Here is a 105,831-nt window from a genome sequence, read left to right as displayed (position 1 = left end):
GCGCGTCAATGAGTCCAACTCCTCGTTAAAGCCGTCGTACTCTCGTCTCGATGCAGTCGCGGCGACGCGAAAGACATCCGATCGGTGCCAGCACTTGGACAAATTCATACGTATTCATTCACATCTGAGAAATAACTGCTTATTTTCATGTCTGGCTGCCTCATCCTGGCACTTCAGCTCACAGAACCCTCTGGTGTATTGCAACAACATGCAGCGGCGTAAAAAGGAACCAAATAAGGAAACTTTGCATTTGGGTTCCTTTTCCCGGAAAAGGCTCATTCAGCACGAGGCCCAAAATCCAACAGATCCCCAAATTTGGGGAACGCAAACTCGGAACAGAATCGGACTCTGAGGATGGTTTCTCATGAGGAACAATTACGACCTTTCGATGGACGACTTCAAATAGTCATATCAGGTCAAATGAATTGATTTTCAAAAGGGAAAGGGCTTTGACGGTATTGATCGAACGATGGGAAATTGACCCGCCCTCGTGTCGGTGTTGTCAAAGTGTGGCTCTCTCTCGTCACATGCCAAAGTCAAACTTTTAGTTCCCTTTAAGAGTCGGATATTTTTCTCACCAAATGTTTTTTCCCCGAAAAAAAGAGAACGAAAAGTTTGAAAAATCGAATTTCAACTGGTGCCGTAACTGTCGTAAAGAGAAATGATTTCTTGAAACATGTCCCCCCCCCCGTAAAAACTAAATATACGACGTCCTTCTCGTAAGATGATTTTTTTTGATATGTATATAAAAATTATGATTTCTTCAAAAAAAGTGGCAATTTTACTCGAGTTTACTTTTTTTTTTCTTGAATTGAAATGACTTATCTCCTACAATTGGCGCTTTGCTTCCAATTCTGACTTTTTCCCTAAAAACAAAACAAAAAAAGGCCTTTTGGAAAATACATGAAATGTACTTGGAGATTGTGTACTATGCACTGTTTAATTGAATCATTGAGTTTGTTTTCTCCCCCCTCCTATTTTTTATTGACACTTTGAACATTAACACTGTGCTAAGGTTGAAAGTGTCCATGAAGTTACAGTGGCTTCCAATAAGATGAAATGTCATTTTTGGGAATAAAACCTCCGCCTTGCTTTTGCCGAACACCTCGGCCTACTTTTCATGTTGGTCAGGATGGCGTTGCGGTCGAATTTTTGGAGGTGCTACTCGGTGTCGGAAGTTTGAGAACCACTGATCTTTTTGGACACAATCATCAAGAACATTCCGTATACAGTATAAACCGTATGCGTATTTAAATAGTGTCAACGTTTGACAAATAGTTTGCATTTTAGAGCCTTTCTGTTACTCCAGTCCTAAGTTTGATGCAGGAAACCGTATCAGTTGGATGATTGCCATATTTCCATTTGAGAATCTACAATTTTCTTCCTTAATCCTAGTGAGGAGAGGAGAAGCGGCTCAGAAAATGGACGGATGGATGGATTTTCCCATTGGAAAGAAGTCTTCGTGGAGGCCCGAAGTTTCCGAGCGTGCGAGCAGATCCAGAAGAGGTTTGAGTGTTTCCACAAACAGAACAAATTTGCATCCACGCCTCTTTCCAATTCCAATTCATTTTTCGCGTGAAATTTCCAAGGTCACTTCTTTCACTTTGTTTGCGGGATAGAGCGCAGCAGACCTTTTGTCCAATGAATCTCATTTCCAAAATTGACACAAATTGCACCAAGCTTACCGGCTTCGTCGTCTTCCGCTTTTTCCGCGTCTTGGATTTCTTCGCTTTCTTCTCCTTGTTTGACGACAAACTCGGACACGCGCCCCTCAGAGGGCTCTTCGTCCTCATCGTGACTGATTCCGAACAGCAAGATTCCAAAAAGCGACACTCGGGCATCTTCCGTGGCTTTTGAGGGGAATCCCTGACGTCAAATATGGACACACCGGCCTCGTCTCCCTCGCGAGCGCCGGCGGCAATCTGCAGCATCGCCGCGTGTCGACGAGTGCTGAAGCCGAAGACTTCAAGCTGACGTCCATCCGAAAAAAACTTCCTTTGGTCGAGGCTACCTGTGCGCACGAACGCCCCCTGCTGGCCAAAACCTCCAAACCGAGCCTCTGTCTCCCTCCATCCATCGTCTTTACCGCTTCTCCAAACGCGGGTCGCGGGCGTGCCGCAGCCTATCCCAGCAACCTCTGGGCCGGAGGCGGGATGGTACACCCTGAACCGGTCGCCAGCCAATCGCGGGGCACATGGAAACAAACAACCATTCACAGCTACGCCACAGCAATTTGGAGTCGTCAATGAACCTAGCGCGCATATTTCTGGGATGTGGGAGGAAAGCGGAGTGCCCGGAGAAAAGCCACACAGGCACGGGGGGAACACGCAAACTCCACAGAGGCGGGGCCGGGATTTGAACCCCGGTCCCCACAACTGTGAGGCAGATGTGCTCACCGGTCGGCGACCTTCGTCTCGCGATTCCGAATTGGAAAAAGTTCATATCGCACTAGTTTTGGCAAAAACAGAAAAGTTCAATGTTTCAAGATCTTTTTCTTTCAAATTCTTTTTTTAAATGAACACACAACTTTTTAACATGTTTCAAAGTTGAATGTTACAAGATATTGGCTATTGTTTTGAATGAAAACAAAAAATTAGATATATTACGAGATGTCACACTTGTTTTTTACAAATTAAAAAATGGAATACATTGTGAAACACTTCCAATTTACTTTTAAAATGAGTTTTTTTTTTTAACTTATAGGTATAAAGAAAGTTACACGGCACACGAGATCAGCCATTTTTGAAATATCCATTTTGACGTATTTTTGCTTCGTCACTGATTCCGGCTCGCTCGCATCTTGGCTGCTTCCCCCGCTTGCACATGTTGACCGCCACTAAATACATGAGCACATCTAATATTACAGTGACAGTTTTTACTTTGGATATTATTTGTGTGATGAAAACTTCATCAAAGTAACTGTGATATAATTTACAGCTGAATTGGGTTGAAATTTACTCAAAGTTTTTGGGACACAAGATTGTGATTTTGCCTTTTATAGGACTTTAAAACAACTATTTAGTAATGACATCAAATTTAGAGTAAAGCGACATCAGGATATTTGATGATAACCTTTGAATTAAAATGATGCTAAGTGTTTGCGGATTATCTGAAAGAAGTCACCCAGTGGCGTGCGAAAGGGGGGCGGGGGCGGGGCGGGGGCGGGGCGGGGGGGCATCCGTCCGTTGGAGTCGGCGCACATGCCGAACGCGCACAGCCTGCGCTCGCAGCCTTTTCAACGCCCACACCTCCAAAAATGTCGCCGGCTATTGTGGCTGTGTGGCGCGCCGCCCACCCGCTGCCAGATGGGGGCTTGCTCAGTGCGCGCACACGCACGCACGCGCTTTTACAGCTCAAAGCCTCCCACACACGCGCGTGCGCTGTTTCTCTTTCTGCTAGTACACACACACAGACACACACACACACACACGAGCTCCGTGGGGACGATGCCCCGCTTCCACCCTTCGCCCACGCTCCTCCAGGGCGGGGGCTCGGTTTTGTGTTTGGCGGCCGGAGCGTCGGCCGGGGGTCCGGCGGCTCGGCCGACCGCGGCACGCCGATTAATCATCTGTCACGGGCGCTTTTGGTGAATACGGATCTTTGTGTGCGCCCGAGCCGCTCCGGTCTACGAACGCGGCAAACCCGGCCGGCCCGGCCTTCCATCGCTCACGCTCACCTTGCGCCACCTTAGCCCGGGAGGCCGGGTGGCCGGTCGCGCTCGGCGAGGCCTTCGCCGCCGGCCTCGACGCCGTCACCGGGTGAAATTTGAATATTTGTTCCACGAATTTGTGTCCGTTTGGACTGCGCCGGTTCCATAAGGCGGAGGTTGGATTTTCCTGTCCAATCACATTTCAGCCTCTTTGAGTTTCCACGTCAATGTAATCTGCCCAGCGCCTTCACAATCAGTCGTGCTGGCCCATGGAACGTAAACTATATTGTGGGGCTGCGACCGATGACGATCTTAATCGTCGACTAATCTGTTGATTTATTTTTGTATCCCCCCCCCGATGAATCGGAAATAAAGAAGCATTTCATTGACATCCCTTAATTTAAAGACGGGACATTATTTCAAATTGACAGTGCTGAAAAAGCAACGATTCATCGATGAGCAAAATGGTTGTGGATTCATTTGACTTTTTTGTCCAATCAGATTTCAACCTCTAAGTGTTGCCGTGTCAATTTAATCTGCCCTGGGCCTTCACGGTCAGCTGTGCTGGCCCACGGAACACAAAATATCTTCGTGATGGCAAAGTTTGTTTCACCGATCGGATGTCAGATTCGCTAGTCGACGTAAAATAAGCTCAGCGTTTTTCCACCCTCTGATTGGTTGGTGGCCACAAAAGTGTTCAACTAGCAAAACACGTCTGCACTCGGCAATACATTTAATAATCAGCATCTCCAGTCAGAATGATGTTTTATTTTCATGTCTGACGTTTGATTTGATAAATATTGATTGGGAAGCGCTCCGGATGATGCAAGTGGCACAGCGGCGTGCCGTTTTTGTACGGTATTGATATTTTCGATCATTTTGGACCATACCATTATGGTTATTCACTCTTGAGTACTCACTGATACCGAGTACCGATACCGCTGGTCATTTTCTTTTCTTCAATTTGAATGAAAACAATGCCAGATAATTGAATTCTTTATTTGCCGATTTTTGGCAGCCTTGGTGAGAACCCGACACCTTGAAATAAGGCCGGTATCGGTACTTGCTTCACGTGTGGATACGCGCCACAATGGCGCTTTCACGACACCTTTGTTGAGTGCGCACGCCGACACCAGGATCCATGAGCTCATTACTGCGTACAAGCGGCCTTCGGGATGGAAACAAAAATCGGCCAATACGAGACCCTTATCGTATAAATACTCAACGCTACACGACAAATACTTTTTCCAATATGAGCTTTATCCCCCATGTTCTGGATAGAAAAGAAAAAAGTCAATTTGTTGCAGACATCCTGGAGTTAATGTAGCTGTTTTGTGTTTGATTGTTTTTGTGTTTTGTGAATTTCAACATTTGCCACAATTGAATGTGGCTCGGCAGCTCCAAATGTTCCCGGTGGCCTCAACTCATTGAGAAATGTTCTCAGTGCAAATGCAAACAAAAATGTCACATGCATCAAGTCGACACAATTGTCAAGTTTGTTGGCGTTGATGCAGTTTATTGAACCCCGCCCCCTTTGTTTTTTCCTCAGTAAGAACTAAAACACAGTGGACAGTGGAGGCACCATTTTAAATTAGAATTTTTCTCCATCTTGAATCTGCTGCTAAAAATGTTCTCTTTGATGAGTCAATTGATTCTGCAATCAAAAATCGGACACGTCACTGATGTCAAGTTTGTTTGCATTTCCGCTAACTAAAAGGTGACAATGAAGACATCCGTATGAATTTAAACCGATGGGAATTTGATCTTCATTCATCACATTTGGACTGGGATCTGCTGCCAAAAATGATTCACTTTTGTCTCCTCGTTGTAAATGTAAACACGCAGCAGTTAGCTCAAAATTGTTGGCATGAATGGAGTTAATTGGATTGATGTCAACAAAAGGGAATCTGTTTCGCGCTTTTCATTTTGATCCAGCACAGATCGGACCTGCAATTTGGATCGATAAGAAGATCGGCACATTAAAAGCCGACAGGGCCATCGAAAACTTCACTTTGAACATCTCCGTCAAGCTTCAGTGTGACACAAAACGTCCAACTTACTTCAGCAGTGCTCTTCTCGCTCTTGTTCTTGTTCCGGTTGTCGGTGTTGCGGTCACGACGGTCCCGGCCGGGCTGCTGCTCTCCGGGGCGTCCTGACTCTCCGCGAGAGAAGCGCGAAGAGAGCGGCGTCGAGGTCCACTTGAGGTCGAGGGCGGCCCGAGCGCAAAGTTGCCGGTCATCGTCGCCCGGGTCCGAGTGGGCTGCGGCCACAAAGAGCGAGGAAGAGGAGGAGGGGCAATGCGATTGTTCCGCCCTCACGCCGAAAATTGTCGTGATCATTGTTCGCGACATCTTCGTCGGATTGCTCACACAAGTCACTTGGTTAGGTACGCCATGTCCATTAACAACCTTTCAGGTTATGCTTAGAAGAAGTAATCGATGAATCGACAACTAATCGATTGCCAAATTAATCCACAGCTGTTTTGAAAAGGATCGTTTGAAGACGTTGTTTCACTTCAAATTGTCCAAATCCTCCCAACTGTCAATATTCTCTGATTTCTGTCATCCTTCATAAAAGCAGAATGGTTATCTTTTTTATTTGTTTGTTGTTTGTTTGTTTGTTTTCAAAATAAGACATTTGCAAACATCTGCTTTTACTTTGGAAAACAATGATCAATATTTTGGCTGATTTTTTTTTTTTTTTTTTGACATTACAGACCAAACCAGTAAGTAAATCATCATCACAATGTTTGTGCATTTCCTGCATTCTCAATTTGAAATATTGTCCAAAAATGTTTTGAATCCAATTAATCGATCATTCGATACAATAATCAACAGATTGATCGACTATTATAATAATGAAGTTGCAGCCCTAATACTTACATGACACCTGCGCGTGCATTTCCATCTGTCAGAGCCGATGCAAAAACTCACGTTTGTTTATGACATCATTTTGTTGAAAACATAAGACGCAGCTGTCAGTGTGATGGTGAAACTAAAAGCGTATGATTATTCGGATCTCTGCGAGAGTCAATCAAAAGGGAGCACGGTGAGATGGTGTGCCTCACGAAGTGACTGATGAGTGTCACGTAAGTCGGCGAACGGCAGCAAATATTCGAGGTGGCGGGGAATCCGTTTAAAGATGCTGCCGATCATCAAGTATTTGAGACACGGGCGGACACGCGCACACGCATCGTACGTGGACATTATGGAGCTGAGCGTGCGTGCGTGTGACTGAGTCCACCTCGGGGGGGCCGGACCCCCTCAGCAGATGGACTGCCGCTCACTTTATTAGGCACAGACACAAGGTGCACAGCAGCTTGATTTTCTTTGTGCTTCTGTGCACTCATTTTCCATATTTCATATTTTTGTCTCCACTGAGAAACTAATCCAGTGCGATACAATTTAACATGTATGACGTAGTGTTCTTGTGAGTTGCAAGCTGTTTTTCTGTTTGTGAGGAAATGTTTGTTTGCGTTTCGGAGTATATTATTATTTTCTTTCTATATATATATATATATATATATATATATATATATATATATATATATATATCCATCCATCCATCCATCCATCCATTGTCTGAGCCGCTTCTCCTCACTTGGGTCGCGGGCGTGCCGGAGCCCATCCCAGCTGTCATGGGGCAGGAGGCGGGGTACACCCTGAACTGGTTGCCAGCCAATCGCAGGGGACATACAAACAAACAACCATTCGCACTCACATTCACACCTACAGGCAATTTAGAGTCATCAATCAACCTAGCATGCATGTTTTTTTGGGATGTGGGAGGAAACCGGAGTGCCCGGAGAAAACCCACGCAGGCACGGGGAGATCATGCAAACTCCACACAGGATTGAACCCCGGTCCTCAGAACTGTGAGGCAGACGCGCTATCTATTATTATTTTCTTTATATATATATATATATATATATATATATATATATATATATATATATATATATAAAATATAATATTTATCCATCCATCCATCCATTTGCCGTACCGCTTCTCCTCACTAGGGTCGCGGGCGGGCTGGAGCCTATCCCAGCGATCTTCGGGCGAGCGGCTGGGTACACCCTGAACTGGTCGCCAGCCAATTGCAGTATTATATATATATATATATATATATATATTGATATATATTATTATATCTATATTTATCCATTTCTTTATTTTTTTTAGGTTGTTTTCTGTTCGACCTTAAGTACAGCGCTTTGTTGCAGCTGTGGTTGTTGCTAAAGTGCTATAAATAAAGTTGAGTTGAGTTTGTTGTATGACACCAAGTTCTTCCTTTTAGTGGGTTAATTTATACCTTTGAAAGGAATGAATAACAATTCCTTCTTCAGAATATCAATCATATGTATGATTATCCAATTTGTAAATCTGTTGAAAATGTCAACATTTAGAATATGTTCAAACCATAGACACATTTTGTATTAATATTAATGTTATTATGATCGCACTACTCGTCACTTGAAACCGCATCCACTCCTTGAAGTCTCGGCGCCCTTTGCGCACCGGACTATTGCGATATGAGTCATTCGAACTGCTCTAAGTGCTCGAGGACTCTGCATCTTTTTGCACAATTGTTTTTTTTTTGTCAATGTCTTTATGTCCCCAAAGTGTTCTGTAAATTGACCGTCTGTCGTACTAGAGCGGCTCCAACGACCGGAGACAAATTCCTTGTGTGTTTTGGACATACTTGGCAAATAAAGATGATTCTGATTCTGATTCTGATTTGATTGAAGCTGGCCTCGTTGGTGTTTTTGTAATGTTTTCAATTAAAAGTTGCCGACTTTCTTGCTAGCAGTTGTTGTTGCTCTGACGCGTCGCCCTTTTCTTTGCACATTGACTTTGTAAGTCTTCCTCATAGTGTTGCGATATGCGAGTCTGCTCCTGTTTTGTTGTCCTTGCATTATGTACACAATACATCGGGTCAGGTCTGAATTTTTAAACGACGCCATAGCTCGCTAGCTCGTGGGCTAGCGAAAGTCATAACCCAGAGGTGTCGACCAAATTTTTGTTGCCAGCTACGACGTAGTTATGGTTTCTCTCAGAGGGCCGTTATGACTCTGAACTCACAGAAATGAATGATTCTTCTTCTTCTTTTCCTTTGGGCTCGTCCCTTCAGGGGTCGCCACAGCGCGTCCTCCTTTTCCATGTCAGCCTCTCTCCTGCATCCTCCTCTCGAACACCAACTGCCCTCATGTCTTCCCTCACGACATCCATCAACCTTCTCTTTGCTCTTCCTCTCGCTCTCTTGCCTGGCAGCTCCATCCTCATCATCCTTCTACCAATATACTCACTATTTCTCCTCTGGACGTGTCCAAACCATCGGAGTCTGCTCTCTCTAACTTTGTCTCCAAAACATCGAACCTCGGCCATGCCTCTAATGAGCTCATTTCTAATTTTATCCAACCCTGTCACTCCGAGAGCGAACCTCAACATCTTCATTTGCTCTGCTCGCTGTCGTCTCTTCAGTGCCACCGTCTCTCATCCGTCCATCGTGGCTGCCCTCAGCCGCTGTTTTCTAAACTTTGCCCTTCACCCGAGCAGAGACTTTTCTGTCACATAACACACCTGACACCTTCCTCGCCCGTTCCAACCCGCTCGGACCCGTTTCTTCACTTCCTGACCGCACTCCCCATTGCTCTGGACGGTTGACCCCAAGTATTTCAAGTCCTCCACCCTCGCTATCCCTTCTCCCTGTCGCCTCACTCTTCCCCCACCACCCCTCTCATCCATGCACATATATTCTGCCTTACTTCGGCTAATCTTCATTCCTCTTCTTTCCAGTGCATGCCTCCATCTTTCTAACTGTTCCTCCAGCTGCTCCCTGCTTTGACTGCAGATCGCAATGTCATCTGCAAACATCACGGTCCACGGGGATTCCAGTCTAACCTCATCTGTCAGCCTGTCCATCACCACTGCAAACAGGAAGGGGCTCAGGGCCGATCCCTGATGCAGTCCCACGTCCACCTTAAATTCGTCTGTCACACCTACAGCACACCTCACCGCTGTTCTGCCGCCCTCGTACATGTCCTGTATTATTCTAACAAACTTCTCTGCCACTCCAGACTTCCGCATGCAGTACCACAGTTCCTCTCTGGGTACTCTGCCGTAGGCTTTCTCTAGATCCACAAAGACATAATGTAGCTCCTTCTGACCTTCTCTGTACTTTTCCATCAACATCCTCAAGGCAAATAATGCATCTGTGGTACTCTTTCTTGGCATGAAACCATACTGTTGCTCGCAAATACTCACTTCTGTCCTGAGTCTAGCCTCCACTACTCTTTCCCTTCATTGTGTGGATCATCCACTTTATTCCTCTATAGTTGCCACAGCTCTGCACATCACCCTTGTTCTTAAAAATGGGCACCAGTACGCTTTTCCTCCATTCCTCAGGCATCTTCTCACCCGCTAGAATTCTATTGAACAAGCTGGTCAAAAACTCCACAGCCACCTCCCCGAGATGCTTCCATACCTCCACAGGAATGTCATCAGGACCAACTGCCTTTCCATTTTTCATTCTCTTTAATGCCTTTCTAACTTCCCCCTTACTAATCATTGCCACTTCCTGGTCCACCACACTTGCCTCTTCTACTCTTCCTTCTCTCATTTTCCTCATTCATCAACTCCTCGAAGTATTCTTTCCATCTAGCTAGCACACTGCTGGCACCAGTCAACCTTAATCACCCTAACCTGCTGCACATCCTTCCCATCTCTATCCCTCTGTCTGGCCAGCCTGTATATATCCTTTTCTCCTTCTTTAGTGTCCAACCTGCCATACAAGTCCTCATATGCCTCTTGTTTGGCCTTTTCCTTTTCTACCTTTGCCCCGTGTCGCATCGCAATGTATTCCTTTCGCCTCTCCTCGGTCCTCTCAGTATCCCACTTCTTCTTAGCTAACCTTTTTCCTTGTATGATTTCCTGTACTGTGAGGTTCCGCCACCAAGTCTCCTTCTCTCCTTTCCTGCCAGAAGCTACACCAAGTACTCTCCTGCCTGCCTCTCTGATCACCTTCGGCTGTAGCGGTCCAGTCAGTCTTCCGGAAGCGTCTTCTGTGCACCGAGAGCCTGTCTCACCTCTTCCCGAAAAGCCGCACAACACTCGTCCCGTCTCAGCTTCCACCACGTGGTTCTCTGCTCTGCCTTTGTCTTCCTAATCTTCCTCCCCACCACCAGAGTCATCTTCCACACCACCATCCTATGCTGTCCAGCCACACTCTCCCCTACCGCTACCTTACAGTCGGTAACCTCCTTGAGATGACATCGTCTCCACAAGATGTAATCCACCTGCGTGCTTCTACCTCTACGCTCTTGTAGGTCACCCTATGTTGCTGCCTCTTCTGGAAAAAAGTGTTCACTCCAGCCATTTCCATCCTTGTTGCAAAGTCTACCACCATCTGTCCCTCCAAGTTCCGTTCCTGGATGCCGTACTTACCCATCACTTCTTCATCACCCCTATTACCTTCACCAACATGTCCATTACAATCTGCACCAATCACGACTCTCTCTCTGTCTGGGATGCTCAGAACTACATCATCTAGCTCCTTCCAGAATTTCTCTTTCACCTCTAGGTCACATCCTACCTGTGGGGCATAGCCACTAATCACATTACACATAACACCCTTAATTTCAAATTTCAGCCTCATCACTCGATCTGATACTCTTTTCACCTCCAAGACATTCTTAGCCAACTCTTCCCCGACTCCATTTCTCTTCCCATCGACACCATGGTAAAATAATTTAAACCCTGCCCCTAAACTTCTCGCCTGATTGCCTTTCCAGCTGGTCTCCTGGACACACAATATATCAACCTTTCTCCTAATCATCATGTCAACCAACTCCCGAGATTTTCCTGTCATAGTCCCAACATTCAAAGTCCCCACATTCAGTTCTAGGCTCTGTGTTTTCCTCTTCTCTTTCTGCCGAAGAACCCGCTTTCCGCCTCTTCATCTTCTCTGACTTCGACCCACAGTACCTGAATTTCCACCGGCGCCGGTGGCGGACGTTGTTAACCCGGGCCACGACCGATCCGGTATGGAATTCTTTGGATGAACGCTCATATTTGTTTGGCAAGGTTTTAAGCCGGATGCCCTTCCTGACGCAACCCTCTGCATTTATCCGGGCTTGGGACCGGCCTACGGTATGCACTGGCTTGTGCCCCCCATAGGGCTGCAGAAATGAATGATTGCCTCATATTATTACATATACACAACACATTGATGGATAACTAGTTTTGAAATCGGAAGCCAGCCAAAAAAATATGTAACTTTTGTTCACTTTATTTTAAAAGGGGGATTTTGAAAAAAATGCTTGCAATATCACAACATTATTAAATATCATGACAATTGCAATTTTGGTAATTTAGCAAGAAACAAAGTCAACGCACGTGATTTGCTTTGGGGGGCCAAATCCAATGATGTGGCAGGCTGCATCTGGTCCCCGGGCCTAGAGTTTGACATCTGCGTAATAAACCTCTAACTTTAACTTAAGCGTCTCTGTTGTGTGGGTCTACGCGCGGTATATGAAGTATCGGACGGAGCCAACGCTGTTCCGCTGGCGCTCGACGAGGCTGCTAGCGGCTAAAATTAGCCTAGCTTGGCAGCGGAGCCGTCCAACTCGCTGCGTGGGGCGTCAGCAAAAAATACGGCTAGTTGAGATCGTGAAAGAGTTGAAACTATATCGCAACAATTCAGTCCTAAATTGTTCTCTGTCTTTGCACATTTTGAGCACTGACCTTCAAACATATTTCATGTACTTAGGAAAAAAGAACCAAATAATGACTATGGTGTGACTTCCATTGTGAACTTCCTGTGAACTTGTGAACTTCCTCATTGATCTCTCATATATATATATATATATATATATATATATATATATATATATATATATATATATATATGGAAAATGAATGAATGTATGTATGCGATCAATTGTGAACCAAGTTTTTTTTTTTTTTTTTTTTAAATGCTGCAATGTCCCATGATGCTGTGCGGGGGAAAGTCACGTTTCCGCCTCACCCAATAGAATAGTTCCCCGAGCGTTTCTATTGTGTGATTGGCTGAAGGAAATTTGAAACCCAAGTCGGCTTAACTGACGCCGATTGAGCGCCAGAATGTTTGCTAGCGCTGCCGACTTTCGCCACGGAAGAGACCGAAGCCAACCCATAAACACAACAAGTGGAGCAGCGGAGAACTCGAGAAAGGCCTCCGGTACGTTTGGACGCAGGTGCTAACTGCCGCCAGCGCGGATTTGTGTGCTTCGTAATTTAATGTCTGTCTGCTTCTTGTTGACCTGCTGACTTCTGGCTTGAAAATGACAAAAGTTGAAGTTGTCTTGTGTCAGCGCAGTCATGGCTTCAAGTCTTCTCACTGGAGTCAAACGGGACGAAAAGGGAAGAAACATCCAAGTGGTCGTCAGATGCAGGTAATCGGCGTTCTCGCTTTTCAACAACTCTCCTCATGTTGTGCTCCTCTGGACGTGTACTTACTTCATGCAGGGAGTCCAAAAATGCAGAATCCAAAAGAAATGTCAAACTTGATCAACTAGAGTAATACAAAGTGGTACTTTTCCAAGAGACCACTGTCACCAAAAAACAACAACAACAACATAAAGACCTTAAAAAAACACCAACAAAAAACCATCCATGCCCTTTGTTGGGATGAAGTGGTTGGAGATGAAAGAGGAATTCTTTGATCAAAGATGTTGCGCTCATGGTAATAAAAGATTCAGAAAAATAAGATGTGTATATGTTACATTCTCAAAAAAAGTGCCTGTTTTTATTGGAGGGGATTTTAATCCTGTAAAAATATGGCTTTTCTTTTTTTAAAGCTTTGTCCCTGCAGGAATGTCACATTTGGAATGTCACATGCTGCTGTGTTGACATTGCAATACAGTCATTCGGTCACTTTTTTCTTGTATTCATTTTTTTATCTATGCACGAGTCAACTTGGATATTAGAATTCAGTAGATACTGTGAGGTGTATCAAAATTCATTTAATATATGCACTGACCGTCTGTTCATCGACTTCGTCTAATTTGTGATGATTCGTCACAATCATATCAAAGCTTTTTAGTGACCCAAATTGGTTTAGTATTTTTGCTTTATTGGCCGCCAGCACCTATTTGTAATAATGCTCTTGTTCAAATGATACATTACTTATTAGTAATTATCTTGCGCGAACCCATTTTGAGAACCACTGGTGTAAGAAATGGATGTTCAACGAGAGAAAAGTGGGCACAGTAAAGCTCTGTTGTTTAATAAATGTAAACTTTTATTAAAGGAGCTGGACATTTTTGAAAAGCTTGCATGCGTTTGTCCCTTTCAGACCTTTCAACACGGTGGAGCGCAAGTCCTCCTACAACGTCATTGACTGCGATCCAAGCAGGAGGGAAGTTCTAGTGAGGACGGGGAGCATTGTCGACAAGTCGTCCAAGAAGACGTACACCTTCGATATGGTCCGTTTATTTCTAATCTCTTTAATAGCATCGTTCTGCTGACAGAATTTTTGTTTCGGTGTTATTGTTGACTCCTGATTTTCTTGGCGTCCCGCAGGTGTTCGGACCCGCCGCCAAGCAGATTGACGTGTACCGAAGTGTGGTGTGTCCCATCCTGGATGAGGTCATCATGGGCTACAACTGCACCGTGTTTGCGTGAGTACCCGCGCGTGCACACACACACGGCAGCCCATGGGGGGGGGGATTAATCATTTTTATCCGCCACTGGTCCTTAGCTGAAATTTGATCAAGTCGCAAATGCATTTATCCTCTGATCAAAAACACGGACTTGAATTTGCCAGCAGGGTTGCTTTGATTGGATCTTGGGAAAGCGCCAATGATCGGTCCAATTTGCTGAAACGTTGCGATTGTTGGAGGAAATTGCAGGCTCGGCCACAATTCACAGCGATTGGTCGACTTTGCCAGAATTTATTTGATTATTATTTTTTTTTTTTTTTTTTTTTTTTTTAATTTTAATTTTTTTTTTTTTTGATTTTTTTTTGCGAGACTTTGTGAATTCCTGGCGGGACTGAACTTTCTTCACATGCTGTGCATTGCAGTTATGGCCAGACGGGAACGGGGAAGACATTCACCATGGAGGGAGAAAGAAGTCCGGACGAACAGTTCACCTGGGAGGAGGCAAGCGGGATCCGTCTCTAATCACGTGACGGGACGTCGCCTGACCGCTTCCCTCTCGTTGCGCTTCCAGGACCCCCTTGCCGGCATCATACCGAGAACTCTCCACCAGATCTTCGCGAAGCTGTCCGAGAACGGCACGGAGTTCTCCGTCAAAGTGTCGCTGCTGGAAATCTACAACGAGGAGCTGTTCGACCTGCTCAGCCCCAGCGAGGACGTCAACGAGCGGCTGCAGCTCTTTGACGACCCACGGAACAAGGTACCTTTTTCAGCAAACGACTGAAAATTGGTCCCCCAAAAAAGAAAAACTAAGGAGAGGGCACATTCACAATGCACATTTCAGCCATTTATTGAATGCCGGGAGAACAGTAAGACACAACTACAATGAGCGCACTCGCTCGCGCAGGAGCTGCTGTGTCCAGCAGCTTAAAGCCACACACTCACACGCACGCTCGTTGATGTCACATGCCACCCCACCAGGCCCCGCCTCTTAAAGGCACATGCATGTACACAGACACTGCATTCCGTACAATAGGTATTAACACGAGATAACCCAGCCCGACTGATCGTCGTGTCTGCGTGGCGGCCATGTTGGGAAGGTCGTCGTTACCATGAAGGCAACGGCGCGCTACTTTTGTTTACATTGAGACGAACAAAAACAACAGCTTTCATGTATTGTAGTATTTCTGCCCGAACGTGGAGATTTCAGCCCACTAATAACTTGAGAAAACACCTTGCAGTAAATTGCAGTTGTAGTTTGGGCTGTGCATACACACACACACACACACACACACACACAGAGTAATATTAGAATTTGCACATTGACATTTTATTTTATCGATGTTCATGCTGTGGTTAAAAAAATCTGAAGATACCTTTTACTCAGTATTTGAGTAATTATTTGACTGTGTACTTTGTACTGTGAAGTAATTTTTCGGAGGATTACTTTTACTTGAGTCACATTATTGTCAAGTAACAGTCCTCTTACTTGAGTACAATATTTGGCTCCTCTCCCCACCTCTGGAGCGGACATCCTTTATTGCTACTCTTACGTTTAAGCAACATGTTTGCTCATCAGATCAGTTTTTGTTGCACCGGTCTTTTGTATTTTCGCATTGAGGTGCTGCAGGTCGTGGGCCTGGTTGCGGTCCCAAGTGGAACCGCGAAGCACACGTAACATCGGCGAGAAGAGCTGATCCGCTAGTACATCTTGTATTAGGAAACCCGGCTACAATTATCTAATTAGTTTACGGATGTTAATTTGAAATGTATTAAGCTACGGAGTGATGTTAGGAATTATGTCACAACACAGAATGAACTAGCTTCAAATTCAGAAATGGATAATAAAAATAGAAAAAAAATACGTTCTGAGGATGCTGTCCACAGCGAAGTCTCGAAGAATGTCAAAGTGGCCCTTGCAGTCTTCCATTTTTCTGTACGCGACCCTCAGAGGAAAAACCTTGAACACCTCTGAGATAAAGAAAGCAGCTGAGGCGCTGGTCAGACAGCCTTGTGCTAATGTGCTAACCTTTGGGGCGGCTTGGCACATAGGCTAAGCGTACGCCCTGCCTCGGGCAAGACACTTAAGTCACATTGGCCATGAATGAATGCGGTCGGATGTTTGGTTGTGGTCGAATGGGCCGCGGGCGCAGATTGGCAGCCACGCTTCTGTCAGACTGCCCCCTGCAGGGCAGCTGTGGCTACACAAGTAGCTTACCACCACTAGGGTGTGACTGTCGAATGAATAATGTGTGCAATTGTGAAGCGCTCTGAGTGCCTTGAAAAGCACGATATATGTGGTATGCATTATTATTATCATTCATTTGTTGTTGTGCTGGCAGCGTGGCGTTGTGGTCAAAGGTCTGGAGGAGGTGACCGTTCATAACAAAGACGAGGTCTATCACATCCTGGAGAGAGGATCCGCCAAGAGGAGGACCGCCTCCACACTCATGAATGCCTACTCCAGGTAGACCCCTGTCACACCCCACACATCCATATTTGATAAAGGAAAGTTTTTGTGCTTACCTGCTTTTTAAATTTGTTTTCTTTAACTCGTGCGCAGCCGCTCGCATTCGGTCTTCTCGGTCACCATTCACATGAAGGAGTTGACACTTGACGGCGAGGAGCTCGTCAAGATCGGCAAACTCAACCTGGTAAAGCAAACTTAACTTAACGATAACCTCCCAGAAAGATTTCTACTGGCTACTGCAATTGTCTGTAGTTGCCACAAGATGGGGAAAAAGGACTACTTTTGGATAGATACTTTATTTTGTGAGGGAATGAGATGTGGTTGGTTATATTTTTTGGGAAGAAAGTTGATGGGAAAATGAAGCTCCTCAGCGTTTCTTTGGCACCAAGATGAGCGCATAAACAATGACTAGCTTGACGTTTTCAGTGAATAACAGATGGTAGGTTTCCCCCCCAAAAAAAATCTAAGAATAGGTGTCTTTGCGAATGTAGCATGCTAGCCGGTCGAGCTGAACGGCGCAGTCTGGAACGCTATGTTTCCACAAACATGAAAACACAGCTATCTCCCACCGTCTTACGGGTGGAACGGAACAGTTGAATGTAATGCAGCTTGTTGTCCAGAGAACGTACGTAAAACACGAAAATAACTGTTTGTTTGGGACAGAGAGCAGCGCAGTGCCGCCATCTTGTGTAATGGCACTCAGGGTTATTAAAATTTTGAGGATGTTAGGAACGCTGTGTTTGCATATGAGCTGCTGGTGTTGATCACCAGCAGATAACTGGCTGACTTGCTGGCAAACAGCAGCGGGATGAAATATTCCAGTACAGGGAGAAAGCAGGGTGGTAAACCTCTCAAGATGATGCACTGAAAGGTCCGTGTCGCTATTGGCAGTGGTGGAAGTAAAGCGCTGATTAGCGTACGAGTACAATAAGTGCCCAACTAATAATCGTTTTTTGCTTCTTTTTTTTAATTTCTTTATTATTATTATTATTATTTTAATATAAATATAAATAACATGAGCGTAGCTATATACCACTGAACCAAAAATGTCATAAAATGGCTCACCGGAAAATAGCATTGCAATGAGTGTCTTTTCGGGTTGTGGATGCTGCGACTTAAACGCCAGTGTCTCCACACTTGTTCAAATTTTGTAAACGGTTTCAAAGCGGAATGATGGCATTTTACGTTATCGGTCTCACCCAGGTGGACCTGGCGGGTAGCGAGAACATCGGCCGCTCTGGCGCGGTGGACAAACGGGCACGGGAGGCGGGAAACATCAATCAGTCTCTCTTGACACTGGGCCGCGTCATCACGGCTCTGGTGGAGAAGAGACCCCACGTCCCGTACAGGTGCAGTACACGCAGATCATAGATGTACATGTCGTAGATTACATGGCCGTTGATGAACTTCCTGTAGGGAGTCCAAGCTGACGCGCATCCTGCAGGACTCCCTGGGGGGACGCACCAAGACCTCCATTATCGCCACCGTGTCACCATCTTCCAGTAATCTCGAGGTGTGTTTTTGACTCATCTGTGCACACAACAAACAACTTTGACAAGACTGAGATGAAGACGACATGGACACTTTCATTGATTTGACTGTTTGGGAAAAGAACAATCAATTAATTGTGCGATTATATTCTGTGTGTATTTTTAATGGGATGGGAGGTTCTGAACTCCTCTTTTTGAGGACAATGATGCTCAGAGGAGTTTTATCAGTGGGATTGCACAGTATGTCCCTCTGCTGCTAGTGTCGGACTTCTAAACAGTTGGCTAGTTGAGGCTGCAGACAAGTAGTACACTCCATTTTGTCCTGATTGCTTCAAAAATACTCACCAAGCCACGACTTGGAACTCAAACCCACATAGTTGGCACTCTCGTGAGTCAAGGTACCACTGCACTGAACTGTACTGTATCTTGCCTCTGTCCTTTTTTGCCCCAAAATGACTAAATCAACGATCAATGGTCTAATTTGAAATGAGATCAATGAAATGATTATGAGCCCTAACACGTCTTTGTTTGTGCAGGAGACGCTGAGCACGTTGGAGTACGCCAGCAGAGCAAAAAATATCATGAACAAGCCCGAGGTGAACCAGAAGCTCACCAAGAGGACGCTCATCAAGGTAAGTCCGGCTCCGCACTCACATCAGCGCCGTCGTGCGGGAAGCGCCACACGGGCACGCCGGCACTTCGGGAGCCATTCCCGACACGGCCAATCCTCTATATCCTGTGGTTCCCTTTATCCTTTATACAGCGGGCATCTTCAAACGGCGGACCGTAGTCCGGGTCCAGACTGAGTGTCTACTGAATGTGTCTATTTACCCGCCTCTTCCTTAACTATCTTTTTTATGGTTTAAAACATTAGATCAAGTAGAATATACTGTATGTACAGTATCAAATGCCTCGACAGGCTCACTGTGCAGGGCATCCATCTATCCAGTATCTCAGTGCGTCGGCTACTCTTATTTTTATGCGATGCTGTCCAGTCCAACCGCAGTTTGCAGCAGGCCTTACGGTTTTGAATGTTGAATTAAAAAAGCACTTTATGTGCATTTGAAATACATGTATTCATTTTCAATTGTTCATGCATTGTTGTCCTTTAGTGGGATACAAATCATCAAATCATCATCCGGTTTTTCAGTAAATTTGCAAAACCATACATTTTAAAATGTATTCTACTGAAACCTGTCCCTCAAGGTTAAATTCAACTCCCACGCGGACATATACTCTTGTGTTGCACAACACATTATAGAACCAGATCTCACACGTGGAGACATGCAAGGAGAGATTCAGAGTGAAAGAGGTGCGCAAAGAGTGTCGCACCACTTGAACTGGGGTAGTGAGGATGATGACTTGTTCAAGGCCACCTCAACAATAGCCAGCAGGCAGGCGAGCATCTCGCCAACTAGTTGCCATTTTTACGTGTTTGAAAGGTCGGCTGCGCAAATGAAAACATTTTTGGTGTTCTGACCTTTGCCCTGGGAACACCTTTGCAACTGGACCTCTACAAATTGTAATGGAAAATTCCTGCTCTATCGTGATGAGTGAGTAGGGAACGAGTGAAGGATTCTCAAAATATTCTCTCTTTGTTGACGCCCAGGAATACACGGAGGAGATCGAGCGCCTCAAGCGAGACCTGGCCGCCACCAGGGACAAAAATGGCGTCTACCTGTCAATGGAAAACTACGTGTATGTGCAGGCGTGTTGATGTCGTGTCTTCTGTGCAAGTGTGCGTGTTCTGAAAAGTTGTGCGTTGCAGGAGCATGATGGAACAGATCACCGCCAACAACGAACACGTCGCGGAGTACACTGAACGCATCGCCGCCATGGAGGACGAGCTTAAGAAGGTAGAAGATGACCTCATTCAACAAATGTTCTTGTGCATGTGCTCGCCCGTGTGATGTCAAACCTGGCTTAATCCGGATCTGATCCAGATTGCACATTTGACGTGTGGACACACACGCTGCCTTTGTGGATTGGAATTTTGAATTTGTTGTTGTTGTTATTATTTTTCAAGTCTCCAGAAAAAACACATTAATGATCACAGTTATTGTGTAAGCGTGGCCAAAAGAGCATCGGTCTAAACCAGTATTAATTCAGAAGTGATCCAAATTGCGAATTTAACGTGCAAAACGCAAGGCTTTTTTATGCTGCTTTTCTGGATAGGAAACTTGGGTTTTCATTCCAGAAAATATGGTAATGGTCACAATTATTTGGGAAAAAAGTCCTGTAATGTGAAACCAGGATTAAGCCACATCTCTTTTTGAGTGTCGAATGGGGCAGTTGTGCTGCACCCTGTGAGGGAAGGACAGGACAAGATAAGACAGGACTGTTACAGCAGGGGAAGCATGCAGGACAGAGGTCGTGGACCCGGCTGTACAACTGAAGTGTGGTGGGAGTGGCTATGTCAATTATAAACGTCTATAGGACCAGAGTGTAAGGGAGGGGGGGTACCCAAGACATTCGCATAGTCGTAAGTTGTTTGTCGCAATGAGTGAGTGGCCCCACACCCAGCGAATAGGTCCCAGGGGTGTATGTCTGCGGACACATGCAAGTGAATTGACCCCGCTTGCGTGCGCAATAGCCGTCAAAAGTGTCCTGTAATTGCTGCGCCTGAACCGTGGGGGCTGAGGACCCCACCACACCCAACCGAGAGGCGGGGTCGGTCCCAGGGGCCCACCCGAATGCGGCCCGGCGCACGGGACACCTCCCGCGCCGAGGGACCCGGGGTGGTCCGCCGGCCCCACCGAGGCTCCCCAAAAACCCGCTACCAGGAGGAGGCCGCAAAAGGTGCTCTGTCCTGAGTTGTTGAACACATCTACATGTAAATACCGTGAAATAAAATCTGGACTTCTGAACTTTTGTCTCATATTCATCTTTTGATCTGAAACCCAAATGTCTTTCAATGTACAACAAAAACAATGGTATTGACCTTGCCTTTCCAATACTTTTGGAGGGGACTGTATGTAGTCCATTAAAAGAGGGGATGCGTGTTTTTAATGAATTAAGGTCTCGGGAATTAGCCCCATCTGGTCCTAATTAAAAATGAAATGTGTGAACAGAATCGAGGCTCTCTCATGCTGCTATTAGTAATGATCACCTTTATTGATGTCAAACTGGGCTCAATCTCCGGCTAATCCAGATTTCGTCTGTGCATGCAGGTGAGCGAGCTGTTTGCAGACGGTAAAAGTCAGCTGGAGCTCTGCGCCGCCGAGCTGGACGACAAGCAGCAGAGGTGAGGAGCTTTCCTGCCCGCCGACAACCTATCGGGCACCCTCGCCGTCACCTCACGACTCGTGTGTTTGTGTGTCTACTGTGTAGACTGGAGGAGACCAGCAGAGACCTTGAGGCCACAAAAGAGAAGCTGGCCGAGGAGGAGTTCATCGCCGGAGAGTTTCACTCGGCCCAGGAGGATCTCTACAGCACCGCCACGCAGGTCCTGCCCCAGGCATCATACGAAGACACACAATGATTGACAGATGATATCTGCAGAAACATTTGTTTCATAGCTGCAAATCGTACATCTAGTAGGACTGGCCTATTAATAGATTCCCCCCATCAATTAGAGTATAATTGTCAGGATGATTTCTGACGAATCTGTGATTCATCAATATGTTCGTACTTGGTGTTCTCTGAGAGTACACAAATTTATAACCTCATCAGTGTATACACACGCGATCAGCTTTCGAAAAAAACGTCAACACATTTTGTAATTTAACTTTGGAATTAATGAAAAATGATTAACATTTTTGTATGTTGTCAGTTTCTGTGTTTAGCAAGCTTTCCGATGAGTCCAGTCTTTTGAAAATAGGATAAAGATTCGCTTGATGCAGATGCCCTCTTCTAGGGAAAAGGGGTGCGGGTAACGCAGACTGCAGATGGCCAGCATGAGCTGCTCATTTGGAATGTATTCTGATTCATTAACACGCGCATAGTGGTGCGAAGAAAACTGGCCGTCACGCACGTGTCTTGAGTCCGACGGTGACTTTGCGTACATGCTTAGCTTGTGCGCAGAGAGAACATTTCTACGCATTTATTAGTGAATGTCATTTGCTTTTTCTATAACCAAAGACATTTATTTTTGTGAGATTTACTTAGTCCTTATTGCCCAGCCCTATATACACCTATCGTGCATCATCATCTGCTAATTATGCGGAATGTTTGTGCACTACTGAAAGAGTAAGGTCTTGTCACATTTAGAGTAGTCAGGATCATCAAAATGATGTTTTATTTTTTTTGTTTTATTTTATTTTTTATTATTGTATTTGTTGTGCTTGTGTGTACAGCTGCTGAACACGGCGGAAGCCAGCACCAGCGACGTCTCAGGTCTGCACGCCAAGCTGGACAGGAAGAAGCTGGTAAAGCTAACTGTGCTAACTCTGTTAGCGTGCAGCTCTTTGCAACTGCTCTCAGCCTGGCATATATTTTGCCATGTGACAGGAGTTTAACCGAGAGCATTGTTTTGAAAATTTTAAATCTACATGCACACAAATACTCGTAAATAGAAAAATAGCCTTAACCCTATGGTCAGTAACAAATACTGTAGTCTAATTTACTACAGTAATTTTACAATGAGGTGCTATATGCACAACCTACTTCCGCATTCGACAAAACGGGTCAAAGCACTTCCTCCCTGCTCGCATGAATGGCGGAGGGGACTGTGACAAAGCACTCGTAGGAACTTTAAATGCCAATGCCTGTTATTGAACACAAGATGTCACCACAGAGCTACCAAAGATGACATTAGCCAGTGTTTAAGCTTTGTTCATATTTATGGACAGAGGTGGGTTTCAAATCTGCAGTAGAAGGTATTCAAGTCGTTGGCTAGTGTGCTATTGTTCTCGGCTTGGGGGGATCGTCGCTTGTATTGGTCAGCGATTGGAATGCATGCCAGACTGATTTTGAGTCGTTAGTGCTAAACTGTTTTTCCAACTTTGCTGCAATGTTAATTTCTTGAGTCAGCTGGTTTCTAGCTCGATTGTACAGGGCCCTGTCCCCGCTCTGATATGCGTCCTCCTTAGCTTGGCTCAAGTTGCTTACGTTTGGCAGTGAACCACGGCTCGTTGTTGTTGAATGTGCGAAATGACTTTGTTGGTACACGCACATCTTCACAGAAGCTAATATAGGATGTGACTGTATCCGTATATTCCTCCAGGCTATCCAGTGGATAAATAAAAGTAGTGAACGGCGCGTCGATCATTGTAGCGCAGCAAAGGTATCGATCCTTCTTCACATAAATACTCAAGTAAAAGTCAAAAGTACAGTGCATTTAAAGTACTGTTACATGTACAGTTTATCGAAAATGTTACTTGAGTAAATGTAGCGCATTACTACCCACCTCTGTTTATGGATATCAAATCATACTCGTATAGAAAAAGAATATAACTTTTGTGCAAAGACACCAGCCATAAAGAAACCAAAATTGGAGCAAGGTCGGCTTTAAACTACCATGTCATCAACCTATAGTCACATGCTCGGTAGCTCAGCATACATACACAGGAAGTCCGCTGACCTGTTTTCTGGGTTTGATCGTGTATTTCGGAGCACGTTTTTAAGGAACTAAAGAGTACATTCAAGCAAAATTGCTCCAAAGTCCATAACATGAAATAATTGACTTGGAATGCTGCATTTGGAGCACAGAAGGGATTTAACAGCCAAAATCAAATAGCATGCATACAATATAAATAAGGGCCCAAAATGAGATTCTTGAATGTATAAAATATTTAAAAAGGCCCATACTTCATCACCTTGCGCTTTCTGCCACTTTTCATCCTTCACTGCCGCTGTTGTCTGTGCTTCATCTTGAAAGCTCTTTTGGAGTTGATATCCGTTATATTTTCACAGGAGTACCTTGTATCTTTGGGCCGCATTTATAAAACAAAAAAAAACCAAAAAAATTCATCCTCAGTGCAGTACATAAGATTTGAGATTTTCAAGTGTCTTGTTCCAAAATGACCTATTATTTTGATTGCAGGTGGAGCAGCACAATGAGACTGCACAGCAGAGTTTCGCCGAGCGCATGTCGGCAGCCTTCAGCGACGTGCAGCGCGGCGTCCAGCAACAAGGCGACAAACATCGACACGTCCTCTGCGGCTACTCGCAGGCTATCGGTACCAACTGCTGTATATAATAATTTGATTTACGAAGTGGACTAGATACAGCAGCATTGGACTACTAAATGTCCATTAAAATCCCGTTTTAAGGAGTAGGCAATGAGTGAATGTTTCCGCACACCGCATTCTCATATTCCCTACTCCCGAAGCACTACAAAGGGATTTTTAATTAGTGGACGTTACAAATTGGCCAATTATATTGTGGGATTAGATAGGGTCATTGATGTGGGCAATGTCTGCTAACGGTCACCTCTCTCTTAGGCGATGTTCTGACGGGCAGCACGGCGGCGCTGACTAGCGCTGTGAGCGGCGTGGGAGGCCTGGCGGATGGTGTCGGGCGGCTGGTGGGGGAGGGTGTGGCGCGGTGGCAGGCGCGCGTGCGGCGGCACCAGGGGCTCAGCCAGCGGGGCAAAGAGGTCCTCAAGGAGTTTCTGGTGAGCAATCCAGACATGGACACTGTCTTCGCTGGGCAACACCTGGACCACTGATCTCTCTCTCGCTCTCTCTCTCGCTCTCTCTCTCGCTCTCTCTCTCTCTCTCTCTCTCTCTCTCTCTCTCGCTCTCTCTCTCGCTCTCTCTCTCTCTCTCTCTCTCTCTCTCTCTCTGTATTTCTGACTGTTTGTGTGTCTCTCTTTTGATCTCTTCCTATCTTTCATTTTCTCATGTTTTAATTTTCCTCATTCTTTCACCTCTTCCTTTCTTTTTTTCTTTCCATCTTTCTTTCGCTTCTCTTTTTCTCACTTTTCTTCTTGTTTCTCTTGCTCTCTCTCCTCCGCCTGCTCTCCCGCTGTGTGTACATAGGAGGAGCACCAGAGGGACATGAAGGAAGTTCTTCAGGGTCAAACTCTGTTGGGTTTTTCAGTGCTCCAGGAGCTGACCGCCTCCCTGAGGAACACCACAGAGGCGCAGCAAGCACTGGCTGACGAGGTTGTCTAGGGGTCGGGGGGGTTTGCATGCAGTTTGTTGTCGTCGTCTTTTTAAAAAAAAAAAAAAAAAAAAAAATTTTTTTCTTTTCCACGGCACGCTTTTGCTGTCTTCCCCGCATCAGGTTGAGGCCATGAAGCAGACGGGCCAGTTCTTCAGCAGCCTGGTTGCCGACCTGGCGGCCCTGCGTGAGGCCACAGTCCAGAATCTGAATGCCCTACAGGACAAACACGACCAGCTGGAGGAGCAGATCCGAAAAACGAAGGAGATGAACCAGAAGGTAATGGATGCCTCACTCACTGCTTCTGTTTTTTTTGTTTGGCCAGCCAACAAGCGTTCCAACATTTAAACCCAACGGTGCATACGCCTAATAAAGAAAACTAGGACTGGATTTTAACATAATAAAAGAGAAGGGAGGGAGAAACTCGTTTTACAAATTGTTACTTTAGAATTAAAAGTCACAACAACAACACACATCCTTTTTGCGCTTTTATTGATGCAGTTTTCTCTTTTCCCACATGCCTGGTAATTTATAGGTTACTTTCAACTGGAACATGGTTTCCAGTTGACTCCCATTAAAATGTACCATTCAAGAATTCCCTCCTTCCGATGGTAGGTGATGGCAGCCGCCCGCCGCAATCGCCAGCAGCACTCCTGCACTGAACTGCAGTTACTAGTGCAAACCGGTTTTCTAGGTTTTTTTACCACTTCACTCGAGCGGCGGCAGGTCTGAAGCGCAACGCATTCATCAAAGGACAACTGAGCCACATGACTTTAATTTTAAAAAATTGCCGATGTAGGTAGGAGCATTAACAATGTCATTAAGATTCTGCAGTGCTGTAAAAAAAAGTATTGCCCCCCTTGTCAAATTCTTATATTCTTGTATAGTTTCTCCACGTTAATGTTGAAGATCATCAAACCAATGTAAATATCAGACAAATATGACCCAAGTGAACTTAAAAATGCTGTTTTTAAATGATCTTATTTGTGAAAGAAACCTAAGAACTAGTTGGGACATCCTCAGCAGCAACAACTGAAATCAAGCGTTTTCTCGAACTGGTAATAGGAGTCTAATCTGTGGAGATATTTTGGACTACTCTTCCAGAATTGTTTGAATTTTCGAGCATGAACGGCGTTCCATGTCTCACTGGTGGGAGCGCTCTCCGGCACCCCCTCCAAGGACTCCGAAAAGAGTGGGTACTCTGAACTGCTGTTTGGTGCATAGGCACAGACAACAGTCAGGACCCGTCCCCCCCCACCTGAAAGCGGAGGTGGGGGGGGGGCAACCTTCTCGTCTACCGAGGTAAACTCCAATGTACAGGCACAGAGACATGGGGCAATCAGTATGCCCACGCCTGCCTTGGCGCCTCTCACCGCGGGCAAATCCAGAGTGGAAGAGAGTCCAACCCCTTTTGAGAAGACTGGTACCAGAGTCACCAGAGTTTTTGTCAAGGCGAGCCCGACTTTATCCAGTGAGAATTTCTTGACATTGCACACCAGCCTCAGGCTCTTCCTCTACCAGAGAGGTAATGTTCCACATCCCTAGAGCCAACTTCTGTAGCCGGGGATCCGACCGCCAAAGTCCCTGACCGATCGTTGAAACGGTTTATCCACTGTAAGTGGTTCCTAGACCCCAAAAAGTTTGAGAACTCCTGACTTGCTTTACCAAAATAACTAAAGTTTGGCATCATCTGCACACAAAAAAAAAAATCGCAGCAGGATTCTTAATGACTAAGAAAAAGCTTCAGGCTGGAAAAAAGTCTCTCTTTCTAACTTGAGCATCATGACACCTCCTCCAGGGTCTCAAGCAGACCATCCAGATGCTGCAGGACCAGCTCAACCTTCTGGCCAGGGAGTCGAGTGAGGACTACGAGAACCTGAGCTTGTCCTGCAGAGCCCTGAAGACTCCCCTTCAGAACCTTCAGGAGAGCCTGAGCAGGTGAGCCGGCATCGTCCTCATGACAAACCAACAAAACGGCGGCAGCAGTCTGCCCATCCTTCCTTTCCATTTTCAATTGTGACTTTATTTTTTGGTTTTCAAATCACAAACAAAAAAGTTCAAAAATAGAAAACCATTAGGGTTTGCTAACGAGCGTTACGTAATAAACGCACAGTACGTTTGCTTATTATCCAGAAGAATAGTTGACTGACGCATATTTGCGGTTCTGCATTCGCAAAGTCACACATTCATGGACTTGTTTGGGAACCGATCCTCTATTATTTGCGCTAAAACTCACCTATTTGCTGTTTTTGGTTTCAGGCCAAAGCAATGTCTAATATAAAAGCATTGCTTAGGCAGCACGTTGAACTGATGGGAGGAACTTCATTTCGTCAGGCCATAGGTCTTTCGAATGGAAAAAGTGGCAATTTGGGTGGATGGACGGTTCCTGGCAGATTTTGGCTACTGGCGGCTGGGCTCGATCCCTCTCGCCAATAGCGAGGGATAGGGATTCTAATCCACTGGATTAGACAAAGTGCGCTGAAAGCAGTCGGCTATGTGAAGAAAGTCACGTGACCAACGCGGAACACGGCATACAGTCGCTGACTTCTTGTGTAAGGTATTCTAACGAGCATAAATAACTAGGATCGACGACATGATTGTTTGAAGCCGAACCTACTAGAATTGTGTTTTCTTTATGGCTGGTGGCAAAGGTTACATGTATGATCTAGTACATGAAAGGGTCCCCTTCCCCATTCACCTCGGGGAAGAGGAAGTGCGTATGCCCGGTTGGCCAAATGCAGAACTCGGTCGCGCATGTAGCGGATTGTCATGTCTTCCTCATTTCCTTCCTCTAAACCAACCTTCTTCCCAACCTTTATTGAGCCGAGGCGCATATTTTATAGGAGAAAAATCTCACAGCACATCAGCAAACAAATGTCAGAGAAAGAATGAATACTAAAGATGAACTGAGCTCATGATCGGGGATTGCTGCCGTAGTCTTCTGCGTACTTCGGTTGTAAAAATGCTCTATGCTGACCATTCGGGTAAAGCCTGCTTTTTTTAACCATTTCAGTTGTCAATGTGAATATAATGTTTTTTTTCCCCCAAATCTCTTGAAGTGGCCAATTAAAACCAATATTTTTTTTCTTTTTCTTTTAACCTATTTATTGGGTTGAATCATACACTTTGGGTCAAATGTTTTAGGATGTTGTTGTTGTTGAGAGGAATTTCATGTAATATGATTAGTTTCCGAAAGCTTAGTATTGGAAATGGAAAGAAGAAATGATGGAGTGTTTGTGGCGTGCGCTCGCTCACGTCGCCGCTTGTCTCCCGTGCTCCTCCTCAGTGGCTGCAGCTCAGTGGAACATCAGGCGTCCACGAGGGCCCGACTCCTGTGTTCCACCTCCTCATCGCTCGCCTCCATGCTGCGGGTCCACGTCGACGAGAGCCAGCGGGTCTTGGGGGAGGCCGGCGATTGCTGTGAGCGGCTCCGGCGTGGCGTGTCGGGTACGAGCCCCTATTCTTACGCTGGCGTCTGAGTCAGAGGTCACGTCACGGTGTCCTCAGCTGTGTTGGAATCACTCCCGATCACAAACTCGTGCCGTTCTCATGTGGAGTGAGTAGGCTTGCAAAGGGGTGGAACATTTCCAGAAAGTTTTTTACGCGATCAGGATTTTTGGGCCAATCGGCGAGTTTAAAGAAACTATAGCCGATCCGACCACAAAATGGAGCAATGTCCCTCTTTAAATGACTTGTTCATTTACTGTGTCTTAGGCTTTAGAAGATCGGGATTTTTGGGGCCGATCACCGATTAGCGAAATTTAAAAAAACGATAACCGATCCGATCACAAGATGGAGCAGTATCTATTTAAATGACTTTTTCATTCACAGTATATACTTGTGTAGTGTATACTGAGTATCTTCTCTAGTCCAGTGATTCCCAACCGGTGTGCCGTGGAGACGTTAGTCTGCCATGAGTGAGCTTCAGGTGTGCCGTTACTTAACTGCTCAACAAATGATTCATTTACAAGAAATAATGTATCTTTTTTCCTCTGTTTATGCCAGTGAGGCATAGTGACAGACGGAACAAATAAATTCTCTTCTTTTAGATGGCAGGAAGTACATACAGCAATTACAGTATATCTACTTTTTGTGACATTTTGTTTGTTGCGTGCTGTGAGATTTTCCAATTGTAAAATATGTGGCTTGGCTCCATAGAGGTTGGAAATCACTGCTCTAGTCAGATCAGTCAGGTCAAACCAACATTACAACATGACAGAAATTATGGGAGCTAACTTACTATAATTTAATTACTTTATTTTAATTAAATTACTTCACACACACCAAAACTTGAGAGCATGTTTCGACATAACGCCGGGATGTTTACGCACAACCTGTTAGTGCTAGGACCAGCTTGTTAGGCTACGTAACGTTTTGTTGCCTGCTTGCGAGCGGTATCGTATTAAAAGTACTGTGAACATACCTCAAGCAAGCCTTAAATGAACGTAATCTCCCAAGCCCCGGTGACCACCAGCACACGTTTTCCCCATTTTGTTTTTATAATGCACGCGTCACGATGTCGTCGCCATGGTAATGAGTGTATCCGGCCGCGTTTGAGTTAACAAGATAAAGCCCAGTGATCGTAAAAGACGGGACGCGGTGGTATCAGAATGCAAGAGTTTATTTCAGTAGTCTGACCATAGTGCAATCGTGAAAGAACAAATTTGTCTTGTAGTATGATCCACACCGCTATGTTTTTTATTTTATTTTTTAAATTACTTTATTGGTTGTCAGATATTTACAGTACTATGTCAAAAGACACACAACAAGGCTAAAAATAAACTAGCTTTTTGATTCAAATATATTGTACACAATGGCGATGCGGAGTAAATGTCTTTTGCGGAGTTGATCAATTACGTCATTGATCGGATCGACGAATTATGACATTGAACCCGATCGGCATAAAAGGCAAATTATCGGCCGATACCGATCAAGCCGATCAGATCGGTGTAAAGTCTAATTGTTGAACTTAAAATTGTCTAAAACCTCTGATTTCAGACTCTCAACAGTAAATATTCTCTGATAGGCATGGGAGGGTATCAGATTCTGATTGCATAACAAACCTTGAGCAAACATACAGCTCTAAAATGTATTATTTTGAACAAATGGGGGTAAATAAAGCGACTGTTTTCCATTGAACACAATCTATTTTATTTTTAAACTACCGTATTTTCACGACCATAAGGCGGACAGTTTTAAAAGGCGCAGTCTCAGTTACGGGGTCTATTTCTGTATTTAATACATACATAAGGCGCACCTGTATTATTGGGCGCAGGCACGCTAAAACATACGCTAGCATGCAGGAAATGCTCCCAGTCAGTCAAGCGGAGCGCTCCTCACACAACAGCATTTACAGATTTTGGAGCTCTGTGCACACATAAAGCGCCCCGTCCATTTTGGAGAAAATTTAAGGCTTAAGTGTGCCTTATGGTCGTGAAAATACGTTAAATAGAACATTTGGAATATTGTCAAACATGTCCCATGTTAAGTTAAAGCAATCAATAAAAAAGTGAAAAAAGTTGACGTGACGTTGACGAAGTTGTGGAGGGGTGTGGGAGATTCCAGGTGCTGCCTTATCTCCTTCCTCATTTGTTCCTCCGATTGTTTGGGTGACACTGGTGACTCAATCTGCCCCTCGTGTCGCCTTATCGCTTGTTCCTCCGATTGTTTGGGAACAACTTGATACTCCTGCACTTTTTGTCCTTCAGCCGTGTAAAAAGGCCAATGTTTTCCTTTTGGGCCGCTGTGAAAGAATTATAGTTATCATGTTTGAAGCATGTTCATATTTTGTAGAAATTCGCCCACGCAGATGTGTGGACGAGACAAGGAAGCCGTCTGGTTCACCCTTACTTAACCTGTATGGTTCACACTTCCTCCACAAAGATGTGTAATTATGCTGACTGCTGAAGAAAACTGTCAAAATAACAGGAAACGATCTAAGCATTTTTCCAGTGCACCTGCGCATCCACTGTGTCGCATGCTGCTTTTGTTAAAATAAATAGCGGACGAGGGCAGCACTTCTTTGTCAGTCTTGGTGAGCACACTCAGCCAGTGAGTTGCTCTGCTGTCCCTCGCGAGCAGAAAAGACAATCTTGGTTGGTGTGAGTTCATTTCGATACAGTCCTCAGGCTTGTCTCAGTTGTTTTGAAGAAACTTCTCTGACAGCCGCTGAATGACGTACGCAGTAAAAAAATGTTGGCAGCCAATAACTTAACCCCTTGTCTAGTAAGACACGATTAACGATCGTTATAGCGGCTGCCCTGACCGCAATGGAAAAGAAACCCAGATGAAGGGAATCACAACTGTAGAGTTCTTTGCCATTTGTGAGCGTGCACGACTGCCCGACGGTCAAACAGAACGAAGACGTACCGTCCTTGACAGTTCATAATATTGACGGGATTTCCAATGAAAAGTCGGTGCTTGCAGACTAATGTTATTGTTTATTTTATTTTTTATTTTTTGTGTTTTATGTATTAACAGTATTTGCTTCCATTAAGTTGCAATTTGTGATTGCACTTTGTAATCGCATATTTATTCAGTTAGCCTTTGCTAAAGTAAAATCTTTGAGCGTACATTTGAGATTTTGCAATAAACTTTAATGCAAAATAAAATGATCTGAATAATCAATTCTAAAAATATTAGACGGTGACAGCCCTACTTGATTTGCTTAAGTGGGCCACAAATAAGTGCCGTTGATCGAGAATGTTGTAATTGCGTGAGAGCAATGTCATCATTGCCGGTGTCCGAGAAGGGTTCCAAAACGGTTTTTCCATTTCACTGAAGTGTGCACTAGATAATCCAAAAAAAAAAAATCCTCGATAGTGATGAGGGAATGAATCGCTACAACGGGATTTTGAGTGGACTTTTTTGTCAACTATATAAAGTATGTGAATGATTTACATCTTGACCTCGGTCCCCATGTGTGCGCAGGTACGCTTCAACGAGACCAGGTTTGGAGCGCCGCGCTGGAGCAGCACGCCGACGAGCGAGCCCAGGAGCTCCTCTCCCTGGCGGGCGAGGAGTTTGCTGACGCCCAGACCCTCAGTCAGGTACAAGCAGGATAGACTCAGCTGCCGGTGCGCCTTCACTCGCGTTGCTGAACAAATTGTAACAAGATAAGTCGGCTATTCCCGCAACTGTGTGGGTCATTTTCATATAAGTTGATCAATAACAGTAGTGACATGGCCCACTGAATTTCCTTTTGAAAATTCATTTGACTCATATGGATATTGGAATTCTTGGCAGTTATCATCAATCAAAGGTCACAATTGTTTCTAAGGAAAAAATGCATTCTAAAGTCATAGTTTTCAAACTTTTAATACTAATATGTCTTCTTTAAATGAAGTTTGATGATTTGCAACATATTTTGTGAAGATACTGGTGCCATTTTTGCATAGCTCAGAATTTTCTCCTTGCTTAATTTGCCTTTTCCTTGAAAATGCATCTTAGTGTTTTTGTTTTTTTTTGTTTTTTTGTTTTTTATATATTTTATATATATATATATATATATATAAACGTCTTTGCTGTTAATGCCACAGGAGAGAGACCCGTGATGTTGTTGCAATACACCACAGGGATCTGTGAGCTGAAGTGCCAGGATGAGACAGCCATTTTGCATTCACACAATAGCAAACAGCTGTTATTTCTGAGATTATGAATTTGTGAAAGTGTCGCAGTGATTACATGTCTTTATCATTCTTCCGATTGTATCAAAAGTGTAATGCTTTAATGAGTAATACGGATCATTTATATCCTTGTATCCGCTGAGTTTGAAGAAACAAAACGTAAATTGTACAACTCACACAATTTTAAGAAGCTGTTTGATTTAGTCTTTACTGTTAAAAAGATGTGTACTTCAATGGGCCACCACCATTTGCTATGTCAATCAGGCTTGCCTTTGCTATGAATGCCTTAAAATTTAAATCAATAACCTTTTGAAAATAGGACTTTAAGTAGGGTTGTTTCAGCATGGTCAACATTTACAACCCCAATTCCAATGAAGTGGCGACATTGTTAAACAAAAACAGAATCCAATGATTTGCAAATCATGTTCAACCTATATTTAACTGAATACACTACAAAGACGAGATATTTCATGTTCAAACTGATCAACTTGATTGTTTTTATCAAATAATCATCAACTTAGAATTTGATGGCTGCAACACGTTCCAAAAAAGCTGGGACAGGGGGCAAAAAATTTGAGGAATGCTCATCAAACACGTGTTTGGAACAGCCCACAGGTGAACAGGCTCATTGGGAACAGGTGGGTGCCATGATTGCTTCCATGAATTGCTCAGTCATTCACAAGCAAAGATGGGGCGAGCTTCACCTCTTTGTGAACAAGTGTGTGAGAAAATTGTCCAACAGTTTAAGGACAATGTTCCTCAACGTACAATTGCAAGGAATTCAGGGATTTCATCATCTACGGTCCATAATGTCGTCGAAAGGTTAAAAGAGAGGAAAAAAATCTGGAGAAAATCACTGCATGGAAGCGGCGAGGCGGGAAAAACGACATTGAATGCCCGTGACCTTCGATCCCTCAGGCGGCACTGCATCAAAAACCGACATCAATGTGTAAAGGTTATCACCGCGTGGGCTCAGGAACACTTCAGAAAACCAATGTCAGTCAATACAGTTCGGCGCTACATCTGGAAGTGCAACTTGAAACTCTACTATGCAAAGCAAAAGCCATTTATCAACAACACCCAGAAACGCCGCCGGCTTCTCTGGGCCCGAGCTCATCTAAGATGGACTGAGGCAAAGTGGAAAAGTGTTCTGTGGTCCGACGAGTCCACATTTGAAATTGTTTTGGGAAATTGTGGACATCGTGTCATCCGGGCCAAAGAGGAAAAGAACCATCCGGACTGTTATGGACGCAAAGTTCAAAAGCCGGCATCTGTGATGGTATGGGGCTGTGTTACTGCCAATGGCATGGGTGACTTACACATCTGTGAAGGCACCATTCATGCTGAAAGGGTACATACAGGTTATGGAGAAACGTACGCTGCCATCCAAGCGACGTCTTTTTCATGGACGCCCCTGCTGATTTCAGCAAGACAATGCCAAACCACATTCTGCGCGTGTTACAACAGCGTGGCTTCGTAGTACAAGAGTGCGGGTACTAGACTGGCCTGCCTGTGGTCCCAGACCTGTCTCCCATTGAAAATGTGTGGCGCATTATGAAGCGTAAAATACGACAACCGAGCTGTTGAACAGCTGAAGCTGTACATCGAGCGAGAATGGGAAAGAATTCCACCTACAAAGCTTCAACAATGAGTGTCCTCAGTTCCCAAACATTTATTGAATGTTGTTCAAAGAAAAGGTGATGTAACACAGTGGTAAACATCAGAATCAGAATCATCTTTATTTGCCAAATATGTCCAAACACACAAGGAATTTGTCTCCGGTAGTTGGAGCCGCTCTAGTACAACAAACAGTCAATTTACAGAACACTTTGGGGACATAAAGACATTGACAAAAAACAATTGTGCAAAAAGATGCAGAGTCCTCGAGCACTTAGAGCAGTTCGAACGACTAATATTGCAATAGTCCGGTGCAATGACCATTGTGCAAAGGGCGCTGAGACCCCGTCCCAGCTTTTTTGGAACATCATGTAGCCGTAAAATTCTAAGTTAATGATTATTTGCTAAAAACAATAATTTATCAGTTTAAACATTAAATATCTTGTCTTTGTCGTGTATTCAATTAAATATAGGTTGAACATGATTTGCAAGTCATTGTATTCTCCATATTCGTTGGAATTGGGGTTGTACTCAAGTGTCTTTGCTGTTATTGAGGAGTCCATAGGAGTCTTTGCGCCACTCAGGCTTCTTCTCTGGCTCTCCTCCAGAGCGTGAAGACGTACGGCGCAGAGCGGCTCAGCGCGTTGGAGGAGGAGGTAAGGGCCCGGCAGGAGGAAGTGAAGCGGGCCTTGGAGAATCTGCAAAGCCAGACCTCCTCGGACGGCGCCGCCCTCGACCGGCAGCAAGCCGACATCCTGGAGCGGGTGGATGCCAGTCAGCGGCTGGTCCAAAACTTCCTGCTGGAGGAGTTGCGGCACGACATGCCCACCGGTAACAAAAAAAGAAAAAATACCTCAGCAAACCTTCACTGTGATTACTACGGCTGATTGATTTCAGGTTTTTCTCAAGACAAGGGTGGGTTTTTTTCTTTTTTTTTTTTTTTTTTTTTTTTTTTTAAATGGCTTCTGCGCGTTCCCATTGATGTGCACTATTTACACTAACAGCATGAATGTTCACAGAGAGTAGCTCTTTCCTAAAAACTTTTTAGGAAAAAGATCTGCAAATAGGTCAAAATGTGTAAATACGTGTGTGTGTGTGTATCTATATATGTATTATACATGTACGCGTGTTCTGTGTTGAGACGGCAGCAAAGGGTCCGCCACCCCGACAGCAGTTCGGTCAAGGCGTTAGAAGGGCTTTCAGTCACTCGCATCGTGGACTAGGATGGAAGGGGGACAAAAATGGGAAGTTTAGGAACAAATTGAGATTATATTTGAACGCAGTGTCGGCCACCAGTTGACACCTGTTGCTCCCCGGCGCCCCCCCCCCCCCCTCAGGTCAGACGCCTCAGAGGCGCAACTTCGTGTACCCGCGGCAGATGGCGAAGGCGGCGAGCCGCGCGGACATCCTGGAGAGTCTGAGGTGGCAGCAGGATCAGCTGAAGGCGACCACTGAGGAGGAAGACGACCATGACGACGACGACGACAACGACGAAGAGTCCAAGGAGGAGGACGACGACAAATGCAGCCAGGTGCACCCATAATCTTTATCCTCCTCGTTTTCGAACATATATTTATATAATTTAAGCGGAACGGAAGATGAATGAATATATAGTGGGTACGGAAATTATTCAGGCCCCCTTAAATTTTTCACTTTGTTTCAGCCATTTGCTAAAATAATTTGTTCATTTTTTTCCTCATTAATGTACACACAGCACCCCATATTGACAGAAATGGTTGAACATTTTGCAGGTTTATTAAAAAAGAAAAGCTGAAATATCACACAGCCATAAGGCTTCAGACCCTTTGCTGTGACACTCACATATTTGTCCATTTCTTCTGACCACCCTTGACATGGTTCTCCACCTTCATTGGAGTCCAGCTGTGTTTGATTATACTGATTGGACCTGATTAGGAAAGACACACCCCTGTCTATAGAAGACCTTGCAGCTCACAGTGCATGTCAGAGCAAATGAGAATCAGGAGGTCAAAGGAACTGCCTGAAGAGCTCAGAGACTGAATTGTAGCGAGGCACAGATCTGGCCAAGGTTGCAAAAAAAAATTCTGCTGCACTTAAGGTTTCTAAGACCACAGTGGCCTCCATATCCTGAAATGGGAGACGTTTGGGACGACCGGAACCCTTCCTAGAGCCGGCCGTGCGGTTAAACTGAGCGATCGGGGGAGAAGAGCCTCGGTGAGAGAGGTCAAGAAGAATCCAACGATCACCGTGGCTAAGCTCCAGAGATGCGGTCGGGAGATGGGAGAAAGTTCTAGAAAGTCAGCCATCGCCGCAGCCCTCCACCAGTCGGGGCTTTATGGCAGAGTGGGCCGACGGAAGGAAGCCTCTCCTCAGTGCAAGACGCGTGAAAGCCCGCATGGGGTTTGCTCAAAAACGCCTCAAGGACTCCAAGATGGTGAGAAATAAGATTCTCTGGTCTGATGAGACCAAGATCGAACTTTTCGGCCTTAATTCTAGGTGGCTTGTGTGGAGAAAACCGGGCACCGCTCATCACCTGTCCAATACAGTCCCAAACGTGAAGCACGGTGGCGGCAGCATCGTGCCGGGGGTGTTTTTCAGCTGCAGGGACGGGAAGACCGGTTGCAATCGAAGCAAAGGTGAATGCGGCCGAGTACAGGGATATCCTGGACGAAAACCTTCTCCGGAGCGCTCGGGACCTCGGACTGGGCCGAAGGTTAACCTTCCAACAAGACAATGACCCGAAGCACACAGCTAAAATAACGAAGGAGTGGCTTCAGAACAACTCTGACTGTTCTTGTATGGCCCAGCCAGAGTCCTGACTTCAACCCAATTGAGCATCTGTGGAAAGACCTGAAAATGGCTGCCCACCAACGTTCACCATCTGACCTGACAGAACTGGAGAGGATTTGCCAGGAGCAATGGCAGATGATCCCCAATCCCAGGTGTGAAAAACTTGTTGCATCATTCCCAAAAAGACTCACGGCTGTATTAGCGCAAAAGGGCGTTTCTGCTAAATACTCAGCAAAGGATCTGAATACTTATGGCTGTGTGATATGTCAGTTTTTCGTTTAATACATCTGAAAAAAATGCAATTTAAAAAAAATAACTTTTTTTAATTTTTAATTTTTTTCCTCTCCCCTGTCAATATGGGGTCCTGTGTGTAGATTGAGGGGGGGAAAAATAACTTAAATGATTTTAGCTAATGGCTGCAATATAACGGAGTGAAAAATTTAAGGGGTTCTGAATACTTTCTGGACCTATTTTGTGTGTGTGTGTGTGTGTACGTACGTATATTTAAGTTTCGAGCCAAATTTAAGCAAATCTTGAGTGAAGTGGGGGGGGGGTGCAGCAGTTGACATACTTGAATGCCCTCACATGTGGGCAAGGAGAGGGGCCGCCGTGAATGCATTTTCAGCCATTTCTTGACGGGACAAAGAGTCAAATATGATACGAAATGAAGACATTCGCAAGGAGATTCTGTGGGCCACAACACACTCTCAGACGCTCGCACACGGGCAGAACTTTATGGAAGAATTGGTCAACTCAATTTAGAAAATAAGGGATTTTTATTTTCAAAATCAACTTTACTTGCTCACTACAAACCATCCGGGCCCCCGCCATCCATCCATTGTCTTTCGCTTATCCGGGGTCGGGTCGCGGGGGCAGTAGCTTTTGCAAGGACGCCCAGACAGCCGAAGGACGTAGTCTCTCCAGCGTGTCCCGGGTCGTCCCCGGGGTCTCCTCCCGGTGGGACGTGCCCGGAACACCTCACCGGGGAGGCCTCCGGGTAGCATCCGAATCAGATGCCCCGGCCACCTCGTCTGGCTCCTCTCGATGCGGAGGAGCAACGGCTCGACTCTGAGATCCTCCCGGATGACCGAGCTTCTCACCCGTTCTCTAAGGGAGAGCCCGGACACCCTGCGGAGGAAACTCACTTCGGCCGCTCGTATCCGGGATCTCGTTCTTTGGGTCGCGACCCGCAGCTCGTCACCATAGGTGAGGGGAGGAACGCAGATCGACCGGTAAATCGAGAGCGAGCTTCGCCTTTCGGCCTAGCTCCTTCTTTACCACAACGGACCGGTACGAGGTCCACATCACTGCAAACACTGCACCTATCCGCCTGTCGATCTCCCGTTCTATTCTTCCCTCACTCGTGAACAAGACCCCGAGATATTTGAACTCCTCCACTTGGGACGGGATCTCATCCCCGAGCGTTTCCGTTTTTAAGACTCAAAACATGATCCTCGAGCACAAAAGTTTGCCCCCACGTAACAGAGCGCGCCTTGATCTTCAGGGCTCCCTGGAGGACGAGCTGAGCGCGTGCAACGAGACCGTGGCCGCCGAGGAACCCTTCATCGACGAGAACCTGGTCTTCAACGAAAGCAAGCGCGTTCCCTTCTTCAAGGTGAGCCAACGACGTCGCCCGCGCTTCCGGGTGGCAAAAGGCACAGCCGCTCCAGCGGCAGCACTCTTCAACGATGCCTCCCGTCTCAACATGCTCATTGATTGTTGAGCACAGGTGTCGAACTTAAGGCCCAGGGGCCAAATCTGGCCCACCAAGTCAATTCATGTGGCCCCGAAAGCAAATCATCTGTGTCAACTTCCATGATTATTGCTCAGACTCTCTGAATAGTAGCGTTGAGACATTGCAAGCATTTTCTGTTTATGGCAACTTGAACAATAGTTGAACAAACTATTATCCTTGACTTCTGATTTCAAAACTAGGTATACATCAATTTGTTGTGTGTATGTCATGAGGTGACTAAACATTTATAGGGTTTCACAGTCAACGGCCATCTGACTACAATGTGGCCCGTGACAAAAAAGAGTGACACACCTGATGTAGAGCTTTCAAAATTAATCCATAACTAATCGAACATCGAATGAATCAACTATTTTGATAATCGTTCAGAGACCTTGTTTAACTTGGCCAAATCATGTAATTTCAGCGCCTCGCCGATAAATATTCAGATTTATGTGATACTTCATGAAAAGACTGGTCATCTTTGTTTGATTTAAAAAAAAAAAAAACAAAGGCATTTCCTAATGTGTGCATTTACTTTGGAAAATGTATCATCAGCATCAAGTTGTGGACAAAAAATAATACTCTGTTGCTTCACTCTACCACTGCATAGCAGATTTTGTTTTACTACCGTTTGGGCAATATTTATGTGTCATCAATTTTTGTTTAAAGACCTAAAATATATTTAAAGTGCCGCAACTGCTATAAAAACATGCCTGGGATGTACATAAATGGGGTATTTCACTTACAGGTGGGTGGTCTGGATCGTAACCCCCGCAATGGAGGGGGGATTACTGTATTATGAAAATAATCATCATTTGCAGCTGTTGTTTGATAACTTGCCATTGTAGCTGAAGCAGCCTCAAACTCGTTTAGTAGCGCTTCGTTCACATGAATCAGAAGTCGTTCTCGCTTTCAAAATGTTTGCCGATTACATCACTCCCTCGTGTCGTATTGCATCATTGTGGTTTATTTGGTTTTGTTTCATCACTAAACAGTCAAATAAACGGCAATAAACAGTGATAAAATGATTTTGCACTAAACTTCAATGCAAAATATTTGTGGAACAATCAATTCTACAAGTGTTCACTCATGATGGCTCTTACATTCTGCCTTTATTGATCTCTGCTCCAGAAAAAGAAGGCCAACAGCAAAGGGAGGAAGATCCCCAGCGGGCCCAAAGTGTCCGGCAGCGAGGCCACGCCCACCCCGCAGAAGTCCAAACTCCCGCTGCGCTGTCAGAACTGAAAAGCCGTTTTAGCAGGTTTCCCTTTAGCTGCCTTTTTTTTTTTTTTTTTTTTTGCTTGTTTTTCCAATCGGTTTTACTGTGTAAAAGGAAAGCATTTTACACGTTCTGTGCTTTTAGTTTTTGTTGTGAAATAAACAATTTCAACGCAAAGGAGTGCACACAGCTGAAGAAACTGAGAGCCTCCAGGAGGAAACGTCCACGCTTTGTCACATCCCACCGGTGGCGGTGCTCGCCAGAATGGCGCCGTGCGGCGACCCCTCGATGCCCCTTGCCTCCGTGGTTGGGGTGGGGGTGCTACATTTAGTAAATATCAGTTACATAGTGACAAGTATTGGATCATGTAAGCATTGTTACATCCATTATCATTTATCTTTTTTCACATTTTCTTTTTTACAGGTACATAAAAAAAAATATATGGTGGAAAAAAAATGATCACATTGAAATTTCCATGTGATCATTGCACATAGATTGAAAGATTTCAAGCCTTTGTTTCTTCTAATTTTGATGATTTTGGTTTACTGAAATGAAAACCCAAAATCCAGTGTCTCAGAAAGTTTGACTTTTGTGGAAAAAGTTCAATATGGATGGAAACTCATGGTGTCACATGATAATCAGCTAATTCCCTTCAAACATCTGCAAAGGTTTCCTGAGCCTTGAAACGGTCACTCAGTCTGCCGCAGTAGTATTCGATTCTGTTAACACAATCAACAATACAACTATTAACAAATGTCAGGTTTTTTTGTGGTGCATAAAAATGAACCTAAAAGAAATAATTTTATACGTTTCACCCCAATATTAGTTACCCTCTAAGCTGTACAACTCCACTGAAACAAATGTACAATATTTTAGGGGGGAAGTAAAAATAAACAACTGAGGTAATGTGTTCGCACAGGTGCACACACACGCACACCCAAGTATAATAAATGTGGATGCGGCTGTGTTCGGAATGAAGCGATCACCTTGGAACTCGATGTCAAATGGGAGTCGGCGCACACGTGCCACCATTTCAAATGCCTCTTATTAACCCCAAATAAATTCAAACGTACAATTCTTTCCCAAAATGCCTCTCAAATATCAAAACACTGGGTGGAATTGGTGACATTTTTATTGTATTATTGACGAGTGAAGAAAAAGGCTTGATGCTTGATCACCACCTAGTGGTGGTGTGTGCACGTGCCTGACACAAACAAACTCGAATGATCGAGAAGTCTCAGGCAATGTCACTAAGAGGGTTGAAAGTTGTTGTTTTTGGAGAGCAAAGTTGCGAAACATTCAAAGTATACCGTGATTAAGACTTAAAATACACTCCACGGCGTCAGCAGCCAATGAGTGGATTTCGATTCGTTGTCTGTGACGTAATGGGACTTGTGACTTTCTGTTTCAAAGGCGCCGCCCCCGTTACGCCTGATTCAAAATTGCGGCCTAGACGAAGCAGTGACTCTGCGCCACAAAGTAGCACTTTAGCGACGTTTCCGGAAGTGGTAATCGTAGGAGTGGACGAGCGGGAGAAAATTACAACGTGGGAATTTGGCTGTGGCGTCGACACGGACGACTAAAAGTGTACTTCCGGTGATTGGGTTGGCTTGGACGTGCGCTTTGCTTGTTCAATTAGCCCAAATAGAGGAGGGGTTGTTTTTGTTGACGATTGAACATTCAAGGAGGATTAAGAGTGACACTTCTCACGGGGCGGACACCAAGCGAGGGGACTTCGTTGCTACTTTGTGCTCGAGGGACTGTAGGCCAGCCGCCATTGTTGCCATTAACGCCGACTTCCGGTTTTCTCGTCGTCCTCGAGGAAGTGGACACGCGGTCAGCTCGTTTCAAAGCCGTCGCGTCGGTGCACGACCATGAAGCGAGCGCCGCTCCTGTCGCTGTTTTGGTCGTCGCTGCTTCGAGCCGCCCGTCGGTGGGGACGTGTACTTCGCCGAGGGCCAGAAGCTGACCCTGCAGCCGGCCGTCCAGGGCCCCATCAGGAGCATTGAGTGGAAGCGGAACCGCAACCTTCTGGCCGAGTGGTACGAAAGCCAGGAACGGCCCACCTACTTCGGCGGCGAAACCTTCCGGGGCCGAATATCCCTCAACGTGGGCACCGGCACGCTGGAGATCGCGGACGCGGTCGCGACGGACGCGGGCGAGTTCACGCTGGCGCTGAACGACGTGTCGCAGGACGACGACTACATTGTCAAGTTTGTCCGACTTGTCCCCGAACCGGAAATGCACGTGAGCCCGGTGGCTTGCTCGGCCGAGTCCGAGAACTGCACTCTGCACTGCGGCGGAAACACCAACGGCACGGAGTCGCTCACTTACTTTTGGAGAACCGAACCCGGAACCGAAACGGTGGGAGAAAGCTACAAGGTGATCGACCGGACGACCGAGGCGGTCAGGAGCTTCGTGTGCGCCATGGAGAACCCGTTGAGCCGGAAGGAGAGCAAACCCTTCGACAACCCGTTCTATCTGGACCGACTCGACGCCGGGTTGAGACCGGGCGTCATCGCGGGCCTGAGTGTGGGGGTCCTGGTCACAGTCGCCGCGGTCTGTTCTGCCGTGTTTCTGCTCTACCGTAAGAATCGAAACGACGTCACCGTCAACGGGTCCGGCGCAGCGTCGCGCGCTACCGACCGGGCAACGGAACTGCCGGAGAGGAAACCGCTGCACGCCGACGCTTGACCGCCTGTCGACAGATGAGCTTCAGCAAACACGCAAAGTGCGTTTCTATTCAGTGAGCCGCAGCAAAGACATTTCAATTGCCGATAGTTCCCGCAGGATGGCAACAGAGCACTTCTATTAGATAAAGCTGTGCGCTGAGTCCAAAAGAAGCTCCTCACCTCAGTTCAACATAGTTTTTTGTCACCAAAGCAATATTTCTGTATTTGACACGTACGCAAAAACAAGGCGTGACTTGGCGACTTGTTGACTAATGAAGGGTGGATTCTCAAAAACATCCACAAACTCTCCAATGCCAAAACAAATATGCGGGGTTTGCTCTAATTATTATTATTATTATTATTATTGTTGTTTTAAATGTCAGCCATTAGCAGGACATTTCCTGTTGTAAATGGATATATATCAAGATGGCGCCTACCGGTGTGGTCGCCTCGGTGACGAGCTCTCTAGTATTGTTTTTGTTTCTGTGTTTTTCGTTCGGCTTTGGCTAGGCTCCGGCATGCCCGCGACCGTTGTGAAGATAAGCCGTAAAGAAAATGGATGGAAAAAGCTGCAGTGCTGTGAAAAACGTATTGGACCCTTGTCAAATTCTTATATTTTTGCATAGTTTCCCCACTTTTAATGTTTGAGATCAGCAAACAAATGTAAACATGAGACAAACATAATCCAAGTGAATTTAGAATGCCGTTTTTAAATGAATTCGTTTATTAAGAGAAAAACAACTATTGGAAGTTACCTGGGCCTTTGTGAAAACGCAACGCCCCCGAAACCCTAAGGAGTCTTTGAGCCACCCTGAGCAGCAACAACTGAAATCAAGTGTTTTCTCGTACTGGCAATGAGCCTTTCACATCTCAGGAGATATTTTGGCCCCCTCCTCGCAGAATTGTTAGAATTCAGCAAAAATGGAGGGTTTTCGAGGATGAACGGCCTTTTGAAGGTCGTGCCACTGCATTTCAATCGGATTAAAGTCTGGACTCTGACTGAGCTACTGCGAAACCTTCATTTTTTTTTTTTTTTTCATAAACTGATGGCTTAACATTCTCCTCCAGGATTTTGTGGTCAAGAGCAGAATTGATGGTTCCATCCATCACAGCAAGTTGTCAAAGTCCTGAAGGAGAAAAGCAGTCCAAGACCATCACACGACCACCACCACGTTTGACTCTTGCTGTCATGTTCTTTTTCTGAAATGCTATGCTTTTTCACGGCACTGTAAATGTACAAGTAAACCAAGCAGACAAACTATATAGTCTACAAAAGAGACGCTAGCGTTATTTAAAATACATTAAATGAATATGAAGCAACAGCCTGGACTGCTTTGTTGTTTTTGGTGTTAAATATTGTCTAGTTTCATTTTCAAACAAAACTATATAATAAAAAAAAGCTTTTGAATGACTACATTTGGATTTGTGGGTATAAAACTTTATGACAGCCTTGTTTTGTTGGTAATTACAAAATTGTCGAAAACAATAAGCGCGAAACATGGCGGCGCCTCTGAGGCTAACCCGGAAGTGGTTTCGGTATTTCTCTTTTGTTTTTTTTTTCTTCTCGATCCTCTTGATCTGATTTTCGGTTTCGGGAATCGGGATGGATGTGGAGGAAGCTTTTCAGGTGGTCGGAGAGTTCGGAGCCTACCAGAAACGAGCCGTGGCCGTCCTGGCTTTGACTCAGGTGAGACTTGACCGGCTTCAAAACACAAACAAACAAACATTTAAGAGCCCGAATGGTCTTCGTGTGGTGACTGGTGACGTGGCGCGCGCACGTCCGATTTTTGGCCACGCAAGCGTGTACGTGCAAATGAACGATTGACGATACATAGTTATACATAGGCATGTATGGATGCCGTACTGGCAAATACGTAAGCCGTCCTCGCGAGTGCACATCGTACCAAACTCCGTTATAAAAAGGACCAAGTGTAACTATGTATGTTATCGGCTTAAATTAAAACTGATTTTGACAACTAGTTAACATTATAACCGAAATACTCTTCAATTCGGCTTTCGTTAAACAGCTTTGTCATTATTTGTTATTTGACTTCTGAACAAAGTACTGTCCTTAGTTTGTTGATTTGGTGCGCCTGCGCGGACCGATGACGTTTTTGTCGGGCGGCGGTGTCGCAGCCTGATGATTTGTATTGCGTCCACCGGTGTCGCCGTCAAATGACTTTTAATGAGCTGTGACCTGCGGGGCTTTTCGTGCCAATCTTTATATATAATTTAAGCAAAGTCTAAATTCATTTATTTTAGCCACTAACGGTGAGCTAAAGCAAGGAAACCAAAATAAAAATCAGCACAACGGTGTTGCTCCTTTGCCTGTAGCCATTCACTTCCTGTCCAAGTCCCTGTCACGTGTCACTTCGTCATTATCAGTCAGCTGACTGCTTTCAAACTTCTCCCAACGTTTGGCGCCTTCACAGCAGTAGCTGATGAGAGGACATTACGCAATGTCCGCCATTGAAAACTTGTTTTGTAACGCTTAATGTTAAATGTGTGTGCCAGCTGTGGCATCTACCAGTTTTAATGTCGTGTTGTGTGTGTGTGTGTGTGTGTGTGTGCGCGTGCACTGCCGTGGCACATGTATTTGATAAGGCTTGAGTGTGTGTTTTTTGAGCGTTAAAATGTGCCCCCCGGCCCATCGGCTGCGCTCTGGCGCCGACACTGACGCACACTTTGAATCCTTGCTTGAATTTCTTCTTTGTTTTGAAAGTCAGCAAAAACTCATTGAAGTCAAGTCAGCGTCCGCGTGGTTTCTTGCGCCTCTCTCCAATAAATGGTTAACTCGGAATGAACGCCTCCTGCCCGATGATAGCTGAGATAGGCTCCAGCACGCCCGCGACCCGCGTGAGGAGAAGCGGCTCAGAAGATGGATGGAATGTCTTTGAAGTTGTCACGAGTAAGGTGCGGCCGCTCGAGGTCGCCTCATTTGTTCATCGACGCACACGATATTTGTATATGCGGCATCTCATCTTCCCATTTGATGACGTGAGGAGGAATTCTTTTTCCCAGTCCTGATGGAAAAAATGGAAGTATGTATTTCTTTTTTGCCGGAGCAGATCAATTTGAGGATACCTGTGAAGTTTGCAGGTGCACTAGCAGCGTAACCGTTTTAGGCTTTTCAAAATAAAATGAACAAAATTAGTAAGATTCATAATTGGTGTGCCAATTTCACGAAGAACCGACTTGTGAATGTCCAACCAACACGTATTTAAAATGAGAAGAAATTATATCATGATAATAGTTTTTATTTCTATCGCGAAGGGCGTGAAGAGCCCCCCGTCGATGGCGATCGACGTGTTGGGTACCTGTGGTATGTGAGCGTATTTCCAGCGTATAGTGAGCGTCCGTGGAGTGTGGCCGTCTGTATGTGTTCCAGGTGTATATGGCGTGTCAGTCCATGTTGGTGGTTCTGGTGGGAGCAACTCCAGAGTTTCACGTGGAGAAGCACGACGGCCTCGTGTCCTCGGTCACATTTTTCGGGGACGTGGACTCCATCGTGACAGAGGTGAGGAAGCGTCCCCCGCGCGGGGAGCCCGACGCCGTGGCCGACCGCACCTCTTCCTCTTCCTTCTCCTTCTCCTCAGTGGCTCCTGGTCAAGCGGCAGGCCTACAAGGTCGGCTTAGCCGGATCGCTCTTCTTCGCCGGCCTCCTGCTCGGGAGCTTCGTCTTCGGCCCGCTTTCCGACACCGTCGGCAGGAGACCCGTTTACCGGACGGGTGGGTGAGGAGAACAAACGGCGCGCACGACGACGTGACTCGCGACGTACCGCGGATCGCTCGACTTCACGCAAAAAAACGAGACTTGACGGCGCGACGCGGAACGCGTGTCACGAAAGCGCGACATCGTGACGAAACGATCCGAGATGTGACACGACGACGTGCGCCGTGACGGCGTAAGACGAGTCGCGTGACATGTCAACATGACAGGAAATAATGAGGCATAATAACATGACATGAAACAAGTGACACAACACGAATATGTTTGGCACATGAAAAATAGCATTGCCCCGGTGACGCACGACAAGACGATACGCCGCGCTCTTCCACGGCAGCATGTGACAAGGGGTGCGTGTGTGCGTGTGCGTGCGTGCGTGCGTGCGTGCAGCTCTGTTCTTGGAGGTGCTCCTGGGTTACGTGACGGCGGCGTCTCCCAGCTACGAGGTGTTCGCCGCGTCGCGCCTCCTGGTGGGTCTGATGAACGGCGCCATCGGGCTGGTCTGCTTCACCCTGACGCAGGAGTACGTGGGCAAGTCCTACTGGGCCACGACAGGTACCCGCTTCTTCGGCGTCGTGTACGTGACGAATCACCCAAAATGCAATTGGCTGCAATTGTAACCTTGACAGCTCAACTGAATTTGACCTTCTGTCAACTTTTAAAAGTCCCAACTGTTGAACATTGCAGTACTTTTTTTTGGACAACAAGGAGCTGAACAGAAAACTTCAGGACATCTGAAATCATCGACGAGCTAAAAATCCCTTTGTAGGGATTCGCGAGTCGGGAAGGATGAATGCTTCCGAACGCAGCGACTGCATGTTTTATTTTTTTGCAATATTATGACTTTATTTATGTGTAATTTGAAGTTTTTCCACGTAAAATGTGGCCTTTTTTTCTCCTGACGATTAAAACTTGAGGAATCCAACCGCGGTCTGGTTTTTGATCAATATTTCGGCCTACTCGGCTTCTGCATCGGAATGTCGCTCATTGTCGTGTTACTCGGAGAGTTCATTCTTTTTTCGGGTGCCGTTCGATGGCGAAAGTTCGAGAACCACCGCTGTTGTGGACATCCTGGAATTTCGCCCCCAAAAGACGAATACCTCGAACCTTTTGCGCATACCATATGAGCATTTTTTCCACGGTAACACGAACATAGTTGAATAATACGCATATTGTGGCTGACCGACGTAAATTGATTGGTGATACTCTACAGTATAATCTGCGCGATTAAATGGCGCACCGATTTGTCGGTTATGGGCGACTATCCCTACATTTTTGTGCGTGGTATATATTTCTTGTCTGCGGTTTCCATGGTAACAGAGATCGGAGGGACTGACGTAGTTGAATTTTGCGCGTACGGTCGCTGACGGGCAAGGTTTTCTTGCCGGCAGGGACGCTGACCAGCATGATGTTTGCGGTGGGCATCGCCCTCTTCGCAGCTCTGGGTTTCGCCATCCGGCCGTGGAGGACCCTGGCGGCGGCGGCCAACACTTGGGGGGTCCTCTGCTTCTTGCTGTCCGCGTGAGTGCCCGCGCCCGCTCGACGGGGACCGTCCGACCGTCTCGGCAGTGTCCTCTCTCGTGTCCCCAGAATGCTTCCGGAGTCTCCTCGGTGGCTCTACTCTCGCAACCGCACCCGGCGGGCAGAGGAGGTCAGTCAAGGGGCTTTGGAGGGAAACTTAAGCCTGGTACGCACATCAGGATTGTTCAAATTTTCAAAGATTTTTTTTTTATCCGCTACACACCCCACACATGAAGATATCAAATCAGGCATTTAACACTTTTGGTCGACACGTGTGCGGTGCGCTCCGGTCATCTCGACACACGGCGCCGCACGCGTCAAGATTCTGTGGCGCCGTCGGTCCTCCGAGGCCGACATCTCATGAGATCACACGTAAAGCCAAGAAGAAAAAACGCTCCAGACATTCGCTCTTGTTTACCGAGTGTTTCCGAACGCCGCAGCCTTCGAGAGTGGCGATGTCGTCCGAAACGGACTTGCTCGGGAAAAGACTTCTTGCCGTCTTACATCGGGGTAAGACGTGTTTGTTTTCACTTCCGACCGCTTCTTGGATTGGCTGCATTCCGTTCCGCGTCGCATTTCATGGTGTCGTGACTCAGCTTCACAAATGATTTCTAGTTATTCTTAGGACAAGTCTCCTCTTAACGCACCTCCGCTCGAAGGATAATCTTAATTGTATGAAATGAGTCATACAATTAAGAAGAAGGAAACCTGATGGTAGAGCGTTTTATTTTTCATATTAATGAATGAAGAAAAATGGGCTGCAGCAAAAAGGGCTGTGTTTTTTTTTTTTTGGTATCGGGCAAAAGGGTGGGTGCTTGAGCACCGCCTATTGGCTATGTGTCCACATGCCTGGTCTCGTTCAATCAACGACTTGAAGCATCGCCTACTGCGGCTGTCTTTGCCCCAAAGCCAGGGCGTCACAATTCCTTAATTGCTCAAATTTTGGCTCGAATAAAGTCGGGGCGCTCGTATGTCAAGGTGCCACCGTAAATATTTCTTGAAATGTTGAATCCATTTACACTCGACGGCTTCATGAGGAACTTTCGTGACGAATCGTCTGCGTGTGTTCGGAGGTGATGCGGCACGTGGCGCTGACGAACGGCCGACCCGCCCCCAACCTGACGCTGCGGCGGGCGGGCGGCGGCGGCTCGGCGGGCTTCCTGCAGCTGGCGAGCCATCCTCTCCTCCGCCTCAGGACGCTGCTGCTCATGTATGTCTGGTGAGGACCGCTTGTTGACAATACGTATCCATGGCAACCACCGCACGAGGGGAGCAGAAAGAAGCGACGTCATCCGATTGGTTTAAAGGAAAAAATCACTTTAGTGTGTGTCTGTCTGTCTCTGTGTGCATTCATGTGTCCACGCACGTGTCTGTGTGTATGCGTCCAGGTATGTGTGCAGTCTGGTGTATTACGGCCTGACGCTGGGCGCCGGCGACATGTCAGGAAGTCGTTACCTGAACGTGGCCATGTACGGCCTGGTAGAGCTGCCCGCCTACCCGCTCTGCGTCTACTTTATGAACAAACCCTGGTGAGACACACACACACACACACACACACACACACGGACGTGGAAACATGGGCCCGTGACCTTCGGCACTAAAAAACCACATTGTGTCAAAGATATTGCCTGCATGTGAGCACAGGAACACTTCAGAAAACCATTGTCAGCTAACATATCGTTGGTCGCTACGTCTGCAAATGCAAGTTAAAACTCTACCATGCAGAGCGAAAGCCACGTATCGACAACAGGCAGAAACGCTGCTGGCCGGCTTCTCTGTGCGCGAGCTCATTCGAAATGGACTGACCCAAAGTGGAAAAGAGTGCTGTGGTCTGCCGAGTCCACGTTTCAAATTGTTTCGGGAAAGCCTGGACGTGGTGTCCTCCGCGTCAAAGAGGAGAAGGACCATCTGGATTGTTATCAGCGTAAATTTGAAAAGCCAGCACATGTGATGGTATGTGAGTGTGTTAGTGCCCTATGGCATGGGTAACTTGCATGTGTCAAGGCACCATTGGTGGTGAAAGTTACAGTACGTACAGGTTTTGGAGCAAGATATGCTGCCATCCAAGCTGTCTTTTTCAGGGCTGTCCCTGCTTATTCAGCGAGACAATGCCAAGCCACATTGTGCATGTGTTACAACAGCGTGGCTCGCGAGTAAAGTGCGAGTATGAGACTGTGGCCTGCCAGCAGTCCAGACCTGTCTCCCATTGAAAACCTTTGCAGTTGGATTATCAAGCACAAAATACCCCAATGGAGAAAAACACGGACTGTCGATCAACTCAAGTTGTACGTCAAGCAAGAATGGGAAAGAATTCTTCGTACAAAGCTTCAGCAATTCGTGTCCTCACCTTCCTAAATGCTTGTTGAGTGTTGTTGAAGGAAAGGAGATGTAACACGGTCGTAAACATGCCGCCGTCCCAGCTTCTTGGGAGCGCGTGACGGCCATCGAACTCAAAATGTCTCCGTAGTTCCATAAATCTTCAAATATCTTGTCTTTGTACTGCATTCAATTGAATATAGGTTGAAAAGGATTTGCAACTCATTGTACATTCTGTTTTTATTGATGTTTTATACAACCTCCCAACTTCATTGGAACTGGGGTTTGTATGTAAATCATACAATAAATACACGGTCAGTACTTGGCGGATTTTTGTCTGTCGCAGGAAGTCGTGGAACGCAACCCTCACCGTCAACTCTTTGTGTCCTTTCAAGACGTGAGTGTGATGTTGTGTTTTCAGGGCCGGCCGGAGGAAAAGTTTGTCGGGTTTCTTATGTTTGGCCGCATCGGCGTGCCTCTGCACCGTCTTCGTCCCGGAGGATGCAGGTGAGACGCCGTCGCCGCGGCACCCGTCGGGCCGGCAATTAGGAAGCACGAGGACGGCGCGCTCGGGAATGTATCCCGTCTGGATTCCGTCAAAACGTCTCTGTAATGTTATGGTGTGACGTAGGGCCGATTTTATCGATTCAATGGAAAGAAAAAAAAAAGATCAGCTGACATGCACTGCTTACACTAACATCATGGCTGCAAACAGAGCGCAGCAATTCTTCAAAAGCACGGTCAGAGTTGACAACTTTGGCGCCGAGTCTCCCATTTTTGCGCCGTCGTGCCAGCCACGCACTCTGGGTGGAGCAACCCTGGAATGTGAACGTTCTCTGTCCAATCTGGACGTGGATGCACCTTTCTTCCTCTGCACTCTGGGGGCTTTAGTAAGTACAGCGCCCCATGGAGGTAAAGCATCATATTGCACTTGAAGTTTGGAGGCAGTTGGAATTACACTTTACACCCATTTTATCGGGCTGATCGGTATCGGACGATATTTAGCATTTTACGATGATCGGCTTTAATGTCATAATTCGCCGATCCGATCAATTGATCATTAATCGACTCCGTAAAAGACAATTACTCCGCGTCGCCGCGTGCACAGTATATTAGAACTCAAAAGCTCGTTTATTTTTAGCCTTGTCGCGTGTCTTTTGACGTAGTATCTGACGGCCAATAAGGTTATATAAAAAAAACAAAAAACAAAAAAAACATCGTCGGCGGTGCGGTCTGAGACTGACAACACGTAATGCCCGGCCGGATCAAACTACAAGACAAATTTGCACGATGTCCGACGACTGCAATAAAATCTTGTATTCCGATACCACCGCATCCCGTTTTTTACGATCATTGGGCTTTTATCTTGTCAACTCAAATGCGATCGGACACAGTCGTTACCGTGGCGACGACAACGAGAGTGGATCGCGCCGACTGTATTCTAAGGACGAAATGTGGAAAAACGTGTGTCGGTGGTTAGGACAGGAGAGGACGTTGGTTTAAGGCTCGCTTGAGGTATGTTCACCGTCTTTGAATACGATACGGCTCGCAAGCAAGTGCTAGAGGACTCCCCCCCCCCCCCCCCCCCCCTCCAAAAAAGTACCGGCATTACCAGATAACTAGCAGCCCTTTATTGCTTTTTTGTCAATGTCTTTCTGTCTCCAAAGCGTTCTCTGTCAATCGACCGTCTGTCGTCGTACTAGAGCGGCTCCAACTACCGGAGACAAATTCCTTGTGTGTTGGCAAAATAAAGAGGATTCTGAATCTGAAGCAGGCAACAAAACATTATGTAGCCTAGCAAGCAAGTGCTAGCACTGACGGTTGTGCGTAAACATGCCGCCTTTCTGTCGAATCACGCTCTAAAGTTTCGGTGTGGGTGAAGAAATCTACTTCAAAATAAAGTCATTGAATCACCGTAAGTTCGCAGCCATTATTTCTGTCATGTTGTAATGTCGCTTTGACCCGACTGATTAGAATACACGATGTGACTAGAGCAGTGATTTCCGACCTTTATGGAGCCAAGGAATATATTTTACAATTGAAAAATCTCACGGCAGACTAACAAACAAAAAGTGGATACATGAATTTCTGTATTGAATTCCTGCTAATCTAATAGAAGACCATTCATTTGTTCTGTCTGTCACTATGCCTCACTGGCATACGTAGAGGAATTTATTGTAAATATCATTTTTGGAGCAATTTAGTACACAAGTATATACAGTAAATGAACAGGTCATTTAAATAGACACAATCTCCCACCTCGTGATCGGATCGGTGATCGGTTATCGTTTTTTTTTTTTAAACTCGTTGATCGGCCCCAAAAATCCTGATCGTGTAAAGCCTAGTTGTAATACAGGTCCATCTCAAGAAAGTTAAGCAAAGCAAATTTATTTATACAGCGCATTTCATACACAAGGTAACGCAATGTGCTTTACATGATGAAAATAATTTAAAAACAAAGAAAAAAAACAGCTTATAAACATTTAAAACAAAGAGAAAAACATTAAAACAGCTTACAGTGCAAGAAATATCATTTTAAAGTGAAAATGCTCTAGAAAGAAGAGTTTTGAACGTGGACGTCAAAACCTGCCCACTTGGGGCTGACGTCCCTTCTGTGGGCAACGTCTTCCATTTGTGTGCAGCACAATAGCTAAATGCCGCTTCACCATGTTTGCTTTAGACTCTGTGCTCCGCTATTTGACCTGAGCCTGTCCATCTCAGAGCCCGACTGGGTTAATATCCCATTAGCATTTCATTCATGTATTCAGGGCCTAAACTGTTTAGTGATTTGTAGACCAGTAGCAGAACTTTAAAATCAATTCTAAAGCTGACTGGAAGCCAGTGTAAAGACTTTAGAATTGGAGTAATATGCTCTCTTTGTTCTGGTCAGAACCCGAGCTGCAGCTGTTTAATGCTCTTTTTAGGGAGTCCAGTCAGAAGACCATTACAATAGTCAAGTCGACTTGAGATAAAAGCACGGCTGGGCTTCTCCTGGTCTACTTGACACATGCAGGCCTTCACCCTGGATATGTTCTTCAGATGGTAGAAGGCTGTTTTAGTCATCGATTTGATATAACTGTTGAAAGTCAGGTCGGAATCTATCAGAACACCAAGGTTTCGGACTTGGTCTTTGTTTTTTAAAGAGAGTGACTCCAGGTATTTACTAACAGCAATCCTCTCTTCTTTATTGCCAAAAACAATGATCTCAGTTTTGTTGTGGTTTAATTTTGGCTCCTCCAGATGTAGACAGTGACACAACACCTCAATTGAACTGTAGTCATCTGGAGACACTGCTAGATATAACTTGTGTGTCATCTGCATAGCTATGATAGTCAAAATGAAAGTTCTGAAGAATTTGCCCCAAGGGTAGCGTATACAGGCTGAACAGGAGGGGGTCCAAGAACTGACCCTTGAGGGACGCCATAGGTCATTGCCATTCGATGAGATTGAACACTTCCAATGGTTACAAAATAACTCCTTTCCTCCAGGTAGGACCTGAACCATTTAAGGACCGTTCCATTCAGTCCTACCCACGTTTCCAACCTGTTCAGCAGTATATTATGGTCCACCGTGTCAAAAGCCGCACTGAGGTCCAACGAGACCGGAATGGACACCGTTCCCGAGTCCGTCTTCAACCTTATATCATTTAGCACTTTGATCCGAGCAGATTCTGTACTGTGATGAGTTCGAAACCCTGATTGAAATTTCTGAGTTGATTGAAAATAACTTCCTCAACAATCTTGGCTGTGAAAGGGAGATTTGAGATGGGCCTATACTTTGCTAACATGGAAGCGTCCGACGTTGTCTTTTTTTTAGCAGAGGCTTAATGGCAGCTACTTGAAGAGCTTTAGGAACCTCGCCCGACTGACGTGAGCAATTGATTCTTGGCTGCAAATCAGCTAGCGCAGACTTCGCAATAGCTTTGAAAACGTCGGACGGTATTGAGTCAAGACAGCTCGTTGATGCTTTCGGCCGCTGAACCGTTTTTTGCTCAATTGTATGAAATCCTGACACGGTAACAGAGTTTTTCCCGGGTGGCTTCACATGTAGTATCAAGTTACCATTTTGCTGATTTGTGCTAATATTTAACTTGATGGATTGTATGTGCAAAAGTGTAACTCTAAGTCCAAACTTTTCAAAATGTCAGACAAACGAGTAGATTGCACCACAAAGTGGGACCGAGGGATTTCCATATGATGCACACTTTAAGGTAGTTGACTAAGACGTCCATGAGAAATCCCAAAATACTGAGAAGGGATTTTCATCTTGTGGATTTACACAGTTGAGCTGCACGACAAAATGTCTAAATCGCTATATGATCGTGGATAGGGAGCGATGACAAACCTCGCCCTTACGTACGTGCGCGTGTGCGCAGGGTCGTCGCTGGGCGTGACGGCGTTGGCGCTGTTGGGAAAACTGACGGTCAGCGCGGCGTTCAACATCGTCTACGTGTACACGTCAGAGCTGTACCCCACCGTGCTCAGGTGAGCGCGGCCACCTTCTTCTCGAGCTGTGGCGCAATCGCGAGTGTTTGCTTTTGCTGCTTTCAGGAACGCCGGTCTGGGAGTTTGCGCCATGTCCTGCCGAGTCGGAGGAATTCTCGCTCCGTTTGTTCCTTCCACGGTGAGAATGCGTCTTCCTTGGTCGTGATTCCCAATCGGTGCGCGGCGGGAAATTCACCGTTTCACTTTGTTGGTCTGAAAATAAGTACAGGGGCGCGGGGCTCGACAGCGACACCCGCCAAATGTGCGGGAATTGCAACACTCGCGGCCGGCGGGTGACACCGCCGCTCCCGCTAACCAAGTTATTTGCCGGGTTGAAATTTATACAGCGGAAGCTCGATTTAACGGATATCTGACGTAACGGACAGAATTGTGTGACTTGCGTGCTGCGGCGCAGTCGACGGGCAGAGACCGGGAGCCGTATTTCCTAACCTTTGCGCCGCTGTTGTCACGGTACGGTACGAAGACTCGATCCGGCTAACAGACGTGCCTACGTGGCGGCCATGTTGGATGTGGCGACGTTCAATCAAGGGAAATGTGAGGAAATTAGCTTCGTGTCGCTGTAGGCGCGCGGCTCACCGATCTACCTTTTCACATCTGTGCCTGTTGTTTACTGGCGCGGGCGAGCGCTCGTCGCGTAGTTGCAGTGCGCTGGACCGCGTCTCTGGAATATGCTATTTTTGCTACGTATACTGAACAGTTTTTCTGTCAAGCCCTTCTTTACGGTATCTCGTCGTAATGGATGTGGAAAAAAAAAAAAGAAACGGCTCGTGAAAGCAACCCTCGACTCGCCATTATCACTCCCCGCCGTGCACTAGGCAAGTAAGTTTCAACAGATTTGAAAAATGTTCAAAGATTTTCATTTATTATTTGCAATTATGTACAAAACGTCCATCCATCCATTTTTCTACACCACTTCTCCTCACACGGGTCGCGGGCGTGCCGTAGCCCATCCCAGCTATCTTCGGGCAGGAGGTGGGCCAATCACAGGGCACATACAAACAAACAACTATCGGCACTCGCATTCGCACCGACGGGCAATTCAGAGTCTTCAATCAACCTAGCACGCATGTTTTTGGGATGTGGGAGGAAAGCCACGCAGGCACGGGGAGAACACGCAAACTCCACCCAAGCCCTCTGCCCCGTCCCGTTTTCCAATTAGTCTGTTAAATCGAGGTTCGACCGTAAGTACCGTACTTGTAGGAGTTTTTTTTTTTTTTTTTATCTCTACGATGACGACTGCGACGTTGCGTCTCTCCCAGCGGGCGTTGGCCACAGCCATGCCGTTCACCGTCTTCTGTTTGAGCGGCCTCTCCGCCGGAGGTCTGGCGCTCCTGCTGCCGGAGACACTGAACGCACCGCCGGCCCAGACGCTGGAAGAACTACTTCCCGGCCGCAGCAGAGTTCTGGAGAACAAGGTAAAAGACGCGCGCGGACGCTCCGTCTCGGACAGTGGTCCTCAAATTTCTTGCAAAGGCACATCCCACTTTTACAGACGTTAAGAACAATAAAGACCATGTTCTGTTACTATAATAATAGTATATGATATTTTCAAAAGGACCCGGGTTCAATCCCCGGCCCCGCCTGTGTGGAGTTTGCATGTTCTCCCCGTGTCTGCGTGGGTTTTCTCCGGGCACTCCGGTTTCCTCCCGCATCCCAAAAACATGCATTCATTGGGGACTCTAAATTGCCCGTAGGTGTGACTGAGTGCGACTGGTTGTTTGTTTCTATGTGCCCTGCGATTGGCTGGCAACCAGTTCGTGGTGTACCCCGCCTCCTGCCCGATGACAGCTGGGATGGGCTACAGCACGCCCGCGACCCGAGTGCGGAGAAGCGGCTCAGAAAATGGATGGATGGATGTGTGTATATATATATATATATATATATATATATATATATATATTAATATTAACCAAGTTAACGACAACAGCGAGCGCAAGTGTCGTCCTCGTTCCAACGCAGCCGAGCGGCGCGTCACGAGTGCGTCCCGCTGGTGCGTTCACAGACCGTCGGAAATCACACAACCTCGTTTCGCTTTCACAACCAGCTTGCTACAATTCTGAAGAATACAAAATGAAATCCAGCTGAGCTTGACTCGTGGGCTCGCACCTTCAAGTTGGCACGTAAGCGGCTCGTAAGCGGCCTTCTCCAAAACGCTGTCGCCCGCGAGCGGTTTTTCCTTGATCCAAATGAGCGACAACTTTTCGACTGTGTCGAAGTTTCTCTCGGTCCTTTTGAAGATACTTCACTTCCCTTGACTATGTCAGCAGCAACGAAAATGTCCTTTTTTTTTCTTTTTTTCCCCACAATAGCGCCAGTTGTGGAGTTGTTTCTCCCTTACTTGTGAGCAAGCTCTGCAATTGGAATTCTGCCCAAAAGTCGTCTTTTTCAAGTCCACAGCGAGTTCGAGGGCCTCCCTCTTGCCACGCGCATCCGTTGCGTTTCCCGGACACACATTGAGCTAGCAAAGCGCCACAATAATGGCGGAAAACTCGTAAGTCAAGGCATGACTTCTTTGGAAATGTGAATAAAAGTACAAATACTATCATAATAATACTAATCGACCACCAATAGCGAAAATCCGTGAATAGCTTATGCTCATTATGTTTTTTTTTTTAAACCCAAAACATTTTTGAATAAGCGGGGACGTACCGCCAAGGAAGCATTTTCCGCGGAAAACAAGGGTTGGTTCCCCTGTCCAAAAACGGGAAAAGAATCCGCACAAAGGTGAATTCCGCTACTATGCGTGCGGAGGTCTGGTGTAGTTCCAAAACGTTAGAATTGTATTTTTAGAGTATTATTTTTTCAATTTGAGTGGTGTGAAGTTAGCCTTTTCTCCTACTTTGATGATCCATGTGCTCTCTCTTTGCTCTCTCCTGGTCCTCAGCCTCTCCTCTATGAAGATGACAAGTGACAACTTTGAATCAAGTGTCAAAAGAAGCCACCAACGTCGTCCTCAAACTGGTGGTCTTCCTCGACGTGAGCGGGACCGGACGGGAGGTCGCAGAGACAACGTCACAAAATTGCAAGAGCTTTTTTTTTGCAATGCTGCCTTGGATTGTTTCACGATGAAACCTATTTTTCTACAGTGATAATCATTATTCACGTGTTTGGATATGTTTATAAATGTTCTATTTTTTCATGAAAAGTTTGTTCTATTCCTCAATTATGTTAAATATGTAGAATGACATTTGGATGACGTCAAGTCCCTTCAAGAGAGCATTTAGTGCTTCATCCATCTGGAACATAATGTATAAAGTACAAATAATTAAAAGGGAAAAAAACACTCAATTAGGGTGAATTTTGGAAACATACGCACTTTTCACAATTTAAACATCATATGTGAACCTTGAGGTTTTGAGGCCTGTACATCACTACAGTGATATTTTGTACTTGAAAAGCCAGATTTGTACTGTACTATGAAAAACATGCATTGGGAGGATAATCCACTAAGGGGCAGTAATGCATACATTGGACGACTTTCCGGTAATGTGGCAAGCTGGCTACGATAAAGGAATGAGAGGCTTGTTTTTTTGAAGAAGATGACAGGGTTGGGGCGCGGCACGGTGGCCGACTGGTTAGAGCGTCAGCCTCACAGTTCTGAGGACCCGGGTTCAATCCCCGCATGTTCTCCCCGTGCCTGCGTGGGTTTTCTCCGGGCACTCCGGTTTCCTCCCACATGCATTAATTGGACACTCTAAATTGCCCGTAGGTGTGCGTGTGAGTGCGAATGGTTGTTTGTTTCTATGTGCCCTGCGATTGGCTGGCAACCAGTTCGGGGTGTACCCCGCCTGCTGCCCGATGACAGCTGGGATAGGCTCCAGCACACCCGCGACCCGAGTGAGGAGAAGCGGCTCAGAAAATGGATGGATGGATGGATGGGTGGACGTGGTTGGGGTTCATTTACTAGCTGTGCCATCGGTGAGGGCCCTTATCTTTTCACGCAGTGCGTGTGACGTAATGGCCCAGGGGAGGTGAGGGCATCGATATGAAACATTCGACACGCCCCTTTTTAAGATCTGTGCCTACTGCGACATTCAGCTCTTGGGGGCAAAATGTTAGCGTATTCCACGTGAATGGACAGCAAGAAAAGCGAAAGAAAATGGTTGCTGTAATATTGTTCCGCATACGATTGCCCACAACGCCGTAACTTTTCAACAAGGGAGCGGAGAACAAACTTTCCCAGCTCAAAATATTTTTGGTGGTTAACGTTTTGGCCTAGAAAGAAAGCAAACCATTAGGTTGAGAAATTAGCAAGTTACGATTTCTTGTCGACGTTCATGCATTGCCTTTGACGGGAAGGTCGCCCCCGGCAACATGGCCACCACGTCGGCACGTCGGTTCGCCGGGCAGCTAGAGCGCGTAGACGTGAGCTAGCTAGCGTTCTATCCTTATCTGGGGCAGGGGATTGCTGGTGCAGTTCCAGTTTTGGCCACTAGGTGTCAGACTTGAAGCCCGCCGCGCATGGAAACAGTGCAAATGACGTCACCGAGAAGCTATTTTCAAGATGGCGCCGAACAGTAGGCGCAATGCCGACAGATGAAGGGGAAAAAAAACAACAGGCGACACTGAGGATATTTGTTGTTGTTTTTTAATTATTATTGTTTTCCTTCGCACACCGACGCTGACTCGACCCGCCGGGGCATGTTGTGTTGCCGCAAATGAGCGCGTCGTGGCCTGGGAACGTCAGCTACCCCCCTTCCAACCGCTCCGGCCTCCCCGGTGCGGGCGCCTACGATGCGGCTAAGATGCTAACGTCCTCCCGCTGCGCTGCTGGGCCGACGGGGCGGACCGGACGGTTCGAGGTTCGAGCCGGCCGGCGGGCCTGAGGCTCATGGCGGCGACGCGGGAGCTCGCCGGCTCGTTGGTCGTCGACGAGAACGAGGCGGCGGCGGTTCTCAAATGTCCCGTGACGCGGAAAGACGGTGACGACGAAGCGGCGATGGTGGAGCTGGCGGAGCGGCGCCTCCGGGACCCCCGCGGCCTGAACGGAAGCACCGAGTTGCGGTGGGAGGAGGAGGAGGGTGCGGCAGAGGGAGCAACCGGCGTTAGGACAAAATCTGCGAAACCCCAAACATGCGAGCCAGGTAACAAGGAGGCTATCTCGGTCGCGATGCTATATGTTTTGAAGTTGTATACACAGTGTATTATTAATCGACAAAATGTGTGCGTGTGTGTTCAAACTCAAATATGGAGATGGAAAGTTTGAAGTCTTGCAAATTTGACACATCACACAAAAGTTGTAAGTTGTGTGTTGTAAACAAGGCGGCCGGTGAATGAATGGCTAAAACAAGTATGTGAAAGCAGGTTTCAAAATGGTCAAGAATTGAGATCTCCTTCAAGCTTGTAGACGCTGTGGGCGTGTGGGCAAATGCCGTCAGCTGCCATTCAAAGACGTAGAAGGCACATCTTTCACAGCGCTGCCAGAAGAATTCACAGCGATTGCACACTTCTCCTTTGTCCCCGTTGAAATTCAGCCAACCGTTAACCGACCACGGGGAGGAGGGGGAAAGAGTCGTTTTTCGTATTATTCTTTTATTTTTATTTTTTATTTTTTATTAATTCCACAAAGATGGTGGTCAAATATTAGGTTGCAGCTCAAACAATATCGCCCCCTGGGTTCACAAGTCGCACGGAACTGAATTGACACTTTTAACATAAGTAAGAAGGGACTTAAGTATTCTTTCTCTGTTGCCGTCCAACTCTCAAATGCAGGCCGCGGGCGACATTGGCCGACTTCGCCCCCCGGAGAGCCTCCCGGTTGCCCCCCGCCTCCCCGCTTCCCGTCCACACTCGACGGGTTCCGACAGCGAAGTCGTCGTGCCGCCGTGCTCGGGAAAAGCACGGAGGACGCGTCCGCGCTCGGGAACGCGTGCGGCCGTCGTCGCGTCCGACGGTCGCGGCGTGGACGAGGAGCCGCCGACGGTCGTCAACGGAGGCTGTCGCGCCGCCACCGAGGCCCGAAATGACGGCGGCCGGCCCGTCTCCGTGAACCCCCCCGAGCCGGACTCGCCGGACCCGTCGGCCTCCTCCGAACTGAGCGACGACACTTCGCTCTCGGAGGAGGAGGAGGAGGAGGAGGAAGCCTGCGCCGGGTCCGATCGGGTCGTCAGGCCTCACGCTTTGAGGACCAAACCGAACCTTTGCGTGTCCCTCAGCTGCGACGCCACTCCGCTTTCCCCCGCCGACGAGGGGGGCTTCAGTTTTGAGAAGCGCAGCGACTTGCGGGGAGTTTTTGAAGCGGGCCGCCGCAAGAGTGCACCTGAAGCGGACCTCCGGGCGCAGGCCAACTGCGACGAGACCGCTCTCACGCACAAGAGGTTCGGAATTGTTCACTTCTTCACCAGGTACAACACTTAAACACCATCTTCCCTTTATCAGTCCATGAGTATTGGTCAAAAGTTTTAGAATTATAAATGTGGGGCTGCAACTCAGAATTATTTCAGTCATCAGTTAATGGGTCTGATATTTTTGATGAATCGAGGAATCAGATTTCAAATTGTTTTTCTCCCCTTCACCCAAAAATGGAACGCAATTTCAAATTGACAGTGTAGATATATGTACAATGTATTTATTTATTTATTTATTTAGTTATTTTTGGGCGGGTGTGGCGATAGTCAATAGGATAATCGATTCTAAAAAGATTCAATCGTGCCAGCCCCTAATTTGTCGTTGCTTAATCGATTGTCTATTCTACTCTGCCTCTACTGGTAACAGAGTCAGAGTCAATTCGTGATGTGTGCTGCCAATCTGAAATAATGTCCTCTTTTTGAACAAAGCGATGGAAATTTGATTTGATTATTCAAAATTATAACCAAAAGATTCATCGGTGATTATGATCATGCTTAGCTGCAGCCCTCGTGCGAGTGTTGTGATAGGACAACTCGCACAGTGGCAGCTGTCAGTCATTACCCACGATGCATGTGTGTTGCCGTGGCGACATGTCGCAACTGATCAAGCAGTGTCACGCTTCCTGCCTCGGACTTCCAGTTCCTCCTCAAACGCTGCCGAGCGAGCGCCCGTTCAGCTCGTGACTTTGTCTCCCGCCCCCGCAGGAACCTTTTCCCGAGGAGAGCCAAAGAGTCGGCGGTGCCGCCGTCCCACAATGCACCAGGGTGGCGACTTTTCGGCAAGGCGAGATTGGCCGCCAAAGAAGAAGAAGGAAAAGGAGGAGAGCTCGCCTCCTCGCCCACGGAGCAGGTCGGTGTGAGCGTCAGGAGCTCTGTGATTGGCCGGCGTAATGGCCGTCCAATTGTTGCATCAAGTGATGGTCACGTTGGTCTGTCCCGTGCCAGCATGTGGCGATCACATGATACAGGAGGAACATGTGCGAAAACTTGGATGGAGTCACATGACACAAGCTCACGTGGAACACACTCCCCCTGCCGGTCTCCTGTGGAATTCCACAATCACAAACACAGTTGTCTTTTGTGTATGCAGGTGTCTCCTCAGCGCCCCCCAACGGCGGGCAGGAGGAAGAACCTGGACTTTGAGCCTCTCTCCACTACAGCGCTTATCCTGGAGGACCGACCGCCGTCAGTAACGCAACCTTTCGTAGTAACACAAGTAGAAGTACTGTAATCGTGATTCATTTATTGCGGATTCAATGCATCGCTGATTAGTATTTTTTATCGGTCCATGAAGCGCGGTTCCTCACCCGGTCATCTCTGCTACAGTTAGCTTTGTCGGCTGAATGATTTTAATGTGGCAGTAATGACTCACGTAAGATTAATTGAGCTCTTATTCGTAGCAGAAAGAGAAATCTCACTGCGTCATCTCCTCTCATGCTTTTGTTAAATCACCAAATTGCTTGAGGAAACAAAGAAACATGACCGGAAAGTCACTGTTTTAAACACGAGCCACAGATTTTTATGAAATAAATTCACAAATACCAACTTTAGCCTGATGAATAGCTAATGCACACGCTCATAATAATATCGACAGGAACAAATGCAAGAGCAACGTTTAGCTTGATTTTCGACAGCTACAGTACCGTAGTTAAAAACATCACTACGATGAATTATGGGTCCCATCGTGTTTTTGGGTGACTACAATGCCACGCCCGTCCGTGTGAGGAACTGTGCAAACGCTTGAGGCAGGAAATCGCCTGTTCTCAACATGACCGTATGGGCTGTTGTTGACGTCGCTGAAGGCAGGCGTAGAGTGTATGGCCGGTGATCTCAAGCGGACAAATAAAATGCCCAAACCTGTCCAAAGTATCAAATATGGGCATTACATTGTATATGTGAAACTTATACATTTATAAATTAAAGTAATACATAATTGGATGCTACTTCGCAGATTTCATTTATTGCGTAACCCCGGCGATAAACGAGGGTTTACTGTCGTAGTAGGGCTCCTCGTAAGTAGTAGTACTAGTAGCATCGACATTAGTATCATTAATCATTAGCAGCGGCGTTAGAAGTACTCCTGGTACCAATGGCAAGTAGAGGGGCTGTCGAAAATAGAAGTGGGCATGTCAGCTGACGTGTGTGCGCTTCCTTCTGATTGGCTCCTCAGGAACCTTCCCGCCAAATCTGAGGAGGAGACGCAAAGACACAAACTTGAATATGAGGAGATGGTGGCCGGGGCCAAGAGGAGAGGTACCGCACACACGCACCCACCTACGCGCACGCCGTTTGCAGAGGAAGACTATATTGCGCTGGCCGAGACGGGTCGCAACAATTGCAAACACCACAACACGGCGACGTCAAGGTCGAACGGAAGTGAGCGCGGGACTCCCTCCGACTCGCAAATTGGTCCACCAAGTGACTAAGGCATGTTCACACTGCTGCTCAAGTCTGATTTTATGCTCGATGTGACATAGATCCGATGTTTTTCATGTCAATGTGAGCCGTCCAATTGGGATTTTTTTTTCCACATCTGACCCAGGCCTCTTTCATATGTGGATATAAATCTGACGCGAGTCTGGTGTGGACGCACGCGCAAGTTGCACTCATCTGACGTGTACGTCATTCGAAGGCGGCACACGTCGCAATTGTTGGACAAAACAGACATGCCACAAAGGCAACGGCGGGCAAAGCAGTCAGTGGCTAAAAGAAGATGCTTTACCACTATGAGAAAATGTTGGCTACGCTTGCACAAAATCCTTGAAATCGGCACAAATGCGTCATGATGTGACCTGCGCCCAATTGACTTGTGTTAACAGGGCGCCTCGTTTTTGTGCGCATGCGCAACGTGACGTCCTGGTTTGTGCACACGCGTGTGATGTCACAGATGCGTTCCATCCACAGACGAAATCGCGTTTGTTTTTGTATTGTGAAAAACAACAGAGGAGCCTCTAAGTGATTTAACAAAAATAAATAAATGTTAAAAGACACTAGATGTGTAATGAATGCAGCCCTACGGGGGGCACAAGCCAGTGCATACCGTAGGCCGGTCCCAAGCCCGGATAAATGCAGAGGCTTGCGTCAGGAAGGGCATCCCGCTTAAAACTTTGCCAAACAAATATGAGCGTTCATCCAAAGAATTCCATACCGGATCGGTCGTGGCCCGGCGCCGGTGGAAATTCAGCTACTGTGGGTCAAAGTTGAAGAAGAGGTGGAAAGCGGGTTCTGCGGCAGAAAGAGAAGAGGAAAGCACAGAGCCTACAACTGAATGTGGGGGCTTTGAATGTTTGACTATGACAGGAAAATCTCGGGAGTTGGTTGACATGATGGTTAGGAGAAAGGTTGATATATTGTGTGTCCAGGAGACCAGCTGGAAAGGCAGTAAGGCGAGAAGTTTAGGGGCAGGGTTGAAATTATTTGACCGTGGTGTCGATGGGAAGAGAAATGGAGTCGGGGAAGAGTTGGCTAAGAATGTCTTGGAGGTGAAAAGAGTATCAGATCGAGTGATTAGGCTGAAACTTGAAATTGAGGGTGTTATGTGTCATGTGATTAGCGGCTATGCCCCGCAGGTAGGATGCGACCGAGAGGTGAAAGAGAAATTCTGGAAGGCTAGCGACTGTGAGGTCCTGTTAGGGGAGAGTGTGGCTAGACAGCATAGGATGGTGGTGTGGAAGATGACTCTGGTGGTGGGGAGGAAGATTAGGAAGACAAAGGCAGAGCAGAGAACCACGTGGTGGAAGCTGAGACTGGACGAGTGTTGTGCGGCTTTTCGGGAAGAGGTGAGACAGGCTCTCGGTGCACAGAAGACGCTTCCGGAAGACTGACTGGACCGCTACAGCCGAGGTGATCAGAGAGGCAGGCAGGAGAGTACTTGGTGTAGCTTCTGGCAGGAAAGGAGAGAAGGAGACTTGCTGGCGGAACCTCACAGTACAGGAAATCATACAAGGAAAAAGGTTAGCTAAGAAGTGGGACACGGAGAGGACCGAGGAGAGGCGAAAGGAATACATTGAGATGCGACACGGGGCAAAGGTAGAGGTGGCAAAGGCCAAACAAGAGGCATATGAGGACATGTATGGCAGGTTGGACACTAAAGAAGGAGAAAAGGATCTATACAGCTTGGCCAGACAGAGGGATAGAGATGGGAAGGATGTGCAGCAGGTTAGGGTGATTAAGGACAGAGATGGAATTGTGTTGCCCGGTGTCAGTAGTGTGCTCGATAGATGGAAAGAATACTTCGAGGAGTTGATGAATGAGGAAAATGAGAGAAGGAAGAGTAGAAGAGGCAAGTGTGGTGGACCAGGAAGTGGCAATGATTAGTAAGGGGGAAGTTAGAAAGGCATTAAAGAGAATGAAAAATGGAAAGGCAGTTGGTCCTGATGACATTCCTGTGGAGGTATGGAAGCATCTCGGAGAGGTGGCTGTGGAGTTTTTGACCAGCTTGTTCAATAGAATTCTAGCACGTGAGAAGATGCCTGAGGAATGGAGGAAAAGTGTGCGGGTGCCCATTTTTAAGAACAAGGGTGATGTGCAGAGCTGTGGCAACTATCGAGGAATAAAGTGGATGATCCACACAATGAAGGGAAAGAGTAGTGGAGGCTAGACTCAGGACAGAAGTGAGTATTTGCAAGCAACAGTTTGGTTTCATGCCTAGAAAGAGGACCACAGATGCATTATTTGCCTTGAGGATGTTGATGGGAACGTACAGAAGGTCAGAAGGCGCTACATTGTGTCTTTGCAGATCTAGAGAAAGCCTATGACAGAGTACCCAGAGAGGAACTGTGGTCCTGCATGCGGAAGTCTGGAGTGGCAGAGAAGTATGTTAGAATAATACAGGACATGTACGAGGGCAGCGGAACAGCGGTGAGGTGTGCTGTAGGTGTGAAAGACGAATTTAAGGTGGACGTGGGACTGCATCAGGGATCGGCCCTGAGCCCCTTCCTGTTTGCAGCGGTGATGGATAGGCTGACAGATGAGGTTAGACTGGAATCCCCGTGGACCGTGATGTTTGCAGATGACATTGCGATCTGCAGTGAAAGCAGGGAGCAGGTGGAGGAACAGTTAGAAAGGTGGAGGCATGCACTGGAAAGGGGAGGAATGAAGATTAGCCCAAATTAAGACAGAATATATGTGCATGGATGAGAGGGGTGGTGGGGGAAGAGTGAGGCGACAGGGAGAAGAGATAGTGAGGGTGCAGGACTTGAAATACTTGGGGTCAACCGTCCAGAGCAACGGGGAGTGCGGTCAGGAAGTGAAGAAACGGGTCCGAGCGGGTCGGAACGGGCGGAGGAAGGTGTCAGGTGTGTTATGTGACAGAAGAGTCTCTGCTCGGATGAAGGGCAAAGTTTAGAAAACAGCGCTGAGGGCAGCCACGATGGACGGATGAGAGACGGTGGCACTGAAGAGACGACAGCGAGCAGAGCAAATGAAGATGTTGAGGTTCTCTCGGGGAGTGAGCGGGTTGGATACGATCAGAAACGAGCTCATCGGAGGGACGGCCGAGGTTCGATGTTTTGGAGACAAAGTTAAGAGAGAGCAGACTCGGATGGTTTGGACGCGTCCGGAGAAATAGTGAGTATATTGGTAAAAGGATGATGAGGATGGAGCCGCCAGGCAAGAGAGCGAGAGGAAGAGCAAAGAGAAGGTTGATGGATGTCGTCAGGGAAGAGATGAGGGCACTTGGTGTTGGAGAGGAGGATGCAGGAGAGAGGCTCACATGAAAAAGGGTGGCGCGCTGCGGCAACTCCTAAAGGGACAAGCCCAAAGGAAAAGAAGATTAGATTTGTAATGTACATAAAGCCTGATGTAAGAGTGAGCTGAATGGTAGTTTTTTTTTTTTTTTTTTTTTTTTTTTTTTTTTTTTTAAAACCCTAAAATGGTAATTGCTAGCATGTGACACGGTCGGTGACCGGTTAGCACATCTGCCTCGCAGTTGTGAGGTTCCGGGTTCAAACCGGGCTTTGCCTGTGTGGAGTTTGCATGTTCTCCCCGTGCCTGCGTGGCTTTTCTCCGGGTACTCCGCTTTCCTCCTCAAAATCTTTACTGTTTATACGATACACGCAGTACCAAAATATACAGTTTAAGGATAGAAGTCAGACCTCATAAATGAGCATCAAATGCATGTTAGTAGTAAAATAAAATCAATTAATAATAATTTAAAAAAGGTGGGGGGTCAGTGATTACTTGAGTACTTGACGAAATTATAGGATAATTGATTCTAAAAAGATTTGATAGTGAGAGCTCTAATTAGGATCATATTTTAATAGATTTTTTCCGTATTAAAGATAAAGTGAAGGCCGTCGGTCCGTGGGCAATGGGAGTCCCCGGGATCCCGGGCCAATTCCCGCGCTCACTTCCGTTCGACGTTCGCGTCGGCGACCGCCGTCTCGGCCGGCGTACTTGACGGATCCCACGGCGGCGAAAAGAACAAGCCGTATCAAAATGAAGCAGTGAGAAGAATTATTCATTTATTATTTTCATTTTGTTTTTTTTATTTCTTATTATTATAATTTAAAAAAAATTTTTTTATTTTTATTTTTTTACAAAGAGCATCAAGTTAAAGCAAGTGCTGCTTGTGTGTTTTGTGTGTGTCAGAGTTGAAGGACGCTCAGAAGAAGAAGCGGCAGATGAAGGAGAGACATCGGCACGAGGACAGCATCTCCAGCGCCATGGTGGTGTGGAACACGCACATCCTGCCGCACTGGGACGCCGTGTGGGTGGCTGCACACGTGTGTGTGCACGCACGTGTGTCTGTCTGTATTTGTGTTTGCGTACGTGTGCATGAATACTGTATGTGTGTGTCTTTTTTGTTTGTGTGTGCATGTATGTGTCATATATTTGATGACTTCAGACTGGACAATATGTTAAAAGACGTAGCAATTCGAACGGCAAAAACCCAAGATTTCACTTGGACTTGAAGCCATTGACTTGAAAAGACCAAAGCACTTTGTAGCTTTCTCTTTCTATAGCCGTGTTTTATTCATTCATCTCCCGTAGCGCTTCTCCTCACTTGGGTCGCGGGCGTGCTGGAGCCTATCCCAGCTATCTGTACACCCTGAACCGGTCGCCAGCCAATCGCAGGGCACATCGACACAACCGACCATTCGCGCTCACATTCACACCTACGGCCAGTTTAGAGTCATGCCATGTGTGTTTTGGGGATGTGGGAGGAAACCGGAGTACCCGGAGAAAACCCACTCAGACATGGGGAGAACATGCAAAGTCCACACAGGCGGGGCCGGATTGGATCCCGCAACCTCAGAAGTGTGAGCCGGATGTGCTGCCCGAGCTGGGTTTTACTGCAGGAAATGTTATTAAGTATCAAGATAATGCTTTAGGTCTTATCTTATTCATTAGAACGACGTCTCATTAATTCTTATCTTTTAACACTCAACGACCCGCATGCTGTGGTAGACGAATTGACCAAGATGTCATTCTTTCACACACTATTGATTTCAGATTTAAAAAAAAAATAAATAAAGTATAACATAAATCAACAATAAATATGACGGCTAAATAAAGAAGAACCACTGTTAACATACACACAAACGACAACATTTAACACAACCAAGGATGTTAATTGTCCATGTTAATTAACCAAAAAATCCACATTGCATTGTGGGAATTGCATTGCCTGACATCGCGTAAGCTTGTTTTTTGTTGGCGTTATTGTGCGCGATCACACAAATAGTGGCTGGCGGGCGGGCGGGCGGGCCGGCCGGCCGTGCGCTGTCTGGGTAGCATCTATTCGACATGAAACCACCTTCATGTTGTTTTCTTTGCCTCTTTTTGACGTAATATTTGTATCCCTCAATTTGATTATTTAATAGATATGTCAGTAGGATACTTGATTCATAATTGTGGCACGAGTGGATGCAAGTTCTTCTCTGTGACGGGTCTGTTTAATGTCACTCCAGAAATAAAGTGAGAAAAAGTCAGTCATAGCAGAGCATTTTCATAGAATAACTGAAAAGGTACTGTTGATGGCTTTTGAAGGCGCAATAAACTCAGTCTGTGTGCGTGCGCGCTCGTCAGTCACGGCGCATCATCATGTTGACTTTTGCGTGTGCGTGTGCGCGCAGGAAGGGCACGCGTCGTGTGAAGGAATTGTGGTGGCAAGGCCTTCCCCCTAGCGTGCGAGGACGCGTGTGGCGCCTCGCCATCGGAAACGAGCTCAACATCACAGCGGGTACGTTGGCCACGTGTGCCGCTTCAATCGGGCGTGTCCAAACTATGGTCTGGGGCCAATTTGCAGCCCATTGTCCGTTTTTAGCGGTCCGTCGGATATACCAAAAGAAACAAATTCTTGAATTTTTGCTTTATCACAGCTGTTTTCCAAATATGTACACTGCTCCCCAAAAGGACACAATTAACAACAGGTAAAATCTATGTTCCGCCATCTGAAAATCTATCTGTAGTGATTCGGGAATGGGGAAAGTGAATGATTGCAAACGCAGTGACTGCATTCGCAGTCATCTTTTGTTACTCTCTAATTGCTAGAAAAAGATTTTTATATCGTGGACTATATAGTTGGCTCTTAAAAAAAAAAAAAAATAATAATGACCCAAAAGTTTGGACACCCTCGTTTCAAGCGTCATGCATCCCCTTGCCTCAAGATGGCGCGACATGCGTGTTGTGATCCCACAGAGCTGTACGACATCTTCCTGTGTCGCGCCAAAGAGAAATGGAGGAGCTACAGCGAGACCAGCTCGGTCAACAACGACACCGAGAGCGGTGCGTCGCGCCCGAGCGCAACGTGCGCCCGTCCCCGCTGCCGACCTCTGAACCCTGTGCTTGCGTTGTCAGACGGCGGCGCCTCGCTGGCCGACAGGGAGTCCAGCCTGGACCTCATCAAGTTGGACATCTCCAGAACTTTCCCCTCGCTCTTCATATTCCAGAAGGTTTGGCAGAGCCGCCGTCATGCGACAGGAAGTGCTTGTTTTCACGTCCTCCTCCTCCTCATTGTCATGTTTGTGTGTGTGCGCGCGTGCATTCTTTTTCTGTCTGTATATGCTTGTGTCTTTGGGTGTGTTTGTGTGCGATGCATGTTTGTCTTTCTGTGTGTTATCTGTGTCCGCTTGTGTGTATGTATGCTTGTGCTCTGTGTGTGTGCGCGCGCAGGGCGGTCCTTACCACGACGTCCTCCACAGCGTCCTGGGAGCGTACACGTGCTACCGACCTGACATTGGATATGTAAGTCACACAAAACACATGCGCACGCTGTCTACATTTTGTGTTTGAGGGGTTTCTTTCAGTCAGTATCTTTTGAGCCTTTTGTTTCCCATCTGAAATATCCAAATAAGCGCGTTGTCTACTTTTAGCCATCTCATGTGCGGTTTATGTCTACGTTGAGACGTCAGCTCTCTAACCTCATAAACGTTTGCTGGCGTACATAACTTATAATGAAACGAGTTAATGATACAGTAAATGGGTGATACAATGGTGGAATGTTCCGGTGGACAAAAGTACGCAACAGTGAAATGGCAAATTCAAACAAAAACCATCATGCCATCAACAAACAATTTTGTATTTATTGTACATTTTGAAATGTTTCAATAACTGCACATTGCAAAATAAATATGTAATTTATAATTAATAATTTACGAAAAAGATTACTTTGGATAAATTAAAAAAAAAAAAAAAAAAAAAAGGTAAAAGCGGTATGGAAGCTCACAAGGCCCAGACTAGGGTTGGGAACCAGAACCAATTGGAACCGGGACTAACGTTCCGGTTCTCCCGGAATCGTTCAAATTAAAACATTTCGGTTCCCAGTTTTGATGCCTAATCTGCCGGCGCCAAAGAAGTGGCAAAAAACAACAAAGAAAAATGCGCACGAATACGCGCTTCCGCTCAATGGTGGCGGCGAACAAAAGTGTGTGTTAACTTTGTTAAAATGAACGCCTCAGTGCAACACTTGGATGAAGATGATTTTGTGCAAAGGCGGCTTTGTGTGTAGCGTCTGACGCGCTCAGAGCCTCAGGCTACACCGCGCGGCGCTTCAGTCAAGTCAACTCTCAGTCAACTGGGTGAGTGAAACAATCAAATCCGTCTATGCCAACATTGAGACAGCTGACAAGGTCGACAGTTGCTTGCACTTTTGCACTGATGGTTTTTAGCATTTATTTTAGTCTTCAAACCAACGTAAGCGCCGAATACAGAAAAAACATTGAGCCAAAAACTTCACCGTAGCAACAATGAATTGAGAGAAAATTCCCATAAACGTTGCTTCACAGTATCACAAACACTAACCTTGTGCCTCATCGGTGGCTAAGGGAAGGAATCAACGTTTTATAGCATTTGGTTCCATCCATAAAACATTTTTTAAAAATCACCGGTGCCGTGTGAAGTTACTTTTCGTGCCAAAATGCTGAGTTCCGGTGCGTCCCCTTCAAAATAAAAGGCTACAAGCTTAAAACAGGAAGTCAAGTTAAAACTTGCACATATAAACCATTTGATGTGATAAAACAGTCCCAAATAACAATTTTAACAATGTAATATTTAAGGTTTAGCTGAAACATTTAATTAATGAATATTAAATCAATTGGGTTAGTTGCACACACATTGCCTTTTAGTGCATAGTTTATAAAAATATTGACAGTAGAACCCCGAGTCAAATATTCATTTTAGTCTATGCTGCGGGCTGCTAAGAAAATGGATGTTTGTAATTTGGACACATGCGACCTTTTTTGAGCCAGCCCCCTAAAAAAAAAAGAATCGGAATCGAGAATCGTTTGGAACCGGAATCGAAATAAGGAACTGGAATCGTTCAAATTCAAACGATGCCCAACCCTAGCCCAGACCAGGACAATGTTTACTGTGACAGTAGAATGGGAAATAAAATGTTCATTCCGAAGAACGAAATATATGAAATTCCCCAAAACCTGGCTTGAAATGAATCTGCCCGTTTCGAAGTGTGTCGCATGCGTGTACGTTGCCTGTTGGCGCAGGTTCAGGGGATGTCCTTCATCGCCGCCGTCCTCATCCTCAACCTTGAGGAGGCCGACGCCTTCGTCACCTTCGCCAACCTGCTCAACAAACCGTGCCAGATGGCCTTCTTCCGCGTCGACCACGACCTGGTACGGGGGCACTTAGGAGTTATTTTCATATCGCTTGATCAACGACGGTAAAGACATGGCCCACTCAATTTCCCTTTGAAAATCAATTTGACAGATAGGAATATTTGAAGTTGTACAACTCACACCAGTTTTAGGAAGCTGTTTGTGTTTACTGTTCGACACTTTTGTCTTTCTTGTCATAAAAAGAAGTGCATTTCAGTGGGCCACCACCATTTGCTGTCAATAAGGATTGCCTTTACTATCAATACCTCAAATTGGAAATAATCAAGAACCTTGAACCTGTTTCAGCATGGGAGACATTTTACGAAAAAGAAGCTAATTTTGTTGTTGTCTTGACCATTATTGCTCAAATGATATGGAAGTGAGCCTCGTACGTGCGTGGGACGTTTCAGATGCTGAAGTATTTTGCCGCGTTCGAGGTGTTCTTCGAGGAGAACCTTCCGCGCCTCTTCGGCCACTTCAGGACCAACAAGCTCACGCCGGACCTCTACTTGATTGACTGGTGACTCTGCCAATCCTAGAGCGGCTTCTGGATGCCGTGGGCGGGTCTTTAACGTTTGTGTGTGTGTGTGTGTGTGTGTGTGTGTGATGGGTGTTCATGGGTTGTGTGCGTTTCTATGTTTGGGTTTGTTTCTGGTTGTGTGTTTCTGTGATTTTTGTCTGTGTGTTTTGTGAGTTTTTCTGTTTGTGTTTCTACGTGGGTTTGTTTCTGGTTCCGTGTTTCTATGTGGTTTTTGTCTTTGTGTGAGTTTTGTTTGTGTTTCTATATGTGGGGTTTTCTTTCTGTGTTTTCATATTTCATGGCTTTGTGTGTTTCTATTTGTGTGTACTTCCATGTTGTGTTAATATATCTGGGTTTGTGTGTTGTGAGTGTTTGTCTGTTTTTGTTGCTCTGTGTGTTTGTTTCTTTTCTTATGTTTTGTTTGTGTGTCTATGTTTCCTTGTTTGTGTTTCTGTGTGCGTGTTTGTATGTGGTGTGTTCTTTGTGTTACTCGAGTGTCTGTATGTTGTGTTTCGATGTGTGTGTGTATATGTGCGCGCGCACGCAGGATCTTCACGTTGTACAGCAAATCTCTGCCGCTGGACGTGGCGTGCCGCGTGTGGGACGTGTTCTGCCGCGACGGCGAGGAGAGCTTGTTCCGGACGGGCTTGGGCATCCTGCGCCTGTTCCAGGACGTCCTGCTGCAGATGGACTTCATCCACATCGCGCAGTTCCTCAGCCGGCTGCCCGAAGACCTCCAGGCGCACGCGCTCTTCGCCGCCATGGCCGCCACGCACATGATCAGCAGGAACCGCCGCTGGGCGCAGGTCGGCAGCCTCGCAAATCTAGCAAGTCGACACTGGAACGAACACGCGCGCGCGTGCACTAAGTCCCTAAAACTCAGATTAAATGTCAACGTGTACACATTTGGTCATTTTCAGGGAAAAAGCATCAGTTTAGCACATTTGAATCATGCAACATAAAATGAAGTACAGTGGAACCTTGGTTTACGAGCAATTCGGTTTATGAACAATTAAAAAATAAGAGTAATAAGACCTCGGTTTAAATACTATTTTGGCTTTCCAAACAGTCTTGGCGTGCCCGCAGAAGGCTAAGAACTTTGTGCTTTTTCTCATACTGCATGAAACATATCGTTATTTCCATCCATCCATTTTCTGAGCCGCTTCTCACGCGGGTCGCGGGCGTGCCGGAGCCCATACCAGCTATCGTCGGGCAGGAGGCGGGGTACGCCCTGAACTGGTCGCCAGCCCATCGCAGGGCACACATAAACAAAAAAACCATTCGCACTCACAGTCACACCTACGGGCAATTTAGAGTGTCCAATTCATGCATGTTTTTGGGATGCGGGAGGAAAGCGGAGTGCCCGGAGAAAAGCCACGCAGGCACGGGGAGAACACGCAAACTCCACAGAGGCGGGGCCGGGGATCGAACCCCGGTCCTCAGAACTGTGAGGCTGACGCTCTAACCAGTCGCTGTCGTTATTTCGGCTTCATAAATTATGTTTTCACCCATTTCTATATCGCACAGTATTTGTATCCACACAACAATCCAAATACGCTAAATATGACATCGTTCTGCGGCCGGAACAAATTCATTGCGTTTCCATTTGTTTCAATGGGAAACGTTACCTCGGTTACAAATATGTAATGCATGTACATGCTCATAACAATATGAAAGTAAAGAGCAACGTTTAGCTTGATTTTCTACAACTACAGTACTGTAGTTAAAAACAATACTGCAATGAATTCTGGGTACCCGTAATGCTTTTTGCTGACTGCATTGCCCGGACTGTCCGTGTGAGGAACGGTGCAAATGTTTAATGCAGGAAATCGCCTGTTCGCACCATGTCCGCGTGGGCTGCTGTTGACGTCACTGAAGCCGAGCACGAAAGCACGTGCTTCTGTTGTGTGTGTGTGTGGATGGTGACCTCAAGTGGACGAATAAAATGCCTACACCTCAATAAATTCATTGGAATTCGATTGCATACATTAAATGTAGACATTTATATAATAATCTCCTAAATAATTGATTTCTACTTTGGATTTCATGTATTGCTGGGGTTTTCTGGGACGTAAGTAACCCCTGCGATAAATCAGGTTTTACTTGTCAGTGATCGGTGGCGCTGTTTTGCTTTCAGGTGTTTTCCTCGCTGGCGAAGGACAAAACCAACGAGACGGCGGACACGAGCGGCAGCCCCGCCCTCAGAAGCTAACGCCAGCATTTTGGCAGCCATTTTGGAGTGTCTGGAAGCTGGCGTCACCTTCCTCCTCCCGCCTCTTCTGTTCCATCCAGCGGCACGCCAGAAGCTCCTTGTTGCCGCTCAATGTTCCCCCCAGCATTTCTTCATCTTCCACTCAGCTATTTCACACTTTTGGTTTTTGTTTTTTGTGGAACATAGAATCTTTAAGGAAGTCAGAGTCTTTTTTTGTTTTGGCCAGTTAAATATGTCAAAGTTGAAAAACGAACTTCCTTAAGTGACCTGTGACACCCACCCAAAAACTCTTTTGTCACACGCGTGCACAACTTGTAACTCGCACTTGTGAGATGCGCAACTTCGTAAGTCGCACACGCTCCTTCGGCACGGCTGCGACTCGCTAAGTTGCGTGCACGAAAGCCAAAAGCTACGCTTCGCTGGCGTCGGGCAAAATCCTCACATCTCTGAAAGGAGACCTGCCATGTTTGTTGAGGCATTCATATTGCATCTTCAAACAGCACGAGACATTTTCAGTACTGTACATTACAGGTCAAACAATTAATCCACACAAAAAATCTGAATCAAATTAATAGGCAACCATTTAGATAACCGATTGTTTTGAGACTTTTTTTGGTACTCAAAATTGTCCAACTTGTGATTTCGGCTTCTCGTCAGTAGATTTGCCTGATTTCTGTTGTCCTCTGTGAAAGCAGACTGTCTTGAATCAAAATAAGGCATTTGCAAACATCTGCGTGTACATTTTCCCTATTTTCTGACACGATGCAGACCAAACCAGTAACTGAATCGCGAGCCATTTATGGCAGAAAATATTAGCCAATTGCGTCTGTTATGAAACTAACAGAATTAATGACATGAGCTTGAAGCTGAAGCAGCCTCAGCAGTGGACCTCAAACCGGTACGCCTTCCTTTGCATGAATTAGTCGCTCTCACGTTCACAAAGCTTAACAACTACATCACTAGCACTCCTGTTTGATTGCTTATTCATTTGGTTCTGTTTAATCATTAAAAAAAAAAAAACTAACTAAAAAACGATTGCACACTAAACTGTAATGGGAAATAATCGATTCATCGATGGAATAATCCATTCTAAAAATATTTGATAGCTGCAGCCTTGACTTAATTTGTCAAAATAACAAACCCACGTGGGGACTGGGCAAATGTATCGAAACGTATTTGTGGGGAAATTACGAAAGTGAGCAAATTTGGACATCGGAGGTTTGGGCCCGACGCCAGCGATTTGCAATTTTGACTCCTTGCTGCAGGTGCGACTTACATTTGGTCCAACTTTTGAAATTCAGAACGCATCGGTGTAACTTCGCAGATCAGCTGCAGAGATGCGCGCCACATCCGAACTCATCGTGCGGCCTCCAGGGTTCGCTGTTCCAGCCACCTTTGTTGGTTGTCGTGTCTTTTTTCTTGTCAGCGCAGCGGCGGACTCCCGAGAAAAGTGAAGCAAGCGCACCTCTTCCTCCTGTTTGTGACGCAGACATTTTGGAGCGTCACAAAAGCCGTCGCCAAGACTCACTGGCCAACGAACAAACACAACCCCCAAATCAAATCATGTTATTGCTACACTCCCGACCAGCAGGGGGCAGCATTGCAGCTATAAATGACTTGAAAGTGTCACTTGGATAGGTGAAAAGTTCACACATTTCAATGACGCATTGAGATAAATTCGATGTTTTAAATGAAACAACATGGGTTCATGTTACAAAAATTGATTTGATTTATTTTTTCTTTGTTTTCTACATCATGAAGATGGTTGTTTTGTAAATTTTTTATGTACAGTGTTTTTTCCTAACACTTCACAGCTTATGTAAATAAAGCTTTTTTCTTTTTTTTTTTTTTTTTTTTTTTTTAAGGAAAAAAAAAGCTTTTCATAAATGGGCACTAGTTAAACATGTAAATAAAATATCACAGCAAAATAAAAAAAAAAGTGTCTTTACTTTTTCAAATTCAGTTTATTCATTAAAATGACCATAACAGGAAAGCAATAATAAGTCATCTTCAAACTTTGTCTTTTGTCTTGTGTGACAGTTGCTGTTGTCACCGCTAGAGGGCGACCAACACACGCTCGACCAGCATTTCAAGGTACGTCAATTCATGACTTGAATGGCCTTTTATTCATTTGAGTCCATTTTTAAAATGCTTTCATTTTGAATTAAAATGCTTTTTTAAAATGATGTGAATAATTTGGAAATATGTACTTTGTATGATTTGAATGCAATTTATTATTTTTAATTGGAATGCTTCAGAATCAGAATCCTCTTTATTTTGCCAAGTATGTCCAAAAAACACACAAGGAATTTGTCTCGGGTAGTTGGAGCCGCTCGAGTACGACGACAGACAGTCGATTGACAGAAAACACTTTGGAGACAGAAAGACGTTGACAAAAACAGTCACTGAGCAATAAAGGGTTGCTAGTTATCTGCTCATGCCGGTACAATTAATTTCTTTTTTTGACAATTGTGCAAAAAGATGCCGAGTTCTCGAGCAATTAGAGCAGTTTAAATGTTTTAAACAAATTATCAATATGCATTTTTCATTCTAATTGAAATAAAAAAATATTAATATTAAACTTTCAATGGAATCATTTTTATTTGGCATGTATTTTAATGTATATATTCAAAATGTCATGTATTGAAATGATTTGAATGAATTTGAAAGTAAATGTAATAATTCATTTTTTTTTCAATGCATTTTACTGACTGCGTTTCGAGTGTATTTCATAGTAATTGAATGCATTTGAAAATGTTAAATCAATCCATTTCCCACGGGCTCCGTGTGCACCTTTGACCTTAGCTAGCGCTCCGTGAAGATGCTACCACGCTAACATGCAAACACTGAAGCAACAACAACAAATGTGACCAAGAAGACTCGAGGCAGCACGAGGTGCAAGGCTGCCGTCCGCCTTGAGCGCCTTGAGCCTTTTCAAAATAAAAGCAGCTTCCCGCGTGGCTTGTGTGTGTGTGTGTGTGTGTGTGTGTGTGTGTGGGCGCACTCGTCTCCACGGCGACCGATCAGCTCAGGTATTTCCGAAGGCGTGAGTGAGGGGGGCCTCCCGACCGATCCCAGTCTGGGGTCTTTCCTGTGGAGGCGGGGCCGGAGGGGAAGCGGCGGGGCGGCCCGGTGCCCCGGGGGCCGCTGGGATCGCACGGCGGGCGGCGGCTTTTCAAAGAACTCACCAAAAGCGCATTTTGGAGTGCTGTTCAAATGTTCAAAATCCCATTGTCGTGATGAAGTTGGGAATGGCCGAATGATTCCTGTGTCCGGAAACATTCGCTCATCCCCCGAGTCCCTAATCGCTACGTCGGGATTTTTAGTTAGCAGACGATACATTTGCCACGGAATGAAACGATGTATCGACTCCTCTCTAATCACGTCCGAGGTATTTTTATTGAGTGGACTCTCTAGTTGACTCTTGGGCACAGGTGTCAAACTTGTGGCCCGGGGGCCAGATTCGGCCTGCCACATCATTGTAAGTGGCCCGCGAAAGCAAATATTGTGTGTTGACTTCATGTGTTTTCCTAAAATACCAAAATTGCAAATTGTTTTCACGATCAATAATGTTGCGATATTGCAAGGATTTTCTGTTACCAAGCCCCCTGTTAAAGTCAATTGAATAACAGTTGAACAAACAGATTTTTACTAGTTATCCAACAATTGGTTGCGCATATGTAATAATATGAGACTATCGTACATTTATATTGTCTCACAGTCATAACGGCCGTCCGAGGGGAACCATCACTACGACAAAAAAAACGAGTTTGACCGTCTGCTGTCGTACTCGAGCGGCTCCAACTACCGGAGACAAATTCCTTGTGTGTTTTTTGGACATACTTGGCAAAATAAAGATGATTCTGATTCTGATTCTGAGATATCAGAATCATCTTTATTTGCCAAGTGTGTCCAAAACACACAAGGAATTTGTCTATATATACTGATGTCATCAAACCGGACCCCCTCAACACCCCGGCTGCGCCTAGAAATGATACATAAAGGTGATGAACAGAATCGGTGACAGAGGCCAGTCTTGGCGGAGTCGAACTCTCACTGAAAACTAATCTTACTTACTTACTGCCGGCAATGCAGACCAAACTCTGACATACAGGGTGTTCATACAGGGACCGAACAGCCCGTATAAGGGGGTTCGGTACCCCAAACTCCCACCACAGAACTCCCCGAGGGACACGGTCGAACGCCTTCTCCAAGTCCACAAAACACATGTAGGCCGGTTGGGCGAACTCCCGTGCGCCCTCGAGGACCCTGCCGAGGGTGTAGAGCTGGTCCACTGTTTCACGGCCGGGACGAAAACCACACTGCTCGTCCTGAATCTGAGATTACACTTCCTGACGGACCGTCCTTTCCAGCACCCCTGAATAAACCTTACCATTCCCCCTATAATTGGAACACACCCTGCAGTTCCCCTTCTTAAAAAGGGGGGCAAGCACCCCGGTCTGCCAATCCAGAGGCACTGTCCCCGATGTCCACGCAATGTTGCAGAGGCGTGTCAACCAGGACCGCACCAAAACATCCAGAGTCTTTAGAAACTCCGGGCGGATCTCATTCACCCCTGGGTCCCTGCCCCAAGGACCCTTTTAACCACCTTGGTGATCTCAACCCCAGAGATAGAAGAATCCGCCTTGGAATCCCCAGACTCTGCTTCCTCATGGGAAGGTGTGTCAGTGGAATTGAGGAGGTCTTCGAAGTATTCTCCCCACCAACTCACAACGTCCTGAGTTGAGGTCAGCAGCGCCCCATCCCCACTATACACAGTGTTGATGGTGCACTGCTTCGCCCTCCTGAGACGCCGGACGGTGGACCAGAATTTCCTCAAAAGCCGTCCGGAAGTCATTCTCCACGGCCTCACCGAACTCCTCCCACGCCTGAGTTTTTGTCTCAGCGACCACCGAAGCCGTGTTCCGCTTGGCCAGCCGGTATCCATCGGCTGCCTCAGGAGTCCCACGGGCCAAAAAGGCCCGATAGGGCTCCTTCTTCAGCTTGGCGCCATCCCTCACCACTGGTGCCCATCAACGGGTTCGGGGATTGCCGCCACGACAGGCACCGACCCCCTTACGGCCGCGGCTCCGGTCGGCCGCCTCGGCAACGGAGGCGCGGAACTCGATCTACTCGGACTCGATGTCCCCCGGCTCCCTCAGGACGTGGGCGGATTTGTGCTGGAGGTGGGAGTTCGTTATGGACAATCCGTGATGAGCACAGAAGTCCAATAACAGAACACCACTCGGGTTCCGGTCGGGGGGGACCGTTCCTCCCATTCACGGCCCTCCCGGTCTCACTGTCATTGCCCACGTGAGCGTTGAAGTCCCCCAGCTAAACAAGGGAGTCCCCAGCAGGAGTATTCTCCAGCACCCACCCCCACCCCCCAAGGACTCAAAAAATGGTGGGTACTCTGAACCGCTGTTTGGTGCATGGGCACAAACAAGAGCCTACCCTCTCATCCATCGGGGTAAAACCTAACGTACGGGCACTAAGTCGGAGGGCAATGAGTATGCCCACACCTGCTCGGCGCCTCTCACCGTGGGCAACTCCAGAGTGGAAAAGAGTCCGACCCCTCTCGAGAGGACCGGTACCCGAGCCCAAGATGTGTGTGAAGGTGAGGCCGACTATATCCAGTCGGAACCTCTCGACCTCACACCGGCTCGGGCTCTTTCCCTGCCAGAGAGGTGACATTCCACGTCGCTAGAGCCAGCTTCTGCAGCCGGGCATCGAACTGCCAAGGCCCCCTCCTTTGGCCGCCACCCAACTCACTACACACCTGACCTTTGGCCCCTCCCACAGGAGGCGAGCTCACGGGACGGGGGACCCACGTCACCCTTTCGGGCTGTCCCCGGCCGGGCCCCGTTGGTGCAGAGCCGGCCACCGGGCGCTCACCGTCGAGCCCCGCCTCCGGGCCTGGCTCCAGAGGGGTGCCCCGGTGACACGGGTCCGGGCAAGGGAAACCTGGGTCCATTTGTGTTTATCATCATAAGGGGTCTATGAGCTGTACTCTGTCTGGACCTATTTGCCAATTGTGACCCTACCAGGGGCGTAAAGCCCCAGACAGCTTAGTTCCTAGGATCACTGAGACACACAAACCCCTCCACCACAATAAGGTGACAGCTCAGGGAGGGGCATTTATAATCAGACCATGCAAAAGCTTTCAAGTTTTCCCATTCCAATTCACACCCAAGAAGTTGGTAATGAGTGTCCGTTCCCTAAAAACATCCACTTGAAGGCTGCATTTTCAACTGTGCTCACTGGAAGCATGGCGTGATACAATTTGTTTCACATTTGTTTTGGGTGGAGATTAAATCGGGATTGTTAAATCTCGCATCGAGCGTGTGCTAGCGGGCGGTACCGCTTCAGGTGGTTAAAAAAAAGAAGAAGAAAAAAGAGCGTCGGTATTCTCTGTCTCGGTGCGAACATTGACCCGACATCATTTGCGGCACGTGCTACTCGGTTTGAGGAAAAGCAAAATAACTCCGCACTGCCGAACCTTTCGGGCCTTTCTTGTCAACGATGCCTCGGGCTGCGTCTCTCAGAAGAAGCGACGAAAAATCCAAAATGTAGTGAATGAAAAATCAAAAATAATAATTCTGCGTGCTCCCACGGCTGCCGCAGTTGGCGACAAACATTAGCCCCTGTTGCATCTCACTGCTTATGTGCTATGTGTGCGTCACCCTAATTTGCCGCGGTTGTGTTGATGCCGCATGATTGGTTCAGCGCGGAGCAACGCGCATGATTATTGGCTATTCGTACTGTCTGTCAATATGGACCAACACAATCTCTCGAAGTCTGTCGACCGCATGTCAAATGTCGGAGAAAGGTTCTTTTGAGATATGCATCTTTATGGTTTTATCTCTCAGCCCTAAAAGACAAAAGTATTTTGACAGACTCGCGATGGAAGAAGAGTCCCACAGTCACAGGCCGACATTTTGTGGGAGGTCCTCTTAGAAGATTTTCAGCTCTCATAGCTGAAAACCTTTCACTTCCTGTTCGTAGCACATGGCCACAAGACCACACGTGATTAACAAGTACACAACGACTGACGCCTGACAGAGGCAACCTCCGACTTCGCAGGACGCGATCTAGGCGCAATCTCTCTACCTCATCTTTAAGATCGGACTCGTTCCTGTTTAGAGAGGTGCCAAGAACCACGTTTGGCAGACAGGGGCCGAGCTTTACCACGACCCGACCCGCGTCGCACCGGACTCCCTACCCGCACGATGGACAAAAACCTCCACCGTCACAAAACAACAACTTTGAGGAAACTTTGTCAGTAGAGTGGAAGCGCTCCGTGTTTCAACTTTTCACTTGCTCTCCGAGGCGCACGGTCACGTTCTGATAATGACTGAAGGAACTCTGCCGTTCAAAAGTTCTCACGAGGTCGCCGCTTCTCCGTTGATCCTCTCGGCCTCCGTCGGGCGAGCGGCGCCAGGCCGGGCCGGTGAGGCGGGTGGGCAGCGTTCTGGGGGCGGCGGTCCGGGGGGGGTGGGTTAAGCATCAGTTGTATGCGTGCTTAGAAAAGGCATATTCAGATAAGCGGGCGCACGGCGGGGGTCACGGCGTGTCCTTTGTCAGAGCAGATTGTCATGACCTAATGAGCGCTCGGTGGGAAAGTCCCGTTCCGACCCCCTCGGCTCCGTCCCTCCATCTTTGCACCTGCACCCCGAATGCCGCAGGCCCCCCCGGCGCGGGCCGTGCGCGGTGCCCCCTCCTCCTTACCCTCAGTGTTTGTATCGAAGGCAGGAAGCAGGCGAGTGTTTAATGAGCGTCGAAACAAAGCGGGCCAACATAGAGCTCATTGAGGTTATCAGGGAGGGACCACTGCTCAATTGGGTCATCGATGTGATTGTTTGACAGAGCGGGCCGGGCCGGGAAGGGCCCGGCAGGGCCGCGGGAGCAGGCAAAGTTCAAAAATCCCCTCGGCCGGATCCAGAAGTTTGTCACAGAATCTGTTGGCGGCGCCTGTCAGGAGCCATTAGCGGCCATGAAAGGCTTCAGCGATCAAAGGGCGCCGCCGTTAGCGCCGCCGCCGCGCTGCGCATTTAATGACAATTTGCAGCCTTTTGTTGCGGAGCCTTCAGCGGGCATGATCTCATTACAAGGGTGAACAGTTAGCGCCGGGACAACGGCCAGCGCGCCCGCCACGCCCTCGTTCCACCGGCTCTGGCTGTTGACCGTCCACCACGTGTAAATGCGCAAAGTCCACCTGTGCCGCCGCCCGCGACCACCGCGCTCAGGTTGCGGGGCCAAAGACGTGCCTGATTTGTGCAGGGGACTCGTTTGAGGGGGGGGGGGGGGGGGCGGGAGATGGGGGAGGGAGGGTGTCGGCGGGGGCAAGGGGTGCCCGGGCTCGCTGGCTCATTAATTGGGAGGCGCCGCACCCTTTGACCCCAATGATGCGTGGTGACAGGCCGAACGGGACGAGGCGATTGGCTGTCGGCCTTGAAGCTTGAACGTGCCACCAGGGGTGTCCCGGGTGGAAAAGGCCAAGCGCGGACAAAACACCTCTTTATTCCTCTTCGTCTTTCTTTTCTTCTTTTTTCCTCGTCATCGCTCGCTTTGTTCCTTGGAGTCACGTTTTTTTCCATCGCACTTTCATCTCGCTCAACTAATGTCAGTTTACTCTCACACTCATATTATAAAATATATATCTATTTGTGTTTGTGCTATGCGCTGTATATATATATATATATATAACCCCAATTCCAATGAAGTTGGGTCGTTGTGTTAAACATAAATAAAAACAGAATACAATCATTGGCAAATCATGTTCAACCGATATTTAATTGGGTACACTACAAAGACAAGATCTTTCATGTTCAAACTGATCAACTTCTCAATTTGTAAATAAAAGAATACAAATTTGAAGTCTATTATAAACTATTGAATAGTAACATACAAATCAAATGGGAACCATTTTTAACCATTATCAACGTTTCATTTTCACATTGTTATTGAAGAAAATGTAAATCATTCTTTACGGTTTTTAACCACATTTGAACTTAACCCTAAATTTCAATTAAAAAAAAAAAAAAAAAAAACTTAGTTTGGACCAAACGACAGTTGAGCTGAATCTTTTGTTGCAATAACAAACATCATCATAAGTTTGTCTTTTAATATTTCAAGAAAATCTACTGAATGTTTCTTTTGTTTGATCATTTTTCAATGAACATACCAAACGTTTGACAAACTCGCTGACACTTAGCACAGATTCCCAATTGAAAGTTATTTTCCTCTTGCAATAATGTTTAAAGTAGAAACCAAAACACATTTAGAATTTTCAATGAAATCTAAAGTATGAAGCTGACCACATTTCAGCCCCAATCATTTTCCAATCTCGTCCAATTAAAGATAAATACATATCATTATCAATGGGAGTGGAAATGTTTAATGGTGAAATGATGTTTTGTTAAATGTTGTGTTCATTTCAAGTTTGCTGTTAGTGACGTTTGTGTTTGTTTGTAAAGTTGCCGATGGAGGTCACGGGCGACGTTCCACGTCGTTCCATGTTGTGCGCGTCGTGCTGTGTGTACATAACACAAACGTAGTTAGCATCGTATCACGCTAATGCTAAGCTAAGCACGTGCATTCGTCGTCCGGCGTGGCCGACTTGCGCGGGATGACGCCGGCGTTTGCGTCCGTCGGACGACGTCCTCCCGCGGCGAGCGCGCGCCCGGCGCTTCATTTTCCCGATGACCCGGGCTGACGTCGGAATGACGAAAGTTGCGATGATATTATTTGTCCGGCGCGCGGCCAGGCGTGAAACAGGCTCGCGGTGCCGCCTTTTGTGTACTCGCTGAACCCGAGCTAACGAGGCGTCCGTGTTCATTAGCGGACAATCGACAGCGTGAACACAATTGACCTTGTGTGTGACCTTGTGCGTGACCTTGTGCGTGCCCTTCCTCGCCAGCGAGCCGTCACAGCCTGCGTCCGAATGGAGGCAATTAGCCGCCGTGCGCCTCGCCCGCGAGCCGCGCCGTCGTGGCGGCTACAAGTCGTAGCCTAATCGGACCCTCTGACGCCCCCCCCCCCCCCCCCCCCCCCCCGGGCCCCCGCTAGCCCCCCTCAAGTTCGCAACCGTGGCAAACGAAAAGACAAAGTCAAGATTCACCGATGCAACGCAAAAAGGGATTGGGTGGAATGTAAACATCTGGTTTCAGCTGCGTATACTGGACACACACACAAACACACACAGACAGTCACATGAATATACACACGACTTGGATTGTACAGCAAAAGCCTACATGCGTGTTCACACACGCACACACGACTGACACTCCCCTTTCGTCCTTCATCTTCATCCTGCTCATCTTCGTCACGACCATCTCCGCGTCCCGCAGACGTTTGGAAGTTTGCGGGCGTGCTAACAACAACAAAGGCGCCGCTAATACTTGACGGAATGCGGCGGCGGTGACTCTCGGAGGCCCAGCGCCGTCTTCGCGCCGTCTGCGTCGTCCTCGCGTCATCTTTGCGCCGTATCTCGCCTCTTTGCGGTCAGCCCCGACCCTGGAACCCTCACCCGCCCGTCAACACTCGCCGCTTAGGAGCAGTGCTGGGGTCAGAGGTAAATCCCTCTGGAGCTCTGCCAGGGAAACCCCACTGACAGATCCCGAACACACACGCACGCACACACATAAGCTTAAAACACAAACACGGCCGTCACAAGTGCGCGTGGAGTCGGTGTGTCGCCACGACGACAGACGACGGCAGAGCCGACCCCTCTTTTGGGATCCGGTCACCTTCGGACGGCTTCCCGCTCGGCCGGACATCCGCTCGCGAGGCGACGACGTGACCCGTGAGAATTTCCAGGGACGTCCGCTCGGTTTCCTTTCTGTGACTCTTCCGGTCTCTCCTGCCGGCGTCACTCTAAGCTCAGAGGCCGCCGCACGGTCGGTGGCGAGGAATTGTCGATCGGTTGCACGCCGTCGTCTTGATCTCGTGATGTCAAAATGTCGACAGGCGATGAAAACGACTGTTTGAAGTCACCGCCGCGGCTGTTTCCGTTGGTCAACTGGAATGGGACCGCTTCTCTCCACCGACGTCCATTTTTTCCAACGGGTAGGTGCGGAAGAGGGTCTCGCGCGGCTCGTCTGTGAAATTCAGGTTTGTGAACCAGTGTAACGATAAACAGACACCAGTAGGTGGCAGCGCTTTGGATGGGAAATCAGCACAGCTTTGGATGGAGTAGAAGAGAAAGAGTGGGCGATGAACCTTCACTCAGCTTGTCACGTTGATTGAGAGCAATACGAACACGTTGGAAGTCGGATACGTTTGGGCACCTGACACTCGAGCACAGTATGCATATGTGTTGTTGCGTTAGGGGGTAGAAAGTGGACGTAGCGGTCGTAAGAAAAGGTAATGCCGTTGATAGAGAAGTGGAAAAGGCCACTGATGTTCGACTTGAGCCGTACTGTGAGTCATGGTGACACTCATGGTGCGTTTTGTAGTGACCCAATTATTTGGCCATGAAAATCCCTTTGGCGGTCTTGTTTTTGTCATCTGAGACGAGTTTGAGGTGCCTCAAAAGCAAAACCCGACGCCAAGTCCCTGTTCTGCTTGACAAAAAGCTCCTTTTCTGGACTTTTTGGTCAGAAAGTGGCGTGTTTTTGTTGAATCCGACCCGTATTCTACTGCCGATTGCTAAAGAATGGAAAGCGCTCGAAAAAACCTTTCTGCTGAAAGAAGAGAGTTTCCTGTCGCTTTTGCTAGGTGGCTGCTTATATCGCGACAGAACCCAATATCGTGCGGGTTTCGTAAGATCAGTCCAAATGGGGAACATTTGCAGATGTCGCTTCCTGCTTTGTCATCAGTCACCACGGCAACCACCCTGACGAGCAGCAGGCGCGGGTGCCAATCCACAACAGACGCCTTCGCAGGAAGTCACGGCGTCTTCCGTTGGCATCGAGCGCGCGTCGCACGACCACGCTTAAATCAGGTTTTGTGTGACTTGTTTTCCCATCGCGCCCACCCCGCGCCCCCTTGCCCTCCTCTGCCCCCCGCGCCCCCGCCTGCTAATCTGCCGCCGGGCGCCACTTTGCTGTCCGCTGAGCTCGTCATCGGTGCAGAAGAAGAAGAAGAAGAATGAGAAAGAATGAAAGAAGAATGAAGCCCTGTGTGTTATTCTTTGTCGTTTTGTTGCAGGGTGAGCGCGCGGTCAGACCATTAGCATTAGCACCACGCCAAGCCGCCATAAAACAAACACGCTTCTTCCGCACACGCACACTCTTCAACGTGATCTTCATCATCCTCCTCATTATGCGCTTCACCTTCTTCATGTTCGTCCTGCTATTTTTCAGCTTCTTCTTCGTTTGTGTTGTTTTCTTCGACACGGTTGACAGTCGCTCCAAAGCATCTTGGGAAAGACGTTCACGTTTGCCATATTTGTGTGCGTACGTTGTCATTGTTGTGAAGCACACGACTGAGCTACACCGAGATAAACTAAAGTCATCTCAGATAAGATGACAGGAGCTAAACGAAGAGGATTCCACGGGATTTGCCAAGCTGTCGAAACCTTTCTGTCCATTTTGTCTCGATCTTCTTTAACGGCTGCGGTTTACCCGAGTTTTGATTCAAAATCAACGCACCCCAAAGATCCACCTGCTTATGGAGGCCGACATTTTTAGGCCTGTTGACTCTTGCAAGAACGTGACGTGTATTCGCTAGTTCTGGCTCCAAAAACTTGGACAAGTGCATCCATCCATCCGCTTTCTGTCGCGCTTCTCCTCACTCGGTCGCGGGCGCGCCGCAGGCCAGCCCGGCTGACTTTGAGCGAGAGGCTGGGTACGTCCCGAACTGGTCGGTTCGGAGGTTAAGCTTGGGTGAAATGTCGCTTTCAAAGTGTCGAGAGTTCAACATTGAAGTCATCATCAACGTGTTCGTTCTGAAATTCGTATTTGTTCAGTTGAAAACTGTCAAAAGGTCACGAATGACTCTCGCTTTGTTGCCTTCGCGAGCGTAGGTAAGGACAGTGCTCCGAGTCCACGTTTCAGTGATTCGCGGTCAAAAGCGACACGTTTACCTTTGCAAAGGGGCTGAAAGTGAAAGCGACTCGTCTTGCTCTCTCTCACGAACAACACGCACGGTAAGCATTTAGTCAGCTGGTTTATTTATTTAGTGGTGTTCCCTGCGTGAGAAAGACGATCCGGGACCAAGTCTGTCTGAATGTCGGCGCCTTAATGCGCAAGTTAAACATTGACGCGAGCGCAATCTCCTCACGCGGATCGGCCGAGCCGCCTTTTCCCAGCTCGCGGTTTCAGAACTAAAACCGAATGGTACGAAATCCAAAGCATGAGTTCCCGCGGGAAATCGTGTACTGTAAATCCGAGACACTCCAAAATGTTAACAGAAAATACACCTCCTCCAAAAAACAACTGTCGTTTTACATATAAAAACAGAGGGAAAACAAATAAGAACGAGCAAAGAAGTGGAGAAATAAACACTGAACACTACGTTGACCTTTGGAAGACTTGAACGTAAAGTAAAAGCACGCCAGTCGAAAAAGGTTGTTGGCTTATTCAGCAGTCACACTTCAAGTAGTTTGCAGTTATTTACTGCGTGCAACTGTGAAATAAGTCACCACATGGCCCACAAAGTGTGCTGAAACCATTGCTATACTGTTCTTGTGTTTGGAAAGTCTGAGTTTTGACAGGATGTGCAGAGCAACCGGGAGGCTTGTTCTTGCTTTGAGTTGTTCTTCCGACCTTGACTGTCTGGGGAACCCTTGGCACCAAATGTAATCTTTACGTTGTTGGAGCGACTGAAATTTCATTTGCTCCTTCACGGAACCCTCCCAAATTAGAACAATCAAATTTGCTTCATTTTTCATTCAAAACAGCTGCATAGATTTTCGGTCATCCAGGTCATGGTCATTTGCAAAATGTGTTCCACAAACAAGAACAGTGCAGTTGCTTATATATATAATTTGTGCACAAAATGAACCACACGTCAGCTGCACGCAAAACCAACGACACAGGAATTTCATACAAAAACGTCTGTTCCTTTTCTTTGCGTTGGGTTCATCAGTATGAGTCCTTTTTTTTGGGGGGGGGGGGGGGGGGGGGGGCTCTTTTTTTTTTTCAAACGTTTTGCATTACTAGCACATGCTTGATGTTGACAAAAAAGTAAACCTCATGAAAATCGGTCGTGATCTATTTTCCACGTCCGTGCGTTGCCTTCGACTCCCACGTTGCCCCCACCGACGTGGCCGCCACGTAAGCACGTGACCTAGCGGGCCTGCCGGCGTATCCCATATGTTTCCTATTCATGTCAACGGATTGCTCCCTCCGCATCTGACACCGCGCTCAACTCGAGTGTATCGTTGACATATCGTCCAACATTTGAACCCGAGGCTTAGCGCCGCGACGGCAATCGACCTCTTTGACGCAAGACTGCGTTTTGAACGGCGTGTACACGACATTCAAACTGCAGCGGAGAAAGGACGCACGCAGTCCTCTCCATCCAACCCAGGCGTTAGAACCACTGCTTTACGCACAACTTTCAAAAAGGCTTTGGACAAAGGTGCGTCGAAAACGAAACAGGCGGGTCAGGTGTTTTTTCTGGTAAAAGCGGGTCCAAATTGCGAGCCGTACGAAAAACGAGGTTCCGCCGTTTGCGCATGCGCGCTCCGTAACGTAACGCGCGCCGCAAATACGGCGGCAGCTGCGTGAAAGCGCACGCGAACGGCGGCGGCAGGCGGCGTGACCCCGGCTGACGCGGAGCGCGCGTCTCGCCGGCTTCCCGCCGCACGCTTGACCGGAGGCCGGCGGCGGAGGCGCTGCTGGGCGCTAATCCTGTTACAGAGGAAAGAGAGCATTACGCCGCTTGAGCGCTCTGATCCGTCCCCCGCCGCAACAACGCTCGCAGAAAAAATCCCCCATTTTCAGGGGATGCTCCGAAAAGTTGCTAAATGACAACGTCGTCGTTGCCTCATTGATGTGCGAAGAAAACGATGTCGATCACTACGCCGTGGCATTGCTCACATTGAACAACCAACTCTGGAAAAAACAAAACATGTGAAAGTTGTTTGTTTATGATCTCGTTTTCATATGATCGCACGACTCGTCACTTGAAACCGCATCCGCTCCTTGGAGTCTCGGCGGCCTTTGCGCAACGGCCATTGCGCCGGACTATCGCGATATGAGTCGTTCGAACTGCTCGAAGTGCTCGAGGACTCTGCATCTTTTTGCACAATTGTTTTTTTTGTCAATGTCTTTATGTCTCCAAAGTGTTCTGTAAATTGTCTGTTGTCGTACTCGAGCGGCTCCGACGACCGGAGACAAATTTGGACATACTTGGCAAATAAAGACGATTCTGATTCTGATTCTGATTCTGATATAAACACAACACGACGTGGCTTTGTTGTATTCATATTGATCTTACACATACAGTATTTGTTGAAATAAAGGCCGATTCCGCTCCATTGCCTCTATACTACTTTCATTGGCCTCGCACTGCACTTTTTGTGTGTTTGCGTTGTCGAGTGTGCTGTTGTTGCGCATCTTGGCCTCGCGGGGGCAGTGTGGCACACGGATGCGGTTGACGCTCGTTAAACGACGAACTGAACTGCTCATTTTTCACTGACTAACAGCTAAACTACTGTATGCCTGTGAGAATTGTTATATTATCTTTCTGTTTGTGTTCCTACGGCATTTGTGTGCGACGAGTTGTTATTTGAAGGTACTTAGATTTTCGTGAGCCCGTCAATCGGGTTTTACATTGTACGATTTAAGGACGTGTTGTATTTCGATGTGCAATGTGTGGAATTCTTTTTCTTGTTTAGTTTTCCAATAACAGTTTTACAGTACATTTACGTGCCCATCAAATGTTGCAATCATACATATATCGGCATAAGATAAGCATATTCGTCCACTCATACAGAATGCGGAATACGGTACTAAAAACTTGAAATATATTTACTGTACCACAGATACAAAATGTGCAATTAAATTGGGATTAATCGCAACTACAGAAATAGTAAAAAAAATTGGAGTTCAAAAGTTGGTCTGAAAAGTTGGCGTCCAACCACAGCACACAAACTTCGCTGTTGGCTTTTTGGAAGATGGGCGTGTCCTCCCATATGATTGACATACGAGCTGAAATCCTGATGTGCGTGTGTGGTGTCTTTTTGTTGGATGATTGACAGCTTCAGAAACCCAACTGGCAATGAAGTGCCAGTCACACACACGCACACACGCAGGCACGCTCGTAATGTAACTAGTTGACATTGTGTGTTGTCATGCATGAGCTCCTCCAATGAGAGGAGAAGAAAAGAATGATCGACAGGAGCCGCGGGGCGGGAGGCGGCGTGGCTCGCTTTGATTGACATGTCAGCGTATCCTTTGAAAGCTTTCATCGCGCTCGGCCGACGACGTCTTTTCAAAAGTCCGCCTCGGCGTGAGGGTTCGAAGGTCGTAGACCGCTTTCTGTAGCCGATGCCGCCGCCCCCCGAACGCGCGAGCGACGCATCGGGCAGCGGCGCCGAGCCGTCGAGACGCGGAATCGTCACGACTCGGCCGCGTTCTCCTGGACTCCGCTTTCATCGCCGGCACGCGGATAATCGGACGGTTCTAGAGGCTCCTACGGGGTCCGACGTGGTTCTGTTTGGATCTTTCGGAGAGTTCTTCCCAACCGGCGTGCTGCGAGAGACCTGCGGGAAATTAGTCCACTTTGCTTCATCGGTCAGAAAACAATTCTTGACGAACTACAAATCAAGTATCTTTGTTCATCTATCGATGCCGGCAACGTATCGCGACAAGCAGAACCCAAAAATGAAATCTTCCGCTGGGTGGCAGAGGTTATACAAAAAAACTTCATTTCAACACGTAATGCTTTCTTTTTATTGACTTGCTCTTATTTTGAAATTCCCGGCCCTACTTTTATTTAGTACATGAGAAAACACACAGTTGCGCTCATATATGTTTGATTAGCCAGGCAGAATTTGTAAGATGGGTCCAACTCGTGTTATTTGAATGGGATTCAAATTAAACGCTCAAGCATTTCAGAAAAGCATTATCATTCAACAAATGAATGAATGAATGATGGTTGTTGTTCAGTCATCAGTCACATTAAAAAAAAAAAAACATTTCAGAAATTCTGCCAGGTTATGCAAACTTATGAGCACAACTGTGCATACACGCAGTCCTACGTAGCCCTGTCATATTGGAATGAAAGTGTAGGCTACACCTTTTTTATAAAAAAAAAAAAAAAAAAAAACGAGGTGGCGGTGGCATTTTGGAATGAAAGTGTACAGCTTTTTCATAACCTCAAGGTGGCGGCACACATTTATAATTGTTTTTTTCTTTCCATTTGCCCCTATACCTATGTATAATGCGCACTATTGACTTTTGACACATTTTTTTTGTTGGGGGGGGGGGGGGGGGAATCCGCATTATACACGAGAAATTAGGGTCTGCCCAAATAGGCTCAATCTCCTGTTTTTCACAAATCGATATTATTGGTCCGTCCCCACGTCGTCTGTTATTTTTATGCATTATGAACCCATTTCTAGTGTTGAAGATATCAACAAATCTATCTGTCTGAGAAGTGTTATAAAACTCTTTGTGTTATAAACCTCTTTGTCAAGTCGTGGGTGCCGTGCGGGATTATATCGCCTCGAGATGGAAGGTTTTCATATTTCGGAGACACTAACGAGTACAAATAGCTGGGCTGCATCCACACGCTGTTCTGTTCAAAGCGGATGGCCGCAATGCTCGCTGCAGCGCCGAGCGAACGGCCGCCAAGTGCGGCGGATTCGTTTTCTCAATACTGCCGATAACTGCGAACTTCTTGAACGAACACGCGGGCATATACTGCCGATAAGGGCTTTCGGGGTTTGTTTCCCCCCCATTTTGACAAAAAAGAAAAAACTCGATTTACATTTGAATTTTTTAGAAATCCGCAAATGGGCGAATCGATTCACCTATTTGCGAAGCGCGAGTATGTGGGGGGGGGTATACATATTTTAAACATTTCCTGAAAAGTCGTCATTTTGCCCGACAGCGGCGAATTGTAAAACTGTGAAATGTCGCAATGTGGTTCCTACGACGACGCTTCCGCTCGGGCCTGGCTTAGCGCGAGAGATGCAACAATGAGTCGGTTCATCCGCAACTCATCAATCGTCAAATTAACTGACAACTATTTTGATCATTGATGAAAGGTTTTTGAGACCTTGTTTCACTTCAAATTGTCCAAATCCTCGCCATTTTAGCCTCTCAACAGTAAATATTGTCACATTTCGGTCGTCCGCATGAAAGCAGACTGATTGCCTTTGTATTATATTCGCGAATATCCGCTTTTACTTCGGAAAACAATGACCAACACTTCTGCCGATTGTCTGATGTTACAGGAACTGAATCGTCACCAATTTTCTCAATCAAAAGATGGAAGGTAAAACGTGTTGTTTTTATCTGATCGAATGGTAATATTCCATATTTTCTCCAACATTCCCATGCATTGAAAAAACAGCAAAAACAATCGACCCATCCAGTCCGCCTGTTCCCGAACTTCTTGTTGTGCGTTTCCTTCAACGAGTAGCTTTTTTGTTTGCTTTTTTGGGTTTTGTTTTGAACGACCAATCAAGTGACATGATGTCAACCGTGCGGTAGCGCACTGGTCCTCAGACCTCCCCAAATATTTGGCTCTTCTCCATAATGACCAAAAGCACATTTTGAATCGAAGTCACTGCGACGTGATTCAATTGGAGGAAAAGACAAACGTGTCATTGAGATGCAACGATTAGTTGATGAATCGACGACCGTTTTGATCATGGGTTCATCTTTTCGAGATCCGGTTGAACGTCACGTTCTCGAAATGACTTTCTGACCGATGTTACGGACCGAACCGGGAACTGAATCGGAATCCGTTTATGTTGATGTCAATTTCCTGGTTTTCATGTCCTGGTTTTTAATAAAAGGATGGACATTTTGAAAATGTTTTCTTTGACTGATTGATTGAAAAAAATGATTGAGATATTAACCGATGATCAAAATAATCGTCAGTTGCAGCCCTATTGTAAAGTAAAGTTAAATAAATGGTGAAAAACATTCCCTTCCGCAGGAATAACGGCAAATGTATAGTGTTGTACTTCAACGTTAAATACAACTTTCAAAAAGTTCTGGACTTGGAAAGTAAAAAGGTCGTGTACCTGATTTAAAAAAAAAAAAAAAAAAGCTTGCTACATCGCGACAAGCTTCATTCTAATATGTTTGACTTTTTGCATGTTTTCAATATTGAACATTTGATTTGTATTGAATTGAGGGATTCTTCGTGGTACTCAGCAAACTAAATCAAAGTATTGATTTTCGTCACAAATACCCAAAGGAATTATAAAATGCGCAACATTTTTGTTCTGGTTGTTGAAGGGTTAAGGGGCGCGTGTAAAGGCTTGGATTCCAGCTCACCAATAGAAACGTCCGCGGCGCTCAATGAGCTAATTGCTCAATTTTGGGCTGGAAACATGCAAAAGTCGCACGTCGGAGCGCTCGTAAGTTGCCAGAGGAGCCGACGGCGAGACGTTTTCTGACCTTTATTGCGCCGAAGCACATCTTTTACATTCCGACCATCTCATGGCGTGCCACCGAACAAAATATTTGATTAATACTCACTTGTCTTCGTTATTCTGCCTTCTAGTGGACGAGCATTGAACTGTCGCTAGCGTAGCTCGACCAACAAAGAGGCGTTATTTGCAGTTAATCAAATGCATTTTTTTATTTTCAGGCCAATTCAGTGAAATTGGATTATTTCACACAGAACACCGAAGACATCGCGAACCCGACAAGTGTGTGCGTGCGTGCGTCTGTGTGTGAGGATATGCCCCCCCCACACACACACACATTTCAGTGTAACTTTAGCTGAAGTCACAATAGTCGTTTTGTGTGTTCATGTTTCCTCCAAATGTAAACGGTAAACACGACCGATCCCACGTCACTCACTCGTCTGTCTGCGTGCGTGCGTGCGTGTGTGTGTGTGTGCGCAACAGGCGGTCCGTGCGTGCGTCTTCAGGGCAATATGGACGCACTTCCTTCCCCTAAAGGACACGTCCTCTCTTCTTTGTTTACTCCGACACACGCACGCTCAGGTGGGCGGCGAGAGGTCACGTCCTCCCAGCAGGTATGTGCGCCCCGAGGCCAGAGCGCGTCAGCGTGACCGCGCCACAAAACAATCCGGCGCGTCGCGACGCACACAGCAAACATAACGCGTCCAAATAATCGTGCGATTATGGCCTTCCGATGAAGTCTCAGGCTCCCCCCCCCCCCAAAATCCCACTTCTAGTTTGAATCAACTTTTTCTTCTTCATTGACAGAAAAAGCAAATGACAACGACGTTATTCAATTCAGTTTTGCTTTTTGTTCTCTTCTGGGTTTGGTTTCATTTCTCCAGATACCAAAGAAGCTCCATTCAAATAAAAAGTAATCATTCCAAGCATTCATTTGTATCAGCTTCCACAGAACCAATGGAATTTTGTTTTTAAATAAATGGAGGAAGAGACGGGCCAAAGTTTCTGTTTCCTCCCTCATCAAATCGCACAAACGGCAACGCTACGCGCCGCGTCGCCTCTTTTACGATCACTGGGCTTCATCTGGTCAAATGGAACCCTGTCGGAGAGGCGGAAGCGGAAACCGCGTCACCGGTCGAAGCGGTCGGATACACTCGTTACCGTGGCGACGACGAGAACAATGCGCCGCGCCAATGTATTGTTTCCGTGCGCGGGGGGACAAAATGAGGAAAAATGGGTGGCGGTGGTCAGCGGAGCTCGGGAGATTCCGTTCATTCGAGGATCGCTTGAGGTACGTTCGCGTACTCTCGATACGATACGGCTCGCGAGCGGGCAACAAAACCAGTAGCGCGCTATTGCGAGCGCCGGCCATTGCGCGGAAACATGCCGGCGTCCCGACCGTGCTCTCACGTTTCAGTAAACGTCGGTTTTGTGCGCGGGAATAAATGTTAAACAATCCGCAATCCTATCGGTCGACGTCGAGGTGTCGCTGATATGTCACGCTACACGCAAGAGATCCCAAAAATCAAAGTTGCTCGACTTGATTTCGGCCATCGGAGGGCCAAATCGGCGGCGGTGGATTATGTCACGCTCCGAGAAGTTTTGTCCTTCCCGACAAAATCTGGGAAGGGAAAAGCCCGCCGGCGTACTCAAAATTCCCGATGCGGCCCTCGCCGAAACCTCGGTTCTCGACTGGGTGGTGGCACTCCTCATTTTGCGTGAGGAGTGCAAAATTTGCTCAAAATAAAAAAACTAAATTCGGGAAGGCCACGCGTCAGTATCGATGCGACAAACATCGGCCCGCTTCCACGGAGGACGGCAGATGTCGGCCGAGATATTTGTCAGTTCGTTCGAATTGATTAACTGTTGCGCCTCAAGCGCTTTATGTCAACGGCAATCTTAACGAATGAAGAATTGCCATTTGCATCCGCACGGCCGAGGCCACGCGAATCTCTTTGCCGCTTCCTACCTCGACGAGGTCGGCGGCGACGCATCGGGGCCACGCGCGCGTTTCTCGGACTCCCGACGCGAACCCTTCGAGCTGCGAGTCGTCCGCGCTCGGGCCGGGAGAACAAGCGTCTCTTTGACGGGCCGGAGGCGAACGCGACGGCGGCGCCCCGCCGGCGGGGGTCGCGACCCCGAGCCGCGGCCCGAACGCGATCCGTCCGGCCGGCGAGCCGCGGGGGGGGGCTCGGCCCGAAAGCTGAGGAAGCGCGCGGCGCTCGGGGACGCCCCCGGGGCCCGGGCGGCGCGTCTCGACTCGCTGGCCGCTTTTGTGGACGCCGAACGTTACGCGCTTCTCGCGTCGGGCGCGGTGAGAGTGTCGGCGAATGTTCGTCTCCAGCGAACGTCGCATCATCGATTTGCGAGCGAACGCCGCATCTGCGTAGGGGCCGACATGACTCGCGCGCGACCGATCAGGATTTTTGTGAAGCCTGTTCCGAAAGTTGGCAGAATAAAATTCCCATAAATGGTGAATTTCAAGTCATGACTTCTTTTTTGGGTCATTTACAATGAAAAAGAATTACAGGCAGAACATTTGACTGTTTTACAATACTTTGTAAAACAGTCAACACAATACTTACAATGTTTGTTTTCATGTTATTCTCTGCGTCTTCGGTGGTAACGTGTTGGTGTGTTTGAAAAAATGTGAAAAGGGCACTGAAAGAAAGAAAGAAAGAAAGAAAGAAAGAAAGAAAGAAAGAAAGAAAGAAAGAAAGAAAGAAAGAAAGAACGGCGCAACTTAGACAAGGAAGTCAGGCAGGATTTCGAAATCAAGGCCCAAACGTGGCCGGCGTCCGGCGGCGTCCCCCGGGAGCGAGCGCCAACGTTCTCCCGCCGTGCGGAATGCGAAGCTTCCGGGAAGGCCGGCGTAACGGAGCCCGGCGCCCGCTTCCGTCGCCGAGTGACGAGCGCGCCCCCGACCGCCGGCTCTTAACGAGACAGGGAGTCGGGCGGCTCGAGAGGCGCAGAGGGCGGCGTCGACGGATGTCGGAGCGTCCCAGCGTTTCCCGCGGCCGTAAATTGGACTCGAGTCTCCCGTTACTTGAGAATAGGAGGACTCAAGTCAAAGTCAAAAGTCGTCCACCGAATCGTGACTCGAATTAGAGGCTCAGGTTTACACGAAAAGAAAATACTCCAGTCCGAAGTAACCACCGATATTCTTGACCCTTAGTCGAAGATATCAGAACATCTCGAATTCACCGCCGCGGCTCCCGGTCGGCTTTCGAAGAGACTTTCGAGTTCCGCTAGCGTTTCCGATCTTCCTCGCGCTTGGTTTTTTGGGTCATTTTTGGAAGCTGACATGTTTTTGTTTTTCACGTCTTTTTGCCGATCATGTGACGCACGTTGACTGACCTCGTGTATGAAATGCGCTCGATACAAATAAAGTCACTCGAGAGTCGCGGTGACTCTTCTTTGTTTGCGTTTGTCGGCAATTTATTATACTGCCCCCTGGCGGCCGAGGCGGGCACACCAGAAGGAGAGGCGCAATTCATTGAATTGAAGCATTCAATCAATTTTATGTACTATAGAGTGCTATTTCCTGATCAAAAAACACAAACACAGCTCTCTTTTTTTTTTTTTTTTTTTTTTTTGTGGGGGGGGGGGGCAGACCAGAACAGAATAATGGCTCTTCCATTCACGTGTGTGTGTGTGTGAGATGCCGCCCGAGGCCGACGGCAGACACGCATCGTCCCGCGTTGACGTTACGACGCACGCGCTCCGTGTGGCTCCGAAAGGTCAGAGGTGACCCGGCGCAGCCTCCGACCATGTCATCCGGGCGCGCTCGACGTCCGTCCCGCGTGCTCGTGTGACCTCGAAGCCATTCCTGGGATCTGCTCCCCACGTGCGCGTGCCTTTTGCTGTCGTGGATGCGAAGAAGACGAGGATGAAGAACACGACGACACAATTGGTAAAAGTATTTGAAGCCGAACAGAAGTTCGGCTAAAAAAGTACGCAGGTAATAGTAGAAGTACTCGTTCAACAATCGTACTTCAAAAAGTTTGTCTTTTCTTCTTTCTGTTTTTTGTTTTTTTTGTTTGTTTTTGGGGGGGAGAAACCGCTGCACTCGGCGGCCTCGCGCTGACCCGTTCGCTCGGGCTTCGGGAGCTTCGCCGGAGCTGTTTTGGAACACACACCTCCGGAAAAGAAAAGCGCCGGACCCCGGACTGTTGACTCAGTATCGGAATGGGAATCATCTTCATTTGCCGAGTACGTCCCCCGAAGACACACGAGGGATTTGTCTCCGGTAGTCGGAGCCGCTCGAGTACGACAGCACAACGTCCCGACTCCGTTGGGATCGGGCTCGGACAACTCGTCCGATGACATTTCCTTGATGTTTCGTCATTTCCAACCGACGCATCGACAGGGATATTGATTGTTTCCTCCCAAAAGGTGGAGGAAAACCATGTGTTTTGGGGAACTAACCGCATAAACTGAGAACGAAAACGTGAGGGAATGTCAACGAAGAACAAAAAACGTGTTTGTGCATGTGAGAAGTAGGGTAGCGTGTTGACCTAACGACAAGCGAGCACAATTCATGAACGAGGACAATATGGCTCCATATGACGAGCAGATGAGCGAACGCTCCAAAACGAGGAGAGAAAACTGTTCAAAAGCCAAATGTTCTTTTACGCATTCGCAAGTGAAACCGCGAGTCGCACCTTTCCCGCATCTCAAACCGACTGGTGGAGGTCAAGGTCAAATTTGGAAAAATAGGTCACGGAAGGGCACACGACCGCAGAGAGCCAATCGCGAGCGTCGGCAGAAGTGACGCGTGCGCCTACTTCCCCCCCCCAAAAAGCCAAACACAATTGGAGTTTGGGGTAAGCGAGTGACTTCCCACCGCTGCGTGATGACGTCACGGAGGTCCAAAGACTCAGCGAGTCTGCGGTGCTCTTTTTCCTTTTTTTCCTCGGAGTTCTCACGCCGCCTACTGACGTCACCGGCGAAGGTGGGTCGGCTATAAAAAGGCGCGCGCGTCCGTCCGTCACTTTGCTTCCACTTCGCGCTCGTCGAGACTTCAGCTTGGAGGTGAGCACGCGCACGCACACGCACACGCGCACGGCGGATTCCGATGCACTTTGTGCGCGGCCGGGGGAAGCGCGCGGGGGGTTCGAACTTCGGCCGCAGACCCGCGAGCCGCGACCGGAGCGGACCGGCCGGCGCGCGTCGACGGCTCACGCACCCGCTCGCGGCGCGGCGCGTGCTCGTCGCGGGGTGTCCGATGAGACGCTCGCGCGCATCTGCCGAAATGGGAAGTCACAATGGAGGGACTACTTTTTCTTCACCGATGTCGCCTCTCCGTATTTTGCCGACGACTTTTCATTACACTGAGAAAAACGCGCTTTATTTTCCCTCGCACGTGATTCAAAGGTGCGAACCTGAACAAATAACACACACCTCACGTGCGCGTTCCAGTTGAGGCCATTCGACGGACCTTTTGGGTTTCAGCGTACTTTTGAAACCTCTCATCACTTTGACAAACAGGCTCGTTATGTTTTTTCGACCTTGACGAATGACGTCAAAAAGACGTCAATCGAGAGAGGGAAAGTCGCATGCAATGTTCAACGCAACCATTTTTAGCAACTCTCTACACTGAAAAGAAAACAAAAAAGACTCCTTTGAATCGACTTCATATAATCGTGTTCATCGGTTGCACGGGAGGAAAATGTGGTCAAATGAGCTTTTTTTGCGGGGGGGGGGGGTCATTTGAGCACACTTTCGTCACGTGCGGCCGACGGACACGTTGAAATCAAGTCCATCCATCGGACGCCGCTTTCTACAGCGTACCCTGAAGAAAGAAGTCCTTTGAACGGACTTCATTCGAACGTGTCCGTCGGCCGCACGTGACGAAAGTGCGCTCGACGGAAGTATTTTCTCGTCCTCTTCTCCTCACCGAGCTCCCGCTTGTAAAAGCGGCACAAAGGAAAGGTTGGATTTGTCAGCGGCGTATGTCGCACCTCTTCATGATTTCCAGGCCGCATGACCTTAAAAGTGTCTCCGAATTGATTTCTCAATGGAAAATACGATTGAAGCTATTAGATAGCATTAACGTCATCGCATTATGTCCCCGCGCTCCCCAAAAAGAGCTTCGAATCGACTCAATTGGAACACGCACGTCGGCCGCGCGGGATTCGAATGCGGTCGAACTGACGTCCTTTTCGAGGAGAGGCGACGATTACGTCGTTGAAGCGCGACCGATGTTCAAAGGAAGTCAATTCAAACGACTTTTTGCGCCGCGCTCGGCTCTGTAAAGCTACTTTTCAAAATGCATTGAACGCAACTGAGGAACCGAACTTCCGTGTCTGTTTTAATCTTGAACCAAAATGTCTGCTGCTTCACAGATTCAATTGACAGAAATCAAATAAATACGAAAGAGATCTGAATCTGTTTGTGCGTGCATCTGCCGTGCTGCCGGCAGATCGTTTTGTGCATTTAATTCCGTATTTCCGTTATTGTTGCGTGTTTGAATCTTGGTCTTAAGTTGTAAAAAGAAACAAGAATAGAAATCAGCAAAAATCCGCCTATTTTTTGCCCGATTTCTTCTTTTTGGGGGTCAGGGTTTTCTTTGTGCAGAGGGTTAGGGTTAGAACTGCCGAGAAAGCGGTCCGGCCGATTCATCGGTTGGGACGCTTCACACGATGAAAGTCAGTACTTTTGCCATCCGCGTGCGTGCAAGTGTGTGCAGGCGCATTCGTGACCCCGACCGGCCGAGACGAGACGAGACGAGACGAGACGAGAAGAAGAAGAAGAAGAAGAAGAAGCAGAAGCAGAAGCAGCAGAAGCCGCGCGAGCGTCGCCCACGCGTGCGTGCGGCCGCCGCCATGTTCCACGTGGCGCACTTGGGCGATCTGTGGGCGGCGACGGGCGCGTCGACGTGGCTGCCGTGCGCGCTCCTGGCGCTGGCGCTCACGCGTGCGCTGTGGGCTTTCCGGTGGAGGCTGACCAGGGACCCCCGCAACCCGCTGCCCCTGCCGGGGGGCTCCATGGGCTGGCCCGTGGTCGGCGAGACGCTCCACTGGCTGGTGCAGGTGAGCGCACGTTTCGCAACGGTGAGAGAAAAGAAAAGAGAGAAAACGAAGGATCATTTGGAGACAAAAATGGAATTGTCATCCGAGGCCTTTGTGAGGTGATTTCATTTGAGAGTACAAAACTCTATCTTTCGGTTCCAAATACCCGCGACTTCAAGTTTCGCGCCTTCAAATACAAACACTGTGATCGGCTATTCAACACACGTGTCAAAAAAACGCGAGCCCGATTTTCAAGAAATCTGAGCTTGTTTTGTTCAATGAGTTTCAACAAATGGGATTCAATCTTGAGATTTTGCTCATGTGCTTGTTCGGCATTCAAAACAGAGGGGAAAATGTGCTGTTATTTATTATTATATTTGGCAATCACATGATTTTAGCGCTCTGGCCGCTTTGCCATCAAAGGAGACGGTACGCAGCCCCTGAACTGCGTTGACCTTGACACGCCTGCGTAATGTTCGACTTTGTCACGACAAAAAGCAGTGGAATCAGGAAAGGAATCAAGCGCTTTTTGTCACACGACGCGCCGCTCATTCTTCAGGATAAGACACGACATACGGAGACGCCGTACGCGGCCGCTCGGCTCGGCTCGGCTCGGCTCGGCTCGGCTCCTCTCTCCGCTTGTCAGTACGGCAGTAATAGTAGTCGTTCTTTGCGGAGGATCGAGAAAAGACGTTTGTGAGAAAAGACGCCCGTTAAGTGTCGCTGTCGCTCTTCAGAGAGCCGTCGCTTAAACCATAACAACACTGCCACATAGATGCTAATTGTTAGCCTATATGTCCATTGAGTTTCATAGTGTATGTTAGCATGAAGCTAGCGGAGTCCCAGACCCAGACTAATTGGTGTCGAGGAAGTATACGGAAGCGATACCGGACATCTCGTTCGAGCGACGACGGGCCTCTCCTCGGGGAAGTCCGAGCTAACCTTTGTAGCGCCTTTCCTTCACCTTTGTTGAAAAGGTCACGGGGTCAAGGCGGGAGGAAAAGGGAGCTTCCTTTCCACCGTGGGAACAGGAATTTGACGCCGCTTTTCCCAACTGACGTGACGAAAGTGTTATTTTTTCCGAAGAACGGCTGGCAACAAATGTTCCCTCCATCAATGCGCGGTTGTCGTATTTTGTTGCCGACGGTCGCTTCGCTTTTGGCTTTTCAATTCGCCGCCCCCCCCCCCGTCGTCTCTCTTAAATGTCAACTTGTCCTTTTCTTACGGTTGAAATTTTGGAACGCGAAACTAACTCCGCATTATGACGCTGCCCACCGTTGTTTTCGTCAAAGACGCAACGATTCGGTTGACGCCCCTTTTTTCATGACGACAACTTGACGTGATTCTATTCTTTACGTTGGACTTTTGTCAAAAGGATGAAATGAATTCCAAATGATTGTTAAATCTAAAGGCGGCACGGTGACCGACCGGTTAGCACGTCCGCCTCGCGGTTCTGAGGACCGGGGTTCGATCCCCGGCCCCGCCCGTGCGGAGTTTGCGTGTCCTCCCCGGGCGCTCCGCTTTCCTCCGACATCCCAAAAACACGCGTGCTCGGTTGAGTGAAGACTCGTCAGCGTGAATGCGCGTGCGAACGGTCGTTCGTTTCTTTGTGCCCCGCGATTGGCCGGCGACCGGTTCGGGGTGTACCCCGCCTCTCGCCCGCTGCTCGGGCTCCAGGCTGAAAAGCGCCTGCCGCTGGCTAACCGTCAAATCGGCGGCTCACCTTCTCATATGTGCGAGCGTGCGGTATTTCACAACCCCGCCGCGGTCGCGAGCTCGCAGGCAACGTTTCCTCTGTTGAAGTGCAATGTTCATGTTACACGTTACCGTGATTGACGAGAAGAAATATACTTTTGGGTGTTCAACACTTCAGCCTGCTGCGTTGCGGTAGTTTTAATGTCGCTCACTATAGTGGTACGTGACGAGCTCGTACTTGTTATCAAACATTCGCGGCCCGTCGCTTCAAAGGCAATGATGAGCATTGACCGTTTTTGGCTATCGGCGACGGGGCTCGGTCCCCCCGTGAGTAGCCGATTCCAAAACGTCCGATGGGTGAACCCACGCTGACGCGTTTCGGTGCCGGCCGGTCCGCAGGGCTCCGACTTCCACGTCTGTCGCAGGCGGCGCCACGGCAACGTGTTTAAGACGCACCTCCTGGGCAAACCCGTCATCCGGGTGACGGGCGCCGAAAACATCCGCAAGATCCTGATGGGCGAGCACAGCCTGGTGTGCACGCAATGGCCGCAGAGCACGCGCATCATCCTGGGACCCAACACGCTCGTCAACTCCACCGGCGACGCCCACAAGAGGAAGAGGAAGGTAGGACATCTCCGAAAGGATCCTTTTTCAGCAAAACGTACATAATTTGTTCAAACAGCAGATTGAGCAGTCGTAGCGATATGGGAAAAATAGGAAATCCACCAAATTTGGACAGATGACGACGCCAGCGAAATGTCACATAGAAGTCTCGGGTCCGAACCGCGGGTGCCGCAGTTCATTCATTAATGAACCACTAATCGATTATCAAATGAATTGACAACTATTTTGATAATCGTTTGATCGTTTCGAGACCTTGTTTAACTTAGGCGGCTTCGTATCACCGCACGAGCGCGCGTCGTCGTCCTCGTCGTCCTCGTCGTGTCTCCGGACGAGACTCTTCACCCGCATTGCCCGCGAATGAATGCGCTCGGTGGCAGACTGCCCCCTGGGGGGCACGTGGCTTACCACCGGCGGGTGTGACTGAGGAGTGAATAAATGAAGCGTGCCGTTAATTGTTGTCCAATTGTTTCGACGGTAAACATTCTCTGATTTCCGCAATCCTCCGTGCATTTGCGAACATCTGCTTTTACTTTGGGAAACAACGATCAACATTATTGACCGCTTTTTGGACTGATGTTACAGATCGACCCAGGAAACGTATCATAACCAATTTATGGTGGCGCATTTTCTGTACTGTCGATTTGAACTAATTTGCTGCTTTTGAATAGAGGGATGGAATAAAAACAATAAATCTTCATTCGAATCATTGGAAAAAAACCAATCGACAGATGAATCGATGATTCGAATCATGGTTAGCTGCAGCTGCGTAGTCTTAACCTTCACGTCCGGAGCGAGGCCCGAGGAGGGACTGGGGCCAAAATCAAGCCAGTCGTGAATTGGGTTGCTAGGAAAGTCAGAAGTCACGTTGGGGATGTTGCGCTTTGGGCTGGACTGTCAGGATGAACCGAACATGCGCTGCGACCTTCCTTTGACCTCGTGTCAACGTTTGAATGCTCCTGTCCAAATGTTCAATCTTTCAGGACTTTGGGCAAAACGACTGCCGGCTGTTCTCCGACACGGAGCTGAAGGGCAAAACTCAGTCGGGGATCAGTTTGGAATCATTCACTCATTCCCTACTGCCCGATCACGATACAAGATTTTTGCCGGACTTTTTAATCGACAATATATTCCGCTCAATTGAATTTGTTTCAACGTTCCTCTTTATCACGCCGTTGACATTTTGACATCACGAGATCAACACGACGCCTAACGGTCGATCAACGGGAAGTGGCCACTGAGTGTCATCGGCAGCTCGCAACGGAGAGACCGGAAGAGTCACAGAAAGGCAATCAAGTAGATGTCCTTGGGAATGTTCACGGATCAAAGACCTGTTGGGAATTTTGCCGTTCAGGTCCTTGTTGTCGAACGGCAAGTTGTGCAAAAAGTACTGAAATACTCAACACGGCTAGCCTTTTACGCCGACGTATCGGCCGATAATTAGCATTTTACGCCGATCGGCTTTCATGTCATAAATCGCCGATCCGATCGATGACGCAAAAGACATTTACTCCGCGTCGCTGTCGCGTATGAATCCGAAAGCTAGTTGATTTTTAGCCTTGTTCCGCGTCTTGCGGCGGAGAACTGTAACTATCTGACGGCCAAGAACGTTTTTTCAGTCTTGTCGGCGCGGGACTATTTTTCGGTGTCTCGGACAAACGACACGTAGGTTATCTGCGGTCTGCGCACGACTGAAGAACGTCGCGGGGAACGTCATCGAGATGCTTGAACGCAACAAATTGGATCGGGCGCGAGGAGGAGCGTGCCGCGTTCGAGCGAGCGCACGAGTTTGTACAGTAAATGAACAAGTCGTGCAAGCAGACGCGTCGTGATCGGTTATCGATGGCGTCGAGCCTACTCGGCGACCTGC

At 47.3% G+C, this 105,831-nt stretch overlaps 5 protein-coding genes across 23 annotated transcripts in view; all 5 read left to right on the top strand.

Annotated features, from left to right (window-relative positions):
* Positions 1-12,773: 12,773 nt before the first annotated feature.
* Positions 12,774-41,346, top strand: kif11 (kinesin family member 11). 4 transcript variants are annotated; one of them, XM_061689995.1, is made up of 27 exons: positions 12,774-12,865; positions 12,979-13,079; positions 13,982-14,111; positions 14,209-14,306; positions 14,711-14,789; positions 14,860-15,045; positions 16,628-16,752; positions 16,849-16,939; positions 17,959-18,104; positions 18,172-18,268; positions 18,782-18,877; positions 19,855-19,943; positions 20,014-20,101; positions 21,416-21,489; positions 21,576-21,690; positions 22,541-22,612; positions 24,229-24,364; positions 24,629-24,801; positions 25,169-25,294; positions 25,416-25,571; positions 27,091-27,230; positions 28,579-28,739; positions 32,223-32,341; positions 35,143-35,365; positions 35,872-36,065; positions 38,808-38,918; positions 40,170-41,346. In XM_061689995.1, exons 2-27 carry the CDS (start codon positions 13,006-13,008, stop codon positions 40,281-40,283), a joined length of 3,213 nt encoding a protein of 1,070 aa, XP_061545979.1. In that variant the 5' UTR covers positions 12,774-12,865; positions 12,979-13,005; the 3' UTR covers positions 40,284-41,346. The 4 variants fall into 4 exon arrangements, with proteins under 4 accessions (XP_061545979.1, XP_061545980.1, XP_061545982.1 ...); XM_061689996.1 differs by having other exon boundaries at positions 13,004-13,079; positions 40,170-41,345; XM_061689998.1 differs by having other exon boundaries at positions 12,780-12,881; positions 13,004-13,079.
* LOC133410052 (uncharacterized) lies at positions 40,522-44,251 on the top strand. The gene is made up of 3 exons (XM_061690783.1): positions 40,522-40,624; positions 41,671-41,803; positions 42,138-44,251. The coding sequence occupies exons 1-3, from the start codon at positions 40,522-40,524 to the stop codon at positions 42,949-42,951; spliced, it is 1,050 nt and encodes a 349-aa protein (XP_061546767.1). The 3' UTR covers positions 42,952-44,251.
* Positions 44,252-44,500: 249 nt separating this feature from the next.
* On the top strand, positions 44,501-58,381 carry slc22a15 (solute carrier family 22 member 15). Of its 14 annotated transcripts, none has more exons than XM_061690066.1 (14): positions 44,501-44,616; positions 46,318-46,446; positions 46,526-46,658; positions 47,047-47,211; positions 48,048-48,177; positions 48,247-48,343; positions 49,251-49,396; positions 49,566-49,706; positions 50,915-51,000; positions 54,869-54,977; positions 55,044-55,116; positions 56,258-56,413; positions 57,308-57,489; positions 57,883-58,379. In XM_061690066.1, exons 1-13 carry the CDS (start codon positions 44,533-44,535, stop codon positions 57,458-57,460), a joined length of 1,602 nt encoding a protein of 533 aa, XP_061546050.1. In that variant the 5' UTR covers positions 44,501-44,532; the 3' UTR covers positions 57,461-57,489; positions 57,883-58,379. The 14 variants fall into 14 exon arrangements, with proteins under 14 accessions (XP_061546050.1, XP_061546051.1, XP_061546058.1 ...); XM_061690067.1 differs by having other exon boundaries at positions 48,247-48,307; positions 57,883-58,378; XM_061690072.1 differs by having other exon boundaries at positions 44,537-44,616; positions 45,534-46,446.
* A 2,295-nt stretch (positions 58,382-60,676) lies between these two features.
* Positions 60,677-76,955, top strand: LOC133409512 (TBC1 domain family member 12-like). 2 transcript variants are annotated; one of them, XM_061689615.1, is made up of 13 exons: positions 60,677-61,315; positions 62,051-62,195; positions 62,436-62,530; positions 63,516-63,598; positions 67,937-68,054; positions 69,424-69,530; positions 69,989-70,075; positions 70,148-70,242; positions 70,463-70,534; positions 72,289-72,417; positions 72,810-72,919; positions 73,467-73,725; positions 75,057-76,955. In XM_061689615.1, exons 1-13 carry the CDS (start codon positions 60,705-60,707, stop codon positions 75,129-75,131), a joined length of 1,986 nt encoding a protein of 661 aa, XP_061545599.1. In that variant the 5' UTR covers positions 60,677-60,704; the 3' UTR covers positions 75,132-76,955. The 2 variants fall into 2 exon arrangements, with proteins under 2 accessions (XP_061545599.1, XP_061545598.1); XM_061689614.1 differs by having other exon boundaries at positions 60,677-61,342.
* Positions 76,956-99,652: 22,697 nt separating this feature from the next.
* The window catches only part of LOC133409620 (cytochrome P450 26C1), a 17,830-nt gene continuing 11,651 nt past the window's right edge, over positions 99,653-105,831 (top strand). Inside the window, exons 1-3 of one of the 2 annotated variants that reach the window (XM_061689888.1) lie at positions 99,653-99,666; positions 101,315-101,666; positions 103,740-103,964. In XM_061689888.1, coding sequence (XP_061545872.1) covers positions 101,460-101,666; positions 103,740-103,964 — 432 coding nt within the window. In that variant the 5' untranslated portion in view covers positions 99,653-99,666; positions 101,315-101,459. Of the gene's footprint in view, positions 99,667-101,273; positions 101,667-103,739; positions 103,965-105,831 lie in introns of those variants that run through there. The other variant, XM_061689887.1, reaches the window with a different exon arrangement.

Source organism: Phycodurus eques, chromosome 11, assembly GCF_024500275.1.
Source record: "Phycodurus eques isolate BA_2022a chromosome 11, UOR_Pequ_1.1, whole genome shotgun sequence".
Classification (NCBI taxonomy): domain Eukaryota; kingdom Metazoa; phylum Chordata; class Actinopteri; order Syngnathiformes; family Syngnathidae; genus Phycodurus; species Phycodurus eques.
This window is presented reverse-complemented; position numbering and strand designations above follow the sequence as displayed.

Excerpts from the sequence above, each read along its gene's own strand:
- LOC133410052 (XM_061690783.1), top strand. The coding sequence starts at position 40,522 with ATGGCGCCGTGCGGCGACCCCTCGATGCCCCTTGCCTCCGTGGTTGGG. Across the intron at positions 40,625-41,670 it reads AGTGACAAGTATTGGATCAT|GCGCCGCCCCCGTTACGCCT; the intron begins GTAAGCATTGTT and ends TCTGTTTCAAAG. Across the intron at positions 41,804-42,137 it reads GAGCGGGAGAAAATTACAAC|CGAGCGCCGCTCCTGTCGCT; the intron begins GTGGGAATTTGG and ends ACGACCATGAAG.
- slc22a15 (XM_061690066.1), top strand. The coding sequence starts at position 44,533 with ATGGATGTGGAGGAAGCTTTTCAGGTGGTCGGAGAGTTCGGAGCCTAC. Across the intron at positions 48,178-48,246 it reads CTCTGCTTCTTGCTGTCCGC|AATGCTTCCGGAGTCTCCTC; the intron begins GTGAGTGCCCGC and ends TCGTGTCCCCAG. Across the intron at positions 55,117-56,257 it reads CTCCGTTTGTTCCTTCCACG|CGGGCGTTGGCCACAGCCAT; the intron begins GTGAGAATGCGT and ends CGTCTCTCCCAG.
- LOC133409512 (XM_061689614.1), top strand. The coding sequence starts at position 60,705 with ATGCAGGCCGCGGGCGACATTGGCCGACTTCGCCCCCCGGAGAGCCTC. Across the intron at positions 63,599-67,936 it reads GGCCGGGGCCAAGAGGAGAG|AGTTGAAGGACGCTCAGAAG; the intron begins GTACCGCACACA and ends TGTGTGTGTCAG. Across the intron at positions 72,920-73,466 it reads GACCTCTACTTGATTGACTG|GATCTTCACGTTGTACAGCA; the intron begins GTGACTCTGCCA and ends GCGCGCACGCAG.
- kif11 (XM_061689995.1), top strand. The coding sequence starts at position 13,006 with ATGGCTTCAAGTCTTCTCACTGGAGTCAAACGGGACGAAAAGGGAAGA. Across the intron at positions 18,269-18,781 it reads CATCTTCCAGTAATCTCGAG|GAGACGCTGAGCACGTTGGA; the intron begins GTGTGTTTTTGA and ends TTGTTTGTGCAG. Across the intron at positions 22,613-24,228 it reads AGCTGGACAGGAAGAAGCTG|GTGGAGCAGCACAATGAGAC; the intron begins GTAAAGCTAACT and ends TTTTGATTGCAG.